Source organism: Lissotriton helveticus, chromosome 6 (assembly GCF_964261635.1).
Source record: "Lissotriton helveticus chromosome 6, aLisHel1.1, whole genome shotgun sequence".
In the NCBI taxonomy this organism is placed as follows: domain Eukaryota; kingdom Metazoa; phylum Chordata; class Amphibia; order Caudata; family Salamandridae; genus Lissotriton; species Lissotriton helveticus.
The window spans coordinates 1,592,915,976-1,593,060,154 of record NC_136067.1 but is presented as its reverse complement, the minus strand read 5'-3'; the positions used below and the strand labels follow the sequence as shown (position 1 = coordinate 1,593,060,154).

At 44.6% G+C, this 144,179-nt stretch overlaps 1 protein-coding gene across 1 annotated transcript; it reads left to right on the top strand.

Moving 5' to 3' along the window:
* The first annotated feature begins 73,389 nt into the window (after positions 1 to 73,389).
* Positions 73,390 to 119,754, top strand: TNFAIP3 (TNF alpha induced protein 3). The gene is made up of 9 exons (XM_078649394.1): positions 73,390 to 73,715; positions 86,276 to 86,577; positions 102,892 to 103,082; positions 104,086 to 104,233; positions 105,060 to 105,230; positions 105,787 to 105,967; positions 113,668 to 114,581; positions 115,502 to 115,722; positions 119,261 to 119,754. Exons 1-9 carry the CDS (start codon positions 73,618 to 73,620, stop codon positions 119,516 to 119,518), a joined length of 2,484 nt encoding a protein of 827 aa, XP_078505520.1. The 5' UTR covers positions 73,390 to 73,617; the 3' UTR covers positions 119,519 to 119,754.
* Positions 119,755 to 144,179: the final 24,425 nt, after the last annotated feature.

Here is a 144,179-nt window from a genome sequence, read left to right as displayed (position 1 = left end):
TCCCGCTACCCCCCTCCTTCAACCCCTACAAGAAAGACTGCTAGGGAAAGGGGATGTGGAGAAGAGGCGGCCCTTACCTCCCCGGGGCGGCATCCGAATGTAGGACCCCTGACCACCGGGACCGGGCATGCAGTGTCCCTAACCTCCAGGACCCCTCCTCTCTCTCTTCCCCTACAGGACCCGGCAGCCTCAGCTGAACGCGAACAACCGGAAGTGAACGCCCGTGACCCCGGACGTCAGACATTCCTCGAGGAACCGGAAACCAGCAGCCCCGACCCCGGAAGCGCTTGGACGAAACCCTGCCCGGAACACAGAAAAGCCGACATCGATGAGGAGAAAGGGTTCCCAGCAGCGGACTCGTGACAGGAGGCAGCAGCCAGCAGAGAACCACGGACAGAGAGCCGAGCGGAGGAGACGAACCACGACGAGGACGAAGAGGAGGACGTCTGGACCGAAGACTGGTGGCGTCCTCTGGAGGTGGCTGGAGAGCGGCCGCAACACGGAGAAGAGTTGCGGCGGGGCACGTGAGTACACACTACCCTTTCTCCGTGTTACTCCCTGTAGTTAACTGTAAATAAGTGTATATTCCCCTCACGAGCACCCAGCACTGTATTTAGTAGTATAGCACCTGCACTGTAGTAAAGACCAGAGCACCGGTACCCCGAGACACGCTGACCCACTTCCTGTTCCTTCTTGCGTGACTGTTCCCAGCCTACCCTACCAACCCCCTCACTGTCCTATTTTCCATTTCCTCACTTCCCGGTGAAGGTGGAGGTACTCCGAAGACCTTTTACAAGGACTAACTGCCCTGTATTCCTCTCTCCCTTATATACCTCCGAGGAGTGCCAGGAGTCTACCGGAGTACAGACGACATCAGTCCAGGAGAAGAGGCCCTCCAGACGGCCTCGCCGCACCAAACCATCGTTCCTGTTTTCCCTGCCCTACCCATCCATCCGGGACACTCTCATCCTACTCCACGACGATAAAGACCCTTGTCCTGAGATCAATAAAAATCGCTGATCATTGCACAATATATCCGGCCTCCCCGCCTGTTATTCCGGTCCACCCGCACCCCTACTCCACAGTGGTGGAATCCTGCTTCTTCTGTTTCTGCTGCGCAATGGCTGCTCATCTTGTGGTAATGCACAGACGAGGCCAATTGCAGCTGTACCGTGATCAAATTCAACAGGTTTTTGGATGCTTGCTATTAGGAATGCTTGCCGTCAGGTATGGATTCACTTTTTGCTTTGCCTACTTTACTTGCTTGCAACCAGTGTTTTACTGTCGGTGATGCTCCTTCGATTGGGCAATGGATATATGCCTCTCCAATATGTCCTGCCCAGTCCCGGATTTTAAACAGTTGATTGGTCCCTTAGAGACTCATGACCAGGCTTGTTCTGGGGATGGGACTATTGGCTGAATGGGATGTCTGTGCGGCTGCGCAGACTGTCCTGCATCAGAGTTTCATCGAATATCACACAAGTTGTCCAGTTATGCTCCTGGGGGCATCTGAGTACGAGGAGCACGTTTGTTTCTTCGACTTACTAAATTGGATGGCATCCCTATTTTCTATCAACAAAAGGGATGATCTGTTGGAGGGAATTGCATTCCTTGGTTCACACACCTTGATGGATTCCCACCTCCTTCATAATAACTCCTTCATAATAATTGTGTAATACCTGAAATGGCACTCTTTCAATAGGCCCTAATGACAACATTGAATATTTTTATTTATTTTTAAATTTCGATTTTTTTGTATTTTCTTTTTTCACACACTGTGAGCTCTGCTTGACTTTTGAACTCTGTTTTGGTCCTTTGTCTAGGTCCTATGACCTTACCAAGGGGAGAGTGTTATATGGCCTTTGGGGAAATTGTCGACATTGCTAAGTTATCATGAGCTTTGCTGCCATGATGCTGCTTTTGCGCACGTTACTAAATGACTTTGTTTTTCCTAGACTCTGTTTGTGCCTGTCACATGAGAATGGGCTGCTTTTTGCGTTTCCTGGAGTTTAGTCTAAACACGATGTGGAAGATCGATAAACAATGCTCCTTGTTATTCTGTTCTGGTCAGTCCCTAGTACCTAGACATAACATGTTTCACACAGCTGAAATACTGAAGACTCGTGCTTTGATATTACGGGGTGGCATGTTGTTTTAATACACTTGGAGAAAGACTTTACATGAAGAAGAGCTCCGCTGTTCCTATGATGTAATGCTTACATCCAAGCTTTAAGGTATGGGGTCTGCTGTCAAAGCCCAGAGATCTTCCTTTATATAAATAAACTTCTTCCAGTCAAGGGGAGGGTGGTTAGGCCTTATTGTCCTTTTTCCACAGTCTTAACATAATGACTTCCCCCTTTGTACTCTATGGGATTGTAACAATGCTAAATGTGTTGAGTTTATGCACTTTGCTGCTGGTAGTGGCTCGTATACTGTATTGTAGAGCACGATAGATAAAATAAACATTTTGAAATATTTCAGTGACTCTGCCAATTCTTATTGTGGACAAGTACGAGGGAGTGAGTGAAAGAGTATGTCTTGCTTCCGCGATTCCTGAGAGAGTCTGGAGTGTTGTGTTCTGGGTTGTCTAATCATTTGTAGCTTTGTGATATTTGGAGGAGAACGGATGAGACACTATAGCTAGTCGGTTTTGGGATTTTGGGTACTAATGTGGTAGGTTGGACCACCCCTATACACTGAGGTCCTGTTTTCCTGTGCATAGTTCTATGCATGTGAAGAATCCCTGCAACACCCCTTTATCCGAAAAGAGTCCACAGATTTGTATAGAATATCTACCCAAGTAGAGTAATTTCTACTGGTTAATTACTAATTGGTACCTACTTGGGTAAATATCCAGTATGTATTCTACACTACAACTGCGTACTGGAGCACGAGGAAATGTCATAAGTGATGCAATGTGATTGTTTCTCGTGAATCTTCTTATAGAACAATCAACAACAGTACAAAGAGATACATCTCCACCAAACAAAATTCCTTTTTCTTAACTATATGAAGAAAGTGCATCTTTGTTTGATGGAGATGTCCGTATATTGCTCAGCATTATATCATGTCACCAATATCGTTGGGAAAACTACTGGAGGCCTTTTTGGTAAGCTACCCATCTTCCTTGCAAAAGGCAGGAAGCCCTTTATTTATTTATTTATTTATTTATTTATTTGAAGTTTTATATAGCGCGAACATGACCCATTAGGGTATCAGAGCGCTTTACAGGGAAAGATACATTGCGTACAGGATGGCATAAGCAAAATACAAGGATGAAGGTTAGGGAAATGACAATAGTGGGACAAAGCCATGGATATATACAAGAGTCAATACAGTTCCAAAATCAGTGAGCGACTTGATTACAATAGGACACAAGACAGAGATATATACAATAAATGGTACAGTTCCATGTACAGGATGGCATAGGCAAAATACAAGGATGGGGGTTAGGGAAATGACAATAGTGGGATAAATACAAGAGTCAATACGGTTCCAAAGTCAGCGAGTGACTTGATTACAATAGGACAAAGAAAAGATATGTACAATAAATGGTACAGGGAGCATTGGAAGGAGTGAGAGGTGTTACACGTAGAAGGGCAAGCAATAAAGGGGATTAGGCGTAGAAATATATCAAGAAAAGGTGGTATGTGCACCAAGGAAGCTGTATTGGAGGAATTTGCTCATTAACCCCTTCGCTGCTGGCGTCGGCCAACGGCCATCGTGCGCACTACCTTCGTAATGCTGCGCACGTCCGTTGGCTGACGTGGCCCCACCCACTGCGCTAAACCAATGCAACGTGGCGGAAATGCTGCTGCGGTTAAGAAGGTTTTAGCTTTTTTTTTGAAGAGCGCCAGAGAAGGTATTCTACTGATGGAGGAAGGAAGCAGGTTCCAGATTCTTGGTGCAGCCCCGGAGAATGCTCGGTTGTATGTTTTTACCTTATGGAAGGGAGGTGGCTGGAGCACACGGTCTTTGGCGGACCAGGAGTTTCTGGATCTCCCAGATAACACAATTTTCTGGGCAAGATATGCCGGGGAGTTCGTGTACAAGGCTTTGTGAGTGATGCAGGCCAACTTGATTTGGATTCTGCCTTCAAGGGGAAGTCACTTCAAGGCCTTCAGGTGTGGTGGGAAGTGGTCAAATTCTCTTGAGTCAGATAAGAGTCTGGCTGCTGCGTTGAGGCAAGCTTTTAGGGGGGCCGTCGAAGTCTTAGGTGGGCCATGTGTAAGTGAGAGGGTGCATAAGTGTCTGCATGGGTGAATGAGTGGGTGTTATGTGGCTGCATTAGTGGGTGAGCGTGTATGAGCGGCTGTCTGAGTAAGTGAGAGGGTGCATGACTGGATGCATGGGTGACTGAGTGAGTATAAGAGTAACTCTATAGGTGAGTGAGTGGCTGTGTGAGTGTGTGCATGTGCAAGTGAGTGGCTGCATGAGTCCTATATGAATGATTCAAAGGGTGCTTGAGTACCTGAATGGATGAGTGAGTGGCTATATGGGTGAATAGGTGGGTTTGAGAGTGGCTGCATGAGTGAGTGATAGGGTGCATGAGTGACTGTATGGGTGAGTGAGTAGGTACATAACTGGCTGTATGAGTGAGTGAGTGTGTGTGAGTAACTCTATGGGTGAGTAAGTAGCTGAGTGAGAGGATGATTGGGTGAGCAATTGGCTGTGTGTTTGCTATATCAGTGCCGTGAGTAAGAAGGTGCATGAGTGGGTGTGTGGATGAAGAGAGGGTGCGTAAGCAGCTGCATGAGTGAGTGAGAGGCTGTATGAGTGGCTATATGGATGAGTGAGGGGGTGGATGAGTCGCTGTAGGAATGAATGAGTGAGTGTGTGAGTAACTCAATGGGTGGCTGTGTGGCTGCCTGTAGCAGTGAGTGAGTGTATGTGTGACTGTATGAGTGAGTGAGATGCTGCACGAGTAGCAATATGGGTGAACAAGAGGGTGGATGAGTGGTTGTATGGATGAATGAGTGAGTGTGTGAGTGGCTGTATTGGTGTGTGAGAGTGTACACCAATGCCGGTGCTGTTGAGTGAGTGGCTGCGTGAGTGGCTATATGGATGAGTGAGAGGGTGCACGAGTGCCTGTATGGGTGAGTGAGTGGGTTTTGAGTGTCTGTATGGGGGAGTGAGTGGGTGTGTGAGTGGTTGTTATGTTATGTTATGTTATGTTATATAAGGATTTATAACGCGCTCCGATAGTCAAGACTGTCCTGGCGCGGGGGCGAAACTAGATCAGAGTGGAGGAGGAGCCAGCTATTCATGAATCTGAAAGAGGTGAGTTTTAAGCAGTTTTTTAAAATTAGTCAAATTGGGAGCGTGTCTGAGAGCGTCTGGTAGGGCGTTCCACATTTGAGCTCCCTTTACCGTCAGAGATTGTCCACCCAGGCGAACTCTTTTAAATCTGGGGACGACCACCTGCTTTCTGGAGGTGGATCGCAGCTGACGGGTCGGGAGGTAGAGAGTAAATCTTTTGGCTAGATAGGAAGGGCACGGTCCATTGAGGGCTTTATAGACGAGGACCAAGGTTTTAAAGCGCACTCTTTGGGCCACCAGAAGCCAGTGAAGCTCCTTCAACTGTTTGCGAACGCTGAGTCTTCTTGGGATGTTAAAAAAGAGTCTCACCGTAGCATTCTGGACTACCTGTAGTTTTCTGATCAGATAGTCAGGTGCCCCTATATAAAGGGCGTTTGAGTAGTCCAGACGAGAGAGCACCAGAGCTCTGGCTACCGTTTCTTTTGCCGTTTGTGGAAGAGGGGGAAAGAATTTGCGAAGGGTGGTCAAGGTTCCGAAACACGTCCCAGCCAGTCGCGAAATCAGGTCGCGAAAACATAAGTCGGCTCCGAACCAGATACCCAGGTTCTTGGCTATCCCACTCTCTCCCGAAGGGCATGTTGATTCACTGGGCCAGATAGACTCCTTAAAGTCAGTGGGAAATTGGCCGTAGAGCAGGATTTCAGTCTTATCCTCATTGCATTTGAGGCATGATCTAGCTAGCCAGGTAAATACAGAGGATAAGCATTGGCGCACTCCAGAGGTGCATAAGTTCTCCTTTTTCCAGGTGAAGAGAAGCTGGGTGTCGTCGGCGTAGGCCATAATCTTAGCACCCCAGTTCTCTGCCAGCCGGATCAAAGTAGTTAGATAAATGTTAAATAAAAGGGGACTTAAGGTCGACCCTTGGGGTACTCCAGTTACTACCCTTCGATTAGAGGAGTGGTATGGGGGTAGCCAAATCTGCTGGGTCCGGTCAGATAGAAAAGACCTGATCCATTCTAATGCTGTGCCCGAGATGCCAATGTCCTTCAGCCTAGATAGAAGCTGGAGGTGGGGCACCGTGTCGAACGCGGCAGAGAGGTCCAAAAGAATAAGGGCCGCTCTGCCGCCTCCGTCAAGGCATTCCCTGATGGCCTCTGCCATCTCCACCAATGCAGTTTCGGTACTGTAAGAGGAGCGGAAGCCTGATTGGGCCGGATGAAGAGCTTCAGAGGATTCCACGAATCTCTCAAGTTGCCGGAATGCAGCCTTCTCGCAAACTTTGGCAAGGGCTGGCAGGAGTGATATAGGCCTGTAGTTGGAGGTGATCGATGGATCTGCGGAGGGTTTCTTTATCAGAGGAAGAAGTTTGGCTTGTTTCCACTTGGAGGGCAGAATTCCTGAAGTGAGGGATTCATTAACCAGGGCAGTGACCATAGGGGTAATTACTTCGGCTACTCCATTCAAGACCCTCGCAGGGCAAGGATCTATAGGTGACCCTGACTTCAGAGTTTTTAATATGGTTATAACATCTATATTTTCGACCTGAGTGAATTTGGTCATCTCTGCTTTAACCTTAGCTGCTTGGGATAGTGAAGGGGGAAGAGGTTGGAAATTTGAGACTGGATCAGATTGCGGGGTGAGTGGCTGGTCAGGGGTATTCAGACTATCTTGAATTTTTTGAATTTTCTCGATGAAAAAAGTGGATAGTTGCTCGCACCAGTCTATGGAGGACAGGACAGCGTTCTTCTCAGCTATCGGGGCAGTAAAGCTTTTGACTATGGAGAAAATTTCACGACTGTTGTTTTTAGCTTTTTGAATTCTAGACGCGTAGAATTCCCCTTTAGCTGTTTTAATCGCTGCGTAGTAACTTTTTTGGGCTGCACGAAGTTCCGTTTTAGCAGTAGGACAATAGTTCTTTCTCCATACACGCTCTAGCGCCTTACATCCTGTTTTTAAATTTTTTTGTTGTTCTGTATACCAGGGGGAAGTGGGGGTGATCCTATGGTTGTGTTTTCCTTTGCTTTTTGGTAATGACCTAATGGAGGAGTCTATCCAGGATGCGAAGTTGTCTACAGCTTCGTCCAAGTTTTGAACTTTCATTGGGGTGGAATGGGAGAGGGCCTCCGCCAGCTCTGGAATATTAATTCTTCTAGGGCGTTCCCCAGTCTTGGGTGAGGATAGCACACAGGTGTTATTAATAAACCAGGAGAAGTGAACAGGAAAATGGTCTGACCATGAAATGGGGTAGGGTTGTATCAGTGTATGACAGGGTGTAGTATTGACTGTATAGGTGAGTGAGTAGGTATATGACTGGCTGCATGAGTGGGTGTGTGAGTTACTCTATGGGTGAGTGAGTAGCTATATGAGTGGCTTTATGGGTGAGCAATTTGCTGTGTGACTGTTATATCAGGTCAGTGAGTGAGAGGGTGCATGAGTGCCACAATGGGTCAGTGAGTGGGTGTTAAGCGGATATATAGGTGAGTAAATGGGTGTGTTGGTGGTTGTAGGAGTGAGTGACAGGCTGGATGAGTGGGTATATGGATAATGAATGGGTGCATGAGTCCCTTTATGAGCGAATGAGAGGGTGTGTGAATGGCTGCATGAGTGAGAGGCTGTGTGAGTAACTCTATGGACGAGTAAGAGGATAGATGTGTGCCTGTATGGGTAAAAGAGTGGGCGTGTAAGTAGGTCAATGGGTGAGTCAGTGGCTGTATGAGTGAGTGAGAGGCTGTATAATTAGCTATATGGGTTAGTGAGAGGGTAGATGAGTGGTTGTATGGGTGAATGAGTGGGAGTCTGAGTGGCTATATGGGTGTGCGTGAGTCTGTATGAGTGCCGGTATAGGTGAATGAGTGGTTGTATGAGTGTTTGCATGAGTGAGTGAAAGAATGCATGAGGGCCTGTCTCAGGGAGTGAGTCAGAGTACAATGGCTCTATGGGTGAGTGGGTGGGTGTGAGACCTATTGTATGAGTAAGTGACAGGGTGCATGAGTGAGTATATGGGTGAGTGAGTAGGGGCATGACTGGCTGAATGAGTGAGTGAATAACTCTATGTGTGAGTGAGTGATTGTTGGAGTGGGTATATGTATGAGTGAGTGGCTGCCTGACTGCTATATGGGTGAGCGGGAAGGGGCGTGACTGCCTTTATGGGTAAGTGAATGGGTGTGTGAATGGCTGTTTGGGTGAGTAAGTGGGTGTGTTAGTGGTTATATGAGTGAGTGACTCCCAGGCCCAGGAACCAGCGGGGCCGCAGAGCGGACCGGCAGCCCCTTCCCCATAGCACCAAGGGTATTTAATTGCCCGAAGACTCCCGGGGCGCGGGACGCGCGCGGGCGGACAGGGGCCAGCAAAGGCCGGGCCGGCCCACCCCCCTTGGCATTTTGTGAAAGGATCGCCGACCCGCAGAAGAAATGTACTGCCTTAATTTTATAAAGCAAAGCTGACTTATCCTCCCTGGAACTACTAAAGTATTGTGAGACATTGAGCAACTAACTGTTCCTAGTGCCAAAATTAGTAAACGGAAGGGGGTGGTTGGAACACTAGATGACTTTATCGTAAGGGCCAAATCGGTACTAATACATGAGATACAGGCAACTGAGAGGCGTTTATCCTTAGACCTTGCCCCACCCCACCCACGTCTGTCAACGGGGGGTATTTCAGCCTCAATCTCTGTAGATAATGCAAGAACTTCTCCTGTGCCCTTAAGCCCGCAGATAGTGGTAACAAACATCTCACATACATCTTCTCTGACTAACCAGGACCTAAGTGCCCCCGCAAGCAACACACGAGGAATGTTGAGCAAGTCAGCTAGAGGGTGTACATTGGCTGGTACAGTGCCTGGTGGAAAGACAAACGCACCAAAACTAAACCAGCCAAAACTACTACAACAAATAACTCGGCCCAACGCAGATGTCCCGCGTAGCAATGAGGACGGAGGGAGTGGCAATAGATTAATTGAGGCTAGGATGACTAACTCTATTGCCACCCAGACGGAAGACCACCCGGCCTGTGGTCACAACACAAACGATATGGGTATTGAAATTCTGGACACCCTGATGGAAGGTTTTGAATCCAGACTGGACGACTTAATGGGGATTTTTGTAAAGAAACTCGATGTCCTATGGAAAGATCTGTCCAAGACTAATACTGCATCAGCAAATCCAAACAGGGATGGGGGTGGAGGAAATGTTTTGCACCCAGTGTCGATTGGCCACATAGGTGGTCAAACTATTTGTGCTGGGGTCTCGCAACCCCGAAGTACGGATAACTTAACAGCGCCATCCCAAGGTGTCACCGGTGAACATCGCAGAAATGGGGGGGCCCAATCGGTAATTAGTGATGCCCATAGCAACCGGAGTAGCAGGTAAACAAGAGGAAATGATGGTAAGGCTACCGATAAGGAGGGGCAATGATTAAGGCAGGTCATCTAAACAAAGCCAAAAATCAGCTAGCGGCAGCAGTGATGTAAATAGAGCGTTTAGTAAGTCTAGGTCAAATTTTAACTCGGATGTTTTACATCTCCCCCCTGCCTCAGCCCCATATGTGCTTGTTTTTACAGGTGTACCTGCGCTCAGAGATGGACAGAGAGAGTCCTGGCCTGTCTCCAAAATAAATCTGTAGACTGGCTCCACAAACATAAACATTTTGACCCACACAGAAGGGAGGATATAATTATGGCAAGGAGAGTAGGGTGGGTAGGCCCTTCAAATAAATGTATAGATGGGGACTGTATTGTTCTAAATTTTAGGAGGCCCCAGCAGGTCCGTCAGCTCCTATCCATTGTCGACGAAACATCTAACCCCCTGACTAACATCAGTACACTCCCTTCGGGATATTTTTATAAACCTCCCTTAACCTCAAACTGGAGTACCAGAGCAATCACACCCCTATCAAATAACTATCAGGCTCTTTCCAGTTTGGATATGCAAGATTGACCATTAGTCACGATACCTAATGTAGATACAAGTGAAGTACCAACTCAAAGTGCACCAATCAGACCCAACTGTGTCCAAGGGGGGACAAAATTAGTCAAAAACAGTAACGGCGTTAGCTTGAGTGTATTGAGTTGGAACGTGGCTGGTCTCCGATCAAAACTCGATAATACAGACTGGATAACCTTGATAAGGGATTTCAACATTATCTTATTCCAGGAAACTGGGGCGACAGAAGAATTATATGTTGAGTGGTTCCACTGTTTTAGTGTGGTATCTCAAATACCAAGGATGGGACGACCATCTGGAGGTTTGTTTATGGGGATAAATGTGGCTGCTGGGGGAAGTTTTAAGGTAATCCCAACTCATGGTTCAGACTATCAGGTAGTACTGTACAAAAGAGGGATTCATTTTTATCTGATACATTTTTACAATAATGATTTTCAGTCAGTTCCAAACAAGAGTTTTATTAATCTGTTAGATTTTATCTCAGATCTGGACAAACAGTCTAATAAGGGGGACCCTTTGGGTTTTTTAGTAGGGGGTGATTTCAACGCCAAGATTAGCAATACAGAGCCTAATGAGGGAATGGCCTATCACGCACAATCCACAAGTAGAGGCAAAGAACTTGTACGGCTGATTAATTCGCATAATTTGTCTAATGTTATGGACTTGGTTGCAGGACCATCTATGACAAACTACCCAACTTATAGGGGAAGGGGGTGTAGATCTACTATAGATTACATTTTTGTATGCCCCATTATCGAAAAACAGTTGGTTTCTGCAGAAGTCGTACCTACGGACTTCGGTGACCACAACCCCATTAAGATAACGATACACACGGCCCATCGGCCGACATTCCAGACTGAATGCGGGGCCACAAACTTAGCGGTATCAACTAACAATCTAAGACTGTGTTGGAGAGGGGTTGATAATTCTGAAATTTTTAGACAACTGTTAAAGGATAACATGCCCCTCATCGTCTCTTGTCTTTCATTAGACTTACCACCAGCACAGCTAATCAAGGATTTTGGGACGATCTGTCAGACGGTTAAAACCATTCCCTCTAAACCGCCCCCCAGGTGACATCCATCTCTAGATGGTTTAACCACGAATGTTCCCTAGCAAATAGAAAATTACATAAGACACTTGTGGCTATCCCAAAGTGCGTAACAGGAGTTAAACAGGCTAGAAAGGAATATATGGAGGTTATTAAATGTAGGAAGAGTGAACTTCTGAGGGAACAATGGGACAAATTGTCCGAGGCTGCTAGTCTAAAAAATGGTAATATCTTTTGGGCGGCTGTCAGGGAAGTCCGTTCTACGGATCAGTCTCTGACGCCGATCAGCTGCAATATTGCCAGTGATGCATGGGTCGATCACTTTTCAGCTATCTACTCCCCCTCTTCCCCATGCGAATTAACTTTTAACCCGGGCAGCCCAGTACCCATAGAAATAAGCATCTCGGAAGTTGTGGAAGCGATTAATCAGAGTCTAGGTAACAAAGCGCCAGGCCCAGATGGGCTCCCTATTGATTTAATTAAGTGGAACCCAGCATTCTGGGCACCGTTGCTTTTGAATATTTTTAACAATATAACTCTGGCAAAAATACCTGAGACTTGGGCAAGAAGTATAATCGTCCCGATTTTTAAGAAGGGATATAGATCTCTTCTATGTAATTATCGACCTATCTCCTTACTAGATAATACCCTTAAAATCCTAGGAAGAGTTCTGTACAATAAAATTGTGGACTGGACAGAAGCAAACAACATCCTGGACCCGTGCCAGTTGGGGTTCAGGGGCGAGGTCGGAACCACAGAACAATGCCTAAACCTAAACCTAATTATAGGTAAATATGCCATCGCCAAGAAGTCTCCTATTTATATGGCTTTCATGAATTTGTCCACAGCCTTTGACCTAGTCAATAGATCAAAGCTTTGGGCAATCCTTTCAGCTGGTGGGCTGGATGTAACATTGATAAAAAAAATTAGCATATCTACACAGAGACCTCAAGGCCCAAGTTAGGATTGGGACGGGTGGAGATGTTTCGGGACCCATCGATATTGGAAGGGGGGTCAGACAAGGATGCGTGTTGGCCCCCTTGCTCTTTATCATATATATTAATGTGCTCAACACCTCACTGTAAACAGCAACCCAAGATGTCCCATATATTAATAAAGAACCCATACCAGTGCTTCTCTACGCAGATGATGTGGTTCTTATAGGCCGCACCCCAAATTCATTGCATCCTCTTGTCCAAAATTTTAATAATTACATGAAAAAGTTAGACCTGCGGGTAAATTTAAAAAAATCCTTTCTAATGAGTAGTGGCCCAAGAAAACGTGAAATCGGTCCAATAACAATAGACGGCTGTTAGACCTGTCTGGTTTTTTTGCGTAGTCCCTCCAATTTATTATTTATTTTGTCCCCTTTCTGCCCCTCATACCCTTAATAATTTTTGTGTCCACTAGCTTTTTCTAGGTGTTGGTCAAGGGGATAGGTGTTCTTTCCCCCCCTCATAGTTTTTCACTTCGGGCCCAGAGGCCTGTTCTGACAGGAAAAGTTGGAACCACAAAATGGTGGCTTCCAACTGCCCTAACTGCCACACCCAGAACTTGCCCATAGACTAGTATAGGGTGTTCCAGAACCTTCTGGTCCATTCTGGACCACTGAGGGACAGCCTATATAAGGCGGAATGCGGGGCAGCCATTTTGTCTACCTGAGAGAGTCAGCTGGAGGACAGGCTGTAACTAAGGGTGGGAAGAGGCTAGACATAGGGTTGACCTCCTGGACTGGGAAGCTGCCTTACTGGTCCACCACACTATCCCCCTTTGGGTTACTTGTCCTGACCCCGCTGTTGAGGGTTACTGGAGACCCTGGGCGCCTAGCTTGCCCCTTGTCCAAATCATACAGGGGAAGTCTTCAGGAGAAGGAGACTGCGGCGCTGCGGAGCGCAGTCCTCTGCCCAGTAAAGGAACTAAAGGAAAGTGATCCCCAGGATATTATTACAGGGGTTGGAGGGATTGTGAGCTGGTGAGGAGTCTATCGCCACACATTACAGGTTATTCCCCCCTTTTCCCTGTACCTGGGCTGCCTTTGCTCAAGTGAACTCCCTGTGACTGACGTAGGGCTGGGAGCGTGCCCTCCTCGAGGCGCTTTGTGGGGCGCTGGCGGCGTGATCAGGCCGCCTGTGTGCCTGTGGTAGCAGTGGGCGCTGGAGTGAAGGATCGTTTCCGGCGCTGTGTCCTGTCAGCGCTAACCCGGCATAGGAGTGAGTGATCCGGTGTTTGGGGGCGGAGCCGGAGGAAGCCGAACCGAGCAGACTCCAGTTGAAGCCGCTGCTCGCTCGCGCATGCCCGGTCGCGCCGCTTCTCAACAGGAAGGCGGAGGCGGGACCAGGCGGGAAGGCGCCGAGAGCAGAGCAGAAGCTTAGGCGTGTGGTATCGTCTTCCCCCGCTCGAGCGCCTCATGAAGGAGCTGGCGCGAGCGGGAGGGGGGGACGGAGGAACCCGGCAGCCTGCAGTAAACAGAGATCTCTTTTCCCCGCTCGAGCGCTACCAGAGGAGCCGGCGCGAGCAGGAGAGAGGAGAGAGGTGCCCCGGGAGGCTGGTGAGCCTTCTCAGCACTTGGCCCCCCCCTGTTCCCTGTCAAGCGGATACCCCCACTCACTGGCACCTCAAGAACCTGATCACAAGTAAGGAGAGTTACACGAGGGCAGGGGAGCAAGACTTCACAAGTAGGGGAATAAAGAGTCCCTTCCAGAGGGTGGAGCGCCTTGGTTATTGCCTGAGGGGCCTATATGAAACGTTGCTCTGCTTGGAATAGCACCTTTACAGTTGTCAGCAGTGAGGAGTCCCCTTTGCTGGAGGAGATAGACTCTTCTACAAGAAAACTACTGCTCTTTGTTGAAAGCGATGCTCAAACCTGTAGGGAACTAACCTAGCTTAGTCATTGCTCGTTTCTCCAACAGTGTCACGTGATGAGGAGAGTAGCTTGTGGGAGACAAGTATAGTACACTGTATAGTGACAATTTCTAATCAAATTCTGGAGTCTGAGTGGATGCACTATTGATGTTGATTATTGATTTAAGTAAGCCAATCTGAAAGTGTTATCACTGATTTCATGACTAAAGTAATGTACTGTTGAACCTAGATGATTAATTGCTCAGTAGTTTAAAAGTATTCTTGCTATATCCCAAACAAACTGAAGTGTAATTAGTTGTGAACTCTGAAAGTAAAAGTGCAAAGATATTATTTTTATAAACCAGTACTTATTTTCATAACAAATTGGTGTAGTGTCCTTTTTAAGTGTTATTGTGTGGATTTACTGCTGGGTGGTCTGCAACCTTCATACTTGTGCTTCTAGAATTGCTTGTCTTACCCCTAGGCCAGGCTACCCTAGGTGACCTGACATCCCAGGTTCCAACATTTGGTGTCTAGCGGTGGGATACTGACTGTGGTTGCAGCTACTCAGTAGTAATTGAACGTAATACACTAAGCCTACACCAGGAGTTTTCTCCTAGCGGCCCTCCTAATTTGTCCTTTTGTTTTTCCAAATTTGTTCCTGGTGGTGGGTGGAGGTAGCTTTAGGTTGCCCTTGCAACTCTAATTTCCTGGTGTGTATAATCTGGTTTTGCCTATTTCAAAATGGAGTTTGCATTAGAAAACCTAGATACCTATTCTGTGGCTCAGCTGAAAGATTTCTGCCAGAAAATGGGGGTATTTTTTAAGCATGGTGCCAAGAAGGGGGAACTCCAGACCAGTCTCAGGGCTTGGGTGGAGGCACACAAAGAAGGGAAGGAGGAGGATGAAGGGGCAGACCGGGACCCGATTGTGGAGATAAATGGATTATTCCACCCGGAGGGGGAAAACCTACTCCCAGGACCAGGGTCCTACTCCAGGAAAGGCAGTAGTGTCTCCGGGGGAAGCTTAACCGAAGCAGAGCTCGCTGACAGGAGGGAAAAGAGGCAATTAAAATGGGAGTTGGCTAAGCTGGAGCAGGAGAAGGAAGAGAAGAGGATGGTTCATGAGTTCAGGTTGAAAGAGTTGGAACTCCAGGCCCTGCAACGGGGGCCTTCTCCTATAATAAGTGGTGGCAGCGAATCCAAAGAGACAGCCAGGGAGTCCAGACCCTATTTGCCAAAAGACCTTATCGCTAGCTTTAGTCAGGGAGATGACATAGCCAAGTGGTTGGCTGCCTATGAGGTCTCCTTAAGAGCCCATGGGGTGCAGGAGAAGCACTGGGGGGGGTGGTTTATACAGGTACATGCCTCCTACTGGTCGGGACACCTTGCTGGCCCTGGAACCAGGGGAACAAACCAACTACCCCATCATGAAGCTAGCATTAGTAAAGAAGTTTGGGCTTACCCCGGAAAGGTATCGCCAGAAGTTCAGGGGGAGCCACAAGTTAAGCACCCAGAACTGGGTGGACTTCCTTGACTACGCACGTAAGGCATTAGAGGGCTGGGTCAAGGGCAGCGAGGTGAAGGACTATGAGGGGTTGTATGATCTATTTTTGAAAGAGCACCTCCTCGAGAAATGTTTTCCCGAGCTGCGCCAACACCTGGTGGACAGCAAGCTGACCAATCCCCGGAAGCTTGCAGAGGAGGCGGACATCTGGGCAAGTACCCGGGTGTCCTCAAAGGGGACTGGAGGGGATTCCCAAAAGGCCGGACAGGGCGCCCCTCAGAAGAAGGAGGGGGAGACAAAAAGAGGGAGTTCTCTAAAGGTCCCCAAAACAGTTTCCAAGGGAAGGGAACAGGTTTCACCCCTAAGGCAATCCCGCCCAGAAACCCTAATCCTGGCCAAAGCCAGCAGCCAAGGGTTCTCCACTGTTTTGAGTGTGGTGGTGTTGGACATTATAAGGGAGATGTCAGATGCCCAAGAGACCACCCCCTCACACCGGAGGAAAGTCACCGGGAGTAGCTAGTGTAGCACTCGGGGAGGAGTTGCCCTTAGATAAGGGGGGTGAGTGGGCGGGTGTCACCTTAGTGTCCCTGGGAGAGCGGGAGATGGTTCCAAAGATCCAGGTGCCCCCAAATACTACAAAGTATGGGCAATGGGTCACCATCAATGGCCAGAGAGGGGAGGCTCTGAGAGATACAGGAGCCAGTATGACTATGGTGAGAAGTCAACTGGTGTCTCCAGAGCAGGTGGTTCCTAATGTACTCCACCCCGCCGCGATGGCTGACGGCAGAATGGGCCATTATCCAGTGGCTGAGGTTCCCTTTGAGTGGGAAGGGGTTGCAGGTTCACTTCGAGTTGCCGTAAGCCCTGCCGTGCCAGTTGATTGTCTGCTGGGGAATGATATGGAGCACAACACTTGGAGAGAGGTGGAATACCGGACGCACTCTGCGATGCTGGGTACACCTGACTGGGCCTGTGTGAGCACAAGGTCTGCGACTGCCCGGAGAGGGAGTTCGCCTGGGTTGGAGCCTGGAACAATGGCCCAACCCGCTGCCAAAAAGGGACAGACCCGGAGACAGGAAGAGCCTGCTTCGGCTTCCACGCCCCATGTGACAGATCGGCCACCTGCGGTGGTGGGCCAGGAGTCCATGGAGGGGGAAGTAGACTCTCTGGAGGATTTACCCATCCCTGCTGAGTGGCATGTGGAGGGAGGACCTACCAGAGAGGAATTCTGTAAGGGGCAGAGGGAGTGCCCTACCCTTGAGGGACTGAGGCGTCAGGCTGAAGCCCAGGCAGCAGGTGATGCTACGGGACACCACCATATTTACTGGGAGGATGGACTCCTCTACAGTGAACCCAAGGTACCCCTACCTGGCTCATCAAGGGCCTTGGTGGTCCCGCAGCAATACCGAGCCTTTCTGCTGGAATTGGCTCATGCAATACCCTTGGCAGGACACTTAGGCCAGGACAAGACCTTTGCTCGGCTTGTCCTCCACTTTTACTGGCCTCAGATGAAAGTGGCGTCCAACACTTACTGTTGGACATGTGTATCCTGCCAGGCCAGTGGGAAAACAGGAGTGAAGCTGAAAGCTCCCCTGGAACCACTTCCAGTCGTTAGCACCCCCTTTGAAAGGGTGGGCATCGACATTGTAGGGCCATTGGATCCACCAACAACAGCTGGTCACAGGTTTATCCTGGTTCTGGTGGATCATGCCACACGTTATCCAGAGGCCATTCCTCTGAGGACTGTTACTGCACCTGTGGTGGCTAGGGCCCTGATGGGAATCTTTACCCGAGTAGGATTCCCCAAGGAAGTTGTGTCCGACAGGGGGACCAACTTTCTGTCAGCTTACATGCGGACGATGTGGAAGGAGTGTGGAGTGACTTACCGGTTCACCACTCCTTATCACCCCCAGTCGAATGGATTGGTAGAGAGGTTCAATAAGACCCTGAAGGGCATGATAAGAAGTCTGCCTGAGAGCCTACGAAGGAAATGGGACGTCCTCCTGCCTTGCTTGCTGTTCTCCTACAGAGAGGTGCCGCAGAAGGGAGTGGGCTTCAGCCCTTTTGAACTGTTGTACGGGCACCCTGTGCGTGGACCTCTCAGCCTGGTGAAGGATGGATGGGAAAAGTCTCCCAGGAAGCCTCCTCAGGATGTGGTGAGCTACATGCTGGCCTTTAGGAGCCAGATGGCCAAGTTGTGGAAGCAGGCTTCTGATAACTTGGAGGTCAGCCAGGCAGTAATGAAGGAATGGTACGACCAAAATGCTCACCCGGTGGAGTTGGAGCCTGGCCAAAAAGTGTGGGTGATGGAACCTGGAGAGCTAAGTGCCCTTGAAGATCGTTGGACAGGCCCATTTGAGGTGTTGGAAAAGAAGGGTAAGGCCACTTACTTGGTGGATCTCAAGACCCCGCGACAGCCCCTACGGGTGCTGCATGCCAATCGCCTCAAACCCCACCATGAGAGGCCAGAGGTCATCCTGATGATGGTGACGGATGGTGCCGAGGAAGCAGAAAGTGAGCCTCTCCCTGATCTCTTTTCATCCCAAGAGAAGGATGGGTCGGTGGAGGGAGTGATTCTCTCCCCATCCCTAACTCCTGAGCAACGAGAGGATTGCCGCCAGGTATTGGAGCAGTACTCTTCGTTGTTCTCCCTTGTCCCGGAAAAAACCCACCTGTGTACCCATGATGTGGACACAGGAGACAGCCCCCCAGTGAAGTCAAAGACCTACAGGCTGTCAGACAAGGTGAAGGCTAGCATCCATGGAGAGGTTGCCAAGATGCTAGAGCTAGGAGTGATAGAACCTTCCAACAGCCCTTGGTCCAGTCCGGTGGTGCTAGTGCCAAAAGCCGCCCCACCAGGCACCACACCAGAACTGAGGTTCTGTGTGGATTACCGAGGACTGAACTCAGTTACAAAGACTGATGCTCATCCGATCCCTAGGGCGGATGAGTTAATTGACCGGCTAGGAGCTGCCCAATACCTAAGTACCTTTGACCTCACTTCAGGGTACTGGCAGATCTCCTTGACAGATGGAGCAAAGGAAAGGTCAGCCTTCTCCACGCCTGAGGGACACTTCCAATTTTGTGTGATGCCCTTTGGGCTCAAAAATGCCCCTGCCACATTTCAGCGGCTGGTGAATCAGGTCCTCTCTGGAATGGAGAGTTTCTCTGCTGCCTACCTGGATGACATTGCTGTCTTCAGTAGCAATTGGGAGGACCATTTGCAACATTTGCAAGCAGTTCTCCAGGCCCTGAAACAAGCTGGATTGACCATCAAAGCCAGCAAATGTCAGATTGGGCAAGGGTCGGTTGTGTACCTTGGACACTTGGTGGGTAGGGGGTCAGTGCAGCCCCTGCAGGCAAAGATTGAGGCAATCGTGGCCTGGGAGCCCCCCAAGACACAGACTGAGGTCCGAGCTTTCCTGGGCCTCACAGGCTACTACCGTCGCTTTGTGAAGGGGTATGGCACTATAGTAGCGCCCCTCACGGAGCTCACCTCCAAGAAACAACCTCGACGGGTAGTTTGGACGAAGGCTTGTCAGCAAGCCTTTGAAAAGTTGAAGCAGGCAATGTGTGTAGCACCGGTCCTGAGGGCCCCAGACTTCTCCAAGGAGTTCATTGTCCAGACAGATGCATCAGAACATGGCATTGGGGCAGTGTTATCGCAACTAAATGAAGAGGGCCTGGATCAGCCTGTGGTCTTCTTATCCAGAAGACTACTTCCCCGGGAACAGAAGTGGAGTGCAATTGAGAGGGAAGCTTTCGCGGTGGTGTGGGCTCTGAAGAAGCTGCGGCCATACCTGTTTGGCTCGCACTTCCTGGTTCAGACTGACCACCGACCCCTTCGTTGGCTGATGCAAATGAAGGGGGAAAATCCCAAGCTGTTGAGGTGGTCCATCTCCCTACAGGGAATGGACTTCCGGGTGGAACATCGGCCTGGAGTGGACCACGCCAATGCAGACGGTCTCTCCAGGTATTTCCACCTTAGTGATGAGGACTCCCAAGGGGTTGGGTAGTTCTCCCCACTTTCAGCTGGGGGGGACGCGTGTTAGACCTGTCTGGTTTATTTGCGTAGTCCCTCCAATTTATTATTTATTTTGTCCCCTTTCTGCCCCTCATACCCTTAATAATTTTTGTGTCCACTAGCTTTTTCTAGGTGTTGGTCAAGGGGATAGGTGTTCTTTCCCCCCCTCATAGTTTTTCACCTCGGGCCCAGAGGCCTGTTCTGACAGGAAAAGTTGGAACCACAAAATGGTGGCTTCCAACTGCCCTAACTGCCACACCCAGAACTTGCCCATAGACTAGTATAGGGCGTTCCAGAACCTTCTGGTCCATTCTGGACCACTGAGGGACAGCCTATATAAGGCGGAATGCGGGGCAGCCATTTTGTCTACCTGAGAGAGTCAGCTGGAGGACAGGCTGTAACTAAGGGTGGGAAGAGGCTAGACATAGGGTTGACCTCCTGGACTGGTAAGCTGCCTTACTGGTCCACCACACTATCCCCCTTTGGGTTACTTGTCCTGACCCCGCTGTTGAGGGTTACTGGAGACCCTGGGCGCCTAGCTTGCCCCTTGTCCAAATCATACAGGGGAAGTCTTCAGGAGAAGGAGACTGCGGCGCTGCGGAGCGCAGTCCTCTGCCCAGTAAAGGAACTAAAGGAAAGTGATCCCCAGGATATTATTACAGGGGTTGGAGGGATTGTGAGCTGGTGAGGAGTCTATCGCCACGCATTACAGGTTATTCCCCCCTTTTCCCTGTACCTGGGCTGCCTTTGCTCAAGTGAACTCCCTGTGACTGATGTAGGGCTGGGAGCGTGCCCTCCTCGAGGCGCTTTGTGGGGCGCTGGCGGCGTGATCAGGCCGCCTGTGTGCCTGTGGTAGCAGTGGGCGCTGGAGTGAAGGATCGTTTCCGGCGCTGTGTCCTGTCAGCGCTAACCCGGCATAGGAGTGAGTGATCCGGTGTTTGGGGGCGGAGCCGGAGGAAGCCGAACCGAGCAGACTCCAGTTGAAGCCGCTGCTCGCTCGCGCATGCCCGGTCGTGCCGCTTCTCAACAGGAAGGCGGAGGCGGGACCAGGCGGGAAGGCGCCGAGAGCAGAGCAGAGGCTTAGGCGTGTGGTATCGTCTTCCCCCGCTCGAGCGCCTCACGAAGGAGCTGGCGCGAGCGGGAGGGGGGACGGAGGAATCCGGCAGCCTGCAGTAAACAGAGATCTCTTTTCCCCGCTCGAGCGCTACCAGAGGAGCCGGCGCGAGCGGGAGAGAGGAGAGAGGTGCCCCGGGAGGCTGGTGAGCCTTCTCAGCGCTTGGCCCCCCCCTGTTCCCTGTCAAGCGGATACCCCCACTCACTGGCACCTCAAGAACCTGATCACAAGTAAGGAGAGTTACACGAGGGCAGGGGAGCAAGACTTTACAAGTAGGGGAATAAAGAGTCCCTTCCAGAGGGTGGAGCGCCTTGGTTATTGCCTGAGGGGCCTATATGAAACGTTGCTCTGCTTGGAATAGCACCTTTACAGTTGTCAGCAGTGAGGAGTCCCCTTTGCTGGAGGAGTATAGACTCTTCTACAAGAAAACTACTGCTCTTTGTTGAAAGCGATGCTCAAACCTGTAGGGAACTAACCTAGCTTAGTCATTGCTCGTTTCTCCAACAGTGTCACGTGATGAGGAGAGTAGCTTGTGGGAGACAAGTATAGTACACTGTATAGTGACAATTTCTAATCAAATTCTGGAGTCTGAGTGGATGCACTATTGATGTTGATTATTGATTTAAGTAAGCCAATCTGAAAGTGTTATCACTGATTTCATGACTAAAGTAATGTACTGTTGAACCTAGATGATTAATTGCTCAGTAGTTTAAAAGTATTCTTGCTATATCCCAAACAAACTGAAGTGTAATTAGTTGTGAACTCTGAAAGTAAAAGTGCAAAGATATTATTTTTATAAACCAGTACTTATTTTCATAACAAATTGGTGTAGTGTCCTTTTTAAGTGTTATTGTGTGGATTTACTGCTGGGTGGTCTGCAACCTTCACACTTGTGCCTCTAGAATTGCTTGTCTTACCCCTAGGCCAGGCTACCCTAGGTGACCTGACATCTCAGGTTCCAACAACGGCCAAAAACTGATCTCGGTGAGATCCTTTGTTTATTTAGGATTGGCCTTTACTGGGAACAGCTCCTGGAGTGAGCATTTAGCTCACGCCAGGAGCAAGTTCTCAAAGGCCAATAACTCAATTTTAAGTCTACCCTGCCCTTGGTCAACAGGTGCTCTTGTAGAAGTGCAGAAAATATATAAACTCTAGTGTACTCCGGTGGCCACATATGGCGCTGAGATTTGGGGAACGGCTAATTGCTTAGTAATTCAGCTGGAAGAAAACAGGTTTTGTAGAAAATTACTGTGCACCCCAATCTCTACCCCCCAATACATATGTCACAAAGAGCTTAATATTAATTTCATAACTGATTTTATTCGGGCACGACCGGCCCTTATGTGGGTAACAGTGTGGAGGAACGAAGCGGCATCCTTGACACAGTCGATCATCAAGGATTGCCTACTCTGTGACAAGGGCTTAGAAATACCATGGCTACGCGGTGTGCTGAGTAGCTTGCGCAGTATAAATAGAGAAAATGTGTTCCGGGACACCACATTAGCAGCCTTAGTAGTAAATTAGGATCTGCAGAATGCTTTGTACTCCCTATATAATAATGAGCGGGTGGTGTTAGAGTCTAGGAAATCAACTATGAGCAACTACATGGCTATTGAACAGTACTGTCATCCGCTTTGCATGTATTTGACTCTACCGATGAGCCGTTGGGAAACGAGCCTTTTGTTTCGACTAAGAGTTGGCACGATACGATACACCCTTTGTTTTCCATTTGGTCATAGCCCAAATTATAATTCTAACCTGTGCTCTTGTGACGGGAGGAGTGAGCAAACTACTATACACTTTATATGTTTCTTTAATTACTATTTTAAATACTCTAAGCAGTTTTTATACTCATATTTTAACAAAAGAAGACCAATTGCCCTTAAGGAAGCGTACAGATCTATATTGGACCTAGACGATGTTAACTTAATTTTCCGCACTTGCACTTTTCTTAAAACCGCAATAAGGGCACGGCGATCTATGATGGACCCCTGATTCTATATGACATAATTTATTAAATGTTTTTATAACTGTATAGATCAATATGGATGTCATTTTAGCACAAGGCATTTTTGCACACTGTGTATATTCGCATAATGAATTGTTATCTCTGTATTGATTGTTGTGATGAATTTGTGTTTCTTTGTGCTTTTATGGGTACTATGGTACCCGAATAAAGTTGAACTGAACTGAACTGAGTGAGTGGCATGTTGCATGAGAGTGTATAGATAAAGAGTGGCTGAATGAGTGCTTATAGGAGTGAGTGAGAGTTTGATTGAGTGGCTGCATGAGTGAGTGTGAGGCTGTATGAGTGGCTATATGGATGGGTGAGAGGTTGGATAAGATGGCTATATGGGTAAAGGAGTGAGTGTGTGAGTACCTCAATCAGTGAATGAGTGGCTGTGTGAGTGAGGGTGTGAGTAACTGAATGAGTAAGTGAAAGGGTGCATGAATTGCTGTATGGGTGAGTGAGAAGGTACATGAGTGGCTGTAAAGGTGAGTAATTGGATGCACAAGTGGCTGTATAGATGTGTGAGTGTGTATGAGTGGATACATGGATAACTGACTGTATAAGTGGTTGTATAGGGGAGTGAGTGGATATGTGAGTGCCTGTATACATATCAGAGAGGGTATATGATTGGCTGCATGGGTGAATGAGTGGCTGTGTGACTGGCTAGGGTGAGAGAGTGTAGAGTGCCTGTATAGGTGAGTGAGTGGCTAAGTGTCTGTATAAGTGAGTGGCTGGGTGTGTAAGTGACTTGGTGTAAGAGTGAGTGACAAGGTGCATGAGTGTTACATGGGTGAGTGTGAGTTTGAGTAACTGAATGAACGAGTGGCAGTGTACATGAATTACTGCATGGTGAGTAAGACAGGGCATTAGTGGCTGTACAGGTGAGTAACTGGATGCTGAGTGGCTGTATGGATGTGTGAGTGGGTTTGTGAGTGGTTGTATGAATGGGTGGGTGAGTTGCTGTGTAAGTGGCTGTATAGGGGATTGTGGTGGTGTTGTATTGACTGTATGAGTGAGTGAAATGGTTCATGAATGACTGCATAGAGTGTGTCCGGGTGTGTGGCTGGTTATGGATGAATGTACAGGTGGATGAGTGGATAATTAAGTGGTTCTGTGCATGACTATATATGTGAATGAGTGGATGTCCTAGTATCTGTATGAGTACATTAGTGACTTTCGGAGTATTTGTATAGGTAACTGCGTGGGTATGTGAATAGCTGTATGCATGTCTGAGAAGGTGCATGAGTGCCTGCATGGGTGAGTGACAGGGTGTTAAGTGACTATATGAGTGAGTGACTTGGTGTGTGAGTGATTGCATAGGTGAGTGAGTCAGTGGCTGTATGGGTAAGTGAGTAGATACATGCGTACTTGTAGGGACAAGTTAGGACCAGTTGACAGAGCTCATAAAAGCAGCAGTCCGTTGCATGGGAATTTTCTAGCATCCCTACCTGGTAAAAGAAACTGGTGGGTAGGGATATCAGCTGTTTTTTATACACAAAGGCTCTCTGCATGACTATGTCAAAGAAATATGCCCTTAGCACTAGATATATCTTCATATCTCCAAACACCCAAACACATATCACTCCAAAACCTGTTGTAAAAGAAAAAGAAAACAAATATCAGTATAGTGTTTGATTTATAAAATTCAAGAATCATAACAGTATACCTTGCTCATGCTGTAACAGTATATCACAATATAGTAAAACATTCCATTTTCTCTTTTTACTGTTCTCATCTTTTATACTCTGGCACCATAAATGATGTACTATATGAAGCTTCATCCTTGAACAATGAGGAAAAAACAAACGTATGGATTGTAGAAAAAACTCATAACTGCACAGTACACCATTAAAAAATAAGTAAAATTATGCATTTCACTCACTACAATTCATTGAACTCTACGTATTACAAACACTTACTACACTAATGTAAAGAAATGTACCTTCAGCCTTTCCCCTTTATTATTATACCTGGTATACAACTACTAATAAATGTACTCCACAGGTGAATTTCGGACATCCTTTTCAAAATCTCACCCCTAGTAGGCTGAATAATGTCTAGAGCGATGATAAGCCATTTGGATGAAATACAATATATCACTTTTGTATCCAGAAATAGAACATAGAAGTTTGTTTGAAAAAATAGGAGGTGACAAATTCAAAGTTTGAAAGGTAGTTTTGGTGTCAATTGAAGGTTGCTGTGATTCAATTGTGTCCATCCTGTTGCAGCCTTTAATTAGGTAGTGTAGTATCTATATGCTATATGCTACATTAACTCCTTTGTGGAAGATAAAAGAACTTTATGAACACATCACCCCGGATAGGCTGAATGATGAAAACAAGAAACATTGTACATTACTTTTTCCCAAAAATGCTCCTTAGAACTTTGGTTGAATAAGCAAGAGGTAAGAACTTCGTAGTTTAAAAGGCCGTTTTGGTTTAAATTTAAGGTTGCTATCATTGCATTATGTCCATTTACTTTCACTCTTTATATAGACTGAGTTGTGTCCATAAGTTATGTTAACTCCTCCATGAAAGATAACAGCTGTAGTACTATAATGTCATCAAGAAATTGATATTTGTTTAGCTTTGAAGTTTCTAATTTCGCTTTCCAATTTAGATACATCTGCTCTGTATCATTGTAAAATGAATATAAGGTATTTCCCATTTCTTTGTAGATGCAACAGAGACATAACATCTGATCTATAATTTGGGCAAGACATATTTTGGTTTGCGTTTTTAATCAATCTGCCAAAAGGCACAGTTTTGCATTCGGGTAGTATTAACTTAAGAAATCACTCATAATTTATTTGAGTGATGGAGGTAAATGAGCAATCTTCACAGTTATGGTTCCATTTGTAGGTCAATCCAAATAAGTCATCAATATGTACTTCTTCTTCTTCTAGTACTCCAAACATAACCATTATAAATGTGTATGTGCCTTGTTGAGTGTTGATATTAACGATCCACTACATATATCTAAAATGTCTTGAATGCCTGAAGCAGAATGTATTACAGATCTGTCACTGAGTAAATGTTGGAACAAATGATACAGTGCAGAACACAATATCTTTTCTTCAATCTGATTTACAAGATGTAGTGAATGAAACAGTACATTGAGAACACCATTTGCATAGCAGTTGACACCTGAACAGTTTTTCAACTGGTATCCTAAAATATCTCCCTCATTTTCCAGTTTTTTCTTCTAAACACTTTCTAGCTTGTCCTGGTTTGCTTTCTTTTCCTGAACAACAGTCAACTCTTTGTGAGCTTCGGGGGCATGGCCAAGCAGGCTACAATGGCAGCTGTGTCCTGCTGAGGCTCCGCGATCGGGCCTGCATCCTGCCCATTTCCAGGCGTCGATCCCAGCGGCAAAAATGACAACCAGACGCCGGAATCTGCCCTGCGTCCATCGATGCCCTCACTTCATTGACACGGAGTGATTGAGCTGCAGCAATTTTGAAATTTCAGACCCGGGCTCCCGACAGCAAGATGGTGCCCGCTCATCCCTGATGGTGCACCTAGAAGATCCGGACTGGCACCACAAGACCTGCGCTTGATAGCGGCCGTGCCAAATTTCCCACGGCGGGAGCGAGGGGGCCTCACATCAGGGCAGCAAAGCAGCAAGAGCCCTGGCCATACCTTTGAAGATAGTAACGGTGAGAAGTGAGAGGCGACAATCTGCCATTTTGGCTGGTGCGGACCCTCTCGGCAGGTGAACGTCCAGAAAGTGCACCCCATTGTGTGGCGGCCGGGGACGGCAACCCCTCCCACCTGTGGCCCGTGAAACTGGGGGCCGACCATTACCTCCGGCCCAGCAGTGACTCCCTGTGCGGACCCCCGGCCGAAGCCGCCTGACTTCAAGATGGCACCCGGAGCCCGCCGTGAATGGCGTAATTAACATCTGGTGATCCTGAGAGACGCTTTACAGAGGCAGTGAGGTGAGCAAAGATCTCCCCCTCCCACGCAAGAAGAGACCCCACAATTGAACCCCCACCCCAAAAGGCTGCAGCTTAAGGAACTGGGTACTTCGGAGCTGAAGGCTGCCTGACCTTAATATGGCGGATCGTTGGTTGTGCTGGGCACACCTGTATTGTGAAAGTAACTCTCTTTTTACCTAAAATTCTCAATGTTTTTTCTGGGTGTGCTGGGTGGGAAGGAGGATGCCATCCTCCAATATTGAATAAAGAGTAATTCCTCAAGTGTCAAGGATCACCTGACCCTACCCGCACAGCTATGGCAAACCTCCGTTTGCACCAATTTGTCAACACTTCTAATTCTCTTATGAAACTAACATGCATTTCTCAATCATATAAAAAGACCATATTAACATGTTTACACATTTTTCTGTATTGTGAATTATCAATTCTCATTCACTGTGATATTACAATGTTTCACAGAAATACAAACTGTCATATGTACATAATCAATGGACAATATTTTAACTTAAACTGAAATCTTTAAATGCTGTCCGAGTCCCAATGCATTTCGGGATTCTAGATCCCTTCTTCAGGGGTACTGAACATTGTTTTGTTTTTTTAAACACTGTCAACTGTTATCATTGTCCAGCACGATACATGGCAAATACAGTCACTGTAATTATAATAGTCAACATTTCAAGCCATTAAAGAACAACACCGAATCCTATAATGAGTTATGAAATAACGTTCACCAAGTGAACAAAAACAACGGAAAATATAAAACATTGAACACTCTATATGTCATGCATACATACTCATAGACCACTTACCAACGTCCTTTTATGACTACAACCTATCTGCGATATGCCCATCCAAGGGAAACAAACGGGCCCCAAAGCTGCAACACAAATGTAAGTGTAGGTTTCCATACAATTTGCAAATGACTGATCTATGTCATGTGTCTATTGACCTTTTGCAAACTAAACTGAGCCCAAAGAAACTGACTGACCATCCTACTAGTGATAATATGGTATAAGTAAAAGTAGCAAAACACAATCTACCTATGTTAACTGGAGTGCACAGAATCAGGGCAATGATCGTCAACCTGTAAGCCCAAATGCAATAAACCCACGTCAGACACAGAGCGCACAAGCCGATATTTAACTGCTACCAATTAGTAGTACAATGCTCAACATGTACCTCTAAGGAAGAGCGTCTTCTGGTTGCAAAAAGTGCTTAATAAGAAAAACAATGACGGATGGCGCGAAGGCAAAACAGATTAGCAGATCACGCTGTCGTCAGTACACCCATCTGTAGCAAAAAGCAATTAAAAATGCACTGTTATCAAAACTACACCCACGAGCCTGTAAACTACCGCCACAAAACTCGCAAATGAAAATGTATACCTTACGGAACTGCTGGATGACTCGCATGTCATCAGTGATGTCATTTAAGATGTCATGAGTGATGTCAAGAGTGATGTCACTGACCATGTCATGAGTGATGTAATATGTGCATTGCGGGCGCGCGAGTTATAGTTAGCTGAACTAACTATAATGGGGGAATTTCAATGGTTTTCTATGAGTCAAATGTCCAGCTAACTATAACATGTGTGAAACCTATGATTTTTTCAGTAAATTTCAAAGGTTTTTTAAGTGTTAATTCCTAACTATAACGTGGCTGAAACCTATGATTTTTTCAGTGAATTTCTAAGGTTTTTTAAGTGTTAATTCCTAACTGTAATGTGGCTGAAACCTATGGTTTTTTCAATGAATTTCAAAGGTTTTGTAAATGATAATTTTTAAATGTATTGTTATATTTTTTTATACTAACTTACTACATTGTTTTAAAGTATTTATTTTTAGATCTTTTATTTTTTAAATTACATTACATATTTTCAATGTGAATTGAAAAAATATATATTTTTAAATATTGAAATTGTAATTTATATATATTTTATATAGCAGGCAATGATATCCTATGCAAGGAAATTCAAGTTACTGGTAAGTACCGGTACATTTACTTTTCAGGAACAGTAGTGAGCTGAAAGATGCAGCACTGAGGTCGCTCCAGATAACAGGTGAGTAAATCGGAATTCGTAGTTCGGCTGATTTTCGAGGAGTTTTTTAAACTTCCAAAACTCCACACTTAAAAAAAATTCCAAGTGAAACCTGTCAATGTTAGCCTACGGAAGGAAATTCAAGTTACTGTAAGTATGGTTAGAATTACTTTTCAGGATCAGTAGTGGGCTGAAAGATGGAGCACTGAGGTCTCTCCTGATAACAGGTGAGTAAATTGGAATTCGTAGTTCGGCTGATTTTTCAGGAATTTTTTTAAGTTCCAAAACTCTACACTTAGAAACATTTCCAAGTGAAACCAGTCAATGTTAGCCTATGGAAGGAAATTCAAGTTACTGTAACTACGATTAGAATTACTTTTCTGGATCACTAGTGGGCTGAAAGATGCAGCACTGAGGTCTCTCCTGATAACAGGTGAGTAAATCTGAATTCGTAGTTCGGCTGATTTTTGAGGAATTTTTTAAAGTTCCAAAACTGCACACTTAGAAAAATCTCCAAGTGAAATCAGTCAATGTTAGTCTATGGAAGGAAATTCAAGTTAATTTAACTACGATAAGAATTACTTTTCAGGATCAGTAGTGGGCTGAAAGATGCAGCACTGAGGTCTCTCCTGAAAACAGGTGAGTAAATTGAATTCGTAGTTCGGCTGATTTTAGAGGATTTTTTTAAACTTCCAAAACTCCACACTTAGAAAAATTTCCAAGTGAAACCAGTCAATGTTAGCCTATGGAAGGAAATTCAAGTTACTGTAAGTATGGTTAGAATTGCTTTTCAGGATCAGTAGTGGGCTGAAAGATGCAGCACTGAGGTCTCTCCTGATAACAGGTGAGTCAATCGGAATTCATAGTTCGGCTGATTTTTGAGGATTTTATTTAAATTCCAAAACACCACACTTTGAAAAATTTCCAAGTGAAATCAGTCAATGTTAGCCTATGGAAGGAAATTCAAGTTAATTTAACTACGATTAGAATTATGTTTTAGGATCAGTAGTGGCTGAAAGATGCAGCACTGAGGTCTCTCCTGATAACAGATGAGTAAATCGGAATTCGTAATTCGGCTGATTTTATAGGAATATTTCGCTCAATAGTGAAGCAAGGGGGTGGGGCCTGAGGTGACGTGTGCAAACACGCCCTGCGGCGCGTTTTAGGTTGGGGAATGAATTACTCTTCAATCCTGAGGTCCCCTGTGAGCCAACTAGCCCACCAGGTACCTCCAGTATGTGCCAGGGAGCTGCGTTGCAGAGAGGTGTTCATATTGCATGCCCCCTTTTTAAAACACTTTGCAACGCTGCTCTGTGGCAGTTACTAGAGGTATCTGTTGGACTAGTTGGCCCCTATGGGACCTCTGAATTGAAGAGGAATTAATTCCCCAACTTAAAGCGCGCCACAGGGCACGTTTGCACACATTTCCCCTCAAGCCCCGCCCCCTACCTTCACCACTGTGCAAACACGCCCCGTAACAAGTTCTAAGTTGGGGGATTAAGTCCTCTTGCATACTGGGGGTCCATGGGGGCCAACTGGGCCACCAGGAACCTCCAGTATGCGCCAGGGGCTGCGTTGCAGAGAGGTGTAAAAAGGGGCGCGGCCTCATTACACCTATCTGCAACACAGCCCCCTGGCGTGTTTGCAGAGGGGGAAGTAATTCCTCTTGCATACTGGGGGGCCCTGGGGGACAACTAGCCCACCAGGAACCTCCAGTATGGGCCAGAGGTATAATGAGGCCACACCCCTTTTTACACCTCTCTGCAACGCAGCCCCCTGGTGCGCTTGCAGAGGGGGAGCTAATCCCCCTTACATACTGGGGGTTCGGGGGGGCCAACTAGCCCACCAGGAACCTCCAGTATGCGCCAGGGGGCTGCGTTGCAGAGAGGTGTAATGAGGCCACACCCCTTTTTACATCTCTCTGCGACGCAGCCCCCTGGCGTGTTCACAGAGGGAGAACTAATTCCGCTTGCATACTGGGGGTCCCTGGGGGCCAACTAGCCCACCAGGAACCTCCAGTATGCACCAGGGGGCTGCGTTGCAGAGAGGTGTAATGAGGCCACGCCCCTTTTTACACCTCTCTGCAACGCAGCCCCCTGGCCCATACCGCTTTGATTTTTGAAAGAGAGAGCAGGTTTCCTGCTCTCTCTTTCAAAAACCAAAGCAGTTTGCTGTGGTAGGGCGGGAGCCGCGAGGCTCTCGCCCTACCATAGCAAACAGCAGTGTCCCGGGGGTAGGCACCCCGGGACACTGCAGGAGCTGGCCCTGGGGTTGGCGGTCCCCAGGGCCATCAAGGGCTACAAGAGGGGGGCCGCGCGGCACCCCTCCCTCCTGTTAAAAGCCCTGGGGGTCGTGGTCCCTGGGGCTGGGGGGTCCGTCACGGACCCCCCAGTTTAAATATTAGTGCCCCGGGGAAGTGGCGGTCCCCGGGGCATGTGGGAGGGGCTTGAGCCCCCCACACAGGTTTTTTTTTTCATTTATTAAAAACGAAGCCCCGGGGGTGGCGGTCACCGGGGCAACCTACAATAGCAATTCGAGTCTCTCCCTGGAGCCCACTGGAGGGCTAACATTGGTCCCATATTGCGTGCTACAGACAGACACACTGGAGGGTTCAAACTGGTTGAAAAAGACTACATTTCCCAAAATGCAATGCAGACATCAAATCAATTATGCAGGCGCACTGGAAGCCTCTGAAGCACATAAATGCATGGATTGGGGGTGTGGCTAACCCTAATTAACTATCTGGATGCACGGCCTCTGAAGAGAAGCGCTAATGCTTTGAAACGCGTCACGCCAGGGACAAGATACGGGGGAGAGAAGCCAAATGCTGTTTTCTAAAAAGGCTGTTACCTACCTGCTTTGGAGTGCGGTCTCAAGTCTGGGGAAACTCGTGGAATGATATATATATATATATATATATATATTACCTACTGGCGGTCGCCAGTAGGTATATATAGTTAGGATTTTTTCTCTATGGGATTTTTGAAAATTCTATGTCTAATAACTTTGGCGTTTGTGGACGGAATTGGCTGAAATTTTCAGGAAAATGGCACATTTTGTTTCTGAGCAGCCCTTGAAAATTTGGGGGGGGTTTGTCAAGGGGGGGCCGAGAAAAAAGGGGGTCCCAAAACGTGTTTTTAACATTGAGTTTTCCATAGGGCGGTTGGCCTCACTTTTAGCCCGAACGGCTGAATGGATTTGCACGAAACTTGGCAAAATTGTAGGGACTGGTAGCCCGATGTGCCTTTTGTAGGTCTCAATATATGTGCTACAGTGGATTTTGAGAAATTAACGTTTAAAAAAAGATATATATCTGTAACAGCGGACCGGGCAGCGCTCCAGTACGCGTACTTTTCGCGCAACGGAGCTTTGTGAAGCGAAGCTGATTGGTTCTCCGGCGTCTGTAAACATTCCAAACAGTCCGTAGCGGCCGCCATCTTGTCTCTCGGTAGGATCGAGAGACAAGAGGAGGCCAAAGCGAAGGGGCAAATGACCATAAGAGGGCATAGTAGATCCTCGCTGACCCCCTAGGTTTGATGTGGAGGTTTTAAAAGGGCCCCGCGGGGCAAAAAAAATAAATAATAATAATAATCGAACGGCTGAAGGGATTTGCACGAAACTTGGTAAAATATTAGGGACTGGTAGCCCGATTTGCCTTTGCTAGGTCTCAATATATGTGCTCCAGTGGATTTTGAGAAATTAACGTTCAAAAAAAGATATATATCTGTAACAGCGCTCCGCTTCGCGTAACGGAGATTTGCAAAGCTGATTGGTCATTCTGTCACTGGGCTATAGTTGGGCTACATCTGGCTGATATTTGGGCTACATTTGTTTTTTTTGTCTCTGGCGGCCATCTTTGGGCTACATTGGGCTACATTGGGCTTCATTGGGCTTCATTGGGCTACATTGGGCTACATTTGGGCTCCAACATATATATAGGCCAATGTAGCCCAATATATATTTTTCAAAGTTAATTTTCGTAAAAACCACTGGAGCATATATCTTGAGACATAGCAAAGGCACATCGGGCTACCAGTCCCTACAATTTTGCCAAGTTTCGTGGAAATCCATTCAGCCGTTCGAGCTAAAAGTGAGTCCAACCGCCCTATGGAAATGAAGGAAATGAATGGGTAATTTGTAATTAGCAAATAGCTCATCGCAAACTAGGAATGGTAAAGAATCGCTATTTATTCCTTAAAGTTCGCTATGTAGGAAATGCAAAAAACTTTGATGATACATATGGCGGTTCATCTCTAACAAGATAAGAAGCATAGGGATAGATTTATGATGACTGGCGCATCACCAGGGATGTGTTAGTCATTCTGTGCCGCTGTTCCGTCACCTATGGTGTGCTGCATTTACAATGCGGCGCATCATGGGGCAAAAACAGCACAGATGCGTGATGTATCTGTGCCGTAAAGGTGGCGCATTGCTGGAGTTGTATCGCAAGTGTGATGAAGCTCCAGCAAGGGTCGGGGGTGCCCCTGTCGCAGGGTTTCTGTTCTCACACAGAACTGTGGACAGAGGATTGGAACCTCGGCGAATTAGGGTGTCCCAAAACTCACCTTAGTAATCAAAAACCCCTTAGCAAGCTAGGTACAGTGTCATATTGGATATAACAAACTCTCAATGTTTAGACAATCCAGAATATGAACTTATAGTACCTCAGGATACGTGGAACTCATGAACAGTCGGTCGTTATATATTTTTTAGAAACCAGAACATGGAGTTAAGAAGAACACATGTGTATTTGAAATGTTTATTTACTAATGCCGTCTTCTCAGGTGTAGTATCTTAGATAATACAAGTACACATATTATCAGTAGCAAAATTACCAGCATAGTTACTAGTACATAAAAAGCGAATGGTGACAGTATGTTAACATGCTGTAAATGAATAAGAGTTAGCAACACTTATAAGCAGCCACGGGCCGTGGAGGGAGTTACGGTGGGGCAGGGAGGCGGGGAGGGGGAGGGACAGGGTGGAGAGGGCTCCACCCTGCCCCTCCCCCTCCCCGCCTCCCTGCCCCACCGTAACTCCCTCCACGGCCCGCGGCTGCTTATATCTCACCCTCCCTAATACACATATTATATTATTTGCTAAGAAGGTCTGTTTGTGTTGGTTTAGGGCGTGCCCATACTTTAGTGTCTTAGATTTGAAGGAATCACATCAGCATACACCAGCTCTCTCTTCATGTGAACCGCATCAACTGTTGTGTATGTGTGTTCGGCAAAGCAATATAAAACCCGCCTCATGCCCAGAATTGGCAGAAGCTGCACTTATGTTATGAGTATGAAGTCGTGGAGATCAGACCTCATAACAATTCTGTATCGTGTTGTTCTTGAAACTTCAGCACTCGCTGTACAGATATAGTTTAACAAGCAAAGCAGATAGTAGAGCAATAACATATTATTCTCATGTAAACCACGATGAACTACTAGGTTGAAAGCTAAAGCAACAACTAAGTGTCGTGTGCAGAAGTTGCAAAAAAGGAAAAATGGCGTTTAAACCGGTAATGAGCCCATGCTAACTTAACACGGTGTAAAGATATCCAGGACCTAGATGACACCTCCCCATGATCCGGAAACGAACTGAATAAGATAATAGAAGTGCCATCTCATGAGAGCAGATTGCAACTTTATATGTGGACGGTCCGCAAGGTAAAACATTAAAAACTAGGAAAATTTAATGCTAAAGAAAAATAAAACAGCCAAGTACTTTATCGAGTGTTAAGCCAATAGGCAAGCTAAATAATAAAAACTTGACAAATAAGTCAATGAATTGTCAATGAAATGCTAGTACTCAGCATATCAAACATGAAAAAGGTCTATGACATAACTGTGTATGCAAAATAAGCTGCAACAGCCTCCAATAGGAAGTGACCGTCTTCATCCGAAAAGAGTTCAGCCATCCAATTTAAAAGCGGAAAAGAACATACGTGCTCTCCCAGCACCGGATCCTCTATCACCATCAGAGGACAGCTCGGTGGGTTTTCAAGAAAGCTCTGTTCCAAGAAAGACTGTGTTGCCGCCAGTAAATTCCAGGGACCAATTAGTCCATGCATCAATGCCACAGCCATAATCCTTTCGCCAGGACAAACCAACTCGTGAGTAATGATAGGAGTCATCAGCTGATTAAAGTCGACGTCAGGAGAAACCGGTCCGCAGAGACACAAATCAATGGCCCAATCGAAATCACAGGTCAGGCAGTGAAATACAGGCTGGACACAGGTGAAGTAGGAGAATCGAAAAGATAATCCATATGCCGTGCTTAATATCGCCAACGGCATTGTGCCATAATATTAGAGCATGCGATTGCGGAACAGTGTCAGCAGCTGCAGGGCGGGAGCTTGCACAGGAGGGACATCCATATTTAAAAATGTAAAAAAGCACAAGAGCGTCCGCTGGTAATGCAAGTAAAAATGGGAATCCACGAAGCAGAGTGGAAAAAATAGAATGAAAGAAAGCAGGGATGACTCCAAAGATTTTCTCAAATGAAGTCACGAGACCACTGGTAACAACTTTAAAAAAGTGCGCCAGGGCCTTTGTGGAGGACGCGTTAAAGATAGTCCGAACCATCTTGCTGAAATGGAAAGGCAAATCTGTATTGAAAAGGGTCTGCACCTCTGTACGGGTGTTCGCTATGTGAAGCACGAAAGTTTCACGGGCCGAACTCAAGGCCACCTCTCTCTGAGACAAAAGAGCTCTTATTCTTGCCATGCCGTTGAAATGTGCTCCCAAGGTTGGTATTTGTGGCGAGATTGAAAACTCCCTATGTTCATGTGTGGGAGGAAATAGAACATTTCTGCAGCAAATAACCCGTTCACTTACTGTTACGATAAAAGGAATACTTTTAATTAACCCAGAACAATCTTCATTATTGAGCATCAAATAACTACCATTATCCAACAACTTGAACGTGGGGATGATAGCAGGAACTGGCGTGCCTTGCAACACGCAAGCCATATTTGGTCGGTGTTTGTTGCATGAACCGTGTAACTGTATGTGCCTACACATTAGTGAATGATCTGGCGTCTCAGTGCATTCCTCTCCATTCAGATAAACTTCTTGATCATCTTTGAAACATCTGTATGTGTATGGAAGCGACCAGACCTCATGAAGAAAAGCACTACCTAAAGGTTCATAACAACCTATTGGTATATATTTCATACAATTTGAAAACTTATATAAAGCAAAAGGCAGCGTTATTAAACCGTGGATAAGGCACGTTGCCAAAAAACCCGCAATCCTCTGCTGATGATGTCACTGAGCATGTCATGAATGATGTAATATGTGACATCATCAGCAGTGGATTACGGGTAATAGTATCTCTAGTTTACTCCCCTATAGCTGTCTTTCTTTTAACATAAGTGTCTGTTTCCTTCCCTTATACTTACTGTTCTTTTTTTTAAAAAAAAATTTTGGTTCACTTCCGGATCGCGTACCGGCGAGCGAACTGGGAAGCGAACTACGAGAAATAGAGGTTGGCACAGTTCCAAATATTGTACCAAATTTTTAATAACGGGGAGGTAGTTCTGAAAAGAACTTTTTTTTTTATTGTTTTTGCTGTTTTATATTTTTTTTATTTTTTTTCTGAACATTTTTTTACTTTTTTTGAATTTTTCTTAACAGTTTTATAGTTTTTCTTGGAGGGGGCAATGAAAACGATTCATTGTAAAGGGCTCAACAGGAGCAACAAAATAAAAAAAAAGTATTTATTATTTGGGGCGTTTCGTACAAACTTGCATATGATTGTCAATAGCTCTGTTGATCAGAGTGATGCTACTTTCTCTGTAGCAAATGAATCCATTGCAATGTACGCAGACTTGTTTTACTTCACCAAATCTCATTTGTATATTTGGCACCATCTCCCTGCCCTCTGGTCCCGTTACTTCCGGTACAACAGATCTTCTGGCCATAATAGGGAGATTATCTAGGTCGTTCCGAAACTGTGCAGCACTGTAGTTGTTAGGATGCCACCTAGTCATATGGCGATGCATTGTGTAGTTTCCGAAACTGTATTTTTTGTCGGTCCCTCTGGACAGTCTATCTTGACATATAAGGCAAGTTACGTATCTTGCATTTACTTTTTTCTGACCTTTGGGAATTTTAAAAAATTGCCAAATGAAGTTTTCTTTCCGGTGAGACGTCCTGGGCTCCTCAGGCAAAAACTGCCTCTCTTCGTGCTCGTCGTCCTGTTCCTCTTCTTCCTCTTCTTGTTGAATTATAACTTGAGCAGGTGGTCCACTCTTCCTTGGATGTGGTGGAGGTGGTGGGGAAGCACCAGCTGAAGCTACTAAAGAAGCCATTGCTCACTGGTAACAAAGGGTCTTTCTCTCACAATGATGAAAGTCAGAGTGAGGAAAGAAGGAGGGATTTTCATCATTTGGGAAAAACAAGAGTTCTCAACCAATGAAAAGTGTTCATTTTAGATTATATGACCTAGTCTTACATCATTAGGAAACCAAAAGTGAAATGAACCAATGAAAAGTGTTATTACCAAGTCACATGACCTGCTGTGTTTACGTTAAGCGCTTTGCAGGGCCTCCCGGTTTGCTTCCAGAAACCTGCACTTTGCGACTCGCTTCGCGTACCAGTTTGCTAACGTAGCACGTCATATGACGTATCACGCGACAACGTGAAACGTCATGCGGACGGGAGGCGTCACGATGTTGTTTTCTAACGCGGCAGTTGCGGTAAAGAAACGTTTACCGGCTCGCGGTCTATTTCGCGGCATCAAGGTCAGCTAACGGGAAGCTTCCCGATTCGCGAAGCGGGAACGAAGAAAAAAAAATATTTAAAAAAAAAATTATTCATAAACATATAAAATATATTTTTGGATTTAAAGAAGAATACATTTTACAGCTACAGATATTAGCTGTTAAAAAACCAATGAAATTCACTGAAAAAACCATAGGTTATAGACCATATATAGTTAGGAATTAGCATTTACAAAACCTTGAAAATTCACTGAAAAAACCATAGGTTATAGACCATATATAGTTAGGAATTAGCATTTAAAAAACCTTATTTTACTCACACAAAACCATTGAAATTCCATATATAGTTAGTTGCACTAACTATATATCGCGCACCCGCAATCCACTGCTGATGATGTCACATATTACATCATTCATGACATGGTCAGTGACATCACTGATGACATCACTGATGACATCTCAAATGACATCACTGATGACATCACTGATGACATCACTGATGACAACATCCAGTGACTGTATGTTTCTGTAAAGTTAAAATGTGTCTTACATATTGAAGAATGAGTGGAAGTATAAGTGTCTGGACAAAGGATTTAGTAGGTGCATGACTGAATGTATGAGTGAGTGATTAAATGTGTCTCACTGAGTGCATGGGTTAGTGACTAAACTGTCTTAATTTGTGCATCATTATGTCTGTTGTTCTGTAAACTGCTGCATGTGTTGATCAGTAGCTATATGATTAACTATATGGGTTACTGATTGATTGTCCAAGTATTTGTATGGGAGACTGAGTGTGTGTGTGGCTGGCTGGGAGGTGTGTGACTCTGTGCAGATCAATGTGTACTTGTATCAATGATTGTATAAGAAGGTAAGTATGTGTTAGTATATGTTTGAAAATGTAAGGTGCTCTATGTTTAACTGTATAGACAAGAAAATGGAAGTGTCATTGATTCTTTACAGGACTGACTAGGTGTGTGAGTAACTCCATGGATGAGTGGCAGACTGTGAGTGTCTGTATAGGTGTATGAGTGCATATGATAGTGTTGTAAAGATGAGTGATTGTATGTATGAATGATTGTATGGGTGAATGAGTGAATGTGTGTGTAGACATAGGAATCAGTGAGTGCGTATGTAGTAACTAGTATTGGTGTGTCAATGGTTTCAAAAATTATACTCTGTATTTAACACTGGGTGAAACAGAGGTTATATTAAAATGTGAGGAGATGCATTGTATTGTCACATGAATGATATCATCAGTGATGTGGTCATTGATGTCAAATGAGATGTCATCAGTGATGTCATCAGTGATGTCATTTGAGATGTCATCAGTGATGTCATCAGTGATGTCACTGACCATGTCATGAATGATGTAATATGTGACATCATCAGCAGTGGATTGCGGGTGCGCGATATATAGTTAGTGCAACTAACTATATATGGAATTTCAATGGTTTTGTGTGAGTAAAATAAGGTTTTTTAAATGCTAATTCCTAACTATATATGGTCTATAACCTATGGTTTTTTCAGTGAATATATATATATATATATATATGTATTTCTCCAAAGTTGTCCTATGCTTGAAGGATTTGTTCACGGAACCTTTATTTGCAGCAAACAGCTTATAAACAGAGTTCGTATAATGACTCCCTGACGCGTTTCGAGACAACATGTCTCTTAATCATAGGGCAAAGCAGTTAGTGCGCGGCTGCGCATTACAACCCTTTAATCCCACTTTGCATGCTGCTCCCACCTGGGTATTGCAACAGCATGCTGGGAGTTGTAGTGCATTGCAATCCCTCCACTGGGTAATTACAAGTCCTTAAAGTTGTAGTGCACCGCCCGCTTGAAGGAATGGCTGGGATGCATGCCGGAATCATGCGGGCATGATGTGCGGCACCAGGATTGCTTTTAAATTAACGGACAGCTTTCCAAACGGAGGCCCACTGGAGGGTGTTAAAAAGACTGAACAAGCGATAACTAAGGTCGGTGCCCAGCAAGCCATTAAGGACTTGTAATTACCCACTGGAGGGATTGCAATGCACTACAACTCACAGCATGCTGTTGCAATACCCAGGTGGGAGCAGCATGCAGAGTGGGATTGAAGTGTTGTAATGCGCAGCCACCCACTAACTGCTTTGCCCTATGACACAAGGATGATGTCATCAGTGATGTCATTTGAGATGTCATCAGTGATGTCATGGGTGATGTCACTGACCATGTCATGAGTGATGTAATATGTGACATCATCAGCAGTGCATTGCGGGCACCCGAGTTATAGTTAGCTGAACTAACTATAATGAGGGAATTTCAATGGTTTTGTATGAGTGAAATGTCCAGCTAACTATAACATGTGTGAAACCTATGGTTTTTTCAGTGAATTTCTAAGGTTTTTTAAATGCTAATTCCTAACTATAACGTGGCTGAAACCTATGGTTTTTTCAGTGAATTTCTAAGGTTTTTTAAATGCTAATTCCTAACTATAACGTCGCTGAAACCTATGGTTTTTTCAGTGGATTTCAAAGGTTTTGTAAATGATAATTTTTAAATGTATTCATTGTTATATTTTTTTATACTAATTTACTACATTGTTCTAAAGTATTTATTTTTAGATATTTTATTTTTTAAATTACATTACATATTTTTTATATAAATTGAAAAAACTAAATTTTAAAATATTGAAATTGTAATTTTTTTATTATTATTTTATATTTTTTTAATTTATATATATTTTAAATAGCAGGCAATTATATCCTATGCAAGGAAATTCAAGTTACTGGTAAGTACAGTTAAGTTTACTTTTCAGGATCAGGAGTGAGCTGAAAGATGCAGCACTGAGGTCTCTCCAGATAACAGGTGAGCAAATCGGAATTCGTAGTTCTGCTGATTTTTGAGGAATTTTTTAAAGTTCCAAAACTCCACACTTGGAAAAATTTCCAAGTGAAACCAGTCAATGTTAGCCTATGGAAGGAAATTCAAGTTACTGTAACTACGATTAGAATTACTTTTCTGGATCACTAGTGGGCTGAAAGATGCAGCACTGAGGTCTCTGCTGATAACAGGTGAGTAAATCGGAATTCGTAGTTCGGCTGATTTTTGAGGAATTTTTTAATGTTCCAAAATTGCACACTTAGAAAAATCTCCAAGTGAAACCAGTCAATGTTAGCCTATGGAAGGACATTCAAGTTACTGTAACTACGATTAGAATTACTTTTCAGGATCAGTAGTGGGCTGAAAGATGCAGCACTGAGGTCTCTCCTGATAACAGGTGAGTAAATCGGAATTCGTAGTTCGGCTGATTTTTGAGGAATTTTTAAAGTTCTAAAACTGCACACAGAAAAATTTCCAAGTGAAATCAGTCAATGTTAGCCTATGGAAGGAAATTCAAGTTAATTTAACTACGATTAGAATTATTTTTCAGGATCAGTAGTGGGCTGAAAGATGCAGCACTGAGGTCTCTCCTGATAACAGGTGAGTAAATCGGAATTCGTAGTTCGGCTGATTTTAGAGGAATATTTTGCTCAATAGTGAAGGAAGGGGGCAGGGCCTGAGGTGACATGTGTGCAAACACACCCTGTGGCGCGTTTTAGATTGGGGAATTAATTCCTCTTCAATCCAGAGGTCTCCTGTGAGCCAACTAGCCCACTAGGTACCTCCAGTATGCGCCAGGGAGCTATTTTTATTTTTTTACGGGCCCGTTTGGCCACCCCTCCCGTGGCCAATTCTGGCCCCGGGGACCCCATCCCCTGGGGCATTGCCAACTTTTCTATTTTTTTGTCTGGAGGGGGCTGCATAGCCCCTCTCCTATGCCCCCTTAAGGCCCCGGGGACTCCATCCCCCGGAGTCTGCCAAACTTTTTTTTTAAATATATTTTTTAATAGTGGAGGGGGGCTGCGTGGCCCCCCTCCTGTGCAACTTATAGCCCCGGGGAACCCCATCCCCCGGGGTCTGCCCTCTCCGTTGGGGACCGTCGGGGGGGTCCCCAAGCCCCCCACGGTCCCTGCCAGCTCCCCGCATCCTGCGGGAGCCGGCATTGCTTTTCTGCATGGGGAGCAGCTAACATGTTGCTCCCCATGCAGAAAAGTAATCCGCTTTGATTTTTTAAAGAGAGCAGGTTTCCCGCCCTACCATAGCAAACAGCAGCGTCCCGGGGGAGAAAATAAGAAACAGTACCTCAATCACAGTACAAGCAGCGGACGGGCATTAATTAGGTTGAATCAATCTGCTTGTTCCATGCTCCACAGAAAGGAACAGAGGTGACGTGTGGCCTGCGCTGGCCAATTTGGAAGCAGCAAAAACAAGCATTGGCATAGCCAATAGGTCTCACCTTTGGGACCTTACAGGTTTTTAGCCATGCAACAGTTGATGTTGTTGCACCAAGGATATTGTGCTGCATAACTAAATACTTATAAGGTCCCAAAGGCAAGACCTATTGGCTATGCCAGTGCTTGTTTTATTGTGTATTGAATTAATAAAAAGCTGTTGTCCTTATCTTTAAATTCAACTGACAGTGCCACCATGCGCAGACTGTCATAAGTGCCGGTGCTGACAATTAATTGCTGGTGTTAATGATTAGAAACCACAGGTTCAAATTAAGCACTGCCCTGACTTTGCACCAGGCAAGCTTCAGAATGAACGGCTGTTTATTTAATACGTCTACTCAGACTCCTCGTCAGAGTGTGTAGCTATTGATGGTGCAGCAGGTGCAATGGTGCCGGGGCTCAGTGAAACCTGATTACTTTATGACCCATATAACCGCTAGGGGGCCAATTGTCCTTGTTTGCACAGTGGCCAATGGGACCTTTGCTACGCCACTGCCCACTTTCACAAAAACAGGCAAAGGGCCAGTTGGCAAATGTCAATGCCACTTGCCTGGAAACAATACAAAGAAGCCCCAGCTCCTTAGGTGAGAACATCGTAATCCAATTTAAGTGGTGCATGCGCCCGCCAATCCATTGGCAGAGCATAGAAGGCAAAGCTGCAGCACTTCAATCAGGATAACAGAGAAGGGCTTCCCTATCAGGAAGCACAGCAGGTCTGGTTTCTGTGCAATATTATTTTTTGTCCCCAGAATGCTCCTTATTTATTGGTCACATTCAGGGAGAAAGGGGGCAGGACAAGCGATGGTGTGGGAGAATACATACATTTACTGGCCGAATGCCGTCAGTGGACAGCTGATTTAATTGCGTGGGAAGTATTGTTTAGCAAAGGCTGGCTCTGCCAGCACTGCAGTGAGGCCTGTGCCAGGGCATCACTGCAATGACAGCCTTGAAAACTCAGCATCTATATCCTTGCCCACACAACAGCGTGATCTGTGCCCATGCTGCAATGAGACCCGAGACAGCACTGCAGTAATATCTGTGTCAGAAGTACGGTGGCATCCGTGCCAGCAATAAGATTGGAGCAAGTGCTGCAGGGATTTTACAGCACTGCAATGACACACATGGGCACAGTCCAACATCATGGCTGCCAGTAGTGCATTTGCATCGATGCCAGGCCACCTTAGAGTGAAATCTGTCCCGGAACTTCGATGGTGAATGCCAGCAAAGCATCAGTCATAGCAAAGCAACCAATGATATCTGTGGAAACTCTGCAGTGGCGTCTGTGCCAGCACTGCAGCGAGATTAGAACAGGCACTGCAGTGAGATCACTGCCAGCACTTCAGCAACTTCCAGCAAATCAATAATATCCATGGAAATACAGCCGTGGGTCCATGGCAGCCCAGTACTGCAACAACACTGAGGCCCGCACCACAATGACATCTATACAACTTGTGCCAACAATGCAGTCCAAGCAAAGACGTCAGTGGAAACACTGCAGCCATATTCCTAATCTATGGCAGCGTTGCAGAGCCATTTGTGCCAGCATTACAGTGTAATTTGTGTGCGCGTTGACGTGAGACTTGTGCCAGCCAGCCAGCGGTGCAACCCAAGCAATTGCATTTGTTCCCGGGTTGGAGCAAGATTTGTGTCAGCACTGCATAGACATCCCTGGAAGCACTGCATGGCATACATGCAGTGCTGTAGCGGGATCCATGCTACCACTTCATAGAGCTCCTGTGTGGTGCTGGGATGACATCCACCACAGCAACAATGCAGCTAAGCCCATGGCAGCACTGCAATGAGGCCAATGGTGATGCTGCATCAGCATCCAACGAATACAGCACTGCAGCAAGCTGAATGTAGCTCCTGGTCTCGTCTGATGGATTTCGAAGCGCAGGCCTGCAGCATGTCGGTTTGTCGACAAGTCCATGCCTCGAATGGAAGGGGCGGGGCACTGCCACACACATGCCTAATGTGTGCTGATAAAAAAGCTCAGCGAGAACTGGGTCGGAGCTCTCCATGACCACGAATTGCTATATTTGTGTTCCGCAGATAGGTCGCTCTCCCCGAAAAGATTACTCTGCCTTCAAGGCTTCTGAAGTCGATCAAGTAAGTACCACTGACTTGAGCAAGATTAAGTATTCAAAGCTCCAAGAAACGATTCCTTCTCCTACAAAGGTTCAGCACTGTCTGTGACCCGCATGTTACACATAGATCGCGGGAGCATCTGCTTACCCCAGGACACTATTGGAATTCGTCTTCAGAATAAAACAGTAAAGTTCTTGCATTTAGTTTATTTCTCTCCACCTCAGTACTAATACAGTACCACTAAAAAGGATTCATTTTATCACAGATCGAGTGAGAAACTGCTGTGAACTTCCCAGCTGTAGTTTGATAAAATGAGGTGAGGAAAAGAAAAAACAAGCATTGGCCGCGCGGCCGTGAAAGGCACACGGCCGCGCGGCCGTGAAAGGTACACGGCCGCGCGGCAGCAAAAGTGAAAGTGATCGCGATCAAGGGCTCAGCAACAGCGCGCGCTTGTGCGGCAAAAGTGAGAGCACCCGATGGCAGTTGTGCACGTCACGCGCGCGCTTGTGCGTGTTATAGTAAGCTGATCGCCGGAAAAGTAGCATTTCTCAGAGCACCTAGTAAATGTCACGGCCAGACCAGTGCATGCGCTGGATCAGGCCGAGACCTAACAAATTAAACTGAAGCCAACAAATGGACGTAAGTCCTCTAAGCCCTTAATTGTAAACAATAATGTCTCGCATGCAAGACCTCATGTAGCATGCTCTGTCTCAGGCTAGGCCCAAATAAAAAAAGGAGTAACACAGTAAAAAGCATAAACAACTGGAGCTAGGGGATGATACACTGAAGACCAAAATTAGAAATAGGAGTATTGCATGTACCACATAGCATAGAAAGTAATGTGCTGCAGTGATTTGAGCCCTGTGATGGTTTCAATGCTTCTTTCTTACCTCTCCACAATGCCCTTATAACATCCTCTGACACAATCTGCCCACTCAATTACCTTCAAGACTGATACCAAAAGGAAGACAAACAGAGAAAGAGTTAGAGGACTAATATCCGACTGCGATTGCTTAACCGCCCACTGAGGCCAACTCCGCAGCTGAGACATGAGCAGAACATCCAAGATAAAGCACCCATTGCCTCTCCACGCAGCTCTGGCTAGGGACTGTATTGTAATGCATCTGTACACTTTGGAGAAGTGTGGCTCAATGGTTAGAGCGGCAGACCCTGATGCAGAGGTCTAGCCTGGGACCAGGGTTCAATTCCCCACCTCGGCGGGTCTTGGGCTCAAAAATTCCACGGACCTGATAATTCTCGCCACGGTGCCTATTCCAATCATGGAGTCCCACTCTGCAACTCTGGGAAATAGCTTGCTTAATCTCCACAACAGCCCTCACAACGCTAAGGATGCCTGGCCTCCACCTTGGGGGTGCACAGGAGTGGACACCTCACAGGGAAAGCCAGGATGGGTTCCACAGCGGTATTCGTACAAGCACCTTGAGACCCTTGCGCGTGAGTAGTGCGCTATACAAGTATCAATTTACATTTTACATTTACATTTACACATTATGTTTGGTTTTCTTATATCCTGTCAATGGGCTTCACCAAGCAGGGTTTAAAACATTTGTATTGCTCTTGGTTGCCATGTGAGTAGTGACGTTTGAACTAAGCCAGTTCCTCTGAGCTGGTGCAGGGAGAAGTCATGCCTGGCTTATATGGTCAATAAACCTCTTTATTCTTGATTAAGAGTATGGTAATTTACTCCGCCACAACAGACTCTCTGTCTCAAGGGCAAGGAGGGAGAGAAAACAAACAGGAAATAACATGGAATGAGGAAACATAAGGGGTACCAATGTGTTATGGAGCAGTAACCTAAGACTAGATCTGACAAGTCAAGAGGAAATTCACACCCTGGAAGGGAAGAAAGAGAAGGGCCTTATCCTGCTTCCCAGGAGCAGTGACGGAAGACCACCCATACGCTTGCAGAAAAGGTGCGAAGCCTACCCCTTCACCAATGAAGGCCTAGTCTTCTTAAAAGTCAGAAAGGCCAATGCACAGAGCCAACAAGAAGAGGCTAGCGAAGAAGACAGTGGCCTACAAAGGAGTGCCCCTGAAAAGAAATGCATGCCTACAGAACTGGAAGAATATGCCTACAATACATTGCTTAAAACAGAGACGAACAAACCCACAACAGAGAAGAGAAAAAATCTAGAAGACCTGGCTAAATGGGGTCCATAAGAAAAGGATTACCTGGTCAAGCAGCACCTCAGAAGAAAATGGTACCTGGCTAAGCATCAGTGCAGAAGAAAAGATGTATGTGATGCGGAGGTGGCCCAATAGGTACATAATCTTGAAGAGGACCAGTAGAAAAGAAAACCGACTGACAAAAGAAAGCACATAATCTGACTATTGAAACCTTACTATCTACTAGTCCTACAGCATTGATTGTTTTGAAGGAACACGGCCCAGGCAGTGCCAGGCAATGAAACATTCACAGACAAATGCACCTTGCCTAAAAACTGTAGCAAAGAATGATGAGGCAGAGACCTAGAAGAGACTGAGAATTCTCAGTGTATTTCTGTAGAAGAGCTTGCCATGCTGATGCCATGGCATCAATTCTCTTTGATAGCTTCTCAAGAAGATCACTGTTATGTGATGGGTGAATGTTACTCGGTAATGATTCACCTATGTCATCCTCCGCAGAGATGTGCGGTGGGCTTCAATGATCAACCGGCTGCTCTGTGTTAATGGGATGTACATCAATATCAGGTATACCATGGAAATCAATCAAGGCATACTCCTCAGGCGGGATAACTCTCCTCACTCAACTCCATTAGCGTGGTAGGAGGGTCGTCAGATGATCCTGTAATTACAACATTAGCGATAGAAGATTAATTGTATAATAGGTGGTATATTCTATGTGTTACATTACAATAGACTGTGTAATGAATTTATAGTTTTCTTGAAAGTAGTCTCTGTAGTAGACAATAAAATGAGTACGTGTATTTTGAGTAGAACGGGCGAGTACTTTATTGAAGTCGCTAAAGGTGCCTTTGTTGCATTGCCAGCAGTTGGTTTTGTTGAAGAGCCAGAAGTTGATTTAGTGAAAGGGTCAGCGGTTGGTATACTTGAAAGGTCAGTGGTTAGTTTAGTTGAAGGGGTAGTAACTGCTTTATTTGAAAATCCCATAGTTGACGTAGTTGAAGGACCAACAGTTGCTTTAGATGGATTGTAGCCACCAGCTGACACAGAAGATGCATTATTATGTTTAGTAGTTTATAAGCCAGGAGCTGGAGCTGGAGCTGGAGCTGTATTAGAGGTATCCCGTATAGAAGGACACTCATCTACAACTGGATTGTCATGCATATGTTAACCTCCTACAAAAGACAGTTCACAAAATAATCATTAAGTGCAAACCATTGAAAAATACCTTATCATTTTTGTCCTACAAATTATATGTAAATGCATGTGAATTCATATTTTTGTGAAGGCAAACATTGACATTTTTCATCATTTTTTTTTCATTTTACGTTTGAAATCGTTACAACTTTTTTCACACATTCTGTCATAAGGGTAAGCAGCAACAGCTTTTACTTTGTGCGTGATATATTCACAAAACCATGTTCTTATTTTGGAGGAGTTTTCATCATGCACTAGCCAACCAAGCAAGCATGATCAGTGGCCACCTCATTAGCAATCACCTCCCTGGCTCAGAAAATGCTAACTAGTGTACCGTGTTCACAGACTTGATAAGCTCTTGACAATTTTTAATGTGTCTGCATTCCCTCTATAAAGATGAATAGCAGTAGATCAGTTTAACAATTTGATTATACAAATAAGCATTTAACAAAATGACTGCCTCCTACATACAATGTGTAACTTCTACTCAGCAGATAGAGTTGTGCATAATATGTGGTTCTGCTTACTGATGCCATTATCTTTTTTTAAAAAAATGTCAAGGCCTATGATAGTGTTACAAATATTATTACATATAGCACAATATTTTTATTTTAAATTATTAAATTTTTGACATATTTTCGTGTTATTACTTTTGCTTGCTTATAGGTGTAGCAAGCTTATATATGTATGTCGCGTGGTTCATGATCCTGTGCTGGCGACAAGTGTGTGGGTAGTTTTATTGTTATTTAAATGTGTGTACATATAAATGTGTCTCACATGCCCTGTGAGCGGTTAAAGTGGATTCCAACTTCAGTTGAGGCATTTCTGACCTGAGATCCTGTCTGGCCAATCGCAGAATGTCGTGGGCATTTCTAAAAAAAACTGACTTTTGAATTCAAGCATACTTGACCTGTACATCATTACATATTGGTGTTGAGCGGACACTGCCCTACTCTTCGACCACCTGTGCTTTTTGGGAGATTTTTCCTGTTTATTCGACATTGCTGAAAATAGCTGAATCAGCTGGATTTATTAGATTCTTTGCTGCATGCGGTCTTCATTTGCAGACACCAGGCAAACGTCCTCTGCATTTTGCCGGAAGTGGATTTGGCTGTATATGCTTAATTTTGGACACCGTACAGGCATTGTGGCTCACACTGTGCCATGCACCCGCTAATGCCTGTGTGCACGCAATGTCTTTACGCCAACATCTCAGCGTGCAATGCTCTGACTTCACATCAGCGTCGAACATGTCTGTCATAAGAGACGCACTATGCCTATTCTAGGAACAGTACCATACTTGTGTATCTGTATCACTAAACACAGCCAACAGTCATTGTATTTTGTGGTGGTTGTTGGCCTCAGTTTTATTGCTCATTACATACGTCATATTTGTACTTCTCCCCCGGACACCTTCTTGGGGCCGGGGTCATGAATCATTATCATACATTATCGCAAATTGGGTATCACTCAGTGTTATTTGGACATCATAAATCAGGGGTCATAAATCATCGGGTATCGTAAATCATTCCACTGCAACCGGCCATTATTTTGTTGTCATAAATCACACTGCCTGATCATCATAAATCAGCAGCCATAACTCATGGTCATAGATCATCGGGATGTCATAAATCATTCTGTCAGAAATCTGTCATCATTTTGTTGTCATAAATAATTCTACATGAGCATCATAAATCATCAGCCATAAATCATCAGCTGGCCATAAATCAATGGTTTGTCTTTTGCTCAGTTGCATCTCCAAGGGTCGTCAATCCCTCCTGAAAGCTCATAGATCGTTCTTTATTGTTTTCCACACCCCTTTGCATGTGGGGGATAGCCTTTCCCCGGAGTTAGGCCCCAATTTGCTACCTTGCTAGTCTCTTTTGTGCCCTGCCGTCTGGCAGGGGCTGGCCTGCGAGTGCCGTCTCCATTTGCTATCCCGATTTTTGTCAGGCGTACTCACCCAGCCATGAGGCATCCCTGAGTGAGTGGCCCTCCTTCTACATACTGCCCTGTCTGTATGTTTCCATAACCAAACCAATATACCTTATGTTTCTGCCCTTTTTTGGTTTAATTTGCGCTCTCTTTGCACTCTGTTCGCGTGGGGGTAGTTTCTTCCCGGAGTTTTGCTCCCAACTCACTACCTTGTTAGACTCTTTTGTGCCCCACCATCCGGCGGGGGCTGGGCTGTGAGTGCCGTCTCCGTTTGCTGCCCCCTTTAGACCACTTCACTTAGCCGTGAGGCATCCCAAAGTGAGTGGCACCACTTCACCCAGCCGTGACGCATCCCAAAGTGAGTGGCCCTACTCCCACACACCACCCGTTGGTGTGTCTCCATAGCCATCCATTGTACCATTAGTTCCTTTCGTCCCTGTAAGCACTGCGATGCTACGGTTTTAGGTGTGGGTGGGTGGGTCTCGAAAATCGTTGGCGCCGCTCCCCCATCTCCCTGATGGGAAGGTGAGCTGCCCTGGGGGAGCGTCACCTTATATCCCCCTCCCCTTCCTCTCTTCCCTTTGTTCTTGGAAGGGGGATAGGGCCTCAGGCGCATTCCCCCTTGTGTCCTTTCCTGGAGGCGCAATCCAGCGCCAACCAGATTCGTTCCTTTGTGGGCTCTGGCGGCAGTTATGGCACCGGCCCTTGAGGCCCCCTTCTTGGGCGGCCTTTACTATATTGCTTTGAGGCTAATTTCTGATGCTGTGCCAGTTTCCGTAGTGACTGCTTCAAGCACCTACCTTAAGAAATACTTTCTTCTCACAAAGTCTACCGCAACGATTTCCTCTTTCATCTGGGCTGGTGTTCGCTTAGGTAATTACTGTTACATTTAATTGTGGTCTTTGACAAGGTGTTGTGGCTTGCTGAACAGATATTTTTGGGCAAATTTTCCTTTGCTGTACATACTATTGCTTTCAGCAGCTGCTTTGTATTCACTTAATTTTTAACTAGAGCGCAGCTTTCTGTGACATGGCAACTCTTCAACAAATCACACAGTCACCTCTCTTTTTGGCCAGGCCTGGCAAGCCAACAATTAAGTGGTCATAATAGCTTAGACTCTCAGAAAATCCCATTATGGCCATTGATGTTGGTAATCACAGCCTCCAGCTGAAGTTTGCATTATTGTATAGCAGTCTGGTTCTCGCAGCACAGGATATATTTGACAATTTGCCTCACATACAACTGCCTGCAGCCCAGTCTGTGGATTCACAATGGAATATATATGTTGAAGCGCTTGAGCGATTATGAAAACGATTTTTAAAGGAACCTAGTATTATGTCAGAGCGCCATCATTTTTTAAAATGTAGTCAAGCTGAGGATAAAGGAGTGGAGGAATACATTGCTGCCCTTAGGATTGTTTTACACGAAGGAGTTAGGTCCTTAGTCGGGACTAAGGGTGGGGTGGACCGTTATAACTATCGTAACAAAAAACACAGATGCCCACACTCTCTTTGTTTATGATACAATTATTATATAGTCCAAATGAAAAAATTCATTAAATCTGGTCGGGTACTTTTATTTATACCTGTCACTTATATTTTTTTAGCAAAACTTTTTGGGGAACTTTCTTTTTTGGCACTCGCAGTATGACCCTAGGGCAAAGCTCGCCTATAGGGCAGTGGTCAAGGCCTATCACCGGGATATCTTCCTGGAGAAAAAAGGCTATCTTGCAAGGAGGATAGAGGCCGCGTCGAATTCCTGTAGGGAGATCTTTACAGTTGTTAGGGAATTCATGGCCCCTCGACCTAACGCGACTCAGGCTGTGCCTTTGGAATCCTGGGCCTCTGATCTTGCTAATTTTTTCACTAGCAAGATCAAATTGATCCAAGAATCCTTTCCGCTATTGGTGACGGCAGCTTCAGCTAATTCTGAAGACGGATCAGCCCCACTGGCCCCTTTTGGCTCAGTTATGGCTGTTTTTCCATCTATCTCAGTCCCCGCTTCATTGGCACTTATGGCCAATCTTAAATCTGGGTCGCCTCTTGACCCTTGCCCGGCCAAATTCCTGGCTAAAATGGCGGAAGTTATTAATCCGCTTGTGAACCCGCTCTTGAACCTCTCTTTAAGCCAAGGAGTGGTCCCGCAGGCCTGGAAGCAGGCAATGGTTATTCCGTTGCTTAAGAAGCCTGGTCTTGATTCAGAAGTCCTGGCCAACTACAGGCCTATCTCCCTCCTCCCCGCGTTTACGAAGATCCTGGAGAAGCATGTGCATATGGTTCTTTCTAATTTTTTGGAATCCCATAATGTACTGCACGCTACCCAATCTGGATTCCGCCCCAATTTGAGCACCGAGACGGCGCTCTTGGAGGTGTTTGAAGCCGTAAAGGAGGTACTCGATTCGGGGGGCAAAGCCATGCTTGTCATGTTGGACCTGTCGGCGGCCTTTGACACCGTCCCCCATGAGGGTCTTCTCGCCAGACTCCATGAGATCGGTCTGGGGGGGACGGTGCTCAGCTGGTTTAGATCTTTTCTGGCTGGCCGCCGACAAACGGTCTGGACCTCATCTAGCTCGGCAGTGATGCCGCCTCTGGGAGTCGGGGTTCCGCAGAGCTCTGTGTTGAGCCCCACTCTTTTTAACATCTTTATGACCCCTTTGGCGGCATTGGCGGAGTCCTTTGGGGCCCAGATCGTATCCTATGCCGATGACACTCAGCTCCTCTTTTCCTGTAAGAGGGGAGAGGATTTTGATGGAGAGAGTATCCGGGAGTGCCTTGGGGCTGTTTTTAAATGGTTCCAGCTGAACAGCCTCAAGTGCAACTCGGATAAATCCGAGGTACTCTTCTTCGGTTGTCCATCGGATCCGGATTGGCAGGCATGGTGGCCTGTCAACATGTTCCCCCCGACCTGTGCGTCCCAGTTGGCTAAAAACTTGGGGGTCAAGATGGATAAGGGTCTGACGTTAGGATCTCAGATCCTTGGCTTAACAGGAACTTGCTTTGGCCTCCTCAAGATGCTCCGGAAGTTTCTGCCTTTACTTTCGGAGGAGCACAGGAAGGTGACAGTGCAGGCCATGATTGGCTCAAGATTGGACTATTCCAACGTCCTCTATCTGGGCCTGCCGGATTATCTACTGCAGCGGATGCAAGTCGTTCAGAACTCGGCCGCGAGGGCTATTTATGGCCTAAATAGGCGAGCCAGCGCTGCTGGCCTTTTGCAGTCGCTTCATTGGCTGCCTATCCGGAAGCGGATAGATTTTAAGGCCTTGACTCTGGCCTACAAGGCTCTCCACGCTGTGGGTGCAAAGTATCTCCAAAGGAGACTTACCTTTTATCGTCCGGCCCGATCTTTAAGATCTGAATCTCTGCTTCTTGCGGTGGTTCCTCGGGTAAAAAAGGCTCGCATTGGAGGCCGCTCCTTTAGCCTGCTGGCACCACAGCTGTGGAACACTTTGCCCTTGGTGCTGCGGGGGGCCTCTAATTTGCTTACCTTCAGGAAGGGCCTTAAAACCTATCCTGAGTCTTTCTTTCCTTTTCCTGATATGTTTTTTTTTTTTTATAACTGTGTTGTGTTCATGGCTACAGGTTCTCAATAAAAGCGCCGGGACACTCTTTTCGAGTAGCCGTGCGCTATTTAAAACAACATATAACATAACATAACATAACATATGTACAAAACACATAAATCACTTAGTTACACATATATGACCATTACATATTGGACAAAGCAAACATTACGAAAATTACAAATAAAGCAAAAAACATCCAAATGACAATAGACATTACGATTTCCGTTTTTCACTATTTCCAAATCAATTCTTATTCAAACATCATACAAAGCAACGTCAAATGACAAGAGCAACGAAACATATGCCTATTTTTCTATGACACTTGATGTAATATTTAGCTCTTGTAGATGTGCCGACGCGTTTCAGGTTCGGGTAACCAGTTCCCAAACCCTCATCAGGGCTTTGTTATTTGTCTGTATAGGATGCAAGAAAACAATAAAGTTTTATTGACAACCTGTACGCCTCATGTCTACCATTTATTATTTATTGATTCGTCAAAAATGTACCTGTATGTTTTCTGATCAGGCGGGGGATATTTTCATGTATCTTACTGGGGGCGCGCTATTTAATGGGTCTCTGTCAATGCACCTTTGTTTCTAAAAATAAAGCGCAAACCATGTCAGGGTACAAAATCAAGCACAACGTCTCGTAGCGTTCAAATTCTCATGTACCCAAGTTACATACCTCCGTGTGCACCAAACGGCGCCGCTAGAGGAGGAGGATGAAGGCGAGGCCGCTATTTTAGTGATCCTATTTGAAAAAAGATGCATACACATTATTTTACAGCCTGACAGTAATGTAAATATCACTAAGCGTTTGCTCATAAACCATAAAATGTCACGTACCTCATATATTTAGCCTGATTTATGTAGAGAGTAACTTTTCCCGCACCTTGGCGGATAACGTTCGATCATGCAGGGACCTATCCAAGTAAAAAACTTATTAGAGCCTCCGATCACCAAAGACGCTTCAAACAACAGTATTCTGCATCAAGTAGCCATGTGATTATTTCAGAAAACTGGCATACCTGTTCTGTGAATGAACAGGCTGCTCCTCTCCCCCTCGAGCTTCCTGTCGGCCCTGTCAGGGCCGTGTCTCGAAAAGACTTCTCTTCTCGCGCACTCTGCGTAATAACAAATATGTGCGCACTGTCAATGACACGACTTTAATTGCCATAAAATATGAAAACGGGCAAGTTATCGTCCCGATGCATACCTAAATGCGCGTGCTGGCAGCATACAGTGTCAAACACCCTCTGACTCGCCTGGTTTACTGCGGCGGCCATCTTGAGTTGCATAAAAAGCCCGGAATATGTTGCAATGCATTATGGGAAAGATAGTTTAGATCATAGTTCAACCTAGATTCTGCCCCCACTCTATTTAGATGATTGAATATATATATGGCCAAGGGATTGAAGCACAAATCGTAGTTATACAATACAACAATGGCACCCATTGAGCGGATAGACAAAAATAGGATAGCCCCACCAATACACACCACAGACTAGAGCGCTTTTCATTGACAGTATGAACCTTAATGAAAATTCAGGAAGTTGGTTAACAACTACGAATTGTGCCACAGATCAGAAACACGCTACAATCTCTGGGTCACACATACTAAATCACCCAAATGAACTTTAATGATAATTTAGGAAGTTGGTTTATAACTACGAAAAAATATAAGTGACAGGTATAAATAAAAGTACCCGACCAGATTTAATGAATTTTTTCATTTGGTCTATATAATAATTGTATCATAAACAAAGAGAGTGTGGGCATCTTTGTTTTTTGTTACGGCGCTTAGGATCGTGGCATCCACATGTGATTTTGGGTCTAATATGAACACAAGCATACGTGATCAATTTGTGTTCAGGTGCTCTTCTCACAAAATTCAATAAAAGATTACTGAGTTGCCGCAATCCTATTCTTTAAGAGACCATTGGCCTTGCTAATAGCATCAAACAATCTCTTATGTGATCGAAGGTTCTACATGCTGAGGCTTCTGTGAGTGCACTGACTGTTGAAGAGGGTGGCCGGGATCAGCCTGTATGTTTGGTGAATATCAAAAGCAGAAACTATGAAAGGCGTACAGTGAAAAACTCCAACTGTGTATTTCAGGTGTGATTCTAAGAGCCACATCAGAAATTTCACAGGATGTCCAGCCATTGGAAAGTGTTGTCTCTCTTGCAGGAAGATGGGCCATTTCTAGTCAGTGTGCAGAAATAACAGGAACAGTACTGCTAGACTTGGTAGTGTGGATGGTGATATTGATAATTGTACTGAGAATATCAATAATGTTGTTTTCAACCAGATTGCAATTCCACTTGTACATCTGTTAAGGATTCTAACTGTGAAGCTGTGATAGATGGTGTTGCCATACAGGTTAGGGCTGACCCAGGGTCTCTACTTACCATTCTGAGGGATACTACATTTCACGAGCACTGGCATGGGTCTTTGAGACCTATTGATGTAAACCCTTAGGCATTTGTTGAGAAAGACATAGAGATGCTGGGTTTCTTCTTGGCCAAAGTGGTTTGCATGGGTAGGGAAACAACCACCAAGATCTATAGCTGTGAAGTTAAATAAATGTTGGGGTGGCGGGATTTGGCCAAAATGGGCATGCTAATGAAACCAATTCTAAAATTCCTATTGTATTAGGGGAGTTATCCAATGAATATGTCTGCGGAATAACAGATCCTGTGAAGGAGATTCTGACTGAGTTTAAATAACTTTTCCATGAAGACGTGGGCAGGGTATTAGGCTTTGAACATTACCTCAAGTCTCAAGCCCAAACTGTGGTGCACAAGGTGAGATCGGTTCCACTGAGTGTCAGAAAATAACTACAACTCATGTTGCAGGATTTGTGGCTTCAAGGCATTATTGAGCCTTGTGACTCTTCACTCTGGGTCGCACAAGAAGTCTGGGGAGATCAGACTCTCTGACGATTTTTAGGAGCATAAATGCCCACATACTCATAGATTGTCACCCTCTCCAAAGGATTCAGGAGCTGCTGGCCAAATTAGGAGGGGGTGAAGTGCTTCTCTTTGATTGATTTAAGGTCAGCCTATCACCCGGTGGCTCTGGCAAAAGAGTCACAGGAGTTGACCCTGTTCGTCATACCATTTGGGATATTCAAGTAACTGAGATTGCCATTCGGTCTGGCATCCGCTGCCAGTGTTTTTCAAAAGCTTATAGACCATCTGTTCGGCCATCCTGGGGGCGTGCAGACATAACAGGATGATGTACTGATTTTTTGCAGATACCATGGAGTAGCATACCCGTGTGTTGAGACAGATACTATCTATTCTTTCATAAAGAAACATGACAATCAGTGAAGACAAATGCAAATTTGCCACCAGTGAATTATAATATTTAGGTCATACAATTTCTGCATCTGGGATCAAACCTAAGTGTTCACTCAACAGGGCCATTAAGGAGGCTAAGACTCCCTCTGACAGAGATGACCTGCACTCCTTTCTAGGTCTTGCAGAGTACTACGCTAGGATTAGTCCCAGTTATGCCCAGGCAGTAGGAGGACTCTGTTGAGTAAAGGTGAGCAATTTCTTTGGTTCACTGACAAGGAAAGGGCTTTCACCGAGATCAAGGTACTCATAGAAAAGGCCCCTGCATTGAGTTCTTTTCAAGAAGGGCATTCTTCTATCATCACTGTAGATGCTAGCCAGATGGGTTTATGGAGCATTATTAAGTCAAAAGTGGTCAGGAAAGGCACACACAGTGGCCTTTACATCTAGGTAGCTCAAGCAGTACGAGAAACAGTGCAATACTATTGAGCGCGAGGAATTGGCTTGTTCATGGGCAATCCACAAGTTCAAGATGTATATGTGAGGCCATACATTTCTGTTTTATATGGATTACAAGCCTTTGGTTCATATTTTTACTGTAAGGACAGGTAACAACTTATCAGCCAGAGTGACTAGGCTTGTTTTCAAATTACAAGAATTTAGTTTTGAAATTAAGCATGTCTCAGGAGGTAGAAACTTTTGTGCGGACTGTCTCTCATGTATGCCAATTAAAGACTCTAGTGATGACGGTTTGTTGGAGTAAGTGGTGTGTGTAGCTTCCGTCGATGCTGTCAGCAGAGAGTACAGTACAGATCTGAGTGAGTCTGAGTGGTTGGCTGCTTGTCAAAGTGATGAGTTCTCGCACAACATTGTTCTTGGGTGGCCTGAGAAAAGACAACTAGTTGGAGAATTAAAGTTGTTTTGCCAGGTAGCAGATGAATTGTCTACAATACTATGTAACGTCATTATTACTCAAGCACATCAAGGCCACCTTGGTTCGAGCAAAACTATGATGCATGCAAAGCAATCTTACTGGTGGCCAGGTATTGATGCACAAGTTAGATTGTTGACTGACAAGTGTCCAGAATGTCTGTTGTCAGACAAGCACTGGAAAGTGCACAGCACTCTGTTACATCCTATGACATATCCAGATACATTGTGGGAGAAAATAGGTTTGAATTTGTTTGGACCATGTGTCATACTACCTGCTCATATAAAGGGTAAGGTTCTGGTGGTGGACTACCACTCAAAATGGATGTAATTTCCTTTTGTGAAATCGCCTGACACTGAATCAGCAGGTTTTCAGTCTGGATGGTGCTTCCAGGAGTATTGTCACTGACAGGGAACACACTTTACCTCTGAGCGTATGTCCAAGTTCTTGAAGGAACAAGATATCACATATCTGCAGGTAGGGATGTATTCCCCTTCCTCCAATGGACTCGTAGAGAAAGGCAACTGGATCATTAAGAATGGAGTACACACTGCTTTAGCTGCTAATGTGGACGTGAAAGTGTTTCTGAAGTAGAAAGTGTGGTGTTACAACACAACACCACATTGTACTACAGGGGTTACACCGTTTTCTTTTCTGAGGACTATAAACGTCCATACAACCTTTTTTCTCACTTGGTTGGAGAAACAGGGTGGTGATCTGGGGACCAGTGATACTGTACACAAAGATAAGGTTGTCTCAAAAGTTATCGCTAATCAAAGTAAGATAAAGGAGAAATTTTATAAAAAAGCACAATGTGTTATCTCAAGATATTGGTAAAGGTGACTGGGTACTAATCAGAAGTCCAGGTAAAGTTAAGAAGGGAGAATCTATTTACTCTGCTCCTGTTAAGGTTGCAAGGGTCGGTAAGCCCGCTGCACTACTTGAGGGCAGAAGGTAGTGGAATAAATGCCAATTGGTGACGCTTTCTGTTCAACGTCATTCTAAGCAAGGGAAAACCAGTGTTGGAATCTGATTGGGCAATATGGGTGTAACCCACGTTGACCACAACTGATGATCTGCGGCAACCTAAACTTCCCTGCCCCACTGATTCTGCTGCTGTGGCCACACGTACACACGACACAGGATGGCACATGCAATATCAGGGTGCCAACCAGGTTCAAGGATTTTCTGATGTATTGAGCCTGTGACACATGTGATATTAAGGTATCGGCCATGTTCACATATTTTTTAGCGTATTGGGCATCTGTTTTACATGTATTTTGGTGGGTTTTAGTTTTAGGGTTAGTCTTGATTTTTTGGGGTTTCTTGTTTTATTTTGAGAGGGAAGTGATGTAGTAAGTGTATATCTTAAACACCTACAATAATCAGAGGGGGAAGGATCACTGGTCCTGCATAACCAGAGTATGCAGGTCTTACGATTCGTGTGTCCCAAATAAAAAACCCTCATGCACGTGTTGGGAAGGTCGAGGTAGCGGTATATCTTGTTTCTCCGCTCTTCATACACGTGTGTGCATAATCATTGGGTTAGTTTGTTATGCAGCCTCCACCCGGAGGTTATTACCCATGGTAAGAAGGAGTAGTGATAAGTGATGTGACAATGCGCAATGGGAATTAAAATATCCGGACAGCCAGATTCTATGCTTTATTCGGTCTGGATTTGGATAGCCCGTTAATAAAAGGTTGTGCGTTTTGTGAATTATTAGGAATTCAAATACACGCATACGAGTAATTTAAAAGTGGTTGACATGTTTTTGCCCTTATTGCCTAGGTAGGTCTATCGGGCGTTATTCAGGACCAAGGTGAGTGATAAATAGTGAGTGTCTTATAATAGATATTTTCTAATTATAAAGACAAAGACAAAGAAAAAAGGAGTAAAGTGACCTGTTCTCCTTAGTTTCAAGAAGGTCTCATTGTACCTGTAAAATACAAATAGACAGTGTATGTACATTAAGGGGTAGGGAGATGGGGATTGCGGACACAAACAATGACTTAATCCTGCAACATTATCGCGATAGTCATTTGTGGGTTTACTCAAAACATTATTAAAAATTAATTAAAAAGATGCAACTAAAAAATAGCGATACTTTGTAGACCCCACAATAATTAGCAGTTTCAACTCTCTCATATCTGTCTGTTACTACATATAGACACTGTTATAATTATATGTCTCTGGTTATTATGACATTTGTTGTCAAACTTAACTTCTATGTATGATCTCAAGTTTTTAGAGTTCGACATGTTTTCTCAGCTCAATGGTACCGATATTGATGCTCAAAAGGGCGGGTGTCTTGTTTCGTTCTTGTCACCCTTCACATATTTGATCTATCATACTCGATATAAAAAAGGCGCCATGCTTGCTGTAATCGAGGCTTCGCTAATGCCGAAGCAACAGAGCGCGTGAAAACGTTATACGAGCGCTTTTCTAAGATATACCTTGATTGTGTTGTTTTCACACTTCAACTGGTTAATTTTTGGGAGGGCGAGGGTGCCTACTGATAAAGGATTTAAGAAAATAAGTAAGTGTATACTCGCGGTTTTGTAGAGAAGGCGGGCAGGACTTGTGTCTATCTAATGATCCGACCAAACCCGTCAAGTTCAAACGAGGAGCGTGACCAAGGCGAAAACAGGATCAGGAACAACATCCTCGTCGTGAATCTCACTGACAAGGTCCTTACCAATGATCAAGAAAATATCCTGAACAAAGGCCTTGGATACGTCCCTACCCTGAACCTAGACATTTTCAAATTTCAAAGTTCTGTCGCAAATTAAAGCTCAAAGCCTTCTTTAAGGATCAACCAATTCCAATCACTGATGGAGACACCACGCTGAGGAACAAATCTAACTTTTGCCCACTGAATTCCCAGATACCAATTGAAATCTTAACATTTGAGCAAGCAATCATGAACGAGGTAGATGGATTAAGTCAGAATCCCCACAAACCTTTTCAAAATTTAACAAGAGCCGAACAACAAGCACTCAACGAACTGAAGAATGATGGCCAAATCGTCATAAAACCGGCCGATAAAGGCGGGGGTATAGTACTTTTGACAGCAGATGGCTACGACAAACAATGTATGGACTTACTCTCAGATGAGAAATTTTACAAAACTCTTACCACAGATCCCACCGCGAGACTCCAAAGAACTATAGCACTGATGGTTGAGGAAGCAGAAATCCATAATTGGATATCGAAAAAAGAAGCAGAATACCTCGAAATCAAGACACCCAGGATTCCATATTTCTATTCCCTACCCAAGACTCATAAAGCACGGGTACCCCCTCCCGGACGACCAATTGTCTCGGGTATTGGGTCGGTCCTAGAACCGATTTCTCAATTTGCTGATCAATATCTGAAACCACTCGTCCAGCAAACCCCCACGTATCTAAAGGATACCAGAGATCTTCTCAACCGCTTACAACATGTAGAGTTCTCACAGGACACCATGTTGTTAGTGGGATTGGACGTTGAAATCTTATATATTAGCTTACCCCAACAGAAGACCATAGAGACTTTGGAAACGATTATATTCAATACAGACTGGCCACACAAGACACCTAGACATTTTGTTCTAGAGTGCTGCAGATTGGCCCTCATGGAGAATTATTTTCAGTACAAAGAGACCCTCTAATTACAGTGCCACGGAACATCAATGGGCAGCACTTTTGCCCCAAGTGTGGCAGGCTTGTATGTTAGCACTTTAGAGGAGATATACGTCCATAATGAAAACAACCCCTTCCAACGTCAAATACTGTTTTGGAAGCGATATATTGACGATAACATTCTCATTTGGGAAGGCGATATGGAAAGCCTGCAGGAATTTCACTCATGGATCAACACCAGAGATGAGTGCCTAAGATTTACCTACAATGCTGACAAACAAAGTCTTGATTTCTTGGACATCACTATTTTTGCCGAAAACAATACTCTGCAAACACGGACATTCTTCAAACCAACAGCAAAAAACAGTTTACTTTCATTTAACAGTTTCCACCCTCGTCCACTGAGAGAGAATCTCCCATATAGTCAATTTTTGAGACTACGGAGAAACTGTAGCAAAACAGAGGAATACAAAACACAGGCTAGTGATCTGTGCAAAAAATTGAAGGAACGTAACTACCCAAAAAAGGTTATTAATAAGTGCCAAAAGCGAGCCCAAAATCAAAATAGGAGCGGCCTTTTAGAGACAACGGAAAAAGCTCCACAAGATGAACAGATAACATGTGTAACTACCTACAGTCCCGTAACTAACAGCTTAAAGAAGATTATTAACAAAAATTGGAAGATTCTCACCTCAGTGTCTTTGACTTGGCCAAAACCGAGGTTTGCGAATAAGAGGAGCCAGAACCTTAAAGACATACTTGTCCATACGAGGCCACCCAAAAACTGAAAGAGCGATTGAGTCTATGGGGCAATCCACCAGTCAGTGTACACTTTCTGTGTGGCTCATGTTCAGTCTGCAACCTTACCCGACCTACAAAAGAGATACAACTCCTTCTGAATTTCAAATGGACACTAAGGAACCACACGAACTGTAATACCAGCCATGTGGTGTACATGATAACTTGTCCTTGTAACATGCGGTACATCGGTATGACATGCAGGAAAATAAAACAAAGAATTTGCGAACATCGGAGCAACATAAAGTGTAAAAAAAGCACCACGAAAGATGTCCAGTCACTAACTTGAGGCAGCACACACAACTGAAGAGCTGCAATGGGTGGTCCTAGAAACACTCCGGATAAAAGATCATAATGCTGAAAAAAATCCTGTTCGAAAAAGAACAGAGATGGGTCCATAGACTACATACTGACTCGGTAGGTATGAATGACAATATCCCCTGGCTGAGCCTTAATAAGTGAGTACCCCCTAAAATCTGGCCTGAGAATAATGATAAGCACATAAGGCACTTGATCAGAGATAATCCACAATAAGTTTCCTTTCAGTGTCCCACGAAACCTTTAACTATAAGTCATCTGACATGATCTCCCAAACACTTATCTTTGCTGTGTTACTCCAAAAGAAAACTTATTGCCTGAGTATTACTCTTCCTAATTTCACACAACTAAAGCGCGATTATTTTCTCACTTTCCCCCTTTTTAGAGACATTGCAACCCATTTAATTATGACCGATGCATTATGTCATTTGATTTTATCAATAACCTATGCACTATTTGGAAGAAAGACTCGCGTTCATTTATCGAGTCTTTTCAGTTGCGCAATAGATTGTATTTCCCTTTCAAATTCAACCCCGGCTAATCCTCCCACTTCCGGGATTTTTGGAGGCAGCGGCAGCACAAGCAGTGCTAGAGGAGAAACGCCGCAGGTAGATAGACACAAGTCCTGCCCGCCTTCTCTACAAAACCGCGAGTATCCACTTACTTATTTTCTTAAATCCTTTATCAGTAGGCACCCTCGCCCTCCCAAAAATTAACCCGTTGAAGTGTGAAAACAACACAGTCAAGGTATGTTTTACAAAAGCGCTCGTATAACTTTTTCACGCGCTCTGTTGCTTCGGCATTAGCGAAGCCTCGATTACAGCAAGCATGGTGTCTTTTTTAAATCGAGTATGATAGATCAAGTATGTGATGGGTGACAAGAACGAAACAAGACACCCGCCCTTTTGAGTATCAATATCGGTACTATTGAGCTGAGAAAACATGTCGAACTCTAAAAACTTGAGATCATACATAGAAGTGTTTGACAACAAATGTCATAATAACCAGAGACATATAATTATAACAGTGTCTATATGTGGTAACAGACAGATATGAGAGAGTTGAAACTGCTAAATATTGTGGGTCTACAAAGTATCGCTATTTTCTAGTTGCATCTTTTTAATTAATTTTTAATAATGTTTTGAGTAAACCCACAAATTACTATCGCGATATTGTTGCAGCATTAAGTCATTGTTTGTGTCCGCAATCCCCATCTCCCTACCCCTTAATGTACATACACTGTCTATTTGTATTTTACAGGTACAATGAGACCTTCTTGAAACTAAGGAGAACAGGTCACTTTACTCCTTTTTTCTTTGTCTTTGTCTTTATAATTAGAAAATATCTATTATAAGACACTCACTATTTATCACTCACCTTGGTCCTGAAGAACGCCAGATAGACCTACCTAGGCAATAAGGGCAGAAACATGTCGACCACTTTTAAATTACTCGTATGCGTGCATTTGAATTCCTAATAATTCACAAAACGCACAACCTTTCATTAACGGGCTATCCGACTCCAGACCGAATAAAGCATAGAATCTGGCTGTCCGGATATTTTAATTCCCATTGCGCACTGTCACATCACTTATCACTACTGCTTTTAACCATGGGTAATAACCTCCGGGTGGAGGCTGCATAACAAACTAACCCAATGATTATGCACACACATATATGAAGAGCGGAGAAACAAGATATACCGCTACCTCGACCTTCCCAACACGTGAAAGAGGTTTTTTTTATTTGGGACACAAAAATCGTAAGACCTGCATACCCTGGTTATGCAGGACCAGTGATCCTTCCTCCTCTTATTATTGTATATCTAAGCCAAGGAAGCTGAATGGATCAAAACTTCCTTCTCCCTCATATGATAAAAGTATCTTAAACACCTGTCATGTGGTTCATGTTCCCGTGCTGGCGACAGGCACATAGGTAGGTTTATTGTTATTTAAATGTGTGTACATATAAATGTGTCTTGCGTGCCCTGCAAGAGGTGAGTGTGGGTTCCAACTTCAGTTGAGACATTTCAGAACTGGGATCTCAAATGGTTAATCGCAGTACATAGCGGACATTTCTTCGAATGAACTGGCTTTCGAATTTAAGCTTACTTAGTCTGTACATCATTACACTAGGCCTGTGCATTTCGCATTGACATTCTCTTTTTTATAAAATGTAATCACCTAAAATCCGCGATGGACATCCGGAAAACTCCAGACTCCAAGCCCTTGGGTACGGCCACATTTAAGAATTGTTCCACAATAGACTACATATTTCTATGCAATCTGCTAGCCCAGAAAACTGTCAACTTTGAAGTAAAAGCACATGAAACTAGTGACCACAAATTATTGCAGGTGGACCTAAATGTCGGCTTATTACAGAGGGAACAAGCAGTTGCAGTATCGCAGTCAACAGGGACTGAAGAATACTCTCTAGTTAAAAGGATAAAATGGAACAAGAACCAAGCGAAGCGGTTCAATGTTTGGAAAAAAAACAAGAGAAGGGTTCGGGAAATCAACCCACTATGGAAAACTGGACAAAGTGGATTGGAAACCTAAAAGCCAAATTGGTTAACAACCTCAATGTCAGTGCACCGGGTAACAAAACGCATACCCCACAGTTTAGATACAACATCATAAAACTGACCACAATAAAACGTAAATTAAAAAGGGAAAAAAGATTACACAAAATCAGAGGAACACAGGAAACAAGCGAGAGATGTAAAGACTTATCTAAGAAGAAGAGACATTTATTATGGTCGCTTAAACAGGAAAAACTAGAGAAAGACTGGGTAACAATACACGAGCTCTCAAAACCCCACAAACAACGACAACTTTGGCAATGCATTGCAAACTTGGAGAAAGGCAAAGTGGACAGGCGCAATTCAGTACACGCAGATGCCTGGATGAGGCACGTTGCTTCAATCTATACTGAGAAAGCAGCTTTTACAGACCATGAAAACAACGAGGTCCATCACGCATTTAGTGAGGATACAGACACGGAGGCCTCCGTGGGATCACTCAGCAAAGATCAAGACGGTATCACAGTTAAACAAGTGATAAAAAGGATAAGAAGAGACGGGGCTCCTGGGCCTAATGGCCTCCCAGGGTCCATCTTTAGAGAAGATCCAGTCTACTTGGGTAGAATTCTCTCTAAACTGTTCACCGAATGTAGACTAAAAGCAAATGTACCAGACTCGTGGCGAGGGTCTTTCTTGCATCCAATCTTTAAGAAAGGGGATAATACAGATCCAAAAAATTATAGATTAATTGCCCATCTGGAAATTGAAGGGAAAGCCTATGCCAGTACCTTACTGAAGGAACTAAATGAATGGATTAAAGAGAACAAAATCCTCCCCTACTATCAGACTGGTTTCCGTAAAGGCTGCTCTACAACTGACAACATCGTGGCTATGTCATATCTGAGCCAGCAAGCTAACTGCAAAAACAACAAACCAGTTTTTGCATGCTTTGTTGACTACTCAGCTGCCTTCGATGGGGTACTCCGACATAAGCTCTGGGAAAAACTGAGTAATTGGCACATCCCAGCAGGTCTCCTTAATGCCATTATTTCACTATACAGTAATACCTGGATCCAAGTAAAGCTAGCGGATAACACTATCACAAAGAAGTGCCTGACGAATCGCGGATTAAAACAGGGATGTGTACTTGCCCCCACGCTGTTTAATCTATACACCGCAGATCTGGGGAAGAAGCTTCTGAATGCTAGCCTCGTAACCCCGAAAATCGGGGGGAAAAAATGCAAATTTTACAATACGCAGACGACTTAGTGGTAATGGACCACACAAAAATTGGGCTGCAAAGAGGTCCAGACACCCTCAATAAGTACAATGAAATCAACGAGCATACAATCAACGCTCAAAAAACAAAAGTAGTAATTTTTGGCCACTTCCCCAAAAAAGCCTTACTGAAATGGCACGTGGGTAAGGAAATTATCAATACCACGCGTTCGTACAATTATCTCGGGTGCTGGCTAAGTGAAACTGGCAAAGCAACATCACATATGCACAAAATGAAGGCCAGAGCACAGGCAACAATCTTTTTTCTATGCAAATTAAATGAACTAATGCACAGTCCAACCTCAGCATCTATTAGAAAAGTATTACAAGCAAAAATTAGGGCAACTGCAGGTTATGCACAACAGGCATTTCCAGGCAAAATGGAGGCAATCCATACTAATATTATAAAGAGAGAGCCCAAACCTTTGAGGCGGGTAATCTCAGTAACCACAGCACCAATCACAACACCCAACACAGCGTTGGAAAGGGCAGTTGCAGCAGAAGGACATAGGCTATGCAGACGGCCACCATATTTATTTATTTTTTTTGCAGAGTTTTATATAGCGCGAACTTGACCCAAACTGAATCAGGTATCAGAGCGCTTTACATAGCACCAGTTACGTTTCACGAGGACACACATTCATTTTTGTTAGGCACGGGGAGTTTAAGTGATTTGCCCAGAATCACAGGATGTTTGGCGTCGTTACCAAGACTCGAACCCAGATCCCCAGGTCCGAGGTCGTGCGCCTTAGCCATTAGGCCAACTCCTCTATACATTTAAAAGGTAAAAGAACCGTGCCAGCAAAGTAGTCCCTTGTGGGCGAGTCTGCGTTGTGCTGTGGGCGTGGACTGGGGGCGTGACTAACGCTGGGGGCGTGTGGTACGGCCATCACATCGTGGGCTGTGGGCATGTGCTGGGGACGTAGCAAATGCTGGGGGCGTGACAAACGCTGGGGGCGTGTGTCCGCCCTTCATGTCATACGAGTCGTACATACTAGCGCCAATTACGTTGCTGCACAGCATCAAGGGGCACGCTGAGGGCATGACACGCTGGGGGCATGAGAAACGCTGGGAGTGTGTGTCCGGCTTTCATGATATGTGAGCGCAATTGCGCCGCATCAAGGGGCACGCTGGGGGCGTGAGAAACACTGGGGGCGTGTGCTACGTTCCGCCCTTCATGCCATGTGGGTCGTACATTAATCAGAAGATCGTCTGCTGTGGCCGTGTGCTGGGGTCGTGACAAACGCGTTCACCTGGAAGCCTAGTAAGTAACGTTACTGCAGCCTCTCCTGCGCGCTGTTACTGAACTCTCTCATTCAACGAAATTACACGCGCCTGCAACCATCAACCAGGGCTCTAGCCGGGCTGAGGCGTCGGATCAGTACACTAATTACACGCGCCTGATAAAATTAACCAGGGCTGCAGCTGGGCCTCAAGCGGGGGAACACGCGCCTGCTAACATCAAACAGGCCTACTTCTGGGCCTCAAGCGGGGAAACACGCAAATGAGCGTGTCTGCGGGGACAATTACTGCAGCCTCTCCTACTCGCTGTCCCTCAACTCTCTCATTAAACGGATTTACCCACGGCTGATAACTCTCTCATTCAACGACATTACACGCGCCTGCTAACATCAACCAGGGCTGTAGCCGGGCTCAGGCGGCGGATCACTACACCAATTACACGCGCCTGCTAACATCAACCAGGGCTGCAGCTGGGCCTTCTCCGTCCCTATTCTTATGAAACAAAAAATGTTGTCTACCGCGAGATTTTAAAACAAATTGCCCTTGCCAAAAACACACATGACACACATTCTATTTCATACCCGGATAACGTCGGGACGGGCTCCTAGTGTTGGATAAAGTGCAATGCCTGGCCTACAAACGCATTTTTAAACTTCCCAAATATACTCGTAACAGCCTAATTCGTTTGGAGTTTGGCCTAAGGCAACAAAGTAAGGAATGCTTGGGAACACATGCAAAATACTTCTATCAATTCTTAACAGCCCCAGCCGGAAGTTTAAAAAGTATGCTTCAGCCAATTTACGGAGAGACCACCAACCCATGGCAAGGTTACAAGGAAAAAGCAGTGGAAACCTTGGGGTTGGCAATCGAAAACTGGCACGAAGGAGCAATAAACTACATGGCGATTAAAAATGCAATAAACAAACAATGTTTTCACCTGTCACGCATAAATGACCTAGCAGAATACGTAACAGGAAGAGGGCCACCAGGGTTGGCAACATCATATACTGGGCATAAAAGCCAGCCCTATCTTAGTGAAGAACTGGGAAGGAAAGCACTTAAAAACATTATATGGGCCAGACTAGTGCCCCTCCAAATCAAAGAATTAAACCCCGGGTGGAAGTGCCTTGAACATAAAACAAGATGCAGACTCTGCAACTATAAACATGAATCTCTGCTACACATGATTTGTTTCTGTCCTGTTATGCTTTTGCCCCGTCAGACTTTTTTTTTAAAAAAATTGGCTGCGACACGGGGTCCGAACAGTAAAAGAAGCCGTTTTGGTACTTTTTTCCTGTACTCTTCCATCGGACCTGGCCAGGTTTGGGAAATACATGGCCCAGCTTTGAAATAGGCTTATGGATAAGCAGGGTCAGGCAAGATGAAAGCTAATTTGGTTCAATAAGTAAACGTGCCCCCACTAACCAGTCGGTGAAGACACTATTTTAGTAATTAAAAATGTTATAGATCACGCAAGAAACTTAGCAAAAAGGACGCACTGGCAGTTTCTTGCTGTTTGTACCAATGTATAGATATATATACTCATATATATATTCTCTGTTAATATATTGCTTTGAGTGTGTTGCATACAAATGTCTTCTTTTATAATTGTTGTTTTTAACTTCCTTTCAACCGGCATGCAAGATGTATTGCAAATGGTTTTAAGTAACTGCAATATAAATAAATAATTCATTCATTCATTCATAATCAAGTTGTATTACCTAAAAAAATAATGCGCATGTGCACTCACTCAGGTAGCCAACATTCCGGTGCATTTACCATCCTGTGTTATTTTTATTAAAACATGCAATTTCTTAAACACTCAAGATTGGCCATCGAAAATTTCTGATTCTGTGGGCAGCCGCCAAAAAACATGGAGGCAAAATGTTATCCTCGAGGAAGCATAAAATTATTTGGGTTTGTGTGAGACTTTCGTCACACACATCATAATCGGGGCCTGGTAGAGTAGTTGACTCCAATAGGCACAAGTAGTCTGCAAAGGGCAGTGCTCACACTAGAGTATGTTGGATCATTTTATACTTTTTCTGATTTCATATTATTCCAGTCTCAACTATAATTGTTTTTTTTTTATTAAAAAATTAGCAGACGTTGTTCTTTTCTCAACCACTGTGCAGACACTAGAATACTAAACAGGTGGTGGGTGTTCTCAAAGCCTAATCATCGTGCCACTATCCTCCCTTAAGTTTATCATTTTTTATTTTTTGCAGTTGTATATGAGGCTGACTCGCCCCAAGGAATTAAAGAGCTTTACATGAGCACCAGTTGCATTACACAAGATCATAATTGTATTTTTAGGCAGCAGAACATTAAGCGATTTGCCCGTAATCATAGGATGTTGAGCCGATGCCGGGACACGAACAAGATTTCCCCCTTCCAAAGTTGGTAGTTCTAGTTGTAACACCTAATAGCATTCTATTAACAAGCATTTGCAATGCAATAGGTCTTACATTTACGTGAATTTAAGCTATTGGCATTGTAAATTACAATGCCTTTTATTTATGTTTTAAAAACTAAAACATAAATAAAAGGCATTTTTATTTACAATGCCAATTGGTCAAACTGCGTAAATGCGAGACCTATTGCATAGCAAATGCTTGTTTTGATTGTGGCCATACTGTGTCCATTTTTGGAAGTGTATCAAACCGTACTGCATTTTACTGTTGTGTTAATTCCTCTTTTAGATGAATTTCCATCACTTCGTGCATAGGTGCACATGTATTAACAGAAATAAAAGGCAATGTTTTAGATGTATGCTTTTACGAAAGAGAGGTCGAACCAATCTTTAGTAGAAGGGTTATCTAAAAAATGCATTTGAAGGGTTTTGCAAGTATGTGGTGGTGTTTTGAAGGCTCGTCCAACGCTAGTGCAGCTTTTTTTTCTCTTTGACTCAAGCAGAGATGAGACTCCGAGCGGCGCAGCTAGCAAGGGGAGGAGAAGGGTTCGCCTTATAAACCTCCATTTCACTGGAGCTCAGCATTTGTAATTCATGCACGGGCAATAAAGAGCCTGTGGTGCGTAGCTTTAGTGCGGGGCGAGGCGGGAAGCTCTGTGTCTTCCCTGTGTCTGCAGCGCCATCTTTGTTGACTTGTGGCAATGTGCCATCTCCCTAACAGACCAGCACAGAAAAGATGGCGAATAGCCACCAAGAAAACTAAACGCAAGCACGGACGCCCGCCAACTACAGCCTTCGCAGGGCTTCCACCGGGCCAAACCGCGCAGCCAGTGCATGGAACTCGCACATGAACTTGCGTTCCAACACTATCCGAGCGGAAGCAAAAGCCATGAAAATAATTTTCGAAATATGTACTTCATTAATAAAATTATTACAACTAAAAAGCGCCCTTTCCCCGCCTTCGTTTTGTAGTCTTCACCCTTCCCTGAAATAAAGAATCTCTCTGCGGGGAGCAGCCCTGCCCTACAGGTACGCAGATGGAGGAAAACGGCACAAAATGGCTACGGCTTAAACTTTGCTCAGAATTGCTACCGGTTAAAAGCTACGTAAAAGGTTGCTCAGCAGGCCCGGTTCTAGCGGGTGGGCCGGGTGGGCCAGGCCCACCCAAACATGAGCCTGGCCCACCCAAACAGGAGCCGTGGCCCTCATAGTAGGGCTTGAAGGCAGACGCGCAATTGGTCAAAGGGCTGTTTGTGTGTGTGTGCGCGCCCGGGCTTAGACAGCTTCCTGGGCGAATACACACACAGACAGTTTTTGAGATGATCACAGCCGCACCCGAGTACTTCACAAGTCTTTATCATTCATTGATATGTTAAGGAGGCTTTGTTTATTTTTCACCTCTTCATCTCCACATGGCGAAGGGCGACAAATCCTTTCTTTGACAACGGTCACCTTTGCCTACTGCTCTGCTGTGTAGATATTTCATTTTCTAATTGGTGCAGGAGAAAAGAAGTTTGTTTATTTCTATTCACCTTTCCTAACCCCTGCAGTTGCTTATCAGATCAGGCTGTGACACCCAGTTTGCTTTATGGAGTAGGTAAGAGAATGTGTTACTATTTGTTTTTCATTTTTAAATCTGCACAGGCCCAGCAGGACACATACTTCGTGGCACAGTAACTAAACTGTATTATATGCCTTCATATTTTTCTCAGTGGTTATTTTTTTTAGCTGTTTGCTTTTATGTATTTTACTGTAATGATTTTAATTAATTGTACAGTTAATGCATAAAGTCAAAGTGCGTGCTTCATTTGAATAGTTTTTATCATTATCATAACTGATGCAGGACGACAATAAGACAATATAAAATGCCCAGACAACCCTGGTGATTAACGATCCTGCTGGAGAGCAATCATTTGTCTGTTAGTAGTTTTTAAATGCAGATGAACTGTATTTTACGTGGAAGTTCAGTGGGTTACTGCCTTTTTCACAGAGATCCTTGTGTTACTTGCAGTTCAGAAGTTACAATCCTACCACAGGACAATGACCAATGAACCGTCACCAAAGAGCTGCATACAAACATAAATGGTAGAGTTAGAACTTCGCTTTTTTTGTTTTGTGATATAGTTAGAAGTTCCTCAGTCTCTCATTATTTTAATGTTGCTAAAATGAGTATTATTGGGCAGATATACATTTTTATCAGTACAGCTGACCCCAATGGAATACTCTTTAAATCCTACGGTTGTGTTTCCCCAGACCAAACCCTCTTAAAATATACTGCCCAACAGTATGGATGACATGTGATTCCTACACCTTGTAATCCTCAATGGCTTATGTGACATTCCCGCAGACTGATTTACATACCTGCATGATTGGTTGTCTCTGTATAATTTGTGTGTGATGTAAAGTACTGTGACACCCTACACTGATATGAGTAGCGCTATACAACAAATGAAATGCATTTGAGGGAGGGGCTATGGAGAGATGAGTGGCGCTGGAAGAGGGTGTAGTGAAGGAGACTGAGGAGGAGGCGATGAGGGGTAGGGGCTACGGAGAGATGACGGGCGCTGGAGGAGGGTGGTAGTGAAGGAGTCTGGGGAGGAGGTCATGAGGGGGAGGGGCTACGGAGAGATGAGGGGCGCTGATGGAGGGTGGCAGTGAGGTAATCCGAGGAGGAGGTAGTGGGAGGGGCTATCGAGCGATGATGGGCACTGTTGGAGGGTGACAGTGAGGGAATCCGAGGAAGAGGTCATGGGGTGGAGGGGAGCTAGGGAGAGATGAGGGGCACTGGTGGAGGGTGGCAGTGAGGGAATCCGAGGAGGAGGTCATAAGGGGCAGGGGCTATGGGGAGATGAGGGGCACTTGTGGCGTGTGTCAGTGAGGGAATCAGAGGAGGAGATCAATGGGGGGCCATGGAGGGATGAGAGCACTGTTGGAAGGTGGTAGTAAAGGTATTTACGGAGAAAGAGGTAATTAGTGTGGCGCCAAAAAAGACTTTCGCATCAGCGCTGAAGCCGGCCTTTCTGTTTTTGTTTATTTAATTAGCAGTCGGGTCATAAGGGCTACTGTGGAACATAATTTAAAGTGCTTGCTAATTATATTTACTGCTATATTCAATGTTTTAAGTTTGAAGGTGATTTTACTAGTGTTTCTACCGGGAAAAATGAAAGTGGAACCCAATGGTGCCTGATATGGGGCTGGGGTCCAAGGTTAGCTATAACAGCAGGTGCACTGGAGAGGAGTAGTGGATAATCAATCCTGTAAGGGAGTGCTTTGCAGAGTCCGGGGTCAGGTGGAGGTAGCAATGAAGAGGGATTCTCCCTGAAGGCTCGCACAGAGGGAGCCCGAGAAGTGTCACTTGCCTGATACTCCCACCTCTGAAACCTCCTCTTCCAATCAAAGGAACATTACATGGAAAAAACACTTTTTGATAATATTTAGAAAGAGATTTGGAGAAGAGTGCGTTTTACTGGGCCTTGTAAGACTAAGAAGTGATAAAGGGGGGCCCTGAAGCAGGGATGTCTAGACATATATGCGACAAATCGAGCCCGCAGTGGCCCACCCAAATGCACCCTTGGCCCACCCAAATAAAAATTCCTGGAGCCGGGCCTGTTGCTCAGACACACAGACTAACTTGTAAACATACACGTCCCCTATAGATAAGAAATTCAGTCACGAAAGCCAGCAAGCAGACAATCCAGTCCGGATGGGCAGGACGAAATGGAGACAGGGCATAAACAAAAAAAGCCTCAATTTCAATCGGAGGCCACCGTTTTACATAAACGATGACGTCAGCCAATGAAAATGAGGGGTGGGACTTGAAGTCCGCTTCTGAAATCTCCTCTATCACAATAGCCCTCGCAGAGTGAGCAGCGCATATGCGCTGCAACGCTAGGAGAGACCTAAAAAGTAAATGTGCATTTTCTTTTGCAAACAGATTCCAGACTGCAGAGGTTGCCAAATGAATTTTTAGACCTCGGTTGCTTTGTGGGGTTATAAATACATGGTAGGTTTTACTGTATATTCTGACCTGGTTTTGACTGCTTTAAAAAAAATTTTTTAAAGAGACAAGAGCCAGCAAACGTGTTTATCCAGATGTCGTCAACTTCATGCCACAGACACCATATGGACGCTCTACAAGTTCAGGAGCAACAAATACGATCCAGCCGGACAAGTGTCTTTAGCCCCTCACTGGCTGCTGCTCTCCCTCCCCCAACGCGAGCCAGTCGGCTCCCTGCGGGCGTGTAAGCAGGCCGGGGCGTTGCCTTGGTTACACCTAGTAGGCTCGACTACATCTGCTATAGCTCCGCCTCTTCCTTCATTTTGACAGCTCGGAATTTCCCCGTGAGTGGAAATTCCCCTACCCAGGAAGTGCAACAGAGAAAGACAAACAGAAAGAAAGACCCTACAGTGTTTAGTTAGGTCAGGCGCCCGGGTGAACAGTCTAGCGGTAGGGGCCTGCCCAGGAGCCTTTCACTTCACCAGGCGAGGGTGAATGGAGCTTGTATGGGGCGGACACTCACGCGCTGCACAGAGAGCAACAACATCACCCCGAGCCGCACCGCCCGCCATTTGCAAAGAACAATCGTAACACCGGACGAAAGGTAAATTATTCCATCCTCAGACCCCGGGTTGGCCATTTTGTATGCGTTTTTTCCTTCGTTTCACACTGTACCCAATCATTTCACGGATGGGTTGAACCCACATGTTTTCTAATCCTATCGTCTTTATTATCTTAGTATGTGGGTGGGTGAGTGTGTTTGAGGGGGCATCGTAAAATTTTAAAAATAAGGCGCTGGCATTTATTATAGCGATTTGTGTTAACACTGCAAGTCACATATTAAATCCCGCCCGTGACAGTGTAACGTTCCACCTTTCAAGAGGTCTGTAAAATGGGTACCACGTTTGTTTTGGTTTCGATAGCATCATGTCTTAAGGGCTTGGCCTGCACGTTATGTACTGTCAATCCTATTTTACCTCTACGAGTCAGACCACTTCTTACCGATGCAAGTGTCGCGACTGTTTTTTTTGGGGGGGGGGGGGTTTGTACCATCAACACTTTATTCTCTGGGAGCTCTTTAATGAGCATCACCGGTGACATCTAGCCCTGACTTTCAAGCCAACAGCACTTTTCCTGCTGGGATTCTCTTAGCCAATACTTACCATTTTAAACATGAAACTACACGTCCCAAATTGAAACCTATTGCTGACTAAAAAGCCGAAGACTGGCTGAAAGTTTAACAAGTGACGTGGGTTCCCTAGGCAGCTCTGCTTCTTTGGGGTCTGAGCTCTACACATTATATTGTCACCCCTGCACAGGACAAATGATTTCTCTGTGGAATCAAGTTATCCTGTTCCACGTTTAGTCCTTAGACAACTACACTTTTCATTCTGGACTTGTACTTTTTAAACCCACTATACCAGACATGTGGCCCATCTTGGGCTTTCTAGCCAATGTTTTGTGGGACTTGAAATGTTGCTTATCAGGCGGAGAAGTGTGGCTCACTGGTTAGAGGAGGCAGACCTGGAAGCAGAGGTCAGCCCGGGACCAGGGTTCATTTCCCGGCTCGGCGGGGTCTTGAGTCCTAAAATGTCCATGGACTCGACAATTCTCGCTCCGGTGCCTACTCAATTCACGGGTTCACACTCTGCGACTCTGGGCAATAGCTTGCTTAATCTCCACAACGGCCCCTCGCGGTGGGATGCCTGGCTTTCACCTTGCGGATACCCTGCCGGGGTTATCTCACAGGGGAATACCAGGACGGGTTCCCTAAGCAAGCGCTTAGAAACCGCTTGGTGATTTGCGCTATATAAATTCCTGTACATTTACATTTACATGCATGTGGAACTTGGAGTTTCGAATTCAAAATATGCAAGTCTAAAAAGCATTAACAGCAGTCGGGCCACTTGACAACTGTGACTTCCCTCTTCGCTCTAAGAACGATCTCAAAATTAACATGTTATTGGATTGCTCGTTTGTCATTCTTAGTTCACCTGCAGCCGTGAACGTTGCCCAACTTCTTCCACTTCTGGATAAGCACACAGAAACTGTTGTGAAAGGAAATGTCTGCAATCATGTTTGTTTTAGAAGGCCTCGATGAGGGGTGCTACCAATTCTTTGGAAGTCACGTAGCTGTCTATTTGCAAAAGGCCTAGTGTGGGCTTACCAAGAAATTATAAAGGCTTATAGCTTGCCCATTGGTTGGCTTTATTGTCATTATCCTTTGATTGCTTTTTATGATGGCATGTATTGTCCGTCTTGTATTTTGGCCCTCTCCTGGAGCATCATTTCTTTACCATTCTTTTGATTGACTGACATGTGTTATTTCACTGTTCACTTCAAAGGAACTTTTTCTTTTTGGTTAAGCACTCCATGAGAATGCATGTGTTTTCCAGCTCTCCCCCTCATGTGCTTCCCATGTTCTTTGTTGCTCTCTCACGTGTGCTGCTCTGTCTCGTGAACTTCTCTCTACCTTTCCCACACTTTGTATTGCCATCGCCGTCGTGTCCTCCCCTGTCCATGTACTACTCTCCTCCTGCACTGCTTCTCCTCCTGGCCCTGCATGCTGCGTATTTTTCTCCCCCATTTTGCTTTCTCCCTCATTTTGCTTTCTCCCTCATTTTGCTTTCTCCCTCATGCACAGCTTTTCTACTTCTCTCCCTGCTCTTACGTTACCCCCCCTCCTCACCCCTTTGCTTTCTTTAAAAAATGTATTTGTTACTTTGCGCAAAAAATATTTTAATTTAAAAAATGTACCTATCCAAGTGGCATCCTCCATCTTGGGTTGGTAAATAAAAAAGCAAAGCAAATGGCACCGCTTACTTCCGCTGGTGTGTGCATGCATTGTAATACATGCACACACATACATAATCGTTCATGTTTGCGCCAGCGGAATGACAGTTACTTCATCGTGCCTTTATTCTTGTACTTAAAAAAAAATGCTGATGCTGTACAACATAAAGAAAAAGCATTTTGCTTCTTCTCAGATGATGTAAAGCATCGGTAAAAGGCATTGCAAAGTCAATAGGTCTCAAAGGTAAGCACTATTGTCTTTGCCAATGCTTTTTTGGGGGGAGGGGGGCACAGGACAGGTGTTCTACAGCTACTAATATCCTGTGAAACTGGCTTGCTCTATAATGCTGGCTTCTGAACTAAACTTAGCTTTAAATTTGACCAGGAATTTGTTTACATTGAAGCACAGGTGCTACTAAAGACACTGAAGTTCCTTCCAATATACCAAAGTCTCTGGCAGAGCTTTCATTTTTCTCAGATCAATGAGTATCACATCACATCTAGGGTTCCGATTAACAAAAGCTTTTATGGGTACTGCAAAGAGTGCTACAAGCGTAGTCTTTTATATACTCGTCTTTTATATACTCTAACATGCCTTTGTGAGTCAACCTTGAAATGTCCAACTCCCTATAAGTAAACGTGCAAAGAGGGCACATTCTTACCTATCTATACCACATGTGTATGGATATTCCCCTTGTATTCCTATTTTAGATGTTTGGGTAAATTCGCCAAGGCATGTGAGAGTTTGTAAAAGAATACTACATTAAATACTCCAAAATACCTTTGGAAATAGGCCTCCTGGTTTTTGTTTGCATTCTGGGACTTGTAGTCCTGCTTAGCCCCTTATAAAATCAAGTCTACTAGTACCAGAATACAAGGCAAACACCTGGCATGGATGGGAGCAAATGCGTGAACCTGTGAAACGTGCACGTTTTCTTAAAGAGTCGGTGCAATCAGATCTTTCTGCTTGCAAAGGACGCAGAAGGTCTGGACTTTAAAAAGTCTTGTAAATCTAAATGGTGTGAGCTGTAGTACATGTAACGATCACAGTGTTAAATAGTTACTCGCCAGGCGCTATGTATGTGTGTGCTACCTCGTTCAGTGATGTTTAGGTACTCTGGTTCTGCTGCACCAAATGGCTGTCATTTCTGTTTTGGGGCATAGGTCTGTAAAACAAGGATTGATCCCGTTACACACTGCCCAGTTTGCAGCCTTGTATCTTCTAATTACAATTCTTGAGGGTATAGTGCTGTTGTGTGGTTTGTAAACTGGGAGTTAGGTTGAGGGTTAGAGGATGGTCAGATTTGAAAGAAAACTTTTTTTTAGCAGAGTTTAGGAAAACGTTTTCTAATCAAGAAGTTAGTTTCTCCAAATTGGGATTTGTTTTAGTATACATGCAGTGAAGGGGCAGAGACAGATTCCTAAACCAAGCTTTCTAATACTAATGTTCTGCACAATAGTTGAAATGATATTAGGGACTTTTAACTTCACTTGCATCTTAACTGTTCTTGCAGTATGCCTCTTGTGTGCTTGGACTTTAATCCCTGGCTAATGCAAACTCTTGATTTTCATCCAGCACAGTATTATGCCTTTCTAGTCAATTCACTTTGCACAGCCCCACTCCCACAGTTGGATGTGTTAAAACGCTTATCATAAAGGTTGATATCCGTTCTACTGTTGACTTTTTGTGGACCCTCCCTTTTGTTGGATGTATTTACAGAACATATTCTACGCTTGAACAATATATTAAGGTTGTTAAAGTTCTAGTTCACCACTCTGGGCCCAGGGATCTTGTGCCATTATGTTGCATGGTAGTCTGCAGAGAGAGTAGACGTGTACATGTCAGCTGGCGGCTTCTTCTAGGTCCTTTGAACCTTGTGTACACCTTTATGCGCGCTGCCATGCTTGCTGCCCTCTTTACCACCCTAATCTGTGACTGTAATTTAAAACTCACGTAGAAAGATGTACCCTCCTTATAGAAGTATTTGCATATATGCAAGCCAGTCAATCATATATATTTTTTAAAGTAGTCATCCTTGAATTGCTGGTTTTCCATATAGGTCAAGACTGGCAGGACCTTTTTACCACTTAAGGAAAATATTAATTAACTGTAATATTCCAAAGTGTTTTGGGAAGAAGTAACAGGTGGCAGGACCCGTCCACATTTACTCATGTGACAATATCGTATATTGTCCTAGTTTTGAGCATTAATAGTTAGTTCGCAATAACAAACATTTCTGGTAAACTTTGCAACATCGTGAAGGCGACGTTTTTCTTTTTGCCTCTTATGCATAGAAAAACATTGCAAAAGTCAAAGTGGCAGAGGAAAATTATGCAAGCGTTTGACATTCTGCATAGAAAAGCTTTGCAGATGGTAACATTGTAGGGAACAATTCTTTCATAGATTTCCCAGCCAGGGCTTGCTTCGATTAGAGGCGAAATTATCTTGCAACGTGGAACAACTTTGTGAATGTAATCTGGGAAACTGTGCGGCCTTCACAGAGAGTGAAAATCTGGAACATTTTAAAACCGCTGATGGGAAAAAACCTCTGCATCCCATCATTAGCAGAACTGGTTGAAATGATCACCAGTCACAAAACTATAATTGGAAATCTGTTTAAATGAGTGCCGTCCTGTAAGGGTATGAGAATGTCCAATCCGCTTAATAACAGTACTCTAAGACCAGAGAATGGGCTTCTAGGATAGAATGTGCCAGTAGACTGTTGTGTTTTTTAATGTTAATGTAAATGCTTGTATGTCGTGGTAAGGCAAAATTGGCCAACATAAATAGGGCCTTATTACAAGTGCTGTGGTTCTGGGACTGCCGTACTCGCGGTGACGGTCTGACCACCCCCACCCGTCTGCCCTATTATGAGTGTGGCAGTGTGATTGTGTCAAGACCACCACCAGGATCAAGGATCTCGCTGCGGTGGAGGTCTTCAAAGGGCCTGAATATGCTGGCGATGCTAATGCCGGCACCGCTGAGCATATAACTACCTGCATTTTCACCACCCATTTCATGGCGGGGTCCCCACCATGACAAATGCAGGTTAAGGGGGCCCTAACGACGACCCTGGCCGAATATGGCCATGGGGTGCCAGCAGGGGGGCACATGTGGTGCCCCCTGGAATTGCACTTTTGTTCCTGCACGGTGTGGCATGCATTACATGGTAAATGCCACATGCCACACCAGGTACAAACATGCTGCAGTCTCTCATAGCGGTGGTATGGATGTTAGGCTCTCCTATGAACCTAGGATACCACAGCGGTGAGACTGTTGCAGCACCTCCTGCCTGCCTGCCTTGGATTAAACTCTCAACACAGCGGGCGGCGGATGCACAACGAGCTTGGGAGTCTTCCCAGGGCCACGGCAGTGTTGGTACCAGACAAAGACCGCAAAACTCGTAAGAAAGCCCAAAGCCTTCTCATGTGTCAGTGGCATATTTGCCTCCAAAAAGCCAAGTGGGTCAAGGCACATGCTGCAGAAACCAGTGTAACTTTAAAAAGGTGTCTTGGGTTGGGTTCGTAGCAGCTTCGACTCCCATTTTTTGTTTCTGGTAAAATGAACTGGGTAAAAGTAATACCTAGTACTTGTAGTGCCAGGAAATGTAAAAATGTTCAACGTAAAGTTCAATATAAAAACATGATATTAATATGATTATGATAGATGCAGAAGATTCTCTTTCTTGCTTGCATCAAGGTACAAGTCACTTGCCACTTTTTCCCTCTATCTCAGGGAAGGCAACCACTGTAACATTTATTAGTAATAATTGCTACTACAGTGTTGCTGGGAGAGTAAACCAGTGGATTTAGCACAAAAGCAGTTTCAAAACAAGCAACGGCAAAAGTCTGGGGTGCAGTTGACTCCCGAGTACAACATTTAAAAAAAAACTGCTACAGTGAAAAATACAAAAATGTGTTTTCTATATACAATGCATTTATGAGTTAAATAATTCAATGTGTGCTAATTAAGTGTACTATTGAGAAGTAAAATGGCCACTCATGTATTACAAAGCAAGCACTTCATACAAGGTGAATGATGCAACAAACTGCCAGTTTCATCAGGTGAGAGAGTAATAGTCTTCTGGACGGAGCCACAGCCCACATTATGTATATTGTAAATAATTATTAACAATAGGTCTCATAGATAGCTACGCTGTCAAGCAAGACATAAAGAATTTCGTGAGTGGAGTAAAATCCTTATTGTTCTTTGCAAGTATAGGGCTTACTGAGGCATTTCCAGTGAGAAGCCGATGCACCTTTTTAATAAGCTCGCCGACTGCTCGTCTTCTGATAGGATGAGAAGTCTGGAAGTGCTGGCCCATTTGTTGTACCCAGTGATTGTAAACCTGGAGTCAAAGATAGGAAAGGCCCATTTAATCAGCTGGTGTGCACCAACATATTCAAGCCAGTAAGTAGCCTTTTACCCAAACCTGTGTTATTGTGTTGACCAAGCAGATGATCCTGCGGTTTATATACGCTTCTGTGTATACAGGTTGTTTTTGCAGTTCGCATTCTCCCTGGATGTCCTATTCCTACAAACAGGGTGTCTGGGCTGCTGAGGTCTGCAAAACATAACCCTACAGCACCTGTGATGCTGGGGCGAGGAGTGGTCTAATTATCATTCCTGCACCCGGAGCTAATAGACCCCTTAGCCGCTCTGTACGTTTTTCGCGACTAGGGCTGTATTCTCTTCGACTATCAGGCCATCCTTCACCTGGCTTTTGTCGTCTACTATTATCTGCATCCATTATTTTGAAGCTATTCTTACCGCTAAGCACAGTGAAACCACGATACCCAGTGGTCAATCACCCGATAGCCTAGATTGTTTCCTTTACTTGGATAATTGTAACCTCGAGCACTCAGTACATTAAGACGGTGACCTGATGAAGGCGATAACGCCGAAACGCGCGTAGTCCCATCTACCGCCTTACCTCCATCTAATTGTCTAAGTTTTGGTTGTACTGTTTTCCATGAATTATGTCCTTGTATATAAAATGTGTTAATGTAAACTCATATAATATCCTGAATCATGATAACAGAATTATAATATTGAAAGCATATACTGAGAAATTAACTTTAAAATAAAAGAATATAAAAGCTTTCTTGAATATTTTGGTTATATACTCTTAATTATATGCCACTTTTTAGATACTGTCGTGTGGTGACATTTTTGAAAATTTTCCTTGACCTGTAACTACTTTGTCAATAACGTGACTGACTCAGCTATATCCTCTTACCTACAACACCAACATATTCAAGCCAGTAAGTAGCCTTTTACCCAAACCTGTGCTATTCTGTTGACCAAGCAGATGATCCTGCGGTTTATATACGCTGCTGTGTATAAAGGTTGTTTTTGCAGTTCGCATTCTCCCAGGATGTCCTATTTCTACAAACAGGGTGTCTGGGCTGCTGAGGACTGTAAAACATAACCCTACAGCACCTGTGATGCTGGGGCGAGAAGTGGTCTACCTGAGAGGGCTCCAGCACAGCATTCCATTTCCAGGCCCCCAGGCCGATACCACCTCTGTCATTATACCCCATAGTTTGAGACAATGACTGCAGGCCAAAACTAAACTTGAAGATCTCAGACGCTGCTGCAGCCAAAACCCACTGGTGCAGCTATGGTTCCATAGACACTAATGCAAACAAGAAACCAGGGCACCCTGCCGCCTCGTTGGGTAGTAAAAGACAGCCATAATTAGGGTGTTGCTGCACCAATGATGGCTGTGTCATTGCTGGTACCCCACGAATGTCTCCTAGCACTGAAAGTAGGACAATAGCCCATTGCCTTCTCTTATGAAAATTCAGAGTCCGAGATACTGGAAGCAAACAGCCTCGTTGTCATTAAAGCAGAATCCCACTTACTGACAGCAGGACACAGAACCCCACTACCCCACTGTTTTTAAATGTATTTTTATTTGCTGGAGAGGTATGCGGAAGCACCGTTGTGACTGGCTGCTTTTACAGTGACTGGCACGGATTTCAGTGGCTTACTCACCAGATTTTGAAGTTGAATCCTATCGTTTTGCTTTACACCACTGGTGTTACCGCCCACATCGCATTTTATGGATGTCAGATAAATATTGGCAGGGTAAACCTACCAACATTTATTGAGGGAGAAATGCCCGGTATTTACCGGAACATGCAGATTTTGTTGCGTTAAATGGTTGTAATACGGAATTGTTTTCAAGGGGGTATTTTTATTGCTAGAAGCAATGTTTTGATATCCTCAACCAACCCCCCACCCCGCCCAAGACTGACGACAGTCGCAACAATGTTTTTGGCTTCTTCTTGATTGACATGCTGCCTCAGTCGCGTATTTTAAACATTGTTGCACTTGATGAACATTATATCGTTCAACAATGCCAATTTATTAACTTGTACATAAAAAAAATCAAATAGATGGTTATCGCCCTTTTATTGGGGTGGACTTTAATTATTCAAAAAAATGATGCGAAAACCCCCAATCATATACACTTTCTCTGAGTTCCAAAAGCTGGGTCTCACATTATCATATACGGTCTCGGGTTCTTTATTTGTAGGAGACGGTTCCTTCGATCAGCCCAGTAATGTTGAAACTGCCAAGAAAAATGGTACACTGTTCCACTTGAAGGTTAATTCAGATGCAAAGATTATTTACGCCCCTCTTTAACACTAACATAAATTAGGAGCTGAGTTCAAGCCCATCAGGCTAACCACCAGTTTTTGTCCCACTCATGTAAAATGTAAAAAATAAACTAATAAAGAATGCGAATAAATCTGTGCACTTTAGTCCCACTTTTTACCACCAGAGTGTTAATTGGTGCTATAACATACCTGATGAAGGATGCACTCCTTTTTAGAACTTGAGTGTTTTTGCACCAAGTAGTTACACCAATCGCTAGAGGTCGTAAATTGGTCTCTCATATTTATAGAGCATTGCGGGCGGGTCTTACTGCGCACCTGATGCAGTCTAGGTGGGATGCAGTGTTGGAGGAGCCCCTTACCAGATTGTGAATGGAAGAGAGTACATGAAGGAGTAAAACAAATCCGTTCCAATACCCGATTTAAACTCATTCAATTTCATATCGTACACCAAACCTATTTAACCCCGCAAGTGCTGAATAAAATATATTCCGATCATTCCTCCTGTTGTCCCAGATGTGGTTGTGATGCTGTCTCATTTTTGCATATGGTGTGGGAGTGCCCGAGACTGGGTTCCTTTTGGAACTCCATACTAGAGAGATTGCGTTGAGTAACGGGATGGACGCTACTCCAGACTATAAAAAAGATTCTGTTTGGTTTACTCCCCTGTTCCAAGGGTATGAAACTTACATGTAGATTTCTCCAACTGGGACTGGTGCTGACAAAAAGATGGATTGTGATCCACTGGATGGGTTCTCAACCCCCCAAGGTGGACAGTTAGGCCAAAGATTTGAGGGGAGTGCGCAACAGCGGAATTGATCCGTATGAAGAGGGTCAGGAGGGATGATAAGCTGGAAGAGGATGCTAGGACCTGCTATGCTTTGATGTTAGAGATCCCCTTGGAGATTGCCTCTGACACGCAGCGCTCGGAGGGCACACAAGTAGTCCGCACTGGGGTTGAGTCAGAGACGCAACATTCAGACACTCCCGTGATAGCTGCGGAGTCATCACAGAGTGGTATAGATCGAGTGGGGGAAGTGACCTATGGCAATACCGGAGATTCTTTATATGCGTGACCAAGGAGGGGGAGGGGGATTGTTTCTGACATCTTATTTTTTGTGATTTATTTGTTGAGAAATTTAAACTCGCTATGTGCTTTGTACACATTAGAGATGCAGTTTCTCACAATCAATCTGCACTTCTAGTGTAAGAGGTATTATTCCTTTATGTATATTCTTCTGTGCTAATCTTAGCTATATGTCAAAAATGTCTGTTGTACATGCATTGTTCTTTTATAAAAATCGATCTGCATTGAGAGATTGCTATTTCTGAAATGACTTTTGGAAGCCGGAAGGTTTGAACTCTTAATAAATAAAAACATGTTTTAAAAAAACAAAAGTAGTAACAGCAAATTCTAAATAACCCCATTACTGTTTTAACTAAGGCAAGGGGGGTCCGATTGTACTGAAACACTTGATAGCAATGCTTGATAAGCTAATTTACTATAACTCAATGCCAAGAATTCATCTGTCTTACTATTTTGTTGGTGTGTCCGATTCAACAGCTTTGTCAAGTTATGAGAGACCCTATTACACACCTGTGGCACATAAGTTGACTCCATTTTCTCTTCTCCCCTTCTCAATTGATGCTGAAGTCACTTTGAGCCGAATGATATCCTATCCAAATAGGCAATATTCCTTTGGCAATTTACCTCCAACCCATAATAGCCTAAATGTATAGTGCTGTCTTTCTAGAGTGGGTGGGTTGAGCGATGCAGAGGATTTACCTGGCCTTTGTGCAACCACCCGCCCACTCCACTGTTTGGAGTACACCAAAGTGCAAAACTCCCCAGAGTGGAAACTGCACTTTAGTGTAGGGGGATATAAGCATATGTTCATATATTATGATGTGGCATTGAGTAATAACAGCCAACTCCTCCATAATGTCCTTGTGATAGTCGCAACAGAAAACAAGCATTGGCATTGCCAATAGGTCTCGCTCGTGGGACCTTATAAGTATTTAGTTTTGCAGCACAATATCCTTGTTGCACCAATGATATTGTGCTGTAAAACTAAATACTTATAAATAATAGTAAAAATTAGTGTGGACGAAGGAACATAAATTAAAACAAGACGGAATGGAAGGCAGAGAAGGGGAGGGGGGAGGAGAAATGCGACACGGCGGGCAGGGGAGGGGGCCGAGTGGGGAGAGCGGCGAAAAAAATGTCAACAAATGCGTGCGCCGGGAAACTGAGCCATGACTAATTAGGGGAGGAGAAGCCGAGAAGCCGCAGAGCGCACGCTGGGCGAAGCCCTTTGATGTGCTGTGCGGCGGCCGTTAAAAAAATGCAATTAGGAGGGAGGGAGGCTGATGCGCGTGCTTGTTTGATCACGTGATTCACGTGAACTTAAACAAAACCGCAGCAGAAAGCCCTTGGTTTGACGAGGATTTTGGCTACTTGAATTCTCGCTCCGCTCGATGCGCTTGTGCGCATCGATAGGTCGCGAGACCTAAACAGCTGAGTAACTTACAGTTGTAACAGAGTGCCATTAGCAGAGCGTTTACCAATACACCTTGGAGAAATCGCATTACGGTTGTGCTGAGAAGGTCACACAGGCTCAGTAAAGGCCTGGAATTGTTGAAGACCTGAGCTCTTACACAAACTGCCAAACCACCATAAGTGGAAATTTCAATTTTATGTTTCAGCTAGAAAATTCTGCTCTAATGCTGAATCTCAAGGGCAGGATGTAGGTTCTTATTATTTTATGCAGTAAAGTTCAAGAATAACATCACAGAATACTAGGAAAACAGGAGGGTTTGTTCATCTTTCGCCATCTTCTGAATATCCCTTAGCTCTGATTTTTTTTTTTACTTGAGTTTATATCTTCCTTAAGAATTTAGCACTTGATGAGCCTCAGATGATGATAAAATGTGCGTCGGTGTTGGTGGTTGCATGGTGGTGAAGCAGCAAAACGTGCCAACATTAGCTTTTAATTGAACACAAACTTTTACATCAAACATGTCTTACATTCCCTGCAAGTTAGGACACTCCTATACCAACGCAGTACCATCCTAGGGCATTGTTTAATCTCCTACTTCAAAATTATCAGTATTCTATATTGGGGAAAGTCACAAGAAAACATCTGTGAGATTGTGAAAGTTTAATGTAGTGACACTTATTGAATTCTTAGATGAGTCCAAAAATCGATTTCACAGTCTCCACAGAATCTGCTGAATATGTGAGAAGCTTTTGGTCACTCGGGGTCTCTGACTCACGTCACAGGGCACAAACTCACTTCCTCCACCAGTGGTTTACTCCCATTTTTAGTGCTGTTTACCTATCGCTAGTAGTTTGATCTGCAGGGCGGAGGGCATTTTCCTTGACATGTGCCATATGAGACTTTATCTGGTGTGCTTAGGCCAACTTTGGGGAAATGACCTTGCTGTGTTACTCCTAGTCACGGCTTGAAAATCCGGGTATTCCCACTCTTAAAGTCTTTGGATGTGCAGACGCTTTGAAGGTCTTTGGATGTGCAGACGCTTTGAAGTGATGTCACTTCATGGGTGATCACGGTATGACTAAATATGCTTTCTACATGGAGTGCATGAGGAAGTGCTGGAAAATACAGTCACCAATTCTGATAGGGGATTTCTTGAGCGGGGCTTTATGTAAGAAGTTGTGTGCTGTACATTAAGATGTGACTAACACTCACCTCTTTCTTCTTCTCTGTTCTCCCTCCATAGCAAGATGTCGGGCCCCCAAGTGCTGCCTCATGCATTGTACATGAGCAATATGTTGAAAGCAGTGAAGATCAGGGAAAGAACTCCCGAAGACATTGTCAGACCAACCAATGGCATCATCCATCATTTCAAAACGATGCACAGATATTCCTTGGAATTATTCAGAACTTGCCAATTTTGTGTCCTGTTTCGGGAGGTGCTCCAGAAAGCGCTGATTGACAGAGCAATCCAGACCACGCTGGAATGCCAAAAGAGGCTGAATTGGTGTCGTGAAGTTAGGAAAATGGTGCCGCTAAAGACAAATGGTAAGTACCATACAGCTACATTGAAAGATCATAGACAGGGTGAGAGTGGTGGCTAATAGATGCGATGCTTAGCATACTACATTCATGTTACTTTACAGAATTGACTGTACTGGTCAGAGAACAGAAACTGTTATTACTCTTAACACCCTTAAGGTTGAAGTTTGCTAATAGTACGTGTAAGGTTTGCAACCTAGCTTCACTGTATGACTGACTTGCACAGCCTTTGAAATTGGGAATATTTCATTCAGTAAAATGAGTCCAAGATGACAGATTTCGATTTTATTTAAGGTTATACCGCTGTGTCCTGGGCTTGTGTATTGTAACTTCCCTTCTTAGTTTTTACTACATCTTTGCATAGATTCATCATTTTAACCTTGGTTATTTCGAAAATGTTTTTTTGTTTCTCAAATTTTTTTTATGGGTGTGCATGTTGTCGTTTTTCTGTTCACCTAATTGTTGTACAGGCCAAGTATTGTGAATCTTACTATTGACCATAAATGTTTAAGCCACCAGGACGTCTAATATCTCATGTGTACCGTAAATTTGAATTAGTGGCAAGAATTTTCAGGGTAAATACGTGTTTGTTGTTCAGGCTAACCAAGGAATAAAACATACTGTTGAAAGATGTGTTTTGCCATCTCTGTCAAAGACAATAAATATAATCGTTAAAAGTCTGAGCTATGAGCTTTGCTAATTCTTATTTGCTTTAGCTAATGTCAAATTTGCTGCTAGTGAGTCAAGACACATGTGTGTCTTGACACACTGGAATGGGTTTTCTATTATTAGCCATTGTAAGATAGCTGACAACCGTGCATCGTGGCACATGCATGAGAATGGAACCATTCCAAGATGGCCACTGTTGCTGCATGTGTGGTGTATGTTATTGTGCATGGGTATGCATTAAGAAATCCAAGATGGCTGCCAATGCATATGTATTCTTTGTTGTGCACTGGGGGCTATTTTGACATTTTTAATTTACTAGTCAAACATGGCTGACCCCCATTTTTGAATGGCAAATTGAAAGTAAAAAAGGAAAGTGTGCAGCAGTGCAAAAAACAGAAAATGAGCAGCCCAATAGAATTTGCAGATGCTGGGCCATCATAATATCAATATGAAAATAAACCGAAAACAGGACTGGGATGTGAGGAGGAACAAGGTGACAAGGAAGAAACTGAGCAGACATGCATTTACATGGGATGTTGAAAATGAAAGAGTCCTCTCAAACAAGCAGTAAAGGAATACAGCTCCTTCAGTCAGAGCATTTTGAGACCGAAATGCTCCTGGCAGGACAAACACAAAAATAGGGAGAGACACCATTGAATCAAGAGCAGAGGTCTGAGTTAGACGACAAAGTCTCCCAATCATGAGCAAGGGGCTGATCCCAAGGCCACTCTAATATGCATTCATTGGAAACTGTGTAGGTCAGCAACAGGCCTCTGAAACTGCAACCAAGACAAGGTCCATCTTTTGTACTATAAAGATTATTACACAAGGTATTTATTACTTTAAGGACTTTTTGCCTAGGTGTGATGCATTGTTTTGCCTGCAGTGTTCAGTATTACAGCAAACAAATGATGGTCGGAATGCTAACAATGCAAACATTCTCCCCCAGTCAAAAGATCTGGGTTAAATATATTGTTAGTTTGCCCATTACGCCCCCCCCCCCGTTTGGACCCAGCCATATGCAAATCAGTCAGAATGATGGATTTAACCCAGACTGGGGTAGAATGTTTGCATTGTCAGCATTCCGTCGATCATTTGTTTGCTGTAACACTGCTGTGTTCAGTAGGCATCAATCAGATTATGCCTGTGTGGTGGCATCATATGTATCATGATAGAATGCGGTCATATTTCTAGTGATCACAAATAAAATACTAAGTGTATTTTTTACCCTACAACCACATATTATTTATAACTGTTTCACATTTCATTGTCCACATCTGCAGGATCCCAAATAAGTACGCAACAAGTGGCCTGCCATTATGCTTTGCTTTTGTTTACACACTTTTAATTAATCTGCTATCTAAACAAATAAACTTCTATAACAGCAGTTTAGGGAGTGTTGGCCAAACTCAAAATGGTCTCCTTGCTTGGTTAAAAAAAATCCCTCCTACACCTATTCATAAATCATGGATATTTGGCAATTTTACATCTCTAAAACTGGATAGGTTTACATGTTTTTTTAATTTGGTCCTGCGACCTTGGATTATAATCACATAGCCTATCTGATTAACCATTTGCTTCCACCACACCTTCTCGTGGTCTCTGTAAATTGAAGCCACAGCTGACCTCTGACCATCAAGATATCAGGGTGTTTCACGTTCACTAGCACAAATCCCTGGATGATGTCCACTAAATGCGCCCTGCCTGAGGATTTGTTGCTAATAAACTTTGTTTGAATGTGCCGCTTGCATATTATCCTCCGCACTTGTGCCTTTATTCTCCACAGAATACTGAACTACTGTTCATGTCCAGTGCCATGTGTACCATCAGTGGATTTGTCTCAAATCTATACTATTTTATGAAATACAAAGCAAATACTATATGATAATCATTGCATTATGCAAAAATGTCTTAAGTTGAAATGACCACCCCATTACACTCATGAACTGAATTTTATCTTAAAACATTTTGTAGTGCTAACCTTGCGTTTACGTTGATACCAGAAAAACCATGAGTTGAATAATTGCAGCCCTGTGGTTGGCGTGCAGTTGTTCTTCTTAAAATATTTTATTGTAGATTTAATAGAATCATTTTCCATCAATGTCATGATGTATATATTAGATAGAATGGAGTGCAACTTTTAGGACCATCTGGTTATAAATATTGGCTGCAGATAAGGCTTGGACCGAGAACTAGCAAGCAAGAAAGTGGAAATGATGCTTCTTACGATCAAATTATTGTTTCATGCAATACTCCTTGATAACTGGCACCAAATTAAATGCTTAGTGCTGCACAGTAGTTATACCAATAAGTATCAACACCTAAAAGCACAGCATATAAATAATTTAAATTCATGGTTGTCTCATTGATCATGTTAATGGGATATGTAATCTGACCTATAAGATTATTTATGTAATTGCATCATTTACACATAGTCTGAGGTAATGAGGACTGTAGTTGAGTTATGGCTTGCATAGCTGTTTTGTGAGTTATGGATGGTGGATCTGACTGTTAACAAAAACATTTCAGTGAATTTTTGGTTTTATCCAACTGTTTTTAGGTCGAGCTTTGGCAGCGCATGCGCTGCTCAGTGAGGTAGGGACGTGAAGCTCTGCCCACTCTCCACGCACATGTATAATTGCTCGTGCCTTTGTCCACTGTAAACTGTGGTTGTTCATTGGTTAAAAAGCGTAGTTGTCCCTCCTTAGTACCGCCACGTCTCATTTTGTAACCTCCCATGGAGACACCCCCTGTTACGTGTGTTGTTGCTTGGTAAGCTTTAATTACAGCCTCTGAGCGCTATTTTCTCAAATAGCGTTGTCCTGCCTGCTATTGCAGACAGGACACACTTTCTCCTAACACTTTTTTTAATTTTTATAGATTGCATTTGCAATGCAATAGGTCTCGCATTAGCGAGAGTTTAAGCTATTGGCATTGTAAATGATAATGCCTTTTATTTATCTGTTTTAAAAACGACACCTAAATAAAAGGCATTGTCATGTACAATGCCAATAGCTCAAACTCTCGTAAATGCAAAACCTATTGCATTACAAATGCTTGTTATTTGATTGTGACTGTATTCTAACTGTGGTTTTTAAAGTGAATTTCAGTCTTTTTAAACATAGCTTATGGTGGTATATATACATACATTGACCTATTTTATCATTCGTTTTCCCATTCTGTGAAAGGAAACCTATGTTTAGTAAATTCACTATTAACTGGCTTCCAGTGGTACCCTGCCCCTCAAGCCTTTATGACACAAAAGCCAATTTAATGTGCATTCAGAGCTCATGTACTATTCCAAGGGTAAACATAGCAGGGCTCCTTACAAACCGCATATGCTTGTGCAGGCTGGGTGAGGATCTACAGTAGCCTGACCAAACTCGCCACACTCCTTTGGAGACTCTCGAGCTGATGTCACTGTGAGGATAACATAGTAATGATCACATTCTTCAGTTGTGGTCACCTCGTCAGCAGATATGGCCAAGGGCACAACTCTCTACCTTCTTTGTTTTGAATTCTGTGCCCACTTTTCTGGTAAAAATGGAAGATGAGATGGATACTTGCTGACTAGTCTAATCACCGTGCGTACGCCTCTTTAAGACTTTAATTGCATGAGTGCCTCACTACTTGTCATCCTAGTGTATTTGGTGTGATGTAATCTTTACTGTTTTTCTGCCACAAATTGAAAAAACTGGATTAATGTCTGGCATTCTTCCACAATCTCACAGATTTCCATCTCCTTTCTCATTTAATAAGGTATTTTTTATAAATAGGCCAGGGCTTCTATCCATTTTGGATAACCGCCTTTGCTTTATAACCCACCTTCCCTGGCCAGAAATTTGCTGGGAAGGCTGATCTGAGGTGGGTTTACTTCGATAGCGACAATGACCTGATATTAATTGACGGTATAGTTTTACTGTATCTTTACAGTGTAGTCATCCACCAAATTGTGGCAACTTTGTATTTAAAAAAAAAAGAGCATCACCGTGGTAGATGTCATGCAGAGAGATTAGAAAAGATCAACCGCCCAGAAAGTCCCAAGAAAACAGAACGGGGGTGCATTCCTCCCATCTAAGGCCCAGGTGCCTTATTACTGAAAGTAAAAAGATGACACAGTAATTACCTTCCTTTATTGTTTACACCAATTATTTGAAGCTCATAGAACCAAAAGGGATTTTCTACATAATTAATGTAATGCCGAACTGTTGGTGTGATTTCAAAAAGTATGTGATGTGAGATATGAAAAACTTTGATGTGGGGTACTTCCGGAATACCACATTTTTCATGATAAATTCCTTTAATCTGTTTTGAAGGCCTCTGCTCCTACTGGTTTCACAGCAGCACCCCAACATATACTACCCTCGTCCTAAGCTGTGGTTGATAAACAGTAAGCCTGGACCACTAGTTCTTAATTTGCGCACGTTTAACATAAACCAAGAATCAAAAGTGCTGACTGTAAGCCACAAACAACAGACCACAGGATATGAAGGGAAACAGGTGAAATGAATATGCATTGAACGGTGTAAGAACCCCGTCCAAGTGCATGAGACTGTAAACAAAGACCTCTCTATTGTTGGAGGGATAAGTGTAAATGTATGTGTCCTGGGGTTAATGTCTCAAGGTGACTTTTTCTATTTTTTTTACCATACACTCAGTGATAGTCTGCAATCCGATTTATATGCCATGTCATGCAAGATAAGGGACACAATGTAGCAGGGATGCAATTAGCAATGTGGCTTGTATATTGGAACTTCTCCATTCGCAGAGGGTTGCAAAATGACCTGCCTACAGGATATAATTCAAGCAGGTAACTATTTGCCCATCACTGTGATTGATTGTGAATGCAGGGATGGTGGCCTCCAAGAGACATCAGAACTCTTGTTTCTGTATCCGCATTCACAATGGGAATAATTTTTCAAAGGGTCAAATGATGTGCTCTCCCACAGCAGCGCAACATATTTCTAAAGATGAAGCTGTTCGACAGGGAATTCCACACCACCCCAGTTCGGATGTCTATATCTAGTCAATGGTTTGCAGCCTCAATTGGAGGCATAAAACATTGATACATTTCATTAACACTTGCATTTAGGAGATGGCACCTTGTTCTTGCTCCCTCCTATTTGCGATTCATAATGAGCCACAAAGGGCAAATTGCAAGTCGGAACGTCTTTTTCAATTTAAAAAAGTACCTTTGGTACATTGCATTCTTGCAGTTTGCGTTCTTAAAGCCTGTGATTGTGAATCGCAGGCTTTGCAACAAAATACAGGCCTAATGGTTTTTACAATGGGTTGCAGGAAAATCGAGCCTTTTATCCTTCGTTTGTCCAGTCACAGTTTCTAGTTTTATGTCTTTTGCGACTTTGGGCTTGAATATCTAGTTGTCATAGTTGGACCGCTGGTATGGTTAATACTGCAGAGTGATTTTGTTGGATTTTTAAGGTTTTACACTGTGTTGTCCCCACTATAACCCAACCTAGAACTGGTGTTTGACACCTTCTTATTCTGAGATTGGCATGATCCTGCTGGTCTTACTGCAATAGGTCTTGTAGATCCAATCCTAGTGATTGAAGGTACTCCACTCCAACTTGAGAGTGGATGAATTGGTCATCACTTCTCTCCTTACAGACTTGGGCCGCTACAGTAAAACGCCAGTACTGCCAACCCCTTAGAGGACTGCCTTGTATATCCCTAAACGCAATGCAATGCTGCCTTCGACTAAGTCTCTTATGAACCAGGAACTTGTTAGTAAGTTTAAAGTGAGTGTGCCCTCCTGGAAATGCCAATGACTAGTCATAATTTGTTTATAGTGGATTACTTGTGCACGTGGTTTTTTTTGTCATTGAACTATTTTGAACACAGTTGAAAGGGGTGCCGTCTCTCCCTGTAAATCCTGCATCCTGATTTACAGAACAGTTCCAGTGGATTTCTTTGGGCAAATACTACTGCAGGAAATCTGCAAAGTGCTTGGATTTTACGGCACTGTAAGTGTGCGTTTGGAAGCACGATTTTTTTTTTGTTGTTCTTAGGATTGTCATTGCCTCAAAAATATAACGTTGTTTGAAGATGTTTCTCACCCTCAATGCATCCTTATGCCAACCTTTACACATAACCATTTTACCCAAACATTTAGGGTGGGCGAGTGCTTAAGGAATGTGTGAGTGATCTCAGCGTTTCAACTTTGTCAGTAGTTCCATCATTCCAGTTAGCTAACCCTCTACCACTACCATGGGAACTACCACTTTTCCACATCTTTCACGAAGTTACTATTGCAGAAATTCTGGCAGTTTTTCCACCGTTGAAAATTTCATAAGTCACCTCGAGTGTGTGAATTGGGATCCGTTATTTACGGTCTTAGATGATTATTTTTGCACAAAGGTTCTGTGAATTGGGCACTTTTTTATTGGGTTAGCGACTCAAGCATCGGGGCTATCCTTTATCTAAATTGATATTTTTGTAATTCAAATAGTAGAACGGGTTTTCAGAACATTGCTCCACTGCAAATGATAGTAGGGGGTTGTATTAATCAGAAAGCAAATTCAAGTAATGTGTTTTTTTACAAATATTCAGTTTTGGGAAAATTGTGTGTTATATATTTTTAAGTTTATTGTCTCAATACAATTTTGAAAATATGGGGAGACGTTAGAGGTTCACCTAAAAAATATCAGAGCTGAAGTAAATATAGTTTGTCAAAAGTAATCCAGCATACATGTATCTGCTTCTCTTTCACTTGCACAATGAGTAGATATTCCATCTCACCCAGCCACGCCCTATCGGGAAAGTCCAACCCGCACACTGTGGTGTTGCATATCAGCGAATCCGAAAGAGAATACAATGCCTGTTATTAAAGTGCTAACTGAACCAGTTAGTACAGGGGAATTCCAGTCAGGAGGGAAGTTTGCACTACTGATTGTCAATAAGTAACTGAAAGTACAGTGTATGCTCTTAGCTACACTTTAGATTTTACTGCGGGGAACTTTTTGCAGGACGCAAAATTTGATGGGTTGGATCGCATTTCCCCAATTTCAAATAATAAGGCCAGAGTTGTCTGCAGTTACAAGAAGTGCATGTCGAGTTGAGTTTTTTTTAAATGTAAAGTTAATATTTTATTTTTGATATGCAAGAGAATGTGATTGTAGTATTTATTTGTTTTTATGTAGCCACATAGATATATTGAATAAATATGCCTTGGTCAAGGGACATTGCATTATCCACTAATTACATATTGATGTAGGTTTGTTAAAAACCCTTACAAATTACCCAATAAAGGGAGCAGGTACTTTTTTTCTTCTTGGAGAGCACTTTATGCAGATTGCTGAAACTGTGTCAAAGTTATAAGCAGTCCAAAAAAAGATTGTATGTACTGGGACGGAAGGAGATGCACACACACCTTCACCTCTCTCTCACTCTATCTCTCGGTCTCTTAGGTAGATTGTGAGTGTTGGTTTGCAGCTAGGCCTTGCCCCTCATTTGTAGCCAGTAATGCATTGTAGTTTAGCATTTATATAAAGTTTACTACCCTTTGTGGGGTGCTACATTGATTGCTGTCATGGGTAGCACGCTACACTGTTTAGGGTGTTTGGTTGGAAGGGTGTTGTCTTTATTTTGATCCTATCTGGGAAGTGTTTCCATGTCATGTACTGAGGTGCGTTTATTATGGTATGGAATGCAGCATTCTGCTGTGTGATGAATGTAATATTATGAGAGATCGGTTACCCAGTTTTTTATTTTTGTTAGTTGGCGGTATTGATCAGCTCTGCATGTTCCTTTATAGTATTTCATATGATCGCAGTCCAAGCACAAGGCTCTTCATTCTGATTTTGTTTGTTTATTTCGATGGTCCTGAGCAGGCATGGGTTGGAGGGCGAGATAGTCAGATGATCTGCTGGGATGGAGTTCGTTATAATTACCCCTTATATGAATATCACTGTAATATGTCAAGAAGTGGTCACAGCATATACTTAGCTGGGACATGCAGTGGTAGACTAAAGTAAAGTCCTCTGCTGGCCAGCATTATGTAGCAGATCTCTTCAGTTATTTCATGTCTGTTGAAATATTGAGGGAAGAGGGTTCTAGATGAATTTGTATTACTATAAAACACCAAGTAGTGGGGGACCCCCAAGCTCCATGGGGCCCTCTCCGGCACTGTGCACAGGCAGCGGGACCCAAGCCTAAGAGCTCCTGACTTACTCCAGAGTGTGGGGTACTTTACAGGGGCCCCCCTCAAGGTTTGTGACCCCACCGAAAATACCAATACTAGACACTGCCCTTCATAACTCAGGTGACATAGACCGTTGTTAAATTGTTTGCCAAAATGAGGAAAGTATGATGGTCAGACAATTGCATATCTACGCACTGTAGTAACTAATGTTCTGGGATCTATATCAGTGAAGCAGCCATGTTTTCATCTCTCTTCTGAACTAAAAGTGCTCCTAGCCACTTCAAATATTGGCTGCTAGTGAGTTCCAAAGCTTGGTAGCTTGTACTGACACAGTGGTGCCTCCTAAGGATTTCTTATAGTAAGATGGTATGACGATCTGTGGTGCAAATCTGGAGCACAGTGTCCTGTTTATAATGCTCTAATTTACATTGTAGGCAGGGCTTTAAGTGGGGTCTCTCATAAGGGTGTGGCTGATGTAATTAAGGGCATGGCTTAAAGCACTTAAGCTAAAAATCTGTACTTCGCATAGTGTGCCATCCCACTGGTATTTTGCTGCTTCTATAACTGCATCCAGATAGGTAACCCAACACGTAACATTACACCTACAACAAACCCGGACTATTGGCTTTGTCAATGATTGTAAATTGCATAAGATAAATAAGCAATAACTGAATTCGTTGTATATGCTTCTGTTCTTGTAGGCGAGGTTGTGGCGCAAGTCTAGAGCTGCTGACTTTAGAGCTGAGAAATTAGGCTCGAGCCTGACGTCGGCTCAACATCCTGTGATTCAAACTAGAAGATGTCCTATTGTAATGTAACTGGTGCTCATGTGAAGTGCTCCGAATTTGCGCTATTTAAAACTGAAAAATTAGTCTCTTTGAAGTTGCAATAAAAGCAGTGACGGCTGGTACTATTGCAGAGTTGAGTTATTTTTTTTCACCCTGAGAGTGAGGATAAAAATGGAGAGCCGGGTAGGGACCCGTCTTGGCACCTGCTTTTAAGAACTGCCTGTGATGAGCTCCGGCAGGACCCGACCCACTTAAAGCCCAGCTTGTAGGTATAGTGGTGCTCCTCCTTGGGAGACACTGGGTAATCTGGAAAGTTTTGGAATATTGTTGTCTTATTGTAGAATTCCACTAGATAAATCCGCATACCTGTAGAAACGCAATTTCAAAGTGCCTTGTAAAAAACGACACTACAGCTCGAACTACTGAGCTCAAGTACATTCTGTTCAGCATACGTCATTCACCGGGATACAGGATCAGCTGTTTTGAGAACACTGAAGCAGGATAAACAAGTGTGCCTGCATTCTTTTTAACTGCTGGCTCGCCAGCATGACCTTTTAACCGGAGTATCAAAGATTTTTTTTAAACAGTCTCGCGCCGGCGCCTCTCGCACAGCAGCCTGGAAGAGCGGAACTTTATCCTGCGGTGATCAATTGATCGGCTGTGTGAGTCACATTGAATCAATGTGACTCACACAGCCTCAGGCTCGGGAATTCTCCCATTTTGCCCAGGCTGTGACTCCGGCCAATGTCTTGTGTAAGATGGGACATTCCTCGATGACTCCTCCGCGGGAATCTGGCAGTGTACAATGCTCTATTCTCTGTCATTCTTTAGTAATGGAATCACATACGTCCACTCCCATTGTGGGCTTTTACCGAAGAGCCTCTGTCTACCAAAAGAAAACCTGTACATGACACGCAAAGTGGCCGGAAATGTCCTGATCCCGGTGGGTAGTAATTGTAGGGGCAGAGATGGGGCAGCGAGTGCTCTAGGGGGAGAGGCAAAGCAATACCTTGTCCCCACACCCGCACGTTTGTGAATTATCCACAGATTCCTGGAAATCTACGATTTGTGTAGGCTCTGTGCATACTCTTGTATTTTGACATTGACTACAAACGCACAAATCCACGTGAAACGTACATGTAAGTCTCCAGTTTACAGATTCCGCAGTATTGGTGAATCCGGCCCAATTGTGCTTATTGTCAGACCGATTGTGGCTCCGTTTGTCATCTCAGACTCCAACCCATCCAGTCAGCCCAGCTCTTCCTGTATTGGTGAATAGTGGCAGTGCACACTCCTAATTGGTCATTTAGACACTGGCATTAGTACAAAAACTAGCATAAATTATATTTGCACCTGCTGTTTGCTCTAGCACGGATTTGTATAGTAATTAATAGTAATAGGTAATGCAAATTGCAGGAAATGTGGATATAACACGATTTGCAACGTTATGGCTCATCATTACCAAGCTAGAAAGTAGTTTAACCTGGGATGTTTTTACTCCCGAGGTTACTGCAGTATTCTTAATGAGCACCTTAGAAACAAGCGTTGGTAAATGCATTGTTTCACCTATGAGATTAATAATAAACTGTTTTTTGTTGTAAATTATAGCTTGCTGAGTAGTTGCACACATGCCAATAGACCCGATTCGGGCAGGAAACTCCCGATTTTCAAGGCACAAAATGCTTTATTTTGACTGTCTCTCGCCTGAAAATATATCTCCTTCAATAAAAGTTAATGGGAGAAATACATTCTCCCGATTTATTTATGTTAAATCTCTTTTTTTCCTCTTCTAAAATTTTGGGCCTGGTGGCACTAAATCTGCTGCACCATTCAAATCGTGACCCTGTTGTCTGCAAGGTAACTGCCTTTGTGACTGCCTGTTTAGTAGTAAAATATAGCAATGTTCGGTGTTCAGTGGTGGGCCTAGAGCTTTTGGTCCTGGCGCTACTGCACCTGCTGCTCCATTCAAATCTGTCCCTATTGCCTGCTAGGTAACTGCACTTCTGACTGTCTTGTTCAGTAGTGGAATGTAGCAATAATCTGGGTTTAGTGGGGTCCCTAGAGCTTTTGGCCCCAGTGCCCCTGCACCTTTAGCGCCATTCAAATCTAGTCCCTTTTCACTGCAAGGAAACTGCAATTGTAACTGCCTGTTTAGTAGTCTAAAATAGCAATATTATATGTTTAGACGCGTTCTGACAACTTTTGGGCACAGTGCTCCTGCACCTGCTGTACAATTCAAATCATGACCCTGTTCTCTGCAAGGTAACTGCACTTGTGGTTGCATATTTAGGAATAAAATAAAGCAATATTAGGTGTTTAGTGGGTGCATGGAGCTTTTGGTACTGGTGCTATCGTGCCTGCTGCACTACTAAAATCATGACCCAAGCGCTTCCTAGATAACTGCACCTGTGACTGCCTGTTTAGTTGTAAAATATAGCAATATTAGGTGTTCAGAGGAGTTATGACCACTTTTGGCCTCGATTTCACTGCACCTGCTGCACGATTCAAATAACAACGCTGTTGCCTGCAAGATAATTGCACTTGTGACTACCTTTTTTAGTTGTTAAATATTGCAATATTTGGTGTTTAGAAGAGTTATGTTTGGCCCCCATTCCACTGCACCATTTAAACTAAGGCATTTGTAACTGCAATTGTGACTGCGTGTATAGTAGTAAAATAGAGCAATATTAGATGGTTAGAGGAGTTCTGACAACTTTTGGTCCTGGTGTCACTGCACCTGCTGCAGCATTTCAATGATGACCCTGTTGTCTGCAAGGTAACTGCACTTGTGACTGCCTGTTTAGTTTTTAATTTAGCAATACAATGGTGTTAGTGGGATCCCTATAGCTCTTGGCCCCAGTGCCGCTGCACTTCTTCACCATTCAAATCCAGTCCCTCTTAACTGCAAGGTAACTGAAAATGTAACTGCCTGTTTAGTGGCCAAATATAGCAATATTATGTGTTTAGATGAGTTCTGACAACTTTTGGTCCTGATGCTATAACACCTGCTGCACCATTCAATTATGACCCCGTTGTCTGCAAAGGTAACTGCACTTGTGGCTGTCTGTTTTGTAGTAAAATATAGCATAGCTCCTGTATATTAACTTTATTTTTAACGTGCAATGTTTATAACAACATTTAGAATTTGATCATAATGACCAAATAGATTAAGTTGAAAAAATCTATCCTACAATCAATCAATCATTTGTAAAGTGCACTACATACCCGCAAGGGTCTCGAGGCGCTGGGGAGGGGGGGGGGGCATTACTGATCGAACAGCCAGGTTTTGAGTATCCTCCTGAAGTTCATCAGGTCTTGGGTCTGTCGTAGGCTCAGTGGGAGGGTGTTCCATGTCTTGGTGGCGAGGTGGGAGAAGGCTCTCCCGCCGGTGGTTCTTCGGATGCGAGGAACGGTGGCGTGTGAGAGGTCGGCGGAGCGTATCTGGCAGTTGGGGATGTAGAAGGAGAGCCGTCTGTTGAGGTAGGCTGGGCCGGTCTTGTGGAGTGCTTTGTGTGCGCGGATGAGGAGCTTGAAGGATATCCTCTTGTTGACGGGGAGCCAGTGCAGGTTTCTCAAGTGGGTAGTGATGTGGCCGTGTCGTGGTACGTCGAGGATCAGTCGTGCCGAGGCGTTTTGGATGCGTTGTAGTCGTTCGATGAGCTTGGTCGGGGCTCCCGCGTAGAGGGTGTTTCCGTAGTCAAGTCTGCTGCTGACGAGGGCCTGGGTGACTGTCTTTCTTGTATCTGTCGGGATCCATCTGTAGATTTTGCGGAGCATGTAGAGGGTGTTGAAGCAGGAGGAGGAGACGGTGTTGACTTGCTTGGTCACTGAGAGTGTTGAGTCGAGGATGATTCTCAGGTTGCGTGCGTGGTTGGTGGGTGTCTGGGCTGCCCCCAGACACCCACCGACCACGCACGCAACCAGTCAAGGATGAGGACCTCCGTCTTGTCCAAGTTCAGCTTCAGATGGCTGATCTTCATCCAGTCGGCGACGTCCTTCATTCCTTCGTGGAGGTTGGCTTTGGCGGTGATGGAGTCCTTGGTGAGGGAGAGGATCAGTTGAGTGTCGTCGGCTTAGGAGATTATGTTGAGGTCTTGCTGTCTGGTGACGTGTGCAAGCCGGGCCATGTAAATGTTGAACAGTGTCGGGCTGAGGGAGGATCCCTGGGGTACGCCGCAGATGATCTCGGAGGCTTTGGAACGGAATGGGGGGATGCGGACGCTCTGGGATCTGCAGGAGAGGAAGAAGGTGGTCCATTCCAGAACCTTGTCTCGGATCCCTGCGGCATGGAGGTGTGCACGTAGAGTGCGGTGGCAGACGGTGTTGAAGGAGGCAGAGAGGTCTAGGAGGATGAGTGCTGTGGTCTCACCATTGTCCAGCAGGGTCCTGATGTCGGTGGCGGCGATGAGGGCAGTCTCTGTGCTGTGGTTGGTGCGGAATCCTGACTGAGAAGGGTCCAGGATTCTGGGTCTGGGTGTTGAAGCTGTTGTGGATGTCTGCTATCTTGTGGTGGAAGAAGGTGGCGAGGGAGTCGCACAGGGCTTGCGACGGCAGGATGTCGTTGGTGTTGGAGCTGAGGTTGGAGAGTTCCTTCACGATGTTGAAGAGCTCCTTGCTAATGTGTGCGTTGTTGTTGAGGCGGTCTTTGAAGGAGGTCCTCTAGGCCGCCCTGATGAGGTGGTGGTGGTTCCGGATGGCGTCCTTGTGTGCTGCGTGGCTGTCCAGAGTTTGTTCACTGTGCCATTCCTTCTCTAGTTTCCGGCAGGCTTGCTTGGAGGCAAGGAGTTCTGGGGTGAACCAGAAGTAATGCCTACAAAGTCCAAAGAAAGGTACTGAGGCATGAATTGGAAATGCCACAAATGTTGGAAGGCTGAAGCATCTGCTTTACACAACTGAGTAATAAAGAAACAACCATTCCAGCATGCTGTTGGAAGCCATCTGACTTTTCTATGGGAAAAGATCTTATCTTGTCAGTGAATGGGGCTTAAACAGTGTGAACAGCTTTAGTAGAAGTATCATAAATACTTACAGCCAGGTGAAAATAATGAACAAAAAAGTTCCACACAAAAGCAAATGAGCACAGTAATTCGGCAATGGAAACTGGTTAGAGCCCCCTTTTAAGATCTATTAAATACAAGAGATTTCACAATAACAGCGCCAGGTAAAACCTAAAAAGTGCCTCAATTATTGACCATTGCAGTAGCTAAGTTATAAATTACTATGCCATACCTGAATTCTGTTCGCCCAGCTTCCTGGTGATTTTTGAGCACTCGTTTGTTCTTAAGAAAATTCTAAAATTGAATCATAAAAAGTGAATTTTCTTTGACTGTATCCAAAAAAGACCTTATTGGTGATTTTGTTACGTTATGAGTACACTTTAGTTAGTTTTACATTTATTGGGTTGAAAATAAGTTTGAATATTTAGGACATGAAATCATTCAGGTGTGATGTGCAACACTCAGCTGACTAGAATTAGAGGGTTATGAGGTTTGGGGGATTTACAGACCATCTATACCTAGCACCAGGATACCTTTCACTTTATAGCTGCACTTCATAAATTTTAATTTGGTCATTACTTCTTTTGGTGTGTGTGGTGGTCCTGCTCACTGTTCTTTGTCTACCACAAGGTTCAATCCAGCTATAGTTCAGCCTATGCCATTTGCCTGGTAGTGTGCAATTGTCTCTCCAGTTGCTTTGTGTGTTTTTTTTGTATGTTTGGAAAGGGGCATCGGGTAAATAAGAAGTGTGGGGTGACCTGCTTTTTGTGGTGGGAGGTGTAACTGTCTGGAACTCCGATAGTTGTGTAGTCTTCATCAAGGGATTCATAAGGCTTTTCTGGGAGCTTGTCATGGTTAGTCACAGGTTGTGCTGCAGTTACTTGCTACCGCCTCTTTTGTGTATTGTGGTTTGTTGGCCAGTGAGGCGGATAAGGATCCAGGCAGGCACAGTGATTTCTAAGCCATACTACAGCATGCTTAATTTCTGGCACAACAGCAGTGCCGGTGCAAGGCAGTTCTTGGCAGCTGCCTAGAGTATCTCCTACAATAGGTTTCCAGTTGATTTCTAAAAGCATCAAAATATGGCACCTTTGCAAAATTGTTAGATTAATTTTAAATCTTGTTGTGGCTCAAGAAACATGCTGAGACCCTAGTTACAAGTGGTGGAGTTTCAACTGGAGTGGTAACAGGTTAAATTCTGCTACCCACAGTTCTGGGTGATGTTGCAGTGGCAAAGTCTGCAGGTTGCAGCACCGCCCGTTCCCTGACCAAACCTTTCATCAGTATAGGGAGAGCAGAAAATGCTCTACCCGGATAGACACAAGCCTTCCGTGACCACTCGAGCCCCTGGATCCCTATCAACGCTGATTCTGTCCAACTCTGCAAAGCAGGGAAACATTTTGGCAGTTCCCAGAATTAGGGTAAAGGGTAAATCCCATGGTAAAGGACCAGATATCTCCGTGTCCTTGCTGTTATTCCTCATTGTTGGGGGAGGGGGGGGGGTTGTAATCAGCGGATTTTGGTGTAGAAATTCAGACCCTCAAGTATTTCTACACCAAAATCTGCCAACCTTGTGATGGGGGTCAAATTCTCTCTCGGTAGGACTTAAAAAAACGATGGTGGTTCGAGAGCTATGCTACATGTAGTTCTTTTATGGAATTCTTGATATTAGTATAAAATTAACGGGATGCCTTTCCTCTTGCAGGAGATGGAAATTGTCTGATGCATGCAGTGTCCCAGTACATGTGGGGAATTCAAGACGTTGACCTCGTTCTAAGAAAAACCCTCCACAGCGCCCTGAAGGAAACTGATGCACGGAACTTTAAACTCCGGTGGCAGAGGGAGTCCCTAAAGTCCATTGAATTTGTGGAAACAGGACTGTGTTTTGACACTAGGGTAAGTTTATCCGCATTATCTGAATGGTCCCTTTGCTATGTGTACATACATGCATACACACACACACTCAGTCCGTGGCACCTACCTTACCAAGGAGATCAGCCTAATTTGAAAGTTCACACCTGTTACTGCAACATCAACTGAACACCATGCCTAATTCTCAATGGTGTCAGGTATCACCCTGTTTTCGGCCATATTTTCCAAGATTTGTTGTAAGGTAAATTTGCAGATGCACATCATTTGCTCTGAGCACTTTGTCTAGACCGGAGCAAAGCTGTCAAACTGTGACTCAAGGTCTAACCAAAGATGCTGTAGGCAGCTGCAATGAATCTCCAGATCTAACATTAGTAATTGTCTCACTATTTTTATGCCTTCAATGTGTGTCATTGTGTTTAAACTATTTCACCTGATGTGTACATAACCTGCTTGCATGCATGCAGGCAGCCAAGCAACTGGGCTGTTGGCGCTATAAATAATAGGCCCCATGTCCTGCCAACTTCACAAGTATTCAGGCACCTGAAGCACAACACAATGTTGTGGTGTGAATTGGTCTGCCCTTAGAGCAAGGACTATGGGTTTATTAGTAACCCGCAGCATAATTGCATGGGTCAGGAGCTCAAGCTCTGTTGTAAAAGAAAAGGTTGCTGAGATACGGTGCTGTTTCACATTCGGCCAGCCCAGAAGAGTCTGACCTCATGGGTAAGGAGCTTGTCTTAGAGTCAGGAGTTTTTTAGTTGTAGTCCTTGCTCACAAAGCCCTGTTATATGTGTAAAGCTGTTGATGTCATGTGCCTTTGTTAAATAAGTTCCAATTGATTTTCAACTAGAACTCTTCTTGGTTTGTGTGACAGGTTTTGGGGTGGCATATGGATATGAAATAGAAAATGACGATGACCTTTGCCGTGGGAAATTATTAATCCTGCGCCATGCATTACCACGTGGTGGGGATTATATGTCCGCTCACCTGTTCAAAGCTTGTTAACTGTCTTTCCTTTTGCCCTCAGAACTGGGAGGAAGAATGGGAGCACCTTGTTAAAATGGCCTCCACAGAGACGTCAGTGGGCCGGAATGGGCTGCGGTATAACTCGCTTGAAGAAATCCATATATTTGTTCTGGTCAACATCCTTCGAAGGCCAATTATCATTATTGCAGGTGAATTTTCATGAACTTATTAGCAAGTTGGGCATTCAACTGGACATATTGCACAGTTATCATTGTTGGCAAGCTGTAGGCGTAGCAGTTCATCAGCAAGATAATACTAGCATATAAACCATGCACTGCCACCAGTTTATGCATTTCACACAGTGTCAAGATGAAATGCGGTGATATCTTACTGTGGCAGGGCTATCAATTATTTATGCATGACGTAGGTAGGGCTGTCAAGATGTCAATGATTTTATAAAGGCATATTATCGGGTGGCTCAGAGCGTACATTTGATGAGTGGGTTAGAGATCAGAAAGGTTAAAAGTCCAAAGCGATTAGCAATGCCGTTTATCATAAAATCCGATTTGACATTCACATTTATCAGCGTTGGTTACATATGACAAAGGTCAGATGGGGCAAAGTGTTGCATTTATTTTAAATCAACATGCAGAAAGTTGGTCAATGTGCTTCTGATAAGGGCCAATTGCTAGGTAGCAAGTAAGTTAGTATGTTTTTGTTTGCAGTTGTCGTGTTTTTCCAATTATGTGTGATTCCTCATTGTGATTTTGAACATATCACTTCTGCTGTTATCGATTTTATTAATTTGCAAACCACATTTCTATTGTATTGGGACAAGGGAGGAAGGAGATTTACTTTGTGTGTTTGGCCACTCTCAGGTTGAAGGAATTTTGACTCCATTGTGATCAATTGTTTCACCAGCTAGATATAGGTCTTCTAATATTGTTTTATGCTCATGATTTCACTTAGCTATACATAAACGATGGCAACAATAAGTACTAATGTGCAACAATACATCCTTTTATTTTGCTACAGATCACATGTTGCGAACCTTGGAATCTGGTTCCAATTTCTCACCTCTCACCGTGGGTGGAATTTACCTCCCACTTCACTGGCCTGCTCAAGAATGCTACAAGTATCCCATTGTCCTTGGCTATGACAACCAGCATTTTGCGCCACTAGTCACTCTGAAAGATAGCGGTCCAGGTATGGTTTCAAATGTGTTACTTATGTGACATATTCTATCATATTCCTCCTGTAAATTCTGGTTAACAGGTGACTCCATTTCACCAAGGACGCAGTGCCCCACTCTACTTATAGTTGAGGCAAGTACAGTGATAGAAGGTTGCTTGAGGGTTAACTGTTTCCCAATTGCAGCCATTCAAATAAGTTCAGGCCAATATTAAGAAGACTGTGAGGCTGTTAAAGGTTTCCAGTCCTCCCACTGGTGATTCTGTGTGGTGTCGGTCTCTTTTGCCAATACTTCCAACTTGGAGTACTGTGGCCTTTTAGTAGTTAATGCACACAATGTTATATTTGTTCAGGGAGGTTACCTAATAAGTAATTCTTAAACACATACCTCATTAACAGGAAAGAAAGCTACTCTCAACTTCATAAATATCTGAAGAACAAATGTCAAACCAGGCATGGACCACAATTGCCACTACTACAATTCCAAATAAACCGGATATTTTTTTTTTTGTTAAACATTAATTCTATTCGGTAAATGAAAAAATAACAATCTTACTCCTTTACTCTGTAGAAATCCGGGCTGTCCCACTAGTGCAGAAGGAAAGAGGACACTTTGAGGATTTGAAGGTCCACTTCCTGACTGACGGAGAAGAGAGGATGAAAGACAAACTCCTGGAAGAGTACCTTATGGTAATCGAAATTCCAGTTCAAGGATTGGACCCCGGTACCACACAGTTGATCAATGCAGCAAGGTACGTGCTATGTCTGCTGGCTCCACCTGGTTGCTCGCCTGCAAGTGACTGCTGAGGAAGGTGTGCAATCTGATAAAACCTCACAAAGTTGATGTGTTAAAAAGCATGATGTTGTAAACAATATGCTATGTACTCCCAACATCATGGTCTAGTGGTTAATACTTCAGGCCTGCTGCCACAAATTCATTCAATAGGAAAGAGAATCTGCACTCAAAGATTGTTTAAAATCCACTTCTTTATTCATCAGGCCATACTACGATCAAACAATTCTGAAACACATTTAGTCTTGAGCAGCCTTTCTCCATCAGAGTAAATCACTATCTTTGTTCACTCAAAATACAGACATTGGCACGTTTCGGCCGCACTGCAGTTGTAATCAAGGCTGCCATGCAGCCAAAACGTGTCAAGTGGTAGCACTCAATAAAATTGGATTAATGAATACCCCATGGGGGCGACTACCTTCTGTATGTATTTGTGGGAACGATGTCATGAATGTCTGAGCAGGAAAGCTGATCCCGCCACGAGTTGCATGCCTCCCATTCAAGAGGCATATCGGCATCCAGCAACTACAAGAAGGCAGGATACAGTTATATTTATTTTATTTATTTATTTATTTATTTATTTATTCAAAGTTTTATATAGCGCGAACAAGATCCTTACAGATATCAGAGCGCTTCACAGAGACAGGGGCAAGGGCAACAGGAATGAACAAGATAATGGGAGCAATATAGTAGTCACTAAACATAGAGGATAACAGTAATGTACAGAAACATATCAAAACCTATCAAAATACAGTCAGGTAAACAGGATAATGGGAGTAATATAGTAGTCACTAAACATAGAGGATAGCAATAATGTACAGAAACATATCAAAACCAAAATACAGTCAGGTAAACAAGTAATATAGATCCAACAAAGAGTAGCATATATTGGTCGATAGGACGAGAGTAGGGTAGTAGTGCCCCTCTAGGTAGTAGGATAGTGCCAAAGGGCAGGGTGATCAGAGATACAGCGCGATGCAGAGACTCAGTTCCAGTCTCTGTAATGTTCAGGAGATCTTGGCCAGAAGGATTCTCTTCACCTCTTTCTTGAAGAGTGCAGTGGAGGAGATAAGCCTCGTTTCCGGAGGGAGCGCATTCCAGATCCTGGGTGCCATTCCTGAGAAGGAGCGCTTGTATGTTTTTTCTTTCCGGAATCTACTAGGTTTCAGAAGTAGATTTTTTGTACTACGATTGGATCTCGACCCTCCTGATATAGACAACTTTTGCGCGAGGTAGTTGGGTGCTTTGTGGTGCACCGCCGAGTGTGTCATTATTGCAATTTTTAGTTGAATTCTGGCTTCAAAAGGCAGCCATTTTAGAGATTTTAGGTCTGGGGAAATATGCGAATGTTTTCTTGAGCCAGTAATGAGTCTCGCGGCAGCGTTCAGGGAGGCTCTTAGGGGTGCTGTTGTGGATAGCGGGAGTCCGCTGAGGGCCACAATTCCGTAGTCTATGCGAGGGATGACTAAAGCTTGTACAGCAGTTTGGAAGTCTTTGGCAGGGAGGAAGGGTTTGAGTTTCCTCAGTGTGTTGATTTGGAAATTAGCCCCTTTTGTGGCTATGCTAACGTGCTGTTGCATGTTGAGCTTGGCGTCAACTGTGATGCCTAGGGATTTCGCTGAGTCCACGATAGTAGGTTGGACATTGAGTGCTGTTAGGTTATTGAGCCACGTTTGGGTGGTGGAAGTTTTCGCCGGGGGTGAGATGAGTAGGAACTCAGTTTTCAGCGCATTTAGTTTGAGGTGATTGACGGCCAGCCAGGATTGAGTGTTGCTAAGTGTGGAATTCAGTAGTTTGATATCTTCCGGGGATTGTAGCTTTAGGTAAAGTTGTGTGTCATCGGCGTACATATGGAATTGAACATTGGATGCTTGGAGCAAGGTGGCGAGTGGTTCCATGACGAGGTTGAACAGTGTGGGGGAGAGGCAGGATCCTTGTGGGACACCTAGGTCTGCAGGCACTGGTTTAGATAGCACATTGTCGATCTTGAACTTCTGCGACCGGTTATGAAGGAAAGAAGCAAACCATTTGAGAACAGTTCCCGAGAGACCCATTCTAGTGCTTAGCAGCTCCAATAAGTTCTCATGTTTGACCGTGTCAAAAGCTGACGATAGGTCAAGAAGGATGAGGAGACAGGAATCATTGCGGTCAAGGATTTGGAGGGCGTCATCAATTATGTGTGTCATAGCTGTTTCGTGCTATGTTTCGCTCGGAAGCCTGATTGGTGAGTGTTGAGAAGGTCAAATTGGTCAATGTGTTTTGTTAGTTGGAGTTGGACACATTTCTCCAGCAGTTTGGCCAGGGTGGGGATATTGGTGATAGGCCGGTAGTTGTTCAGGTCAGACGGATCAGCTGTGGGTTTCTTGAGTATAGGTGTGACTTGCCCCACCTTGAGGGAGTCTGGGATGAGACCTTGTTGAAGAGAGCTGTTGATGATTTTGGTCCAAAGAGGGAGGAGCAAGGGGGTGAAGTCTTTTACTGCATTAGCAGGTAGGGGGTCTGTGAGGTGATTAGAGGGCTTCAGAGTGCAGAGTAGTTTGCATATATCTTCTTCCGTGTAGCTGTCGAAGTGCAACCATGATGCATTGTTTTTAGGTTGAATGTTGGACATTCTGGTGTGATTGGGGAATCGGCTTAAATCCATGACGAGGTCATTTCTTATGTTGTCGGTCTTTTGCTTAAAGAAAGCAGAGAAGGCTTCACAGTGTGGGGTGTCGCTTGTTGCTTTGTTTGATTGTAAGGGTTGTGCCTTTGTTTGAGTCTTGATTAGTTCGAACAGTTTCCTTGGCCTGTTTTTTGCTTGGTCCAGTAGACGGCTAAATACATATCTCTCCCATGAAATGGATTTCTATGGTTGCTAATAAATTTGGCGCCATTTGACAAATCTTCATGAAACATGAAAAAAGTCTTATCAATCTCAGCTCCTTCCTGGAAAGTTTTAGTGTGATCCATCATCCGGGGGCCGAGAAGAAGGGGAGTACTCGAAACACATATTCACCATGCAATATTCCATTAGAAAATGTAACCGCTTTACAGCAAAATGTGGCTGAACAGAATTAGTCCAATTTGGCAGAACGCCTTTTTTTTTTTGTAATTTGGCGTAAATCCGTTCAGTAGTTTTTTGAGATATTAAGGTTCAAAATTTATAGGTATGAGAGTGTGGCCAAGTGATATAATCGGCAGGCAACAACTTGTTTTGCTGATAACTGTGTTGGTGTTTGTCAAATCTTCATGAAACATTCCAAAAATAAAGTTCATCCACCTCAGCTCCCCCTGTAAAGTCTTTTGGGGTTATCTATCAAGCGGGAGCCAAAGAAAAATTGCCCATGCAATTTCCATAGGGAATTTTAGATAGTACTGCAGCTAAAATGGATGAATGGAATTAAACAAAATTTGGCAGACCGCTAGATTTTTACCCATAACACATGCTTTTGTGATTTGCTGTAAATCAGTTCAATAGTTTTGAGAAATTAAGGTTAAAAATGTATAGATATCTGGACAGTTGGGTAGGCAAGAATTTAGCGAGATTCCCACAGACATGCAACTTCAAATACTGGAGTTATCTCATTGGCCATGAAGGCCTTTTTTCCAGTCAGCCCTCTTGCTCTCCCGTGAGAATGATGCTCTTGCAAGTTGCTGCACGAGCACTCGTGCTGATTGGCTGGCTGCAACATAAAGAGATTTGCTGCTGTCCTTAAAGGACTCGGGTACTCGGTCCACATGTCTTGAAAATTAAAAATCATTAAGGGATATCCTGACTTTCACTAGTCCTTGAATGTTCATGAGGGACCCCTGCTGGGTCAAATGTGAAAATGTTTATAAGGAAGCTGTGATCCTACGGGAGTCTCTCAGGAGCCAGCACAACCCCTTGCGCTCCCAAGAGAGTCTTGTGTGATCACAGACAGACTTGCTGGTGCCTTAGGGACTCTTGCAGAGAGTCCTGCTGAATCGAGAAAATAATCTAATGGACCGTTTAAAGGACTGCATGGCGGCGATTTGACTGCCTTTGGGGGGGGGGGGAGTTGGGCACAGGCTTGGCGAAAGTCTGTGAACGGTGTGGGGTGTTGACCACCTGCATGGGGCTAGGTCCTGGGACTGGCTGAATGGCCAAACCCACGCTGTGCATGGCAGGGGTTGGCATAGTTACGGATGGAAACAAAATCTTACTATTTATTGAAAAAAAGGTAGTAATTCGTAATAAAACAATGGGTTAAAGTAAAGGTATAATTAGGTGTGGTAATAATATCTGACTTTAATTGAAAAACAAAGCCTTAGAAGTTCACTGGAAAAAAACAAAGGTTAAAGTGATGTTATAGTTAGGTAAAAGTACCAGGTAAAACTTAGCATTTTAAACTCAAGAAACCACTGAAAATCACCGGTTATAGTTAACTGTAGAAACTATAACTCCGGCCCTCAACTAGCACTGCTTATGATCTCATATATTGCATCACTCACTAAATGTTCTGTGACATCATTGAAAACATAACTCATGACATCTTAAATTACACCATTGATAACAACTCTTTCTTCACAAGTAATAGAAGGCACTTAATCAAGGATAACCTATTTCCTTAAATCCCAATACTGGAATGTACAAAATTTAATGAAAAGCTGAATTGCTACCTCTTGACCGGTGCAGGGATGTAATTGGTTAATTGTGAGCTAAGAGTTAGATTCAAGAATATTGAATTAATCTCTCAAATCCCTCATTGACGCCCTAATGGGATCTTGGGAGAGCCATCATCTCTATAGCTGAATTTATAGTATAATTCAGGTCTATCTACACCCTTCACTAAATTCACCTTTTTAATTACTACTCACTATATATATTTTCCTAGTCCCAAGGTGATGGGAGGCCGGGCTAAGAACCTCGGAATTTGGTTCGGAGAAGACCTCAGATTTGAGGACCATATCAAGAAGCTGTCAGGGACCTGTTTTGCTACGCTAAGGGCTTTAAGAAAATTCTTCCCTCTGCTGCCCAGAGAAGCTAGGGAAACGGTTGCGCGTGCCCTCATCTTGTCCAGATTGGACTATGCTAATGCACTGTTTTGTGGTATCCCGGCGTATCTGGTCAAACGACTGCAGGTTGTCCAGAACGCCGCGGTCTGCCTCTTGTTTAGCATTCCGAAATGGCAGAGCGCTCGGTCACATATGCGCGCGCTCCACTGGCTCCCTGTAGCTCAGAGAATTATGTTCAAATCTCTCGTGCTGTCATTTAGAGCTGTCCATGACCTAGGCTCCGGCTACCTGAGGAAGCGCTTTTCCTTCTACACTCCTTCTCGCTGTCTCAGGTCGGCCTCGATGGCCAAACTGACTCTTCCCCGCTATAAGCGGGCTAGGCTGGGCGGCCAATCTATTTCAATGGTAACTGCGAAGGCTTGGAATGCTCTCCCTCTTCATTTGCGTACCGCCCAGTGTCTATCCAAGTTTAAAAAGGATCTCAAGACCCATCTGTTTGTTGGTCAGGCCTAGGCTGTCTCTCTGTGTTATGTTTGGTCACCTCCGCAACGCGCCAGGATACTCCCCAGTAGCAGAGCGCGCTACAAAACTACCTATAATAATAATAATAATAATATACCACACATCTCTATAAGAACTTTTACCTGTTTTCACCTTTTTCTTGCCTAACTTGGTTACCTACACAAAGGCTCTTTCTGGTCCCTGCTTGGATTGGAACACTGTACCATTCCAACCTTTTCAACAAATGCAAGACCTATTCTTTCCAGTACATTATATGTTCTTAGAGTTGGCTTTGGGTCAACTCCTTGCTCACAATTGGATGGCTTTGTTGTCTATCTTACTTGTCTGTTCTTGCTTCAGTGGCTTTACTCCCTGTTCTTGTGTTTGTCCCTCCCAGGAGTATTTCGGTCTCACAGTGTTCTGATCGTATAGATGTATCTTTCCACAGCATACTTGACAGGCTTCTTTCTTTATTTACTTTTGGGCACTCCATGAGTGCATTTGTTTCCTTGCTTTATCCCGCTTTCCTCTTTATACACCACAACCATCTCCCCTTTTCCTTATTATACATGCTCCAACGCCTGTGCGCTTTTTTTCACAACACCCCACGCCTCCAGTGTTTGCCTTCTTGTCCTCCTCCCAATCCCACTGGGTGTGATTTTGTTATTTTTTTGTAGCATGCCTAGCATCTGCCAGGTGCTACGAAGCAACTTGTGCCTTTTTTGCACTCTTCACTCGCTTGTTTTGCCTTTATTTATTGTTTTAATTTACCTTTTGTACGCATTGTGATGCATGCCTTGTGATGCACTCATGACACATGGTGGCCTTTTTTTGCTTAAGCATTCCCTGCAACAATATTATCGACATACAGTGCACACATTATTATGCTCCAAAGCTTGACCTATGCATGGTTGTCTGGCATAATATGATGACCATATTATTTCTAGTATAATACAGTAGATCAAGTTGCTAGCCCAGCATAATATGATAAGCATACTTTACTGTGCCACAATAGAAAATCATATTATTCAGTGGCATAATACAGTGAGAATGTTCCATTCCATAGAGAGCATATTCTTCAGACACAAATTCGAGGAGTCATTTTGTGGCACAGTGATGAATATCTTCACTAGGCGCATAATCTAATGGACTCATTATTTTTCACAGTATCATGATATTTCTTGGCAATTGACCCATTCACATCTTTGCACATTCTCTGAGAGAGAGAGAGTGAGAGAGAACGAACGAACGAACATCAACACTGTTGCAGTACAGTCATGGTCTACAGTGCCAATTTAGATTCATATTGACCTGAACTATGACACGAATGCCAACCAGTGGTAATGTCCGACAGATCTGGACAAATATAAGACCCTGTCAGGAACTATATATCCCCCGTATTCTGGGGGTGGTGTGGGGTTGCATATGGGAAATTGTTCTAATGTTAGTTCTATATTGCTGGCAACTATGTCTATCCATTTCAGAGATGCTATGAGACTGGCTGAGATGTGCTCTGCATTGGCCCACATACTGCTAGAATTAATATGCGTTTATTTCCTCTGCTTATTTATCTAGCATTTAATACTCATTCGTGAATTGAGAGAAAGTACATTTGTGGAAGGTTACGTGGTAGAGTCTCTTTGTGAAGAAGCAAACAAAAGACCTGTAAATTGAATAGTGAGATTCTAGGACATAATCAGCTAATGCACGAAAGGCCGTCTTTCTGCAGAAGTACCTCTTTTTAGCAAAGAAAGTAGGATGATATCTACATTCCTGGGACATATTACATTCAATTGCTATTTTACAGCTGCAGATACAGTTCCTGAATGACATCTGACCCTAAAATCCTGTCCTGCCCACAGCTTCTCCCTCCAAAATTACCAATGTGCTTTGCTCAACAAGTCAATTGCTATTCTTTTTTCATAATGGGAATGTTGAGGGCTGGGGTAGGAATTTCTTGCTCAAAATAAAGAGTATGTGCGTGCAAACGGAATGTGTAGGAATTTCGAGGCATATGGTTTCAAATGTGTACATGGCATTCCAGACCCTCCTTTAGTAATGTTCCCTAAGGAGGCTAATGTAAAGCACTATATTACAGCTGCTAGTATATTTCTCTTTGCATCTCTTCTTCCTCTTACACCCTGAGTCATGTTTCTTTTTCAGTGTATTGATTAAGTTTGTATTTTTTTTATTTTTTAGGTTGGATGAAGGCAACTTGCCACAAGAGATCAATTTGGTGGAGGATTACTTTCAACTTGTAATGCACGAATACAAGAAGTGGCAAGAACATTCAGAGCAGTCTAGTAGGGGGACTACTGCTAGGAGCAGGATAGAACTGTCCCTTTCGCAGCTATCCCTGGTGGAGGTCAAATGTGAGACTCCCAACTGCCCCTTCTACATGTCTGTTAGTACACAGCCACATTGCCATGAGTGCTATGAGCGGAAGGAACAGGAAAACAAGCTAAGGCGGCAACATTCTAAGAAAGGCTCTGAAAAACTGAAACCACTAGGGTTGGAACCCTGCAAGGGTGATCCGTACAACCCTATGGCATGGACAACTGAGACATCCTTGACAGGGCCTCGCTCTGCCCCTGCAACTGCCCCCAGCCTTTTTCTGTACAGTGAAACCAACGCAATGAAGTGCAAGACACCAGACTGCCCATTCACATTGCGTGTGGAGCTCAATGGACTCTGTGAACGCTGCCACCAGGCCAGATTGGCTAATTCCTGCAATAACATAGAAAAGACCAATCATACAGACCTCATGCAATGTACAGTGTGCCATCAGGACACAACAAGGACATTTAATGGCATTTGTAGTGCTTGTTTCAGAAAGGCAATGGAGCGGACTACCTCAAACTCCAGTTTTCCAACCATGAATCATCAAAGGTCGTTGTCAGACCCTTCATACTTGACAGGGGCCTTCCCACACTTGTCCGGCCAGACAACACACAGTAGCGATCCAGGGAATTCCCCTTTTGAATCATTGTCAGTCAGTCTGGAAGACCGGCCAGAGCACCAGAAGTGCAGGAAACCCGGATGCCCCTTCTTTGGGACAGTGGAAAAAGAAGGCTTCTGCACAATATGCTTTTATGAGTTTCGAGAAAATCATAGTAAGTTAATGCATCTTGTTTGCTGTTAAGCACAATACCTGTCCTACAAATCATTACAATTTTACTTTTAAACGTTTTTAAGGTTACCCAGAAAAAGAGCTGCATAAAGAAACATGAATTTCCAAGGTTGATAGTAAAAGAAATTGGGTCAGTGGACCATCAGAGTCTGTCTATTGAGCGAAGCATTTTTCCCTAGATAAATTCATGAGTTTACAGCACCAGTGCAAGAAGCATCTTATTTTTCTTGGATAAGTATAGCATTTAAAAATGTATGTAACGTAATGTGATCTCAGGTAAATTTCTAATTGGATTGGATCTCGTGGTCACTTCTATTTTGGTAACCGTAGATAATTGTATCTAAAGAAGGCCACACGGTGCATTTTAACGTCACTTTCTTGACTACCATCATCACACTTCCCACTCCCCTAAACTTCAGCCAGAGCATTTGCCCAAAATGAGAGCTTTTTGTCCAAGTTTTCACTCTCTGCTACCTGTTTCTCGACGCACTTTGTGAATGAGTGGGAGGATTTGATTCGAGTAATATCCAAATACGTTGGCAGGCTGGAAATAGCCACTGAAAATGTGTTGTTTATATCACAGACACGTTTCATTACTGCTGCTATCCTTCCTATTATTGTTTTCTTGTTATCCAAAATATTGTTTCTTATTTTGTTAGCACAAAGTGCTCAATTTTAATCTCTTATATTTAATCACGTGTAGCCTATAATATACAGAATAACTTGCTGATTATTCAGAAGTCTCGAATTTGAGGATATCTTGCATTTTGTAACCGATCACCTGATTACAGGAATTTGCTTGTGAAACATATCTGAAAATAGAGAAAAGGCTGTTACTTAAGTTCAGGTGTGTACTAGATGTTTTCTTTTATGAAGCCTTAAATTGGAACATCTTTCCTGCAGGTCCGGCACCAGTCCTACACCGAAGATCACCGATGAGAAATTCCCCATTCTCGGGACAGTCTGAGCCTTCTGCCACATTTAACAATACAGCACCGTGCCAGGGCCGGGGTTGCAGCACTTTGGGAAACACGTTGTTTGAAGGATACTGCCAAAAGTGTTTTATTGAAGCCCAAAGCAGGAGACTCCATGACCAGAGAAGAACAGAGGAGCAGCGACCTGACGTAAGTAAACATCAAACTGGATTTCTGCAAAGAGGTGTTTTGGAGATCTACCAACTATTGGCAGTTGATCTGGGGATTTAAGTACCTTATTGGCACTGACTGGTTTGAAGGTGAGATAGATGCCAGGCTGTTATCTGACCTCAAACAAGGAAATACAATGCAACTGGTCATGAATGTTGAGGCTACCTTTCGATCCACTGGCTCGGAATACCTTGTACGTCTGGTGACCCAGGTCTTTACAGATTACTTGATGAGGTGTGGTTTTCTGATTCAACTAGATTGTTAGTATCCAGCATGAACTGTGCAAGCATTTGTTACTTTGTAGAGTATTTCACTTAAGTAAAACTTAGTTATTCTATATACTAAAGATTAACGTTGGCGGCAATGATAGTTTTGTGTTTGGCTTTCCCTTCCATTTCCTTTTCAATGTCTTTGTTGTAAATCGATAACATTTAGTTATCTCAGAAAAAGATTAATGCTAATGGGTTTTCATGCCTTAACAAATGGAAAACATAGCTTGTTGTGGGAGCGATTTTAACTTCTTAAGATTTTTTTCTACTGTGGATTTTTTAGATCTTTGGTATTAATGGAGGCCACTTTCAGTTGTGCCTGTTGAAGTTTTGGTGGAGAGCATTTAGGAAGTTTGTGGCACAGGTAGTTCAGTTCTTTGCCATGAGTTGATCAGTTAGAGGAGGTTGGAAGTTGACACTGGCCTCCACAGAAACAAGGCAGGTTTGCATATGCCTTGTGTCGGTCCAGAGTTTCACAGTGGGCAAAAAAACGTTGACTGGAATGTGGTCCAAATGATCACCTGTGATTGAGATTAATTGAAGTATTCCTTTAGCCACTTTGCTGTTTGATGCAACAGGCAGATGACAGAGCTACTTGAAAATGGGTATATTTTTGTTAACAAAATCTTTGTGGTCAGGTAGTGCCAATTTATTGTCATATCTTGATATTTTTAAAAGCACCATATGCTAAGACTTGGGCTTTGTAGCATTTCAGGTGATGCTGAGCACTGCAAGGCAAAGACACACAGCTGGACAGGCCTAAAATCAGAAGAGAGCAGACTATTTTAGGAGAAGACCAACTTAGAAGCAAAAGCATACCCAAACGCAAACCATCACTCAATATGACTCCATAGGAACAAACGTAGCCAAGTGAAAAGGAGACCTGACAAACTTGCATGGCACTGAAAAGACTGAATCCTTGTCTGCCTCTTTTGAAATAACATCCTGTCACAAAAGACCAGTGGCAGAGTGGTCTTTAGAGGTGACATTACTATGGCATATTCATCTCCCTCTTAAAGATCCTGCAACGTAGAAAGCTCAGACTTTGTTCTGAAGTGCACCTGCTGGTTAACAGGTAGTACTGAAATGCTGTTTACTGTCATTACTATGGATATGGCGAGAATACTCACTCTATGGTATGACATTTTATGAGGTTTTTGGCAAGTATTACCGAATGCCTCTTGAGACGAGGGAGTGTATCGGTTTCAAGGCTCAGGGGCAGGTTGTTTCAGTGACTTGATGGCCATTTTGTATTTACCATCAACAGGTCATCATTCCTTTTTGCTCCCAGGAGACGACCAGTTTAAGACAAACATCTTATGTATCCATGAGTTTAGAAGAGGACTTAGTAAAGTAATCTCAAAGCCTTGTCTCCATCTTACAAGCGAAAACCTGTGAGATGAAGGTTTCCTGTAGTTGACTCGGTTTGCAAGGGGTGTCTGCAGTTTGAATTATTTGAAAGAGATTGCTAACTAAGAAAACCATTTCAATACTTGGGAAAGGCAACATGGTTTTGCATATCGAACCCATAGGCTTTAATCAGATTCATGCTGTTGATTTGCCCAAACACCTAGGTCGCATTCAAAATCTAATGCAATGAAAAATGAACAGTGCAGTTATTAAGATGTTCATAGACCTATTCACTGTGCAGTATATGGGCCTAGCAAGCTATGGAAGTGATTACAGGCTCTCCACTGCCTTTAACATTCACATGTATTGTCAAGTCTGCTTGTGCCAGTGACACCAGACCAGCAGGCGGGAGGTAATGTGGCTATGTTTTAGGTGGCAGTGCACGTTCGACCTCCATTCAGTGGGTCTCAATTTACGAAGCATTAATTGTGAGTAGTGGTGCCTCATTCCAGTCTAAAGTGCGACTTACTCCTGTAGTTCCAGGACTAAGACATGCTTACAAACAAAAACAGATTTATGAATACCTAAATATTTTTTCTAGTTAGCAAGCATGTTGTTTTCCTGGAAATCCATGTGGAGGACACAGCTACGATTAGAGTGAGGCACAAGTACTTGACAGGGAAATGCACTGTGAATCTGGCCTCCATAATCCTGGCTAATTCATACTCAAAGCAGAAGCCCAACTAGAGAGTGAGGTGAGGTGAGGCGCTGGAGAAGGGGGTTTGGGGAGACAATGGGATTGAGCAAGAGAAATTGTGGATACCAGGAATATCAAACTAGGCTCCCGGGGTGGAGCAATGAATACACTTTCTGCATGGAAAGGGCCGCATTTTTGGAAGTGTACTTATGAAAGAAAGTCGATTGAAAGTGCAGCCCGTATGAGAGTACAAGACTTGCCAGCCTTTTACTGCAGCCTTCATCTGTTCATAGAGGGAGGTGAGCATAGTAAAGAGAGGTGTTTAGCCATGCAAACCAATTAAGGACAGTACCAATGCTTCCTGTCATCCGTAAGTATTTTATGGTAGCAGACACCCAGGGTCTGATTTGTATGTCGGACGGAAAGCCTCCAACCAGCAGTCGGAGACTCTCCGCCCGACATCCCGAGTTTCCCTCTGACCACCGTATTTTAATGACAGCGGTCGAAACTAAACTAGCGGGGAGGTTCCGTTCCTCTTCCGATGGGCTCTGTGAGTCCGTCGGAACAGGAGCGGAATAGTAATCCCTATAATGACGTGGAGCCAGGCTCAGCTCCACCTTCTGAATTACGATGTATGTTTCCGACTGCCAATCCATGTCTGCCTTTCTGACATGGTTTGGCTGTCTGAAACTGACTTTGGGTTCCCCTAGCAGGGCCTCCTTCCTTCATGACCCTCTGCAATGGGGCCTGGGTGGTACCTATGGTATCACTATTGGAAAGAGTTCCTCCATGTTATATGTGTTTTTTGGACTATATGTGGTTCTAGAGCCATCTATCGCCAGCATATAGTTTGTGACTAAACACCTAGCAAACTGTTTCTAACTTGAAATCACTGTGAAATAGAACTGTGTTGCTCATGAAAACAGAACTATCCTTGTGTTATTGTTTCCAGGTTGTGTTTGAGCAATTGTTCACCGGGAAAATTAGTTTAGTGTTGATTGCAGCCCAAGTGGTAAGATTTGGAATAGTAACTCATCTACTAACCACAGAAAGCTGCCTGTGCCCTATAATATGCATTTGCTTCAATTGTAGTCAATATATTCCTTTCACTAGTCAGAAAGTATTGTTATTGGTTACTATACGAGCTGCTTTCCTTGTTTAGTTGAGTTGTGTGTGACATGTGATTATGCTTTCCTTCTAGAGGTTAGAACGAGTCCGAGAAGTGCAACGCAGCTCATCCACCGTCCTGCGGAAAAAGTGTGCCAAGACCTCTTGTAATAGTACTGTGGCACAGCAAAATGACCAACTGTGTACAGAATGTCAGCGTGGAGCACGCCGGGAGTCGTCCCAAGAGCCTCCAAAGCAGCGGTGTCGGGCAACTGGTTGTGAACACTATGGGAACATCAAATGTCGAGGCTTCTGTAACGAGTGCTACCAGTTCACACAGAAATATCATTAAAACGAAAAGCGAGGGAAGCCCGATAAAAGACTTTTTCACTGGACAAGAACTTTAAAACACTGCACTTTTGTGATCCTCCGGCACACTCGGAGGATTATGGCTGCTTTTTTGTGTGACTTACGTGGATACTACATGTTTTATGTGTATGCATACTATTTTGTAAATTGTAAATTATTAACCAGATGCTCCATGTTAATAATGTAAGTGAATAACTTAATACAATTCTTTGTGATTTACTCTGGCCTCAAAAATGTCTGCTTTTTGCTAGTGAAATACTAATGAATGCAAAGGGTCCGGCAGCTAACTTGGGCTCGTGGTCGCACAATTGCAATGATAGAATATCATTTTAAAATCAAAAACATGGGAAGAAGACTCCTACGCTGTGAAGCCTATGTTGTACGTAGGGCTTTTGACATTACCACCCTATGTACAAAATGCATATTTGAGGTTTGGGTCCCTGGTAATAGTATTGAGTCGTTTTTGTTTTCAATGATATTATCACCTTTCATATCATAGCCCTTTCTAGATGTCTCGTCACTCACTTTGTCTACGGATTTACTTCACTGCTTTTGGGAAAGCAAGAAAATGCATCTCAAAAGTACTAGCCCATCAAACCAAAAAAAATGAAGGTATGTTTTCATTTCAACAGCTCCTCTGCTGGTTTCATGGGAGTCCTCTGTAAATCATTAAGCAATAATCAATTTCTTCATCCATGCCTCATATCTACTTGTTCAGTAATTACGTAGAACTGTGCAAAGGTAACGCACAGCTCCTGATCGGCTTCTCTGGTTGCCTGTTGCATTCAGTGATTGTTCTTTTTGTACTTTCCAAACTTCAAGTAGAGATTTGTAGGAAGGATGTGGCGTGTTTGACTCCGATGGCAGCTGCATTTCGTTTTGGTTTAAGTTTGCTACCCTGCTGTATACTTTTAGTTGTAGCCAAAGCTAATACATTTTGATTTTACCAAAACTATACGATAATATACTTTTTAATCAGGACTTCCAGCCGGGCCTCTGATCATTCGTCTGTTATTCTGTCACTCACATTTTTACCACCCACTGCTGCATGCAGCTTGATGCAGTAGATGTGCCCACGTAATCCTTTTCCTAACTTCACTGTGAGTAATGGCATTCTTCCCTTTCACAAAGAGCACATCCACACGCAAAGTAGTACCCCTAAGTGCCAGGGACTACTACATTTGTGCTTTATGAAACCAAAACAACATTTTTAGCCAATTTTTTTTTTTTTTTTTTAGATTAATGAAGACCCACTTGCTTCCCAAACAATAACGTTTTGCAAAAACCATAAGAAAAGCTTTCCAAATGATGGCAACTATCTATTGGATTGTTTTAAGATGAAGGCCACAGACGATGGCGCTCTTCTACTTAGATGCTTTCTATAGAAGTGGCTTTTCATCAGGAAATGTTTATCCACTGTACATCAGCTGGATATCTTACATCTTCCTTTGTTTATCTAAATCCTGTTTCTCAAAATATTAATGTTACTCATTTGGGCTATTGAAAGAACATATTACTATTTAACATTTTATATTTTAGGGTTTGTGCATCAGTTCTTTTCCAGGTGGTACATTAATAATTAGATTAACATTATGATCAACGAACTAATTTATTCTAAAATTACTGTTATTTAATAAATATTGATAAATATCACAATCAATCATGGTTTCTTGGCACTAAACTTGTGCGAGTAAACAGATGTAGTAAAGTTTAAGATGATAGAAAGGGTTGACAGAAAACCCAGGTTTGGACAAAACAATCTAACTGTAAGAAGGGTTGCTTCATGATGGATAGGTTGAGTTAAGAGTTTAATAGCTTGTCTTAATGACATTGTTGTTCATACTTCTGGTTGAGTACCAGTTTCGAAAGATACATTTGTGCAGTCCTGGAGCAGCCAGTGGTTTTTGTGTAGCATCAGTCTTTAACTACACTTCGTTTGTGTTCAATTCCCTCGGGTAATATGACACCCCTATGATGAAGCATGACACTATTGGATTTTTTTAGTGTGTGAGGGGTATTTTAAAAAGCACATTGCGCTCTGGTCTTTCCACCTCTAAGAGAGAGCCTAGCACGTTCACTAGAGAAATAGTATCCTAAAAATTAAAAATATTTCACTTTTTCACTTTTTTTGATAGAATCTCCTTGATTATAAAAGTTTCGTTTGGAGGGTGATTATATCAGTACCTCTACGCTCCTCTTTTGTTTTGGAACCCCAGTTAACTGACCAAGTTAGTACTTTTCATTCCGTTGGCTCTCCTAGAGCATGGAGGGTGAGCAGGCATTCGGGCAGTTGGTAGAGGGGTTAATAGTGTGTGGACCATTTACTACTAGTTATTTAACTAAGGTTTCAATTGGACCTGTGTCTTTGTAGTAGATTTTTTATTTATGTACAGAAAAGGAAGGATAGTTTAAAGACCTATACAAAAAACCATAATGTTGTAGCTTCTTCTTGGGCTGAGATGTGAGCCCTCACGCAGTCATTGTACTTACACAGGAGCACACAGTGACACAAAAACTATGGGCCACTATGGCACACAGTATGAAATGAGGGAAGGTCAGGGCAGCCTAACATGCCTCTGGGAACACAAGTCTTTTTAGTCTTTGTTGTGGCTGTTTTGCCAATACTACAGTCAGTAGGGAAAAGATACCAGAAAGAGTGCAACAAGTAATCTCATCCAGAAAGCCAATGCCCTAAATTAACTGGATCCCACCGATTATCTACAGTGATGTTTTGAGACTGCCATGTACTCCTTTCCAAAGTTGAGCTTCAGTGTTCAGTTCTCGAAATGACTGGGAATCCATGGATCTTGGCACTGGGAACAGCTCAGCACAACGGAGCTAGCAGTCAGATAGGCCCCCAAGGCAAAGTTAATGCAGGTGAAGTGGGGGGCTACAGGTTCTGGTTTTGGGCAAGCACCCAAAATACACCAAGAGTAAACAACATGTATATGATGAAACAGACCTGTCTCAATCTACAATTGGTAAGGGCACCCACATGGCGGAGGGTACTTGCGGGACACACAAGATCATCAGTAGGAATTATGGCACTGGCCCATGTTCATCTGTATCCTCAACCCATAGTGTCCAAATCAAGGTTCCACTACAGGGATTTCTACACTTTGATTCTGCTGCGTCTTGCCCACCTTGTACTCCATGGAGGCTAAACAGCATTACCAAGAACACAGCTGGAAATGGGAATTGGGGGAAAAAAATATACGTCACTGCTACAAGGTGCTGTTGGCTCCTGAGTCCTAACAATTTTGGTTCCTGGGTGCCTCACAATCTTGAGATAACTGGCTTTAATCGTCTTTTTTCTGAATCTTTTCAGTCAAGGGCCTGCTCCTCTGCACACTGGGAGGGAAAGCCTTCTTTTCTGTAATGTGCCTCCTTTTCCATCTTTACTATGCAGTCTTTCCATCACCATGATGCCGGGTATGGTGGGAGTTTTATAAGCACAGCGGATCTGAGCACTTGTGCTCGATCCTGTAATGGTAAACTAAGCATCTCGGTTAACTGTCATTCACCCTCAGCACATTAGTAATGAAGATGGAAATGTGCGATGGTAAAAGCTCTTAAAAAAAGCTAACCTTGACCAAAATAACCTGGGGAACTACTGCCTTATTTCTCTCCTTCCAAGGCTGAGCAAGGCACGTAGGGAGGAACTGAGGAGTCCAGGAGGATTTTGGATCCATGGGGCACGGCAACAATCATTCTTCTTGACCTCAGTGCTGCATTTGATACTGTCAACCACGACATACTGATCCTTAGACTCAGGAGTCTGGGAGTGACAGGCAGTGCCATCGCCTGAATACAGTCCTTCCTAGGAGAACGATCTTTCCAGGTCTTTGAAGGAGATGTTGTATCCAACTCTATGCCCCACAGCTGTGGTGTGCCTCAGGGCTCCTCCCTGAGCCCCACGCTGTTCAATGTCTATATGAGTCCTTTGGCAGAGATTGTCCGTCCATTTGGCATAAAAATCATTACCTACGCTGATGACACACAGCTCGTGGTGGTATTAAACCATCCAGAGAAGTTACCCAGCGACCTAGGAAGCTGCCTAGAGGAGGTGGCCAAATGGATGGAGCTCTCTTGCCCAAAACTCAATGGGGACAAGACCGAGCTTATGCTCCTCTGTAACTCTCCTTCTTTTAATCCCGAGCTACTTTGGCCTAAAGGCCTTGGCCCTGTTCCAGATCCTAAAGACTAGATCAAAAGCCTTGGCATTTGGTTGGATCACTCCCTTAGCTTCAACTACCAGGCGGAAAAACTATCGGCCACCTGCTATGGCCTGCTGAGGATGCTATGCAAAATACTCCCTCTTCTCCCATTTCAGGCAAAAAGAATCATGGTCCCGCTTGGACTATGGGAACACTATTTATTTAGGAGCCCCTCAATCCACTTCACACAAGCTCCAGATCATTCAAAACTGCGCAGCACGCCTGCTCCTCCAGACCCCTTACCGGCAATCCGCAAAACCGGCACTGAGGAGCCTTCACTGGCTGCCTGTTGGGTAGAGAATCCAATTCAAAGCCATGTGTATTGCTCACAAGGCCTTTTGGAGGAATGGCCCAGCAATCAGCCGATATATAATTCCTTACCAACCTAGCAGAAACCTCCGCTAGGCGTCGTCTTCCCTCGCCCTATTCCCAAGAATAAAGAGAGCTAGATGTGGCGGGCGCTCCTTTTCCTATAACTCTGCCAAGCTATGGAACGCTCTCCCCCCACACATACGGGTGGAGCCCAATCTGCTGCCCTTTCTTAAACTTCTAAAAACACTGCTCTTTAACAATTGCACTTAATTACTGGACTTTCTCTGTCTACGTTCGTCTGCAGCGCTGGGTTGCCTCAGGGTGGCTATCGCGCTATATAAATGTTTTTTTCATTTAATTTCAAATGGGATTGGAACCCCTTTATGTTCCTTCAAGGCCCCTGCAGGAGTAGTCCTGTGCACCACTGAGGTGCTATTTCGATGGTCAAGAAAGACCAGCTATCAGTGAGGGACAGCTGCTGTGACTGAGGAGTTGGCGCACAGTTCCATACCTGCTGTGTGTCCAGCCTATCTGAAGCCCCGATGGGTGTGATTCTGGTTAAATGCACAGTAACACAAGAATAACCCAAAACATCCACTGTTGAGGAGACCGTATCTGCTGTGTGCGTATCAGTGGGCATAAAAGATCCACATGTGTGAAGTCCTGCATATGCTGCTGTGTGCCCAACTAAAGGAAGCCACATGGCACTTTAACTGCTGCACTTTACACCTCCCACAGTGCGTGCATCATGGGTGATGACAAGCAGGCTGCATCACCCATATGGCAGATGTGTATGGCCGACAACCCAGTACTGCCATGTAGAGCTTTAGCAGCACCAATAACAGGGCCCCCACCAGTCCTCCAGTTGGAAGATTTGGATGGAGCTGCTTAGTAACTAATTTAAAACCATACACCAGAAGACCACATGATAAAATGATCCCTGCTGCTCCACTACATTGAGAGGAGATCTTTAGCTGAAATCTGGCCAACAATGGTGATGAACGGACTATGGCAACTCAGTGTCAGCACTAGAAGCACATTTTAACCCACAATTAAACCCATAGTATGAACGCTTCATGCTAAGGCAATCCCAACAGAAGGAAGAGGAATTGAGTAATCCTTACTGCGCCTGACTCCGAACTGGCATACCCTTCCAAACAACTAATGGCACAGATGATTTAAGGGTACTGATGGCCTGTCCTCTGGCAGCCCATACTGATGAAAACACAAATGAGGTTGGAGGCCATCCTCTTTCTCGGGAGTTTGCATGAACTGTCAAATGCACAAGCACAAAAGTCTAGACCCTTGAAGGTGGGAAAGGTGGACACCTTCAGAGAAAGAACTAGGTAGCATTCAGCTGAAAGGAGAACACGCCTGTGCTTATTTATTTATTTTATTTATTTATTCAAAGTTTTATATAGCGCGAACAAGATCCTTACAGATATCAGAGCGCTTCACATAGACAGGGTAAGGGCAGTAGGAATGAACAGAGATAATGGGAGCAGTGTAATAGTCATTAACATGGTAATAATAATAACATACATAAAACATATCAGTATACAATCAGGTAAACAAGTAATATAGGACAGCACAAGTCATTGATCCCACTACAGGGGTGTTCAGGTACACCTTGGGTGTGCGGATGGCTTATACCAGTGTTATAGTATAGAGAGAACACTGAGTGAGGGCAACGGGAGAGTGGATCAGTAAACCAGCGTGTATCCTATATTGGTCGGTAGACGAGAGTAGCGTAGTAGTGTCCCCATCAAGTAGAAGTATAGTGCCAAAGGACAATGTGAACAGTGGTACAAAGCAATGCAGAGTCTCTGATCCAGCACCTATGAGGTTCAGGAGATCTTGGCCAGAGGGATGGTTTTCACCTCTTTCTTGAAGAGTGCAGTGGAGGGGATAAGCCTGGTTTCAGGGGGGAGCGCATTCCAGATCCTGGGTGCCATTCCTGAAAAGGAGCGCTTGTATGTTTTCTCTTTCCGGAATCTACGAGGTTTCAGGAGTAGATTTTTTGTACTTCTATTGGATCTCGAACCTCCTGATATAGACAACTTTTGAGCGAGGTAGTTGGGTGCATTGTGGTGCACGGCCGCGTGTGTCATAACTGCAATTTTTAGCTGTATTCTGGCTTCAAAAGGCAGCCATTTTAGAGACTTTAAGTCTGGGGATATATGCGAATGCTTTCTTGATCTAGTAATGAGTCTCGCGGCAGCGTTCAGGGAGGCTCTTAAGGGTGCTGTTGTGGATAGCGGGAGTCCGCTGAGGGCCACAATTCCGTAGTCTATTCGAGGGATGACTAAAGCTTGTACAGCAATTTGGAAGTCTTCGGCAGCGAGGAAGGGTTTAATTTTCCTCAGTCTGTTGATTTGGAAATTAGCTGCTTTGCTAACGTGCTGCTGCATGTTGAGCTTGGCGCCGAGAGTGACGCCTAGGGATTTCGCCGAGTCCACGATTGTAGGTTGGACATTGAGTGCTGTTAGGTTATTGAGCCAGGTTTGGGTGATGGAAATTTTCGCCGGGGGTGAGATGAGTAGGAACTCAGTTTTCAGAGCATTTAGTTTGAGGTGATTATCGGCCAGCCAAGATTGAGTGTTAATAAGCGTGGAATTCAGATGTTTGATATCTTCCGGGGATTGTAGTTTTAGGTAAAGTTGTGTGTCGTCGGCGTACATATGGAATTGGACATTGGAAGCTTGGAGCAAGGTGGCGAGCGGTTCCATGACGAGGTTGAACAGTGTGGGGGAGAGGGAGGATCCTTGTGGAACCCCTAGATCTGCAGGCACAGGTGTAGATAGCACATTGTCGATCTTGAACTTCTGAGACCGGTTGTGAAGGAAGGACGAAAACCATTTGAGAACAGTTCCCGATAGACCCATTCTAGTGCTTAGCAGCTCCAGCAAGTTCTCATGTTTGACCGTGTCAAATGCCGACGAGAGGTCAAGAAGGATGAGGAGGCAGGACTCATTGCGATCAAGAATTTGGAGGGCGTCATCAATTATGTGTGTCATAGCTGTTTCCGTACTATGTTTCGCTCGAAAACCTGATTGATGAGGGTTGAGGAGGTCAAATTGGTCAATGTGTTTTGTTAGTTGGAGTTGGACACATTTCTCCAGCAGTTTGGCCAGGGTGGGGATATTGGTGATGGGCCGATAATTGTTTAGGTCAGACGGGTCAGCTGTAGGTTTCTTGAGTATAGGCGTGACTTGCCCCACCTTGAGGGAGTCTGGAATGAGGCCTTGTTGCAGAGAGCTGTTGACGATTTTGGTCCAGAGAGGGAGGAGCAAGGGGATGAAGTCTTTTACAGCACTAGCAGGTAGAGGGTCTGTGAGGTGATTAGAGGGTCTTAAGGTGCAGAGCAGTTTGTGTATTGCTTCTTCCGAATAGGTATCGAAGTACAGCCAAGATGCCTTGTTTTTAGGTTGAGTGTTAGCCATTCTGGTGTGGTTGGGGAATCGGCTTACATCCATGATGAGGTCATTTCTTATGTTGTCAGTCTTTAGCTTAAAGAAAGCAGAGAAGGCTTCACAGTGTGGGGTGTCGCTTGTTGTGCTGTTTGATTGTAAGGGTTGTGTCTTTGTTTGGGTCTTGATTAGTTCAAACAGCTTTCTTGGCCTGTTTTTGCTTGGTCCAACTGGCGGCTAAAGAAGTCCGACTTTGTGCGCTTTATTTTTCTGAAGTAGGCATTTCTCTTGTTCTTAAGCCTTTTGAGGTGCAGTGCTGAAGGGTCAGATCTCCAGGTGCGCTCTGCCATTCGCATAGTACGCCTGTCATCATTGAGTCTATCATCGAACCAGGGGTTAGAAATTTTGGTGGAGACTCTCTTCAGTTGCAGGGGGGGCGACTTCATTGACTATTGTATTCATAGAGTCAAGGTAGTGGTCGATCAGTGATTGAACATCCGAGGCACCTGAAGGGGGATGGAGGAGATTGCCGATGTGGGGAGGCAGGATAGAGGGGTTAAGATTCTTCATGTCTCTTTTCCAAGTTTTGGATTTGATTGGTTGAGCCGGGTTAGGTTTAACTTTTTCATTGATAAAGAAGGTGATAATGTGGTGATCTGACCAATTGCAGGGTAGAATCGCCTCCAGTTGTGTAGAGTTCTCTTTGGTAATGATGAGATCGAGTATCGAGCCTTTGTCGTGTGTTGGTCTATCGCATATTTGGGTGAGGTCAAGCGCATTAAGGAGAGTTTTGAGACTATTCACCACTGTGTCTTTCTGATCGTTCCAGTGGAGATTGAAGTCACCCAGGTAGACTTGGGTGGTCTGCCGACCGGCATTGGAAGTGATCATGTCCATGAGTTGTTGGGTGAATATGAGATCGTCACCAGGCGGGTGATAGATGAGATGTAAAGCACAAACTTGTTTGCCTTCGCTGGTGATGTCGAGGCAGAGGAGTCCACTGGAGGAAAGGGAGGGGGCGGTGCCTTTAGTAACGACGAGGTTGCTCCTAAAAATGCAAGCAATTCCCCCGCCCGTCTTGCCAGGAGACCTGTCCAGCCTAATGATGTGATAATTGGGGGGGACTAGTATGTCCATAATCGGGGTAGAGGTTTCAGTAAGCCACGTTTCCGTTAGAAAGGCTAGGTCCAGATCCCTAGCTGAGACGAGATCAGCGATGTCGGAGGAGTGTCTCTGGGCTGATCTGCAGTTGAGTAGGATGCATTTGAGTTTGGGAGAGAGAAGGGTGGTCGAGCTTTCTAGTGTGAGGGGAACTTTTCTGAGGTTGTTAGGGACGGAACCTCTGTTGTTGAGTGTTGGGAGCCTCAGAGGGTTTGTAAGAATTGTGGGTATGGGGATGTGTGTGTTGGATATGTGTTTTACCGGACCTGGGCCATAAGAGCGTAGGAGAGAGCATAGGTCGCGGTCCGACAATGGGTTGAGGACACGACGGGGGCGGTGGGAGTTGTTGCGAACGGGGATAGTCGGCCAGCGCGGGTGTCGTCGGAGGCGAGGGTATGTAGGGAGGGTGCGTCGTTTGTAGGGTAGAGGGATGGTGGGAGGTAGGCTGGGCTGTGAGGAGAGAAGGTCTTTGATTGCGTGGACATCTTTTTTGATTTGTAGAATATCCTCTTTGACTTGTTGGAGGGTGGATAAAGTCAGGTCGGGAGGTGCAATGAGGATGGGGTTGGTGGTGAGAGCCATTGGTGAATGGTTGAATAGTGCGCTGGAAAGCGGGCAGGGTATCGAGGGGGGGGATATACTAACGTTGTTGGAAGGTTCTGCGGTGCTAATGAGTGGTATGGCATTCAAAGTGTGGGCGTGTTTGTGAGCGAGGGGTGTGGGTGAAGTAGGTGAAGCAGGCGGTGGGTGGGAGGCATAGGTAGTGACGTCAGTGGGAGACGGTGCCGGAGAGTAGAAGAGTGAGTGAAGGCTGAAGACAGTGGGGGAGACGGGAGGGTAGTGAGGGCTGAGAATAGGAGGTGGGAGAGAGGGGGATGCTAAGGTAAGGGAGGCGGTGTGTTCTGTATCTTTTGTTGGGAGGGTGAGAGTGTCGTGGATGGGTGTGGGGAGGGAGCTGGGGAGGGAGAGGTGTCTGCCGTGGGGGGGATGGGAGGGGGGGTGGATAAACTCCGAATGGTGGTGTGTTCAGATGGTGGCGTGTTGTGGGTGAGAGTTGTTGTGTCAGGTGTGAGAGACTCGAGGGTGGGAGTGGGGAGGGAGCTGTGGAGGGAGAGGGGTCTGCCGTGGGTGGGAAGGGAGGGGGGGTGGATAGACTCCGAGCGGTGGCGTGTTCAGATGGTGGCGTGTTGTGGGTGGGAGTTGTTATGTCAGGGGGGAGAGGGATGAAGGGGGTATGAGTGGGAATAAGAGGGGTCATGTTAGAGGGGAGGCTAGTATATGAGGTGGAGATATTTGTGACTGTCCTTGGGGAGTGTGGGGCATTAACAGCAGGTGGGCCATTTACTGGGGTGCTGGGGGTAGAGGTGTTGTAGGTGGGGGCTGCGACGTCAGGGGTGATAGTGCTGGTGGAATTCTGGGTGGGGGTCCGCAGCTTGGAAAGGTGCTCTTTGAACTTGGGGAACAGGTTGTCTAGTAGTTCCAAGTTCTTGTCCGTGGATTGAATTAGGACAATCCCGTTATTGTAGATAGTAATGGTAGTCCTGCCAGGGAAGAGGTGGGAAGGTGTGATAGAGAGGGTTAGGCCATGAGTTGTTTTCCTGGTGGAGGAGACGGCGAGTAGGGATAGGAAAGTTTTTCTCCATTGGGCTCTGCGTGAGGTGTGGAAGATGATATCAGTATTCAGGGCTCCATTGCCCGGTGAGAAGTAGGTGTCGGCAAAGGGTGTTTCAGGGTGCGACCTCAAGAAGTTATGTTTAAAACGTTTAGTGGCTTTTTTGGTGAGAGTGCTTGCTTCTCATGTAGGTATTGTGGGAGTGGTCAGTGCCCTGTGGCCTTGTCTTCAACTCGGGAAAGTGTGCAGCAGCAGTGGCCATCAGAATAATTTTGCACATATCTGAAGAGTTGGGTGGTGCAACTGTCTATAAAGCAGAAGATCAGCAGTGCCAATGGCCTTGTAGGTCATATCCCAGGACCAGGATAACTGCAAACAAAAATGTTCGACAGGGATGATCAAAGTGAAGAGGAATTATTTCTTATGCAATTTTTTTTTAAATAACAACCATGGAAAAGAGCTATCAACCCAAATGCACAGCCATGTACACGAGCGGATGATCACCACACTTTGACATGGGAACTTTTGTGAATGTCATGGAGAAGTAGCAATATTCCAAGTTGACACCCAGGCCAAAACTCTTGGCCACCAAGACAAAAATATGCAACTATGGGAGACTAGAACCGCTTCCACTAGCGGAAACATTAATGATGACTTTCCCATGCAATGTAACAGTTAAGTCTAAACTGTTAGTGACTGAGGGTAACACAGGCAAACTACTGCTGCAGAGTTTGTGAGACTAACTTTCTTTGCCAAGAGTGTGGACACATGCCAAATTGAAAAAATGCTACAAGAATTTAAGCACCTGTTTACATTACCAAATACCCTTAAATCATGACTAGCGAAGCTTGATATTCATGACACAGAAAAACCCATAACCCTAAGACGATTCAACCTACGTTGTCTGCTGGAGGCATAACTACTAAAACTCGAAGAACTGGGTGTGATTGAGAAAGTATAAAGCCTAACACCCTGAGTGTCCCAGTGCTAGGCACATCCAAACTAAGGGTGGGTGGCGAACTTCGCTCCGCCAGTGAAGTTTTGCCAATTCCGTGCTCCGCTGGGAACGCGAAGTTCAGCAAAAACTCAGATTCCGCTGCGTGGCGAAGTTTGCCCCCGCGGCACCCACCCTGTGGAGAGATTTCAGGGCTGAGAAGGACCAGGTCTTTACCTGGGTCTGGCGTTCTCCGCTGTACCCAGGCTGTACTCCTGGTCTCCTCTCCTCTGTGCAAAAGCAAACCCCCTTCGCTGTACGTCTTGGGAGGATTGTGCAGTCCTTCTAAGACGTACAGCGTAGGAGGAGACCAGGAGGAGGACAGCCTGGGCATGGTGGAGAACACCAGACCCAGGTAAGTGTGTTAAGCAGGTGACATTTCACTTAACGTGGGTGCATGGAGCATGAAAGCTTCAATAGGTAATCAGGCCTTCCTAGAAAATGTCTGTCACGAGGTGCATGTGATGCTGTATACGCAATCTATCTCCTGACAGACACAGGGCACATGAACTGCTTAGCACCAGTGCTTTTCACCCCAATTTACGGACTGCTAACCAGGGTAGAGGTTGGGCTAGGTGGCAAGAGGTGCTATATTCTGCATTATTTCTTGTTGCCATCAAAACTTAAAGGGCCTGATTCCATAACTGGGGTAACGCTGTGGAGACCGCAGGGGTCGGAGGTTATATCGAAAGTGACTTTAATAGAAATCACTCGCTGCCTGGGAGTCTCATTACATCATGTCTGTGTCTGCTGATGGCTGTGAGGGGGAGGTGTCCATCTTTGATGAGGGTGGCCTTGACAAGACGGGCTGTCTCACTGCCGCTTCGGCCCCCAGTGTCTGCCTCCCTCTGAGACTCTGCTGAAGGGCCATGGCGAAGGGGTAGGATGGAAGACGACTACCTTTGGATACGTTTTATGTTATTATGCTACCATACTTTGCGACATGTCGCTATATTCTGTCATTAGTATGGCATCACAGCACTATTATGGTACAGTTTCTTCTTGATTTCGGGGAGTCTGCCACAGATCAGTCTCAGTTAGGGCTACAATCAGCACGGAGCGAAACATTTTGCAGAACGTGAAATCCGCCCATTACTGAAAAATTTCACTTACAAAAAAATATCTTGGAATTTTCGCTACCAAGCCTTTCCTAGTATGAAATAGTGAAACATCACGAAATGACACGAAACACTACCAATTAGTGAAAACTTGTGGATTTTCAACGCCGCCGAAATCGTAAAAAGGAGGTTCACGATGAAGTTCACCTCCCCCCCCAAAAAAAAACAATGACCTCCAGTTATGCATCAGTCAAACCATGCTTGATAGTCAATAGATGTTTGGGGTTCAGTTATGACTTGCCATGGATAATGTTTAGTCATTTTTATGTGAATGAGTCGTGAAGTTTAGTGTGAGTGTGGACCTTGCAGTGTCACCAAATTGGGTGGGCGCTATCTCGGTCATCATTAGGCTTGCCAACTGCCCACCATGTTGTTATTAGGGCGGAGCGGAATTCCACTGAGTTTGAAGGTAACTCTGTAATTTAGCATAGGGGCACTCCGCCAACTCCACCAACCCTTAATCCAAACAATGCAATCCTGGCCTCTCTAATCATGTCATCAAGAGAGAGAGCCATTGGGGAGGAGCCAAGCACCGGACCAAGATGTTCGCTTGAATGTCCGCTTGAACGCCCGGCTCCGCCGCTACCGTCCCCAGAACACTATATCCTGCTAGTTATCCTGCCCTGAGCAGTCCACGACCGCAAGAGCAAAACAAGCGGAACCATTAGCCGACACCCCGACATCCGTGTCTTGCTGGGATTCGGAGATACAGGCTCCGCTTTCCCGGGCCTGACGGCGAGGTTCCCGCCGGGGACTAGAGTGCCAGTGAAGCGACTGCGCCGTGAGGCGTGGTCGGCGACCTGGACCGGAAGTCGCTGGTCGGAGCGACATCCTTGTCAGCGGGGGCGCACAGCAGGTAATCGGTGTGGTTCGGGGCGTCCCCCTCCACCCCCCTGTGCCCCTGCTCCCTCTGGTGTCAAGCGCTAAAGAGCCTGAGGCAGTGCCGCAGTGCCGGAGACCATTGCGGCAATTGCGCAACGTCGAGTCCCCAGAGATCGGTTGACTCCGGCTCCTCTTCATCCCCCGAATGTGGGAGTGGAGGAGTGAGGCTAAGACCAGGAGCGGGTGGCCTAGGTTTTCTGCATGGCTTCGCTAGCTACATACTGGAGGTGGCTTGACTCGGCCAGGGAAACGGGCCAAAGAACAACAGGGTGGGCAGCTGGAACATCTGTCTATAACTACAGGGGGGAGCGTACATGGCGGAAACCCCAGCTTACACAGGCACTGTATCTCCGGCCACGGAAGCACTGATCCAAACACCACCTGAGAGCTCAGAGGCCAGGTGCAGAAATGGCAAGTAAGGCGGCTGTTGATAAGAACCAGCCTAGGATCACCAAAGGGAACAGGCAGGTCCAGACCAACAAATTAGACCGCTATACGCTGCCCAAAGGCTCGCCGATGGACCCGCGACACACCCTGAAAGCGGGGGGAGACTCCATCAGCCCCGCTCCGGAGCTGACCCTACAGGATGTTATGGCTGCCATAGACGGAGGCAAATCCTCCCTGGAGCACAAAATGGAGTCCCTGGAACACAAGCTGGACACCGTCTCCATAGAAGTGAACCTGAGACAGACAGATCTCACCAAGGTAAATGAAAAGTCAAGTCCTTGGAATTACGACGGCCAGCCTGACAGACGATGTGTCACAGCTCCAGCAGGAAGTTCGTGATTGTAAGACTTTTTGCAATACGACCGAACGCAAGTTGGACGATTATGAAGGGAGGTCTAGATGCAATAACATCCGCATCTTGGGAGTGCCCAAGAAATAAGAAGAATCTGCGCCTGACCTATTTGTGGAAGACCTGATTTTGAATCACCTCAAGCCCAAGGGCCTAGGAAAATTCTTCACCATAGAACGAATGACAGGGTTCTGGGTCAGCGACCCAAGCCCGGAGCGCCCCCGTGCCCCCTGATTGCACGGGTCCTAAACTTCAGGGACAGGGACGCTATCCTGCAATCCGCCCGAACGACGTCCCCTTTGCGCTTTGAAATACCACCCTCTCCTTCTTCCCTGACTTCACTCAGCTGGTGCAGAAACAACGCAGGACCTTCCTCACCGTCAAGAAAAAACTCAGGGACAAAGGAATTAGATACGCCATGATGTTCCCGGCGCGTCTGCGTGTGGAGGTTGAGGGGAGAGGGTGTTTATTTGACAATCCTGAAGTGTCGTCCGAATGGCTGGATAGTAGACTCGCCCATGGAACTGGGGGGCGCGACCGAGGTGAAGGACAAGCCCTACAGGAACAGGACCGGCGAATGGACTCGTGGACAACATGAACATGGTCAGGTACAGGGGTCATGGACCCCAGGATGGGACATAAACTATTGACATATTGCCTCACAACTGTGGAATACTAAAAGACATTCAGGGGACAATTTGTTGAAGTGGAGGGTCTTTGGGGCGGGGGGACGGAGGGTTGGCTACCTCCTCATTACTACCTTTAGTTATTCTTTAGGATTAGTTCATAGGGCGACAAGCACTCTGCCAGTTTGTGATGGGTGGGCCCAGTGAGCAGGGGCGCAGGGTGGTGGGGTGTTGGGGGGATGTGTATTGTTATTTAAAGTTGAGTTGATTATTGCATTGAATTTTTCGACACCGTCAAAACAAAAAGCAGAGCTAGAGCGACTTCCGCAAGGAAACAACAATGAGCGGTAAACAGGGTTCAGGGGTCAGAGTCCTTAGTTGGAACGTAAATGGACTGGGGGATAAAATCAAGAGTGGGATGGTCAGCCAATTTGTTAGGAGACACGCCCCAGATGTAATCCTTTTACAGGAAATGCACCTAGTCAGAAACAAAAGCATGGCCTTACATAGAGGAGGGTACAGACTGGTGGCACATGCGGGATTCACCTCTGGGTCATGCTGGGTGGGCATACTATTCAAGAACTCATTCCCTTTCACAATACTGGCCTCGTGGTCAGACGTACGAGGAAGATATAAAGGGGTTTCGGGCCAATGGGAATGAAAGACAGCTACATTCATCTCTATCTACGTCCCGTGTGGTCTACAAACAGACACATTCAAGGATCTGGGCTCAATTTTTTTGACATTCCCACTGGGTATCATTTTAATGGGAGGAGACTTCAATGCGGGAATGGCCAGAGAGCTTGACCGGCACCCGCCACGTGAACTTATACCTGCCCAGAGGTGGCTGCCAGACTTTTTAGAAACTGTGGGAATGGTGGATGGGTGGCAGACGCATAACCCAGACAGGGCACAATTCACACACACATTGGGCGCACACCACAGTCTGTCACGCATAGACTACATCCTTGTCCCGGCGGTGAAGGCCCATACTATACGTGAGATTCGCCATCTGGGATGGGGCATTTCTGATCACTCCCCTGTGTGGCTGAGAATGAAATCGGATCACACAAGCGTAGGCAGGGTAGCCCCAATCAATCCATGGTATTTGAAAGATCCGACCACCCGTAAGAATATTATCAAAGCTACTGATAACTACTTTCAAGAAAACGAGGGCACGGTCAATTCCGCACACACCCTATGGGAGGCGTACAAAACAGTAATCAGGGGAGAAGCGCTCTCCCTGATCGCGGGGAAGAAGAGGGACAGACAAGCGGAACTTGCAAGGTCAGAGGAGGACTTGTTGAAATCAGAAGAAGAGATAGTACAAGCAGTAACCCCTGCAAACCTTCACCTATTGAAGTTGAGGCAAGACAAGTTTAATAGCATTGCCAGAGATAGAGCCAGGGCGCAAAGTAGAGAGGTCCAGGGCAGAGTATATGAACTAGGGGATAAGGCTGAAAGCTGATAGCGTGGCTAGATAGAATGGAGTGGGTGTCGTGACTGGTGCCCGAGGTGCAGGGAGATGACTCAAATCCAATCACTGACCCGCAGGCCATTGCTGACACGTTTGCAGATTCTTACCGCTCGATAAATAGTACGACCGGCAGATACACAGAAGAAGAAAATAGTGAGATGATCAGAGACATAAGACTTCCCACACTCTCAGACAAAAATAGGGCCTACCTAGATTCCCCTCTGACGGACGATGAGGTGGCGCAGACTATCAGGGGAGTGAGCTCCAGGAAAGCCACGGGGCCTAAGGGTATTCCCGTTGAACTATATAAACTGAATCCTAATAAACTCGCCCCCCACATCCGTTCTATGCTGATAGAGAGCAGAGAAAGAGGAATGCTCCCAAATGACCAACGTGTGGTCAATATAGTTGTCATATATAAAGAAGGTAAACCTAGATCCAGCTGCACATCCTATAGGTCAATATCGCTTCTAAATGTGGAGCACGTCTGATTAAAGTAATTACTACTCTGGTCCACCCAGACCAGTCAGGATTTATGCCTCATCGCAATACAGCCCTTAACCTGCGCCGACTACATGGAGTACTGAGCAGAACACCCACCATACTGGAGCCGGCTGCTCTGGTTTTATTAGACACCACCATGGCGTTTGACATGGTTGAGTGACCCTTTCTATTTGCGGTTCTAGGCAAGTTAGGAGTTGGTCCGGAATTCGTGGGCTGGATCTGTCTCTTCTACTCCGACCCGATGGCCCGAGTAGTGGTGAACAACCGCAAGTCTGCGGACTTCCAGCTGAGCAGGGGCACTCGTCAGGGCTGCCCTCTGTCTCCACTTCTCTTTGTGTTAGCACTGGAGCCACTGGCGGCCTGAATCAGGCAAGACCGATCTATTCGAGGAATGAGGTTGACCCAGGATTGGGAGGACAAAATATCCCTATATGCAGATGACATCCTTCTTTACATTACTGCTCCAAGGGCATCCTTCATCTGCCTCTTAGATGTGCTAGCAGTATTCAGGAGATTTTCTGGTTTCACCGTCAACTGGTCGAAGTCTGTAGTCTATATCCTTCAGGGTGACCCGCCTGTAATACCGCCGAGTTGCCCAATACAGATTGCGCCGGATGGTACCGATATCTCGGAATCTATGTGAAGCTGAATTCGAGTCTTCGCTTTGCCCGTAATCTGGACCCGCCCAAGAAAAGACTTAAAAGCAATGTCACACACTGGAGATCCCTTCCTCTTTCCATGTTGGGAAGGGCGGTCCTTTTTAAGATGATGGCACGTCCTCTTTTTTTGTATGCTTCACAAAATACGATGGACTTGGTCCCAACGTCCTACTTCAAGGAAATAGAGAGTCTCCAAAGGAAACTTCTCTGGGATGGCAGGCCCCGCATAGCGTTTTCACAGCTGACTCTCAACTGGTACGATGGGGGTATCAGTCTTCCCGACCTAAAAAGTATTATTGGGTGTCCCAGCTAGCGGATAGGTGGCTGCTCCCGGGGGAGACTATACTAGGGCTTTGTATGCCAAACCCCGTAGGTTCCCACTGACTGAACCTACAGCACACGCCGTCCAGCTATGGCATACAGTCAATAAGCACCTGCAATGGGATGGCAAACTCACACTGGCCACACCGATGTGGAACTTGGAGAAACTGGGGAGCCTCTGGAAATCCTGGGGTTTTGACAAGTGGGATCTTATAGGGATCTCACGAATCAAAGACATCTAGGGGGAGGGCACAGTTCTGCCATTTGCATCACTTAAAGCACAATACAGCTTGATGGACACTGAGTATTACCGTTATCTCCAAATCTGCCATGCATTACTCAGTCAGATCCCTTGCAACCTCCCCCCTGGAGGATAGAGTGCTGGATGGACACATCCCAGAGAAGACCATTTTCCTAATTTATATGAAATTAATCAATAACATGGAAGACCCCTTACAGACCCTTAAGGGAAAGTGGAACAGTGAAGGCTTAGAACTAGATGACGAGGACTGGCAAGAGGCGGTCTTTTCCCCAAGGGTGGTGGCAATCCAGGCCAGGCTGCGATTAGTGCAGCTTAAAATACTGCATAGGACTTATGTGACGGGACCCTGCTTGGTTCGTAAGGGACGGGCAGAAAGGGGAGAGCGTAGAACGGGGTATGGAGAATTAGGATCATTTATCCACATACTGTGGAACTGTCAACAGATAGTAGCGTATTGGAGGGACATCCACCACACAATGCGGGCAGTACTGGGGGTCGACATGCAGCCAGAGGCCCGGAGGTCCTTACTAAATGTCTGGGAGCCTACAGATCTCAACACGTACACTAAGCATTGGGCAACTTTAGCGTTTATGGTAGCAAAAAGGAACATCGCACAGCTGTGGGGCGCTGGTCAGCCACCCCTATAGGGGAGGTGGAAGGAGGATCTAGACTGGTGCATGTGTAGGGAAAAGTCTGTTTTTATAGCTAGAGGATGCCCTGGGAAGTGGAGCAAGGTATGGGGAGCCTGGAACCAATACAGATGTGACATTTGTTCCCCGCCTTGTCAGCAAATTGACGATGATACTCTTGAAACCCCTTAATCAAATAGATATGATAATTGTAACATATTTTGAAATGTATAAGATATTGCAGAGGAATGCTGAAGTCGCCTGCTTGTAATCAATTGATGTGATTCAGTCGAAATTGTTTAATAAAAAGAAATATAAAAAAAAAGAGAGAGAGCTATTTGACTCCCACAATTGGCAAGGCAAAATGGTTCTTAAAACTCAATGTAAGCTCAGGATGTCATAATTTGTTCTTGGAGGAGGCTAGTCAGTATATAACCACATTTTCCAAACAGAATAGCTTGAGGAAGTTCAAAGGTTTTGCTTTCTCATCAACTTCAGAGGTGTTTCAAAATGCTTTTCGGACAGCACAGGTAGTACTAGGAGTCATGAACTTAAAGAATGACACATTTATGTGTGAAAACCAACCCAGGACACCTCCACCTGGTGTGCGACAATGCATCTGTCATTGCATTGGGGGTATTCCCAGATCTGAAGCTTATCCCTAGCCTTCTTGGACGGCACCACATATATCTGGTGTAACAATCTCCTTTCAAAGCCGGCACAAAGTACAGCTACATGGTAGATGGTATTGGTGGGAAGCCAGGGTAATGAAAGCCAAGCATTTTTTAAGGTGGCCTAATCCTCAAATCAATAGATAATGTATTGTCCAGGACTTTCTAGAAGGACAGATGTGAGGATGGCATTAAGTGGTATCACTGTTTTAATAGCTTGGCTGTCAGACAAGTTCTTGGAGTTGCTATGTACAACATAAGTGAGACAAGGAGAAAGAGCACTCGGGAACTGTTGCTGAGAGGAGGTGGGCTTGGCAGCAAAGAGGTGCATATTTTTCCAACCCACCATGCAACTAAAGGGTTTATGGGACTGCTCACTGAGAAAAAAAAGTTTGGTTGTCATGTCCAAAAGGTACATCAAGACAACATAAGGGGGAAACTACTATTTATGCAGACACTAAAAATGGCTGACTAAAGACACCACTTATCCGCTCTACAGTCTCTCAGCTACACAGCACACCTAACATGTCATAAGGAAGACCTGCACAATTTTTTTAATTTACCTCTGAGACCCCATCGACCCCAAAAGAAACGGGGGTCAGGGTACTCCTACCCTGCCCCCTTGTACCGTCTTTTTTTACTGGACATACGGTCAGCATCACCAAGTCCCGAAATGGCACCCGCAAAATTTCTCACCATGTTGTGGACAGGCAATCGGAGTGCGAGCTCCAGCAGATGGGGAAAAAATGCCCTCTCTCCTAATCAGATCGCCCTATTATTTAAAGTTGTGTGTCCGCTGGGCTCTTGCGAGTGTCCCAGTTAACGGTCCAAATATACAAATGTTTTGTACCGTAATTTCGAAAATAATACTGAACAGACTTACACAAATCAAGCTTTCTGGATAAAGATCTAGCTTCCTGCCAAATTTGGTGTAATTCTGTTCAGCCGTTTTGGCTGTATCGCTGCTCAAAAATCCCTATGGAAATTGCATGGAAAAATCCAGTTTTTCTTATTCCTCGCTAGACGGATCACCCGGAACATTCAAGGAAGGAGCTGACATGGATGAACTTCACTTATTTGGAGAAACTTTGCACCAAACTTTTTAGCAAACAAAAAAAACATTTCCTATGGTAACGTTGTCCTAATTATAACTACCTAGTGGAGACTTGGTCAAAAAGTATGATGGCTGGAATATACTCTCATGGAACATTGCAAGGCTAAAGTCAAAGCTTCCCAATTCTAGTGGGGGTGGGCGGATTTTATTGATGCCTTTGATATAGGCCTATTCCAGGGGACCTGGCCCATGAGATCAGTCCATAGACCTGGCTTCGCTAATTATCATGTTGCTGTGGTCTCTCAGTGTCAGAGGAGACCATCTGGGGGGCTTGTGAAATGGGTGAGAACATTTTCAACATTTATAATAGGAATGTTGTCAGGAAAAATACCCCGACTTCAGTCCCATATTGAACGTGATCCAGAAAAAGGACTGTTAGATTTGGGGGTCGCTAGTTGGCAGAAGTAGGTACCTTTGACCAAATAGGGACCCCTGCGTCTAGTCAGGGTAAGGGGGTACACTCCTAAAATAACCTCTGCTCACCCCCTTGGTAGCTTGGCACGAGCAGGCAGGCAGGCTTATCTCAGAGGCAGTGTATAAAGCATTTGTGAACACATACAGTAACCCAGTGACAACACTACAGATGGACACCACCCAAGTTGTAGTATGAAAAGAAGTATTTTTATATAGACTTAACACAAGACCACAAACGACAAAAATCTAAAATAATGTACTTTAAAAATGGTAGAAATAACTTAGTTCTCTTTAGATGTTAAATGCAACACTTTAAGTTCATTGTACCTTTGGATGCGTAACACTATACAACAAAAGTGTTGCAGGGAAGGAGATGCATCAGTTCCTTACACGCAAGAACGGTGAGGTGTCGGGTCCCTACTGATGCGTAGGGGACGCGTTGGTTCTTCTCAGCGTGGGGAGGTGATGCGTCGGTTTCTTACTGGGCTTCCGTGGCGTTGCGACTAGCAGCACCGTGATGTGATGAAGATCCGGTGCACTGAAACAAAAATGGCGTTGTCTTCTTGATGTGACACAATGCGTGCATGCCTGACAGTCGTGCAGCGACTCAACGATTCTCCCGAGCCGGACAGGCCCTGCGACAAGCTTTTCCAGTGATGCAACACACTTCAGCGATGCAATGTGACAGCTGCAGCGGCGACACCCTTCTTCAGTGATGCGACGACAGCAGCTGTAGCGGCGACACGCTTCCCAATGATGCGACAGCGCCTGATGCAGCGGTGACACTTTTCTCTGGCGATGCAAGGCGCCAATGCAAGATGAAGCGACAGCGGCGACACCCTTCTTCAGTGATGCGATGACAGTGGCTGCGTCGGCGACGCGCTTCTTCTTTGTGAGTCGCGCTTCCAGCCCCTTGCGACACGCAGTCCCTCAGAAAGCCCAACACAACTGCAGGCACTTCCAAACAACTATTGGGGAGCTGGTGGGTGAAGTCTGTTGTCCCTGATACTTCAGCAGGAGGCAAGCTCTATCTCAAGCCCTTGGAGATCCTTTACAAGTTGATTTGAAAGTAGCACAACGTCCTTTCTCCTTTCTTTGGCAGTCAGGCAACCACTGCAGGCCAATCCCCCAAACAGCACTCAGCTTAGGGATAGTCTCCTCCTCAGTTTCTCTGGTTCCTCTCCTCAGCAAAGGTTCTTCTTGTTTCCCAAGAGTGATCTAAAGTTCTGGGGTCTGGGTCCCCATATTTATACTAGCAAATACTTTGTCTCTGGAGGCAGAGAGTGTCTGTGCCTAGTCCTAACCAGTTCTGTGCAGTCCTGGAGCACTTTGTTGAAAAGACTCCTTCTTTCCTATGACAGTGTGGGCCAGGGACAACAGGATTCTGGAGGATTATGTCAACCCAACTACTGAAATGACCATTAACCTAATTCTTACAGCATGGAAGGGCCTTTCTCTCTTAGATGTAGCTTGTGTCCATACCTTCTAAAAGATAAACCAGTTGAGTAGAATAGATTAAATCATGTTAGACCTCTAAATCTGGTCCTATATGAAGGACATGATGGTGCTACAGAGGGACGATGGCAATTACATTTGTTACCTAGATCCACAGAATCAAATCCTGTACAATATGGCAAATTGAGCCTTTCAAATCGTGCATTAAAATGGTCCTATGTTAAAAAACAGCCATATCTGATATCTCAAATCTACAATAAAGTTGCAGGTACAGTAGATTTAATTACAAATATGGGTAAAGTAAATGAGGAGACTGGTTGCATTTTGACGGTCCATGAGTACCTACATGCAACATTTAAAGTAATGTTTTAGAAGGGAATCCAAGTCTACATCTAATCAGGAAGCTTGACCCTCCTGGTATAATAAACAGTATAGTGAAGCTAATCCAGCCCTCCTAGCCTCTATTAAATCTAAAGACCGTGGGGAAATTAAATTAGCCATCAGATATTACAAACACACCCAAGCAGTAGTTGGGTCTGAATGGGAGAATTAAATTTGGCATGATTTGACCGTAGCAACTAGAGTGGGGGGGGGATAATATATTAATATAAGTCGACATTTTACATCAAAGGTTTACTCAGTGGCAGGTCCTCCGCTAAGGCAATTAAAATGATAACTGAAAGTTATCGTTTTATTTTTCCCCATTGCAGGCACAGCAGCTTTGCCGGGCGGGGCTGCTCTGCTGACAGAGCAGGGGAGGGGAGAAGAGGTTTACACTCCCTAAAGTGCACATAAATATTTGATCGGCCCTCTGGTGTCGGCCAAACATTCATGCGCACTTAGCATGTTCCCCACCCAGGCTGCATTACAGCCTGGGTGAAGAACATGCCCAGGCTCCCATTCCATGTCTGAGCGCCGTGCTTTGGTGCTCAGACCAATCACAGTGCTGCAATGCAGCATTGTGGTTGACTTAGGGGAGCTTCATCCTGGGTGCTTCCAGTGCCTTGTTCCGGCCAGCAGCGGAAAGACGTGGCGAGGGAGGACGCGGCAAGGAGGTAAGTTGAATTACATTTTTAATTTTTTTTATTTGCACCTCGTCACCGCTGCCGCCCACCAGGCCCGCCTCAGCGATCCGTGCAGGCCGCCACTGGGTTTACTGTTAGAAATTGGGTTTCTGGTTGGCAGAGGAATTCTCACTGTACAAGCAAAAACCACAATCCTAGTCGGGGTAAGTCACGATCACACCCTAAATTAAGTTGTGCTCACCCCCTCGTGCACTAAAGGAGTAGTATTTGCGTGCGGAGACATGTTGGCCACGTCATTTGTTCATGTAACCAGAAAACCCATCTATCCCTACCTCAATATTCCGATGCAGTGGTGGACACCCCTTTCCCTCCGCTAATATCCCATTGTGGACCGGGTACAAAATCTGCGAATCTTCATCAATTTCATGACTACAACCTTCTCTTTTTCTCTCAAGGGCCACTACTCCCTTTTTGTCTCCCTCCCTGATCCCCCCCATCTGGAGGGGGGGAGAACTACATGCTGCCGTGACCCTATGAAGTTTCCCTAACGGACCTTTTTGGCGTTTCCTGCATCCCAGAGAGCTACTGTTGACCTCTGCAGACATCACCAGCACCTCTTGCAAAACCTCCATTGCTTTTCTCATAGCAAAACAATCACCCTCTCTTTTCACACTGTTCCTCATTTGCCGTAAGGCTACATCCTGTCCCCAATATGATGTTCAAGTACTCACATGGTTGGCTCCCTTCAATATGAAAGTACTAAGTGCTATTGTATACCCGGAGTGTTTACCCAGTATTTGAGTGTTCTACACGTTCTCCTTTTCCAGGGTGATCACATTCATGGTTTCAGACTCTGAAGTTCCAGTGGCAAGAGGCATTCTACCACATCCTTTAATCTTGGTACCCTGATAGAACAGTCCATCTATTATTCAGAGGGCATTTTGTCAGCTTCTTTGTTGGTGTACAACAACAGCCTAATTGTTTG

Bases quoted from the DNA above. Each gene is read 5' to 3' on its own strand.
- TNFAIP3 (XM_078649394.1), top strand. From the start codon at position 73,618: ATGGGGCGGACACTCACGCGCTGCACAGAGAGCAACAACATCACCCCG. The intron at 73,716-86,275 runs GTAAATTATTCC...CTCCCTCCATAG, and splicing joins ATCGTAACACCGGACGAAAG to CAAGATGTCGGGCCCCCAAG. The intron at 103,083-104,085 runs GTAAGTTTATCC...TTTTGCCCTCAG, and splicing joins GACTGTGTTTTGACACTAGG to AACTGGGAGGAAGAATGGGA.